Source organism: Hevea brasiliensis, chromosome 13, assembly GCF_030052815.1.
Source record: "Hevea brasiliensis isolate MT/VB/25A 57/8 chromosome 13, ASM3005281v1, whole genome shotgun sequence".
Classification (NCBI taxonomy): Eukaryota; Viridiplantae; Streptophyta; class Magnoliopsida; order Malpighiales; family Euphorbiaceae; genus Hevea; species Hevea brasiliensis.
This window is the reverse complement of record NC_079505.1, coordinates 13,351,847-13,496,025: the sequence shown is the minus strand read 5'-3', so window position 1 is coordinate 13,496,025 and position 144,179 is coordinate 13,351,847. Positions and strand designations below refer to the sequence as shown.

The 144,179-nt window shown below is 32.9% G+C and overlaps 7 protein-coding genes, 2 non-coding genes and 1 pseudogene across 23 annotated transcripts; 7 read left to right on the top strand and 3 right to left on the bottom strand.

The window, feature by feature from the left end:
• Positions 1-32,700: 32,700 nt before the first annotated feature.
• LOC131172408 (small nucleolar RNA R71) lies at positions 32,701-32,807 on the bottom strand. The gene has a single exon (XR_009142886.1). It is a non-coding gene; the product is annotated as a small nucleolar RNA R71 (small nucleolar RNA).
• Positions 32,808-33,672: 865 nt separating this feature from the next.
• LOC110642161 (uncharacterized) lies at positions 33,673-34,851 on the top strand. The gene has a single exon (XM_021794111.2). The coding sequence runs from the start codon at positions 33,673-33,675 to the stop codon at positions 34,849-34,851; it is 1,179 nt and encodes a 392-aa protein (XP_021649803.2).
• A 9,989-nt stretch (positions 34,852-44,840) lies between these two features.
• LOC110648754 (alkane hydroxylase MAH1-like) lies at positions 44,841-46,615 on the top strand. The gene has a single exon (XM_021803092.2). It carries the CDS (start codon positions 44,986-44,988, stop codon positions 46,540-46,542), a length of 1,557 nt encoding a protein of 518 aa, XP_021658784.2. The 5' UTR covers positions 44,841-44,985; the 3' UTR covers positions 46,543-46,615.
• A 1,851-nt stretch (positions 46,616-48,466) lies between these two features.
• LOC110648753 (outer envelope protein 64, chloroplastic) lies at positions 48,467-70,376 on the bottom strand. Of its 3 annotated transcripts, XM_021803091.2 has the most exons (14): positions 70,275-70,376; positions 69,957-70,203; positions 65,160-65,312; positions 64,776-64,900; positions 64,128-64,253; positions 62,892-63,074; positions 62,629-62,773; positions 55,443-55,611; positions 54,820-54,954; positions 54,461-54,661; positions 53,756-53,883; positions 53,619-53,670; positions 51,913-51,982; positions 48,467-48,929 (listed from the first exon to the last, which is right to left on the bottom strand). In XM_021803091.2, exons 2-14 carry the CDS (start codon positions 70,157-70,159, stop codon positions 48,847-48,849), a joined length of 1,773 nt encoding a protein of 590 aa, XP_021658783.2. In that variant the 5' UTR covers positions 70,160-70,203; positions 70,275-70,376; the 3' UTR covers positions 48,467-48,846. The 3 variants fall into 3 exon arrangements, with proteins under 3 accessions (XP_021658783.2, XP_021658782.2, XP_057987850.1); XM_021803090.2 differs by having other exon boundaries at positions 69,957-70,367; XM_058131867.1 differs by lacking the exons at positions 48,467-48,929; positions 51,913-51,982 and adding an exon at positions 52,066-52,422 and having other exon boundaries at positions 69,957-70,367.
• Positions 70,377-71,636: 1,260 nt separating this feature from the next.
• Positions 71,637-84,247, top strand: LOC110648751 (zinc finger protein VAR3, chloroplastic). The gene is made up of 7 exons (XM_021803088.2): positions 71,637-72,095; positions 72,198-72,315; positions 74,039-74,421; positions 82,775-82,891; positions 83,090-83,206; positions 83,728-83,826; positions 83,921-84,247. The coding sequence occupies exons 1-7, from the start codon at positions 71,764-71,766 to the stop codon at positions 84,030-84,032; spliced, it is 1,278 nt and encodes a 425-aa protein (XP_021658780.2). The 5' UTR covers positions 71,637-71,763; the 3' UTR covers positions 84,033-84,247.
• A 2,135-nt stretch (positions 84,248-86,382) lies between these two features.
• On the top strand, positions 86,383-94,064 carry LOC110648750 (protection of telomeres protein 1a). 2 transcript variants are annotated; one of them, XM_021803086.2, is made up of 10 exons: positions 86,383-86,600; positions 86,842-86,978; positions 87,320-87,509; positions 89,986-90,050; positions 90,217-90,305; positions 91,243-91,524; positions 91,686-91,762; positions 91,895-91,953; positions 93,179-93,331; positions 93,696-94,064. In XM_021803086.2, exons 1-10 carry the CDS (start codon positions 86,477-86,479, stop codon positions 93,909-93,911), a joined length of 1,392 nt encoding a protein of 463 aa, XP_021658778.2. In that variant the 5' UTR covers positions 86,383-86,476; the 3' UTR covers positions 93,912-94,064. The 2 variants fall into 2 exon arrangements, with proteins under 2 accessions (XP_021658778.2, XP_021658779.2); XM_021803087.2 differs by lacking the exon at positions 86,842-86,978 and having other exon boundaries at positions 86,452-86,600.
• On the top strand, positions 86,669-86,781 carry LOC131172426 (small nucleolar RNA snoR113). Its single transcript, XR_009142903.1, has one exon. It is a non-coding gene; the product is annotated as a small nucleolar RNA snoR113 (small nucleolar RNA).
• A 996-nt stretch (positions 94,065-95,060) lies between the features above and the next one.
• On the bottom strand, positions 95,061-101,746 carry LOC110648748 (ERAD-associated E3 ubiquitin-protein ligase component HRD3A). The gene is made up of 6 exons (XM_021803085.2): positions 101,130-101,746; positions 100,389-100,880; positions 99,591-99,806; positions 98,568-98,891; positions 98,200-98,442; positions 95,061-95,583 (listed from the first exon to the last, which is right to left on the bottom strand). Exons 1-6 carry the CDS (start codon positions 101,679-101,681, stop codon positions 95,353-95,355), a joined length of 2,058 nt encoding a protein of 685 aa, XP_021658777.2. The 5' UTR covers positions 101,682-101,746; the 3' UTR covers positions 95,061-95,352.
• Positions 101,747-127,942: 26,196 nt separating this feature from the next.
• LOC110651565 (putative pentatricopeptide repeat-containing protein At1g12700, mitochondrial) lies at positions 127,943-132,198 on the top strand. 12 transcript variants are annotated; one of them, XM_058131859.1, is made up of 4 exons: positions 127,964-129,949; positions 130,244-130,370; positions 130,499-130,565; positions 130,720-132,198. In XM_058131859.1, the coding sequence occupies exon 1, from the start codon at positions 128,032-128,034 to the stop codon at positions 129,865-129,867; it is 1,836 nt and encodes a 611-aa protein (XP_057987842.1). In that variant the 5' UTR covers positions 127,964-128,031; the 3' UTR covers positions 129,868-129,949; positions 130,244-130,370; positions 130,499-130,565; positions 130,720-132,198. The 12 variants fall into 12 exon arrangements, 11 of the variants coding, with proteins under 11 accessions (XP_057987842.1, XP_021662627.1, XP_021662626.1 ...); XM_058131864.1 differs by having other exon boundaries at positions 127,988-129,949; positions 130,449-130,565; positions 130,696-132,198; XR_009142481.1 differs by having other exon boundaries at positions 127,943-128,104; positions 130,244-130,565; positions 130,696-132,198.
• Positions 132,199-139,295: 7,097 nt separating this feature from the next.
• LOC110651564 (putative pentatricopeptide repeat-containing protein At1g12700, mitochondrial) lies at positions 139,296-141,332 on the top strand (annotated as a pseudogene).
• Positions 141,333-144,179: the final 2,847 nt, after the last annotated feature.

Genomic DNA, 144,179 nt, shown 5'->3' with positions numbered 1-144,179 from the left:
CGTGTTTTGCCGATGTGGAATTTACCTAGGGTGTTACACCGGGTCTCCACAGAAATAAGATAAAAAAAAAAAAATCTACACATAAATTACCTGATTTAAATGACATTAAAATTTACAATAGACATAACAAGACAAGATAGGGTGCTCCGGCACCGATGGGGCACTTCTTGCTCGGCTATACGATAGACGACTAAGGGGCGTCACAAGGACCCAAGAGTTGTATGGGCAAGGACTTAAGCGTTCTACAAATGAAAACGGTTGCTGCTTCTGTTATTTGGAATTATTCTCTTCAAGTGGTTGAAAACCACCCTGTTAGTCCAAGTGTTTCTGTAATACTTTATATGAAAAAGGGTTTGACGGTTAGGGTTTTAAAAAGATTTGCTACTTGAAGAGGTTAATCCACCTCATGGAAAACCACTTATGTGTAATTAGTTTATAAGTTGGTCATTAAGCAGATCTAGAGTCTTTAATTGTATTTTCCTAGTAATTGGAATAAAAGTTGCATTCTATTTTGTGGGGCAGCATTTTCATTTGTAATATATTTTGAATGGATCAGTATGGAGCTTGAAGGTTTATCTTGAATTATCAGTCAGCCAATCAAATTAATTATAATTTAATATTTAAATTGGTAAAAGAGTAAGGAGAGAAATGGAGGGGCCTTTTGCTTGGATTGGGTGTTTGTAATTATCTAAATAAATTAGACAAAACATTCTTTGAGTTATTAAATAACTTTATCGTTAGACTTACAATTGAATTAGTTAAATCAATTTTTTATTATTTATGAGCTTTAATTTAACAATATTAGACTCTTTTTAAAAGCGATAAATTCTCGAATAGTTAAATATATAAGTTCACCTCTAAATTTTATTAAAAAATACATGTGGCACTCTAAATTTTTAAAATGTTTCATGACTTACCTTAACTCTTGTAAAGTTCTCGACACACCTCAACTCCTCAGAACGTCTATAAAAATAGAATTAAGACTAAATAATAACTCAAGTATCTTAATTTCACTTTTACAGGAATTGAAGTATGTCATAAAACATTTTAAAAATTTAGAATTCTACGAGAATTTTTTTAATAAAATTTAAAGATGAAATTATGTATTTAACCTTCTCGAATTTGAGTCTCAATTAAAACCAACTATAAAAATAAGAAAAATAAAAAAGAGCCGGCATATAATGGAAACTTGCCTTGTCCAAAAATTAAAGAAAAATTGTTAAAGAGATTTGTGCATATCCATAAATTACAAAATTCTATTAAAGGCAAAACCCGTCAAAAGAAAATTGTTGTTGAGGAGCATGAGCCACAATTATTCATAAGCATTTTTTATTTTTTTTTGTTGAAGAACAATTAATGGACACAAAAAAAACTTCAAGAAATTATTGAGCAAATCTTGGAATGCTCTCAAGAAGTAGTTTTTTATGTGTATTTGAAAAAAAAAGGTCTTTTTGCACATAAAACTAAATAACAGATTCAAAATTCTATGACTAACTCTTTCGAGTCTAAAAATATAAACACCAACTCATTAAAACTACCTTACAATAAAGATGAGATTATAATTTACGCTAAATTAAACTCAACAATCAAATTGGAATACTTGGGAGGCAATCTGTGGAGAAATTAATAACTTCTCCTATCTTAAGGCCAAAAACACTAATTATTTAGCCAAATTATTTAAATTCTAGATGTTCATTTGCCTCTTAGCAAAAGACTTATAACACTACGTAATCTATTAATTATGTAATCTAAAATCTTAACATTAATTATTGATTGACAGAATGTAATGTTACAATCGAGTGCAACGATGGAGAGGTCGAACTCATATACAAATGAGTTTAACAACCATTAGATCAAATTTGTATTTAGATTCAAATTTTCATTTAAATTCGTGAATTCATTATATATTTTTTCATTAATTTTATACAAATCTTGATATAAATATTTAATCTAATGATTGTTAAGTCTATTCTTGTTATTGCAGGCACACAAATCTAAAATATACATAATTGCAAAATCACATAGGATAGAAAAGAGAAAAAAAATAACACATAATTTATGTGGTTGAACTATAAGATCTACGTCCATAGGCAAAACAAAAGAAAAGTTTCACTATGATAAAAAAGAGTAAGATACAATAACTCAGAACTCACAAACACTAACCCAGTGTATTTCTTAAATATCTCATATATCTATCACAAAAGACAGAATATTATAATATTTATATTAGTCTATATTATGGGGTCATTGTCCCCTTGCAATCCCCAATGAGAATAGTGGTGGCCTATGGGTTCAGGCCTATCAGAGCGTACAATTTATAAAATAAATTATTAATTTCTTTTATAAAATATATAATTCTTAAATTTTAAAATATATGATTAAAATTAATTAAAATATTTATATTAAATAAATTCCTTTCAATTGATGTTACATTTCAAATTTAAATAATTATATATTTTAAAATGAAATTATTAAGTAAACATTATCTAGTACAAATAATAAAATATATAATAAAATATGTTTTTATAAAATATAATTTTTTTTTCATTTTATATCTTTTGTGTTAGTTTTAAATTTATATAGATGCTTTCACTTTGTCAAATGAATATAATTAATAAGTTATTAGTGACCAATTGTATCAAGCTTTCTTTTTCATAGACTTGTCAAATAACATATACATTTTTTTAATTGCAAAATATAGATAAAAGAAGACAATGGTCTAGATTTAATCAAGCTTATTAAGCTATTTTCTTAAAAGTTTGTAATTATTTTCTACGTATATTTGCATCCTATTTTTAATTTAGTGACTTCATATAATTTAGATGATGCATAGTTTATTTAGCTGCTCATAATTTAATTTCAATTTTCTATTTTTTCATGCTCTCATAATATGATGAATTCTAATATCATATTATTTCAGTTGAGTATGCATTAAAATTGTGCTTCCACAATGATCAATGGCATGTATATGATTATGGGATGATCCTCAGCATGTTCTCCCATGTTTTGCATGAAATATGTTGCTTTATATTTTTGTTTATGTGCTATATCAATTTTGGGAAGATAGTTACCCCATTTTATTGTATGGATTATATCATGTGCTATGTATTATTATATGTTTATAAAATTAAAACCATTATTATATAAATGTAATATTTGAATTACTTAATGTGCAATAATTAAAGTATTTAAGCAGATAAAACATTGGCCACAATGTCTTACAATTTGCAAAGAATTGCAATTTCTCCACTAATTTCAAACATTTTAGTGGAGAAATTTTTTCCCACTAAAGAGGAGATCAATTTGTGAGGGATTGCCATTTCTCCAGTAATTTCAAATATTTTACTCGGGAAATTTTTTTCTACTAAAGAAAAGATCAATTTGTAGTGGATTGCCCATTTCCCAACTAATTTCAAATATTTTAGAGGTAAAATTTTGTCCCCCTAAAGATGATACCAATTTGTGGGGAAAGTAAATTTCCCTGCTAACGAGGAGACCATTTAGTGGGGAAGGTGATTTCTCCACTAATATTCATCTTTAGTGGTGAAATTTAATTTCCTCACTGATATTAATCTTTATTGGTGAAATTTAGTTTCCCTACTAATTGATTTAATGACACATTTTTTGTGAGAATTAGTAGGGAAATTAAAAAACAAAAACAAATTCTTGTATATTATCTATCCTATTCTTTTTAGTTTTATTAACCGATAATAGCCGTAACATTTATATCCAATTTGATTAGTAGAAATACATGTAATTATAATAATATTAATCTTTTCTAATATTTAGTGTTTTTACAAAGAAAAACTTTAGAAAAATAGTATTTATTATTAGCAGTATTGAAAAATAATAGAAATCATTTTTTTATTTATTATGCTAGCTTTGTAGATTTATAAATATGTTTCAATTCTAACCTATTAAATAGGATAAAATTGTTATCCATCTAATAGTTTAAGCTAAATTTTATAAATTTAAAAAAATTTGTAAAATTTAATATTCTTTATAATTATTCTATATCTATAACATATATAAATGTGTGACGGAGAGAGAACATTGAGTTTGACAAAAATATCCATATTAATTTATTATAATACAATAAAGGACTATTATACTTTCTTAAAAAAATATTGTATTAATTTTTTTATTTTTCAGATAATGTCATGTAATATTAAATTTGTAAAGTCTTATATGAATCCAATTCTTGAATCCCAATTTTATTTGAACTCTAAATCTTATGTTAGAAAATTTTAAACCATGGTAGGCATAATAATTTTCAACTGTAACAAAGCTAATAAATCAATATTTATATTAATATTCCACTTGCAAAGTCCTATATGTAGGAAAATGCTTTAATTTATCAAGTTTAGTGATTCGACCCTTTTTTCAAGGAAGTTTTGTGATTTACTTGGCTATTTTAAATATTATAATATTAATTTTTATTTATTGTGATTCTTTAACTTGAAAATATTGCTAATTCATGATGATTCTTTAATTTGTAATATTGAAATTGAATGCTTTAACCTAATGATTATTTGAATATGCAAAAGATTTTATAATTATGCAGCTCCAAACTTGCAGATCGATGATAATAGAAGAACAATTATATGTAGTGATAATGCCCATGGAGTACTTTTTCACAGGTTATTGGTGTCTTATATCTCATCAAAGCTTCTATCTCCTGAAAGTACGGATTTAAAGCTAAAGCCATTAAAAAAATTTGTTTCTCTTTTAAGTAAAAAAATATAGAATCTTATTATTATCACTTAAGCAATTTAAAATTACTTAATTTTTTGATTCTTTTATTTATTTATTTAAAAGAGTAAGTTGTGTTAGAGGAGTTAAAAATAAGAGAATAAGTGTAACTAATGTAGGCAGATAACTTGCATTCATTATTTTGTAGTAAGAAATTTGTATCTTCTAAAGAAGACTGAAATTTATTTATGATGACAATTAACTAATAATAGAGATGAAATCTCCTAAATTATACTATATGCTTTCATATTTTATTTTTTATGTGTTTATATTATTCTTGACACAATTCAATTAACAGAATATTATAGGATGTCAAAAAAAGCAACCTTAATATCTTAAAGCCTCTGCATATCTGGACTCAAGCATTAGCAAGCCAATTATTTGGATCCAATTTCATCTTTTGAAATCTAATTCTAATGAATCTATCGTTTGGGCCCATAGTACATCAATTAACAACAGGAAGACAATAAAGGAATCAAAGTCAACACCAATGATTTGAAGTTGGTTTTTATTTTCTTCACCTATAATTGTCAGTCACTTCAAAATTTAATTATTTGTTTTAATTACATGTTAATTTGAATTTAATTAATGTGTCTAAAAGTTACATACTATTATTTTTTAAATATTATCCTCAAATAATCATAACATAAAAATAAAATTTATTATTAACAATATACTTTGTAAGGTATAATTTTAAATTCTAAATTTTAACTATTTCTATAATTATTATTTTTTGATTGTTATATTATAATTATCATATTTTTAACTATTTTTTCTTATTAGTTTTACTATCATTATATTTTAATTATTATAATATGTAATACTCTCACATTAGATAGTTTCAGATATTCTCTTGCTCGATGATTAATGTTTGTTCTGATTTAGAATATCCGGAACCACAATTAAATCACAGAGAGAAACCATAAATTAAATTAATAAAAATTAAATAAGGTTCAAGGAAAATAAAAAAATGGAGTATAAATCGATTAAATGAGCTTAAGTTCCGACGATGGGTGACTTATCAGAAGCGATCGTGAGTTGATTGTCACTCTAAATTCATGTGAAACTATACACTCCTTAATTAAGGATTAATTAAGAAATTTTGGGAATTAATAAATCAAATAAATGAAAAGGAAATAAGCACAAATAAGTAAATCAAAACCTAAGGTGAAAAAACAAATGCTAAGGACTTATCAGGTATTATATGAAGGATGAATAAAAACTCGCTAGGAGTAAAATTTTGTCAATTAATTTTAAGAGTCCAAAATTGACCAAAAGTGAGACAAATTAAATTAATGAAAATTAGATTTGTATAACTAATTGTGATTATAAAAATTAAACATAATTATCCGAAGTCAAATTCTAATGATTATGGAAGACTACTTATTTACAACTTTGCCACCCACATAATTACCAAAATGCCATTAATGAATTAAATAGGTTAAATATTAAGAAAATAAAATTCATTCATCTTCATCCCTTTGTTGTCGTCCTCCTCCTCTTTCTCTACCTCCAGTGTTGATCAAATCAAACTCCAAAATCTTTGATTTCATCCATGATTCCCATAGCAAATCAAATTAAAACCTTGAATTAGCCCTAGATTAAAAGAAATGAAGCAAGGAACTCAAGAAATTTGGGTGATTTGTGAAGATAGAAATTGGGCCAAGTGAGGTAAGTTAAGATTCAAGTTTAATTATTTGTTAATTCATTGAATTTGAGTTGATTATGTAGAAATTGTTGTGGAAATTGCTTGAAATCATGCAAGATGTGAAGAAGTGAAATTAGGTCTAAGGTTATGGAGTTAGGGTTTTGATGGTATGAAACCTAATTGATGCTATTAGTTGTGCATTATGACCATTTAAAGTGTATTTGTTAAGAAATAACTTTGGTTTGGTCAAGAAATTAATGAAATTAAAGTTGTGCTTGAGGTGTCATAAATGCTGAATCTGGATAGCTTAAGTCCAGTGGGGTTATTAGCTCATAACTTAAGCTACGTAACTCCAAATGAGGTAAAACCAATGGGAAATGAAACCTAAAGTGCCAAAACTTTCATGTAGGACACTTGACTAGAAAATGGCCGGAAGGTACCTTAATAAGGGCTAGAATCCGACAATAAAAACCCTAAATATGGAAAACTAATCAAATAAATAGTACTTACTTATTTAAGCATAACTCACTCTATAAAACTCCAAATTTAGTGAATCTTGAACCTTTGTAATCCTAAGACATAGGTGAACAATTCATATGAAGACCTATTGCCAAATTATGGTGGTAACCCACCCAAATTAGCTAAACAAAGTAGGACTAGAAACTTGACTGGATTCTGAAACTAACCTGGAAACTTGAGAAATTGCCACCTAAATAGTTTTGGCAAAATGGCCATAACTGAAGCTATATAGATGCAAATTCGGTGATTCTAAAGCCAAAATAACCATAAGACATAGAACTACAACTTTCATGTTTTGACCTAGATCCAGATATAAGGGGAAAGTGGTTGAAATGTTAAAGTAAGTTAGAACTTGAAAACTAAAATTTCCTGCAACTTAGCAATTTTGCCCTGTGACCTCCGTATGGTTAACAAAGCATAACTTCTTTTGTACATCTCTAATTGAGGTGCTACAAAATGATTTAGAAACTTAAGATAAAGGCCTAAAACTTTGTTTCAGAGACCTGGTATAAATTCTAGGAGTAAAGTACCTAAATAGTGACTGCAAATTCTGGTGAAAATCTTGAAAATCTATGAATCGCAGGGTAACACACCCAGGAGCAATACCTAGTATTTTGACTATAACAGATGATTTAGACCTCCAAATTGAGTGATTCAAAATGATAATTAAATCTAAGACATAGAGGAACAATTTTTATGAAGATTACTTTCAAAAATATGATTGGAACTACATTAAAATTGGGTTCAAAGGTCATGTTCTAATGCTGCCCTGCAGTTGGGTATGGTCAGAATGTGTAGCAATCTTAGGAATTTAATTGATTAGATATGAGTGGAAGTTAGAATGAGTATTAAAACTTTGAAATTGTGTATTTTCAGTGGAGAATTGAACTTTGGAACAAAGGGAGAATTAAGCCCAAGAAAGAAGTCTAAGTTAAGGTTTGTGCACAATTTGATTTCCTTGTATTTTAAATTTCAAATGAAATGAATGAACTTTCTATAAATCAAAATTGAGTTTCCTTTGTAATTGTGAAATGTTTCTATTGTTTTGGGAATTTTTGAATGTTAAAATGAGTTTATTATTGTGTTGAAAAGGTGAATGTTGGCCATTGATGTTATTGTAGCAAGGGGGTGGCCGGAATGAATGTATTTTAGAAGTGTTTGAGAAATTGTTGTATTGCCAACCCTATGTGTTGAATTATGATGATTTGAAATGCTTGGGTATTTGAATAAAAATTATTTAAATTGTTTTGAAACTACAGTTGGCATGACAAATTTGTTTACTTCTCTTATTAGTAATGGTTAGTGAGGTTGAGATTGTTTATATTACCTCCCTCTCTAACTTGCCAGTTAAGGTTGATATCGGACGAGTACTCATATTTACTAGCTAGCCTTCTCTCATTAATAATGGTTAGTGAAATTGAGATAGCTTTGTCATAGTGTACAACCAAATTGAGATAGCTTTGTCATAGTGTACAACTCGACATTAATCGTAAAATTTTATGTCATGGCTTAAACTGTGTGATTGTTGGCAACACTAATTGTTTTTAAATGTTATTTGTGACATTGACTATTTCTACATGATTTGAGAAATGTGTTATTGAAGATTTTGATATTATTTTTGTGTTTCATGGAATTGTGAATAAGGAAATATTTTGTTGTGAAATGATTTCATGTGTTATGATGATTTTATAAATTATTAAGTTGTGCACCATTGAGTGAAATACTCAGCGATAACTATTTTTATGCTGTTGCAGGTAAAGGAAAGGAAAAGACTGTAGAGTGAGAGCGATTGAAGTCAGATTATTTTGGCACTCGGGTATATCTTAGTTATACCCTTTTTGAAGTTTGTTTTTTATGTAATGATAACTATATGTATGTAAGAATCATTTGAGAAGTTGTATAAAAGTGTTGTAACATTATTTTTTTTTGTAACCTTGAATGATTGTAAATTTGTAAAGAAATATTTATTTGGGTTGTAAATGGAAAAGTTTTATTCTTTTAGTATTAAATGAAGAAAAGCCCTTACTTGAATGTTGATTTGAGAAATTATTGATTTGATGAGTGATTGTGAATTATATATGTTGTACAGATTTTTGACAGGTTTCAAATTTTTGGTTAATCATGTTTTTAGCCGTCACCACGCCTGTTTTCTACAAAATTTTTCTTTAAGTTTAAAATCTTTATTTTATTTCTTAATCGTGTTTACAATAATTCTGTTAACCTTTCATCAATAAGTTTATTTGAAAATGAATTTGAATCATTTAAAATCCCTTACAGTATGTTTAATGAATTATCGGTTAACAGAGTGCAGTAATTCATTAGGCATATTACGGAATCATGTCATATCTTATGGAAGGATAAGGTGTGACATAATATATCTATATCTATATAACTATGTAAAAGCAAAGAACAAGGGTACTTTTCTCTTTTCTACTTGGCAATTTCTACATGTTTTAAATATATTTTTCAATTTTCACAAAAAAATAAAAGAATAAGGCAATTTTATCACTCCTATTTGACAAATTTTAATTAAGAGAAATAAGTGATTTTTTAATTTAAATTGATTTATTTAGTATTTGACAACTCCTATTTCTTAATTCATTTTTTTATTTGAAATTTACACTACTTTTTTTTCTTCAAATTATGTTTATGGAATTTTTTTTCATTGTTAGATTTTTTTTCTCTAAATTATATCATAAAATACTTTACATATAATGTGAATCATTAGAGAAAAAATATATTGTAAAAATTAGAAGTAATACATAATAGAAAATATGTATATGATACATTGAAAAGATAGGTAAGTAAGTAACAATAATAGTTGAATTTTATATTAAATAGGAAACAACATTTTATTAACCGAATTAATCTCAATTTCCTTTTCTTCTTATATCTTACATCTTTTTCGTTTTTTTGTTTTTGAGTTTTTTTTATATGTTTTGATTGAATCAATCAATATATTTTTTTCTAAATTTAAAAATTAATAATAATATTTATTTATAACTAATTATTATATTAATTATATCACTAAACATTAAAAATTCATTGTATATTACTAACATTTTCTTTTGTGATTTTAATATTTAAATAGAAAAATATTTTATTAGATTTTATTACATTGTCTTCTTTCGGTTCTTCGAAGAGGTGAAAACCACAATAGGGAATTGGCATTACCATTTTGGGTTCTTTCATAAGATGCTAAGGTGTATGCTACTTTATTTGTATATACGGTAATTGGGCTGCCAAAAAAGTCTTATTCTTGATGAGAAATGATATAATTTCAATAGGCTTAAAAAAACTATGAATCCTGCATTTAAATGGGAGAAACCGGAGAGTCTTTGGATGATTATCTTTATATGAACCTGCTCTAGATGGTTGCTAGCAGATTACTAAGCAACTCTCCTGCCATCAAGTATGTCAACTATTATTTGAATTTCTGCATTATGACATCTCACTTTCTTTTTTTCCATACCTTTCCTAATACTATTTGTAATATCTTGGGAAAAATGTGATTCTAAATATGAAATTGGTATTTGACCAATAATCCTAGACTCTTAGAATCCCAATTTATGAAATTAAAGTCTAAAATGGCTGTAGTCTAAGCAATGGATATTTTAAACGAAAGCAAAATTAAATTTGTCTAATTATCTTTTTGTGAATAAAAGTTTATAACTTAGGATTTTGCTTAATAAATTACAGCACAAAATTTTTCAATATTCCTAATGGAAGACGAGAAGTTTAATTTTGAAGTGCATAATTCACCACTATTTTTATATATTTAAAATCATTTAAACATATTAATGGCAAAAAAATTGTTATAACAACTTTTGGTTATTAAAATTGTGGTGAACAATATTGTATTATCATTGATGTAAAGAATTTTTATATTGTTTATTACTTCCATTATCATGAATTATAAATTTTAAACCTATTTTTCTTTTTTTAAGGATTTTTTAGATTTTGTTTTATTTTTCTATGTTTTGATGAGATCAATTAATATATTTCTTTTAAATTTAAAAAATTAATATCTATTTATAATTAATTATGACTTTGAAAGTCCAATCACATTAATTATATTATTAAATATTAAAAATTCATTACATATTGCTAATTTTCGATTTGTGATGTTTAATATTTAAAATTAAAAATATAGAAAATATACTCAACAACTATATACTTAAACTAATTTTATTTTCACAATATTTAAAATTTTTATGATCAAAATAATATTTAAAGTAAATAAAAATATCTTTACCAATATAATTATCTTTGTATATAAAAAATTAATTTAAATTAATTTAAATTATCAATAATATAAACCCGTGCAATGCATAGGCATACTACTAGTTAATTATATTATAAGGCAATTGTTCCATGCATATAAATTTTCTTAAAATACCACATGATAAGTTTTTAGAAGAGTTTAGCTTGCTTTATATGTATAGATAAATTTTAGAACAATAGATTTAAAACAAGTAGAAATTTTTAGAACAATATATTTTAGAACAATATATTTAAAACATGTAGAAATTTTTAGAACAAATGAATGACATCAACCCATAAATATGTTATTGAAATTTTTTATTTATATCAAGATGTGTATACACATAATCAATAAAAAAAAATCAACATATTATAAATATTATATTTATAACTAAGTCTTATTATATTTTTAAATATTAAAATTCATCATAATTTTAGATGATATATCAATTTTAAATTGAATGTGTATACCACAAATATAAATAAAAATAATTCATGTTTTACGTTCGTATTTCATATATAATAATTACTCCACAACAAAAAAAAATTCAAAGAAAATAGGTTATTTCACGTCATATATTAATTTAAAGGAGATTAAATGATCCATAATATAAAGAAAAAAAAAAGGAATTATCTCTATAAAAATCTTCATAGAGAAGATAGCTAAGTAAGATGAATTGATATCTTAATCTGAGAAATAAAGACACGTTTAATAGGGCGTAATCATAGTTATAATGTAATCCTGATTATATTGTATATTTGATTACATTATTTAGTAACACAAAAAAATTAATGTAAGAATAATAATTACGCAACTTAATTAATTATATTTAAAGTAACATAATAGTCATTTACATATAAAAATTAATATAATCATAATTACTTATTTTATTTTTATTATTTATTATCAATATTATTACTACAATCACTATTTGATTATCACTGCTATTACCACTACTATTCCTATTCTGTCATTACCACCACAACTATTCTCATTCTGTTACCACCACTGCCACGACCACCGCGATAACCACCACCACCACCATTCTATTATCACTTTCGCTATCACCATCACTTGATAATCGTTATCACCACTTAGTTATCGTCACTTTATCGCCATCACTATTTTGTCTTGCCGCCACTACTATCTAATTACCGTTATCACTACAACCACTATTACCATCACTTAGTCATCATTACCATTTGACTATCAATCACTGTAATCATTATTACTTATTATTAACATTATAAATAAATTAAATATTAAAATAAAAATTATCATTACATTACACTACTTATATTTTTATTTTACAATTAAACAAAGAAATATAATGATAATTACATTACATTCTAATTTTAATTGCATTATACAATTAATTATATTATATTATATTATACTCTACTAAATATAACATAAAGGTATAATATCTCATTACAATTATTTTTAATATTTAATAAATAGATAAAATACCAAATGTATTACATTCGGCCACGTAATATCTAAATATTTTTGTTCGATAAGAGCCATACAATAAGACATTTGACTGTCACGTTAAAAGTACAATAATTTGTGTCTCAAAAATTTTCAACACTAGTCATTTATTTATGTTAAAACATCATCATTTAGTTTCTAGTGTTTAGTGGATCATCCTATTATTAATAAAATTTATTTAGTAAATATAAAAATATAAATAGAGAAATTTCTAAATTAATTAAATTATTTTATATTTTTTTAATTTATAATAAATAATAATTAATAATTTTGTTATAAATTCTATTTTAAAAAATACTTATAGACATGTAATTTAAAGACTTAGCATTAGATTTTATTTTATTTTTTATAATTTTTTCTTGATTTTAAAAGTTTTTTTTTTAAAATAGTCAAAATTGATTTAAATAAGCTAACATTAAATTAAAAATTGACTATAAAGAATTGACTAAACTTTCACAAAATTAAATAATTGATTATAATAGTAAAAAGTTAAAAAAATAAATTATTATTTGGACTAATTTAAATTGTTTAAAAAATTATAAATAATAATAAAATTTGAGAGTGGAAAATAGTATATATACCTAATAAGACAGATTTTTGAATCTTATTTAGGTAAAACAAAAGATATTATTAATAAATAAAAATACATCTTTTTAACTTAAATACATATAAGTAGAATATAATGAAAGTGTGTTTTTAGATATTTGTCTAATTTTAATTTAAATCCTTACTTTAGTTTTCTTAATTTTAAGGTTTATTAATTAATTAGTATGAAAATTTGTCTAAAATTGTATATCAAAAAAATTAATTCACGAGTAATTATATAACAAGTATAAACAATGTGCAATGCACATTCAAAAATACTAGTTATAATAATAGTGGACTATATATAATTTAATATTATCTTTCATTATTCTATATTTTCTTAATAATTTTATTTATAAATATATTAAATCACCTTTTAATTCTTAATTATAAGTGTATAAAAATATGTTAATCATTAATTACATATATATCTTATAGTTAAAAGATCATATAATTAAGAAATAGCTAAAAAGTATATATACCAAGTATTAACAACCAATTTTAATTTATATTTTTGTCAAACTTAATTTACAAGAATGTCAACGATTTGATTTAGTATGATTTAAAAATAATTTCTTAATAAAATTGAAATTTTTGGTTTAATATTTTTTAGAAAAAACAAGCATGATGATCTATCAATCCCTTAAAATTTTAATCTTTAATTAAGAGTAAATAGAGAGTTGAGATCAATAATTTTATTTATTTATATATATATATATAAAATAATTAATTTTTAAATTTTAATAGAATAAAGAAAGCGAAATGAGAGAAACAGAGAGCAAAAGCAAAAATAGAAAATTTATTTTGTGACTAAAAATGATTCAAATTGTCCGAGTGATTTCATTCAAGGAAGATAGATCCACTTCGGATAATATCATCATTATTAGCCGATAGATAAGTTTTATTAATCATTTTAATATTTTTTAATATATTTTGACCTTTATTTTAAAATTTTAAAATTTAAATTTCTACTATTAAATTTGGTTATACTTGGTGGAATACTATTTATTTATAATTTGAAATAATAAATTGAAATAATTATGTTTTCTATATTATTATTATTATTATTTAAGAATATTGAATTTTAAATTAAAAAAAGATATTTTTGGGTTTAATGTTAATTTATTAATGATGTAATAAAGATTATATAATTAAAAATTATTAATAAAATAATAAATCTAAAAAGAATTGATGGAACCCATGGGTCTATATACGGCATTGCATTTATTATTGGTCCCTATATTGCTGCAATTGTCATTGAGCATGAATATCGTGCTATCTTTGCCTCATAATTAATTAGTACGAGATATCTAATTTTTGGTAGCTTCCCAACTAATACAATTAATTGATCAAAGAGGAAACAATATTTTTAGACATTCATCTTCATGGAAGACTGTTCACAGTATAAATCTTTGATTAAAAGGGTTCAAATTGTCTAATAAAAATTTAAAGTCTTTAATTTTTATCAATATATATATATATATATATATTAAATAATTTTATTTTTATAGTTATAGAATGATTCTATAAAAAAAAAATTAACAATTGCAAAATTATCATTATCACTCAATTAACTTTTTCAATCAGTATCTAAATAAATGATCATTCAATAATTTAAGGTTGATATATAAAATCTTTCTTTTAATTCAATACTGTAATTTAGCATAACATGCTATCCACCTAATATGAAAGGAAACTGTTCATTTTTATTTTATAATTAAAATTTTATTAATAAATTAAAAAAAGGATATAAGAGTTATTTAGAATTTTAAAGTTATACTAAATAATTATATAAGTTTTTAACGTATTTTAGGGTCTAATAAAATTCTTTAATATTTAAAAAGATTAAATAAGTCCTTTAAAATTTAAAAAATAGATTAAATAAGTTTTTTTACTATTTTATGAATAAATAAGCTTTATTATTATTTGGTGGAAATCTACTATATTATGGAGCAAATTGATAAGTTACTATTTACAAAATAGTTTTAAAAACTTATTTAAAAAAGTTTCTTGAACTTATAAAGAAATTTCTTTAATTATTTGATAAAAAATAACTTATTAATCTATTTTAGGATGTAGTAAATAATGATTAAGATATTAAAAATTAAATATACAAAAATATTAATGAGAACCTATAGTTAGAAGATTTTCATGAATATCCTTAATTGAATTTATATTAAACGTAAATTTTTAAAAAATTTATTTAATTTTTTTTTTAATTTAAAAGATTTATTTAAACTTTATAACATTTTAAAAGTTTACATAACTATTACCGTATTCTTTACGAATTAAAATAGACTTTTTACGTAAAAAAATATATACAATATGTGTTTTTCTTTTAATTAATTTGCTTTTTAATCTAAATTTTCAGATTTCAATTCTCATAATTTTAATTTTGATTTATAAATTGAGATTAAATTTTGGCCTCCTTTTATATTTAATCCTGCGTCCATTCTGACGTCAACCTAACAAAAAATTATCCTAAACTTTCTGTAAGTAAGCGACAAAAGCCTTAAAGATTAGTAGTGTTCAATTATAAAAATTCTAAATCACCGTATAAATCTCTCCTGGTTGCATGGTTGACCTTCAAAATAAAAAAAAAAATTGTATAAATTAAATATAAAATTATGAAAATGAAACAATTAACTAAAATAAAGATTAAAATTATGTAAAATACTAAATAAAATGGGACAAACTAAAATATCATGATTTAGAAATATTGTTTGAATTTAATTTTTATTTTAAAGAAACTAAAAATTAATATCACTACATGATAATGTAATAATTATTATTGAAATTATTAAGACTTTAGCATATAAAAAATATATATTTACACTTTATTAAATGTTATTTAATTATCAAATATAATCAAATAATATCTTATTTGAATAAAAACTATATAAATAAATAAATAATAATTAAGAGGAATATAATTATCAAAATAAGACACAAGTCGTTATAACTTAATAAAAATTTTCACCAAATTTTGCTTCGATCTATACTAAATATCAAAGTTAATAAAAAGCCTATAAATAAAATTATAAAAGGAATAAAAAATATAAAACAGTACTGTGACGCCCCTTACTCATCTATTGTATAGCCGAGCAAGAAGTGCCACATTCGGCGCCGGAGCACCCTATCTTGTCTTGTCATGTCTATTGTAAATTTTAATGTCATTTAAATCAGGTAATTTATGTGTAGAATTTTTTTTTTATATCTTATTTCTGTGGAGACCCGGACAGATCTTCCTCTATTTTATTAGCATCTGGCGGGTTCCACTATCACCTGTTAACATATTCATAGTCATCTCACATATTTTCATATCATATTCTCTTTAATCATATCATTCACAACTATTTATGAGATCTCAAAATGAAGTGTCATCTATTGCATTCATATGGAAATTCATAGATAATAAATTATAAGTTTTCATTTCAAGTCCAAAATGAAATACATCATAAACTAGTAATTACATCATGACTAAACATAATGAACCAAAATACTAGTCTATACATGGGCCCTACCAAAATACAAAAGACCGGTGAGGTGACTCTGGACAATGGCGGATCCGATCGAGTTACGCTGCACCATCAGTGCCGGCCGCGTTGTCGCTACCGATCTCCGCACTCACGCGATGGAAAATCAACGCGCTAAGCATAACGCTTAGTGGTGCATAATTTATAATAACAATAATTTAACATTTGAAATAATATCTGCAATTCATAATTTCTGGGTCTTTTATATTTTTGTTACTCTTTGAAAATAATTAACATTATCGAGATCTTTTATGATTACTTATTGTATTTTAAGTCTTAATTAATTTTTTATCAGTGCCCAAGAAACCTATAACAAATTATAAAAGCTAGATGCATGGGTGTATACTGGTTAGACAGCCATATGTCTATCCAGTATACGTCTGTCAGGCACGAGGCCAGCTGTCGGGCACGAGACCCGCTGTCAGGCTTGTAAAGCCAGAAATAAAGTAGGCACAATGGCTATTAAGTAGGAATATAGCCTGTAGAACAATCATACCAGACATATATTGTTAGTTCATGATTTTCTCGATAGGCAGTACTGCTATCTGTAGTCCCTAATTGGCATACTAATTTATCCTAACTAAATAAATAAGTCTAGGTATACTATGGGCAATTAAACATTTTTAATTAATTTAGCACTATTCACTATTACTATTTTCTAGTACTGTTATTGGTACTATTAATTTCATAGTAATAGGACATTAGTCCTAATTTACATATTCATATCATTTTTAATATTTAATTTTCCTTATGAGTATTTTAATTATCCTATATAGCATTTTTTTTCCCATGAACCTTTCTCTAGGTTCATGTTGATGTGTTATTTTTATCTAGGAATTTGACTAAGTTAGGATGTCAATTTAGTCACACTTCCTTCATAACAATTGCTCCTCTATGTTTAAACTTGAATTTCAGTTTTTGAATCACTGAATTTGGGGTTATGGAACTCAAGTTATGGTCAAAATACCAAAGGAATAGTATTTTGGGACAATTTTCTAGGTTGGCAGTTTTAGTGACTAAACTTGTGCTAACAATTTGATTTGGTTAAAGGCAAAACTGGGTCAAGTGGTCTTCATGAAAAGTGTAGCCCTATGTCTAAGCTTTCCATTGATGAAATTTTAGGTCATTTGGACCAGTATAGAGAGAGTTATGACCAAATGAACACGTACTGTTCATTTTGGTTAAAGGCAAAACTGGGTCAAGTGCTCTTTATGAAAAGTGTAGCCCTATATCTAAGCTTTCCATTGATGAAATTTTAGGTCATTTGGACCAGTATAGAGAGAGTTATGACCAAATGAACACGTACTATTCATTTGGTCATTTTCTGGGTTGGCAGTTTTAGTGACCCAACTTGTGCTAACAAGTTGAATTGGTTAAAGGAAAAAATGGGTCAAGTGGTCTTCATGAAAAGTGTAGCCCTATGTATAAGCTTTCCATTGATGAAATTTTAGGTCATTTGGACCAGTATAGAGAGAGTTATATGACCAAATGAACAGGTCATTTGGTCATTTTCTGGGTTGGCAGTTTTAGTGACCCAAATTGTGCTAACAAGTTGAATTGGTTAAAGGAAAAACTGGGTTAAGTGGTCTTCATGAAAAGTGTAGCCCTATGTCTAAACTTTCTATTGATGAAATTTTAGGTTATTTGGACTAGTATAGAGAGAGTTATGACCAAATGAACACGTGCTGTTCATTTGGTCATTTTCTGGGTTGGCAGTTTTAGTGACTAAACTTGTGCTAACAATTTAAATTGGTTAAAAGTAAAACTGGGTTAAGTGGTCGTCATGAAAAGTGTAGCCCTATGTCTAAAATTTCCATTGATGAAATTTTAGGTCATTTGGACCAGTATAGAGAGAGTTATGACCAAATGAACACGTACTGTTCATTTGGTCATTTTCTGGGTTGGCAGTTTTAGTGGCTAAACTTGTGCTAACAATTTAAATTGGTTAAAGGCAAAACTGGGTTAAGTGGTCTTCATGAAAAGTGTATCCCTATGTCTAAACTTTCCATTGATGAAATTTTAGGTCATTTGGACCAGTATGGAGGGAGTTATGACCAAATGAACACGTACTGTGTACTTGGTCATTTTCTGGGTTGGCAGTGTTTGGTCATCCAGGTTTGGGCAGAGAATTGGTCATGATTTTGATAGAATTTGGGCAGGGTTTCTTCTTGAAAAATGAAGGTTTGGATGTCCCAAAACACCTCCAATTGCCCTCATACCAATTGGAGTCACACATTGTCAGTTAGGGTTCAACAAACACACTGGACTCATTGAGTCCCAACCTGCAGAAATTTGACACTCCCAAAATTTAATTTCCACCTTCTCCAAACTCCAAATAAACATACATGTCACTTCTATTATCATCAATCTCAACAAAATTAGGTAAAATTCAAAAATACCACAAAATCCTCAATTTCAAGTGCACAACCCTAATTTCAAACATCAAATGCATATATATAACCATGAAATCAATTCCCACATATCATACCTTGGTAATTAACTTCCCTAACTAAACTAAAACTAACAAAATCCATCATTTTCATGGTTCCTCTAGGGCTGCCAAATTCAAGGATTTCTTTCCCAAAATTTTCTTTTTAATTTCATATAAATCTTCACTTAGTTTAGCATGATTTTCATGCTTAAAAAAGAGATTAAGAGTTTTGACCACTAACCTTTTTTTGTAACTTGTTAAACTTCACTTTCCTTGCTTCTTTTTGGTATCTATAGCTTCCTTAGGGTGTGGGGAGTATTTTTAATGAAGAGTGTTATGGGTTTTGGTGAGTGAAAGCTTGGGAAATCAAGCTTGGAGCTTGAATATCAATGGAGGACTTGAGGGGCAAGGTGGGCGGCACAAGGGAGAGGGAGAGCGTGAAGAAGTGGAGGAAGAAGAGGAAGGTGGTTGGGGTTTGTCTTATGTGGCTTATATATTTATATTTTTTTATTGTACTTAATTTTGTTTTAAATTTTCATAAGCTTATTTTTCTTTTCTTTAAATGCCATAAGTCTTTTTATTTTCCTTTCTTTTCTTTTCTTTCCTTTTCTTTTCTTTCTCTTCCCATTTTCCAAATTCAAATTCATAAAATTAATTTATGTTAATTATTCTATTTCTAAATTTTAATTTGACATTTAAGCGAAAATTCACCTCTAGGGGTAAAATGACCAAAATGCCTTTCATGGTGCTCATCGGGTTATTTTTATTATTTTATACCAATTTATAAATTCTCTAAACTTTAATTTATTTTTCTCTAAATTTTTCCTATATTTTCTTAATATTTATTTCTTCAATTTATGCCTCCTCACTATAGTTTAGGTGTAGTTCCAGACATTTTGACTGTCCGAACAGACATTAGTCGTCAGAACAGTAAAATGTACGGACTACCTACGGCGAGGGCGTTACAATTCTTCCCCTCTAATAATAATTTTGTCCTCAAAATTTACCTAATGTGAAGAGCTGAGGGAACTGCTGCCTCATTGTCTCCTCGCTCTCCCATGTCGCCTCTTTTGTGTTGTGGTGTCTCCACAAGACTTTCACTAGTAGGATCCTCTTGTTTCTGAGTTCTTTCACTTCCCGTGCTAAGATTCTGACGGGTTCTTCTTTATATGTCAAATCAGGTTGCACAATTATCTCCTCTGCTGAAATGACATGTGAAGGATCTGATCTGTATCTCCTGAGCATCGACACATGGAATACACTGTGGATCTTATCCAACTCAGGTGGTAAAGCTAGCCTGTAGGCTTCTGGACCCACACGCTCAATAACATCGTATGGACCAATAAACCTAGGGCTCAACTTACCCTTCTTACCAAATCTTAGCACTTTCTTCCAAGGTGATACCTTAAGAAACACCTTATCGCCAACCTCATACTCTATATCCTTTCTCCTCAGGTCGGCATATGACTTCTGTCTGTCCGAGGAGACTTTCAAATTCTCTCTGATGAGTTTTACTTTTTCCTCTGTCTATCTCACTAAATCTGGGCCCACTATTTTCTCCTCACCCATTTCTGTCCAGCATAAGGGAGTTCTACATCTCCTCCCATACAACGCTTCATATGGAGCCATTTTTATACTGGCTTGGTAGCTGTTGTTGTAAGCAAACTCTACCAAAGGAAGATATTTCTCCCAACTTCCTTCAAAATCAATGATGCAGCTTCTCAACATATCCTCCAATACCTGAATCACCCGTTCTGACTGTCCATCCATCTGTGGATGAAAAGCCGTACTGAAGTGTAGTCGAGTGCCTAAAGACTCCTGTAGCCTCTTCCAAAACCTTGAAGTAAATCTCGGGTCTCGGTCAAATATGATCTAATGAGTAGTTGGTTCTAACTAGTAGGAAATGAGCTGACTTGGTCAATCTATCCACAATCACCCATATAGTATCATGCTTCCTCTGTGTCAATGGTAGCCCAGTCACAAAATCCATGGTAACGCGGTCCCATTTCCATTCTGGTATGGATATAGGTTGCAGCAACCCTGATGGGACTTGATGCTCAGCCTTAACCTGCTGGCATGTCAAACATCTAGTCACAAAATCACCAATCTCTTTCTTCATTCCAGGCCACCAATAATGTGTTTTCAGGTCTTGGTACATCTTGGTACTTCCTGGGTGCATAGCATGGAAGCTACTGTACGCCTCTTTCAAGATATTCTTCTTCAGTTCCTCATCTCTTGGTACACATATTCTGCCTTTATAGTACAGGCACCCATCTCCTTTCAACTCATAATCAGTTTCCTTCTCCTCTTAAGTTCTGCCTATAACAGTTAGCAACTTTTTATCACTTAACTGTTCTTCTTGTATTTGCTGTAACAAACTTGGCTTTACACACAACTCAGCCAAAAGTACCCCATCCTGTGCTAAAGACAACCGAGCATTCAATGCTCTCAAAGCCATCATGGACTTCCTGCTTAGGGCATCAGCCACTATATTTGCTTTCCCAGGATGGTAGTCGATCACACAGTCATAGTCTTTAAGGAATTCAATCCATCTCCTCTGTCTCAGATTGAGTTTCTTCTGAGTTGGCAAGTACTTTAGACTCTTGTGATCAGTGCAGATGTAACACTTCTCACCATATAGGTAATGCCTGCATATATTCAATGCAAATATTATTGCTGCCAATTCCAGATCATGAGTTGGGTAGTTCTTTTCATGTGGCCTTAGCTATCTAGAAGCATAGGCAACTACTTTCCCTTCCTGCATCAGAACACACCCAAGCCCATTGTGAGAGGCATCACTATAGATCACATAGTCTTTCTCTGACTCTAGCTGTGTCAACACTGGAGCTTCTGTAAGCATAGCCTTCAGCTTCTCAAAGATGGTTTGACATTTATCATTCCAGTCAAACTTTGCATTCTTATGCAGTAACTTAGTCAGTGGGGCTGCTATAAGGGAAAATCCCTTCACAATTCTCCTGTAGTATCCAGCTAACCCCAAAAAGCTTCTGACTTCTGTTACATTTCTGGGAGGCTTCCATTCAACTATTGCTTCAATCTTCCTTGAATCTATCCTAATTCCATCTGCTGACACAATGTGTCCAAGAAAGAATATCTCATCCAACCAGAAGTCACACTTGGATAACTTGGCATACAACTGTTTTTCTCGCAGTGTCTGTAGTACTACTCTCAAGTGTTCATCATGCTCCTCTCGGTTCTTAGAATACACCAATATATCATCTATAAAGACCACAACAAATCGATCCAAGTAGGGATGAAAGATGCAGTTCATTAGATCCATAAAAGCTGCTGGTGCATTTGTTAGCCCAAATGGCATCACTAGGAACTCATAGTGTCCATATCGGGTCCTGAAAGCAGTTTTAGGAACATTTGTCTCCTTCACTCTCAACTGGTGATAGCCTGATCTGAGATCTATCTTGGAGAATACTCCAACTCCCCTCAACTGATCAAACAGGTCATCTACCCTAAGTAAAGGGTATTTGTTTTTCACAGTCACCTTATTCAGCTGCTGGTAGTCTATACATAGCCGAAAGGTACCGTCCTTCTTCTTCAAAAATAGCACTGGTGCTCCCCAGGGTGACATACTAGGGCGTATGAAGCCCTTGTCTAGTAGCTCCTGTAACTGAACTTTCAACTCTCTCAGTTCAGTAGGTGCCATCCTATATGAAGCAATGGACATTGGCGCAGTACCCGGCATAACCTCTATAGCAAACTCCACCTCTCTATTGGGTGGCAACCCCAGCAACTCTTCCGAAAACACATCCGAAAAATCACATACAGTGGGGATCTCCTGCATGCTTGGGCTAGTCTTCCTGGTATCAACCACATGTGCTAAGAAAGCCTCACAGCCCTTTCTTATCAATCTCCTGGCTGTTGTGGCTGATATGATGGTGGAAAGATAACCCGTTCCTTCACCCACAATTGTAACCTCATCCCCATCTACTGTCTGTAGTGACATCCTCTTTAGCCGATAATCTACCATCGCCTGATGACGTGATAACCAGTCCATACCCAATATCACATCGAACTCATGGAATGGTAGCTCAATCAAGTCAGCTAAAAACTTATACCCTTATATCTTCAGAGGACAACCCTTATAGACCCTTTTCACCATGACACTATGGCCTAAAGGGTTTGTGACTTATATGTCCTCCTCTAGCTCCTCTGCATGTACCCCTCTATCAACTGGTGGTGTGATACACACATATGAATGTGTGGAAACCGGATCAATCAATGCACATACTAGTAAGTCATAAAAAGAAAATGTACCTCTAATGAAATCAGCTGGTTTTGGCTCATCTTGATCTCTCATAGCATAAGCACGTGGTGCTACCCTAGTCTCTTGCCTCTGCACTGTCTCTGCAGTAGGCCTCTGTGATGTACCAGTTGTATCAGGCCTCACAGGTCTTCTACCCCTATGTGCTACTGGGGCAGACCTCTCCATCTGAGGTGGAGCAATGGGAGCACTAGTGTTCCTCTATGGACAATCCTTCAGGAAGTGATCCGTGGACCCACATCTGAAACATCCACCTGTTAACAATCTGCACTCTCCTCTGTGGGGTCTACCATAATGTACACAAGTAGGTGGTAGGGCTGATCCCCGTGTAGCTGCACCTGGTGAACTACCCACTGATGCACCAGAATGTCCTCCTCCTCTTCTTGGAGCAAAACGAGACTTCTGTTTTTTGCCCCGACCCTGAGTCTGACCCTGAGACTCCTTGGGTCTCTTACTACTCGTGTCTGCTGAACCGGACTCACCAGACCCAGAACCCCTCTTGCGTTGCCTATCCTTTCTGCACTGCTCTTTGTTTCTGACCCTCTCCACATCAAGGGCTGATGCTATCAACAGAGAGAAATTTATGAAGTAGTGAGATGTCACTATCAACCTGATGTTGTCATTCAGTCTGTCCTCAAATCTTCTACATTTATCAACCTCTGTTGGCATCAACTCCAATGCATATTCACTAAGTCTCATGAATTCTTGCTCATATTTGGAGACTGTCAGCTGCCTCTGTCTCAGTGCCAGGAATTCTCTCCTTTTGGCCTCTAAGTACACATGACTGATGTATTTCTTTCTGAATTCAGCCAGAACGACATCCTAAGTGATCTATGCAGGCTGTACCACTCTAGATACTATCACCCACCATCTATATGCATCCTCCTGTAGCAGTGACAGAGCACACTCCAACTGCTGCTCTGGGGTGCAGTGCAACTGCTGCAATACCCTCTCTGTCCTCTCCAGCCAATATTCTGCTGCGGCTGGATCATCATCCCTCTTGCCTCTGAAGTCAACTGCTCCATACTTTCGCAGTCTCTCTAGTGGAGATCTGTATACAAGTTGCGGCTGTAGGGGTGGAGGTAGCTGTACAGGTGGTGGTGGTGGTGGTGGCTGTGGCTGTGGCTGTGGAGGTGGAGGTGGCTGTGGTTGGGGAATGGCTCCAGTGATCTGACGGAACAGTTGTGTCATCTGTTCATAAAAGGCCTGCTGTGCTCTACTCACAGTACCTCGAGATGACTCTGCTCTACTACCACTTCTCCCCCGACTAGGAGCAGGTGCGTGACTCTCTACTTCCTCCTCTATCGGTTCTGGAGGTCCGTGCTCTGAAGGATCAGATGCCATCGATCCTAAAAAAAAACAGACAAAGAAACAGATCTGCATTAGTGCCACCTAGACTCTATTTAAAGGCCCATGCATGTGATGCACTCTATCTATTTCTAACTATTTAGGTCTAGGACCGCCTAAACCTCTGCTCTGATACCACTAAATGTGACGCCCCTTACCCGTCTATTGTATAGCCGAGCAAGAAGTGCCACATTCGACGCTGGAGCACCCTATCTTGTCTTGTCATGTCTATTGTAAATTTTAATGTCATTTAAATCAGGTAATTTATGTGTAGAATATTTTTTTTTTTATATCTTATTTCTGTGGAGACCCGGACAGATCTTCCTCTATTTTATTAGCATCTGGCGGGTTCCACTATCACCTGTTAACATATTCATAGTCATCTCACATATTTCCATATCATATTCTCTTTAATCATATCATTCACAACTATTTATGAGATCTCAAAATGAAGTGTCATCTATTGCATTGATATGGAAATTCATAGATAATAAATTATAAGTTTTCATTTCAAGTCCAAAATGAAATACATCATAAACTAGTAATTACATCATGACTAAACATAATGAACCAAAATACTAGTCTATACATGGGCCCTACCAAAATACAAAAGACCGGTGAGGTGACTTTGAACAATGGCAGATCTGATCAGAGCTCACAGACCATCACTGCTTCATCGCGGTGATCTCCAGTACCTACGCGATGGAAAACCAACGCGCTAAGCATAATGCTTAGTGGTGCATAATTTATAATAACAATAATTTAACATTTGAAATAATATCTGCAACTCATAATTTCTGGGTCTTTTATATTTTTGTTACTCTTTGGAAATAATTAACATTATCGGGATCTTTTATGATTACTTATTGTGTTTTAAGTCTTAATTAATTTTTTATCAGTGCCCAAGAAACCTATAACAAATTATAAAACTGGATGCACGGGTGTATACTGGTTAGACAACCATATGTCTATCCAGTATACGTCCATTAGGCACGAGGCCAGCTGTCGGGCATGAGACCAGCTGGCAGGCTTGTAAAGCCATAAATAAAGTAGGCACAATGGCCAGTAAGTAGGCATATAGCCTGTAGAATAATCATACCAGACATATATTGTCAGTTCATGATTTTCTCGGTAGGCAATACTGCTATCTGTAGTCCCTAATTGGTATACCAATTTATCCAAACTAAATAAATAAGTCTAGGTATACTATGGGCAATTAAACATTTTTAATTAATTTAACACTATTCACTATTACTAATTTCTAGTACTGTTTATTGGTACTATTAATTTCATATTAATAGGACATTAGTCCTAATTTACATATTCATATCATTTTTAATATTTAATTTTCCTTATGAGTATTTTAATTATCCTATATAGTATTTTTTTCCCATGAACCTTTCTTTAGGTTCATATTGATGTGTTATTTTTATCTAGGAATTTGACTAAGTTAGGATATCTATTTAGTCATACTTCCTTCATAACAATTGCTCCTCTATGTTTAAACTTGAATTTCAGTTTTTGAATCACTGAATTTGGGGTTATGGAACTCAAGTTATGATCAAAATACCAAAGGAATAGTATTTTGGGACAATTTTCTAGGTTGGCAGTTTTAGTGACTAAACTTGTGCTAACAATTTGATTTGGTTAAAGGCAAAACTGGGTCAAGTGGTCTTCATGAAAAGTGTATCCCTATGTCTAAGCGTTCCATTGATGAAATTTTAGGTCATTTGGACTAGTATAGAGAGAGTTATGACCAAATGAACATGTACTATTCATTTGGTCATTTTCTGGTTTGGCAGTTTTAGTGACCCAAATTGTGCTAACAAGTTGAATTGGTTAAAGGCAAAACTGGGTTAAGTGGTCTTCATGAAAAGTGTATCCCTATGTCTAAACTTTTTATTGATGAAATTTTAGGTCATTTGGATCAGTATAGAGAGAGTTATGACCAAATGAACATGTACTGTTCATTTGCCAATTTTCTGGGTTGGCAGTTTTAGTGACTAAAATTGTGCTAACAATTTAAATTGGTTAAAGGCAAAACTGGGTTAAGTGGTCTTCATGAAAAGTGTATCCCTATGTCTAAAATTTCCATTGATGAAATTTTAGGTCATTTGGACCAGTATAGAGAGAGTTATGACTCATTTGGTCATTTTCTGGGTTGGCAGTTTTAGTTACTAAACTTGTGCTAACAATTTAAATTGGTTAAAGGCAAAACTGGGTTAAGTGGTCTTCAGGAAAAGTGTAGCCCTATGTCTAAACTTTCCTTTGATGAAATTTTAGGTCATTTGGACAAGTATAGAGAGAGTTATGACCAAATGAACACGTACTGTTTACTTGGTCATTTTCTAGGTTGGCAGTGTTTGGTCATCCAGGTTTGGGCAGAGAATTGGTCATGATTTTGATAGAATTTGGGCAGGGTTTCTTCTTGAAAAATGAAGGTTTGGATGTCCCAAAACACCTCCAATTGCCCTCATACCAATTGGAGTCACACATTGTCAGTTAGGGTTCAACAAACACACTGGACTCATTGAGTCCCAACCTGCAGAAATTTGACACTCCCAAAATTTAATCTCCACCTTCTCCAAACTCCAAATAAACATACATGTCACTTCTATTATCATCAATCTCAACACAATTAGGTCAAATTCAAAAATATCACAAAATCCTCAATTTTAAGTGCACAACCCTAATTTCAAACATCGAATGCATATATATAACCATAAAATCAATTCCCACATATCATACCTTGTTAATTAACTTCCCTAACTAAACTAAAACCAACAAAATCCATCATTTTCATGGTTCCTCTAGGGCTTCCAAATTCAAGAATTTCTTTCCCAAATTTTTCTTTTTAATTTCATGTAAATCTTCACTTAGTTTAGCATGATTTTCATGCTTAAAGAAGAGATTAAGAGTTTTGAGCACTAACCTTTTTTTGTAACTTGTTAAACTTCACTTTTCTTGCTTCTTTTTGGTATCTATAGCTTCCTTAGGGTGTGGGGAGTATTTTTAATGAAGAGTGTTATGGGTTTTGGTGAGTGAAAGCTTGGGAAATCAAGCTTGGAGCTTGAATATCAATGGAGGACTTGAGGGGCAAGGTGGGCAGCACAAGGGAGAGGGAGAGATAGAAGAAGTGGAGGAAGAAGAGGAAGGTGGTTGGGGTTTGTCTTATGTGGCTTATATATTTATATTTTTTTATTGTACTTAATTTTGTTTTAAATTTTCATAAGCTTATTTTTTTTTCTTTAAATGCCATAAGTCTTTTTATTTTCCTTTCTTTTCTTTTCTTTCCTTTTCTTTTCTTTCTCTTCCCATTTTCCAAATTCAAATTCATAAAATTAATTTATGTTAATTATTCTATTTCCAAATTTTAATTTGACATTTAAGTCAAAATTCACCTCTAGAGGTAAAATGACCAAAATGCCTTTCATGGTGCTCATTGGGTTATTTTTATTATTTTATACCAATTTATAAATTCTCTAAACTTTAATTTATTTTTCTCTAAATTTTTCCTATATTTTATTAATATTTATTTCTTCAATTTATGCCTCCTCACTATAGTTTACGTGTAGTTCCAGACATTTTGACTGTCCGAACAGACATTAGTCGTCAGAACAGTAAAATGTACGGACTACCTACAGCGAGGACATTACAATTCTTCCCCTCTAATAATAATTTCGTCCTCGAAATTTACCTAATGTGAAGAGCTGAGGGAACTGCTGCCTCATCGTCTCCTCGCTCTCCCACGTCGCTTCTTCTATGTTGTGGTGTCTCCATAAGACTTTCACTAGTGGGATCCTCTTGTGTCTTCTCGCTCTCCCACGTCGCTTCTTCTATGTTGTGGTGTCTCCATAAGACTTTCACTAGTGGGATCCTCTTGTGTCTGAGTTCTTTCACTTCCCGTGCCAAGATTCTGACGGGTTCTTCTTCATATGTCAAATCAGGTTGCACAATTATCTCCTCTGCTGAAATGACATGTGAAGGATCTGATCTGTATCTCCTGAGCATCGACACATGGAATACACTGTGGATCTTATCCAACTCAGGTGGTCAAACTAGCCTGTAGGCTGCTGGACCCACACGCTCAATAACATCGTATGGACCAATAAACCTAGGGCTCAACTTACCCTTCTTACCAAATCTTAGCACTTTCTTCCAAGGTGATACCTTAAGAAACACCTTATCGCCAACCTCATACTCTATATCCTTTCTGCTCAGGTCGGCATATGACTTCTGTCTGTTCGAGGCGACTTCGGATAATATCATCATTATTAACCGATAGATAAGTTTTAGCCTATATTAAGTAGGGGTTATTATTACTCAAACTCACTAATTTTGTAAATTATTTCAATGAATTCAGCTAATTTTATTTTTTTTAATTTAATTTTAATTTAAATATCAATAAAGTCAGATATTATAAGTTTTTAATTTAACTTGAGTTAATTTTCACTCACAATCACTTAAATTTAGGTATTTTTTAAAGTAGTCACTCAACTTTCAATTACTTTCTTAAAACTCAAAATTTTCGTAATTTTGTTAATCATTTTAATATTTTTTAATATATTTTGAACTTTATTTTAAAATTTTAAAATTTAAATTTCTACTATTAAATTTGGGTATACTTGGTGGAATACTATTTATTTATAATTTGAAATAATAAATTGAAATAATTATGTTTTCTATATTATTATTATTATTATTATTATTTAAGAATATTGAATTTTAAATTAATAAAAGATATTTTTGGGTTTAATGTTAATTTATTAATGATATAATAAAGATTATATAATTAAAAATTATTAATAAAATAATAAATCTAAAAAGAATCGATGGAACCCATGGGTCTATATACGGCATTGCATTTATTATTGGTCCCTATATTGCTGCAATTGTCATTGAGCATGAATATCGTGCTATCTTTGCCTCGTAATTAATTAGTACGAGATATCTAATTTTAGGTAGCTTCCCAACTAATACAATTAATTGATCAAAGAGGAAACAATATTTTTAGACATTCATCTTCATGGAAGACTGTTCACAGTATAAATCTTTGATTAAAAGGGTTCAAATTGTCTAATAAAAATTTAAAGTCTTTAATTTTTATCAATATATATATATTAAATAATTTTATTTTTATAGTTATAGAACGATTCTATAAAAAAAAAAATTAACAATTGCAAAATTACCATTATCACTCAATTAATTTTTTTAATTAGTATCTAAATAAATGATCATTCAATAACTTAAGGTTGATATATAAAATCTTCCTTTTAATTCAATACTGTAATTTAACATAACGTGTTATCCACCTAATATGAAAGGGAACTGCTCATTTTTATTCTATAATTAAAATTTTATTAATAAATTAAAAAAAGGATAGAAGAGTTATTTAGAATTTTAAAGTTATACTAAATAATTATAAAAGTTCTTGTTACACTCATTTCATATAGGTATTTTAGGGTAGTTTTGCATTCATTTTGCCCTTATATTTTAGTATATTTCATGTTTTTAGCTTTATTTTAGCTTATTTGTTAAATTTAAATACTTTATATTTGATTTTTGTAATTTTGTTGTTTTTGATAGGATTTTGTGGCAAATCGAAGATCAATGAGTGCATTAGGAAGTGATTTGAAGAAATTTGGAATTCTTTAAGCATGGAGGAAAGTTGAAGAAATCAAGTTTTGAAAGAGCAAGTTAGCCGAAATTTGCTTAAGACTTTGCTTATGATGTTGCTTAGGGTATGTCATATAAGCTTAACCTTAAGCCTGTTCAAGCTGAAAGTCAAGCACGGCTCAAATCCTACATATTCAAGCTTTTACTCCACAACCTGCCGAGAATTGCTTAAGATCCTGCTTTGGGTAAAGCGGCAGTGCTTAAGGTGCAGCACAGGTCAAGCTGGAAGTCATGCATGAGCAGAAAAACCCATTTTATTCAAGTCTGCTGAGATTTGCTGAGGGTCTATTTAACCTTAAGCAGACAGTGTGACCAGAGGTTGAAATTTGCTAAGAAGCTGCTTAGGGTTAAGCTGTACCCTAAGCAGATTGCCCAGAACGTGAATAATGCTGCTGACTTGGATAATTTTACACCTCATTTCCTATCCACTCTTTGGCTCTTATTTACTTTTAGGGTAACTTTTTGGGACCATATAAATTCATCATTTCCTAGTTTTTGCCAAAAAAAGAGGAAAAGGAAGAAAGAAACAAAAAGGAAAGAAAATATAATAGAGAGAGGAAGAGACGCCACTTTCTGGGGAGGAGCTTCTGCAACCATTTTTGGAGCTCCAGAAACCAGAGTTTTGGGTTCTTCTAACTGGGTTTTTCTATTTTAATCCTCTTATCATGTTTTTCTTTACTTTTCCATCAATCTTTCTTGTAAATACCATCATGAGTGAGTAAACTCTTTAGATTTCAGAGTTGGGAAATATGTTTTAGATTAATTTGTGTATTTGGACTGGGTATTTCCTTATTTTATATAAATATGAGTTTTGATTCCTTCCTTATGTGCTTGATTTACTTGCCTAATGTTGGTACCCATTGGGTATTGTGTTGATCTTTGATTGAAAGACTGAAAGGTGAAAGTCATTGATAGATAATCAAGGACTAGAACTTAAAATCACCTAGATTTAGAAATAAACTAGGATTTTAAGAGGAATTAATAATCGGTTACAAAACTTAATGGATTTTAGAGTAATCAAATAACATACGAAAGTAGGTTTGGTTATTTTAGAATACACTTTGGTTTGCTTGAAAAAGAAATCAAAGGAATTTGGAATTAATCACCTTTAAACTCTATTTTTCCCTAAAAATTGGAATGTCCAAGACAAGTCCCAATTAATTTATGCATAAACCCCCAACTCTGGAATCACTTTTAACATAATTAGATTTTCATTTAAATTACCCATTATTAATTTAGTTTAATTGCAAACTAGATTTAGAATTTATTTGCTTGCTCTTCACATATTCTAATTAGATTAATCAATTTACTTCGCTCATTTACATTTACCATTCATTCATTAATCATTAGCCCAAATAATTGCTTCATTCATAGTTTGGTACTCAAACGGCAAATCCTCGTGGGAACGATACTTCATTCATCACTTTATTACTTGAGACGACCCGTATACTTGCGGATTCGCCCCATCAAGTTTTTGGCGCCGTTGCTGGAGATTTGATTTTTGTTTGATATTGAACAATTGTTTGTTTGGTTAATTTGGGCATTTTATTTTATTTTCTTTTTACCATTTTACTCTGAGAATTTGTTTATTTTGTTTTTCAGGTACTTTATTTTATGAGAAGAACAAAAAGTGAAGAAATCAATTTATTCTTTGATTCAAAAATAGAAAAGACAGCAAAAGCTTTAAGAGCAAAATCTAAAAGGAGAAAAGCTGAAACTAAAGCTCAACAACAACAAGAATGAGCACAAGAGCAAGAGCAATTATAAGAAGAAATGCCCAACAACAATAACAACCGCTCTGTAAAGGATCATGCCTATCCTAACATTGGGGATTTCATGCCAAGTATCATAAGACCAAGAGTAGAAGCTAATAATTTTGAACTGAAGCCTGCACTCTGTTAGATGGTACAACAATCACAATTTGGAGGAAATCCAAGTGAAAGTCCACATATGCATCTAGCACACTTTCTTGAGATCAGTGATATATTGAAGATAAATAGAGTTTCTGATGATGTAATTCGACTCAGATTATTTCTTTTTTCTTTGAAGGACCGAGCTAGAGAGTGGTTACATTCTTTGCCACCGGGTTCTATCACAACATGGGATGAACTTTCTTAAGCATTTTTAGCTCAATATTTTCCACTAAGCAAGACAGCTAAGCTAAGAAATGAGCTGACTTCTTTCAAACCTAGAGATGATGAGAGCTTGTATGAAGCATGGGAAAGGTACAAGGATTTGCAAAGGAGATGTCCACATCATGGGATTCCTAAGTAGATGCTTGTTCAACACTTTTACAATGGAGTTTCACCAGCTATTAGAAGTACAATTGATGCATCTTCTGGAGGTGATCTTATGGAGAAATTTGAAGATGAAGCTTTTTCTGCTCCTGATAAAATTGCTTATAACAACTACCAATGGAGTTGTGAGAGGAATGAGATCAATAAACCAGCTGGTATGTTTGAGCTTGATGCCATGAATATGATTAATGCTAAGTTTGATGCTTTGACAAGGAAAATGGACAAGCTAAGCATGAAAGTAGAATCTTCAGCTGGAGGTTCTAGTAATTCAGCAGAAGTTGGAGCTGCAAATGTTAATTGTGCAGCTGATTTTTCTACACTTAATCAAGATTTTTCATGTGAGCAAGTGGATTATGTGGGGAACTACAATCAAAGACCAGGTGGTAACCCATTTTCTACAACTTATGATATAGCATGGAGAAACCACCCCAATTTCTCTTAGGGAGGTAGACAAGGACAACATCAAAATTTTCAGCAACCTTCTGGGTATCAACAACATCAGAATTTTCAGCAGAATAGAGGTCCTCCTCCTGGAATTCCTAAACCTCAAAATGCACCTGCTCCACCTCTACCACAACAAGCACAACCAGACAAGACAGCTAGATTAGAAGCTATGATTGAGACTCTACTTGTGAGCCATCAAAGTCAACAAGATATGATTTCTCAATTAGCATCTAAAGTAGATCAAATGGCAACACACAACAAGATGTTAGGGAATCAAATAGCTCAACAGGCTAGCTCTTCAAATAGTAAAGCTTTTGGGAAGCTTCCTAGCCAACCTGAGAATCCAAGGGAGCAGTGCAATGCTGTTACTTTAAGAAGTGGAAAGGTAATGGGGGAAGAACACGAAATTGAAGTAAAGTTGAAAGAAAAGAAAAATGAGTGTGAGAGTGAATCCACTTCAACTAAAGCTAAAGCTAGTAAGGAAGCAAATGAAGAGAAAGAAGATAAAAAGAAAATAAAAGAGAAATATGTGCCTCCTGCACCGTACAAGCCACCATTGCCCTTTCCTCAGAAGTTTCAGAAAGCACAATTAGATAAGCAGTTTGGGAAATTCCTTGAAGTTTTAAAGAAGTTGTATGTCAACATTCCATTCACCGATGTCATTTCTCAAATGCCTTCTTATGCTAAGTTTTTGAGGGAGATTTTATCAAACAAAAGAAGGTTGGAAGATTATGAAACTGTTGCACTTACTGAGGAGTGCAGTGCTATATTGCAGAACAAGCTCCCACCTAAGCTGAAAGATCCTAGAAGTTTTTCCATACCATGTCACATTGGAGAAACAAGTATTGAGAGAGCATTATGTGACTTGGGGGCTAGTGTTAGCTTGATGCCACTTTCCATATGTGAGAAGTTAAAGGTTGGAGATCTAAAGCCCACAACTATTTCTTTGCAGTTAGCTGACAGATCTATAAAGTATCCAGTTGGGATTTTAGAGAATGTACCATTAAAAGTTGGGAAGTTTTTCATTCCAGTGGATTTTATTGTACTAGAGATGGAGGAGGATGTAAGAACGCCCATCATACTTGGAAGGCCATTTTTAGCCACTGCAGGAGCTAATATAGATGTAAAGAATGGGAAATTGAAGTTAACAGTGGGGGAGGAGGAAATAGAGTTTAATTTATTCCAACATTCCAAGGAACCAGCTGTGATGAATTCTTGTTATAGGGTAGATGTTATAGAGCATGATGCTGAAACTGAAGTTACTAAACTAGAGGAAAATCAAGCTATTCCAATGCAATGCAATCAGCATAAAGTGCGAAAGAAAAAGTCAGCTTCACCATCTCATTTGATTAACAATGAAGCTTCAAAAGTTAAGCTCAAGCCTCCATCAAAATCACTCAAAAGAGGAGATTCATCTAAAATTTGTAAGAATAATCTTCAAGATATAGTTGGGATTCTGAACAAAGCAACAGGTATTTTCACATATAATGGGAAAAAGTTGAAGTATAAATTCATTTCAGCACCTGTTGTGAAGGGAGGTAATATTTTCCAATTCCAACCACCATGAGCTTTAAAAAGAAGGTCAAGCTTAAGACCTTAAACAAGCGCTCCTTGGGAGGCAACCCAAGCGTATCCTTTTATAGTTTATTAATCTTCTATTTCAGTTCATTTTCAGCTTTTACCCTCATTAAACTCAAAAGTGACATTTGTTTATCTTTTGTAGGTCATTCATGAAGATTGGGCAAATTAACACATGTAGCAAAAAGAAAGAATTAAAAGGAAGCAAGTATAAAGCAAAATTCTGCACTTTATCCAGTCCAGTGAACAGTAACACCTTTAAACTTGTGCTAAATTGCTAATATTGCAATCTACTTGATAGCACATGTTTAATTTTATGTCTTATGTAAATTTTGTGAAATGTAACTTAAATGAGGATCAATTTTGATATTTAGGACTGATGTTAGCTTTATTAAAGTGCAAAAATAGTGTTTGTTAATTTTTACCTTTTAGTGTATATATAGTTTTTGTAGTCTGTTAAAATTTGTATGTTTTTGTTTGAATTGTTGCTAGTTTTTGTAGTCTGCTAATTTTTGTTACTGTTTATGCTACTGTTCATACTGCTTAAAAAGTCAATTTCTATGTCTTTTCTGCAATTTTTGAATATCTGAAACTTGTCTCAAATGCTGCTGAAAATGTGCTTTGGGTATAAGATTGGAAATCAAACCATTTCGTTGGGTTTGCAGAAAGGTAATTACAATCCATGCTTAATTTAAGTTGTTTACCTTTCAAATCCCTTCATGGTTATGTTATATTTGATGAGTTCTAAGAGATAATGAGCTTAAATTCCTCAATTTTATGGTGTTTGTGTGTATTTGGTATTTGCTGAGGGTCATGATAGCATTCTATATCATTTGGACTGTTTTTGGTAAGTAAAACCACAAATTTTTTCAAAATATGCCAAAACTTGCTGATGATGTTGCCTACTAAGCTGTACCCAATGCAAATTCTGCTGAACCCTATGCAAATTCTGCTTAACCCCAAGCATAACCCAAATTACCAGATGTCTGCCCTACATTTTAAAAAGCCCAAAATTTCTGCCATTTTTTTTTTATATGAAGCCCTCACCCAAACTCCCGATAAACCAAAGCTTCATTCTGTCGACCCCCTCCCTCCACCATTTTTTCTGGCATTTCTAGAGAAGCTGAAGAGTTTATTTCTTTTCATTAAATGGTGAGAACCAAGATGTGGTCCACCCACAAACCCAAACCTAGAAAATCTAAATGCTCTGTCAAATTGAAAATGGCTACTCCATCTTCTTTTTTCTGCGAACCCTAACCCCAGTCCCAGTCCACCACTACCTCAATTGCCACCACCGCAAACACCACGACTACCCCAAAACCAAACACCAACCCTCATTCCGCCGACCCCCCTCTCGCTACAAAATGAGCCACAAAATGAAACACCCATTTTTGAAACTCAGTTCCAAGAACCAATGTCTGAACCTGCGCCAACTCAAACCAAATCTAAATGTAAAACTAAAATGGCTGCGGGTAGACCCAAGAAAGCCACTGTCGGAAAAAGAAAAAGAACCCCCTCTGTTCCTTTGGACTTAAACTCTCTACTTCAACTTCCCTCTGAGCCAGTCAGCAAAAGAACTAGGTCCTCATCTCAAATTTCATCACTAGCAGTTCAAACCCCTGTACCACAGTCACCCTTAAACTCTCTCTAGCCTGCCACTGCTCCAGTAGCACCTGTGTCATCTGCCAATGATATAGAGGAGGTACTTTCTCCATTACCTTGGGCTTTTAAAGACATGGATATGAAAAATGCTTATGAGAGTTTAGCTTCTAAGCCTATTTTGGCAAACAAATATATGGATGAGCAGATTTTAAAAGAGTTAGGCATTTATGACTCTGTATTTGCCTACTTAGATGCTGTCAACTGGACTAAGTTTGCTAGGATTAGGGAACCAGTGTACAAGGATTTGACCTTGGAATTTTTGAGTTCCTTAAGGCTGAATTTCAAACCAACAGTACCTGAGCATAAGGATGTGATCTATTTTCGATGTGTTGGCATTGATAGGGAGTTAGACATGGATTCTATGAATGAAATTTTTGGTTTTCAGGGTTCGGGCTAAAAAAGTATTGAGTGGCAACAAACCATTTATGACCCTGTACAGTTCTGGAAAGAAATTGCACCTTATGGGGGTTATTACAGACAGAGGACAGCAAAAGCCTCTAGGATAGTCGATCATGTGTTGAAATACCTCCATAGATTTATCTCTTACACTGTTTTAGGAAGGGAACACAGTAACAGCATTGTGGGTGCTGGAGATTTATTTTTCTTGTGGTGCATGAAGGAGAGAAAACAAGTTAGCACAGCCCATTTCCTAGCTACTCATTGGCACCAAACTATCACACAGCATACCAAAGGTAGCATAGTCTTTGGAGGGTATATAACTACCATAGCCAATTCATTTAGCTTTGATGCTAGTCTATATAAGCTACTGCCAATGTCTGGTGAATCATATATAGACAGCACAATGTTGCTACATATGGATCTTTGTGAGAAAGTAGGACATACCTATGCTTTGTTACAGCAGCATCTGAAGCCAGTGGTACTGCAAAACCAACTACCTTTGCACCAGCAGAACCCCAAACAACCAATGCCCCGCAGTTTTCAGCAGATATTTTGTCCCTCTTAAGATCCTTGGAATCCAAAGTAGCCAGCTTCACTGTCCAACCATCCGTTCCCTCACCTGACACCATAGATATCCTTGCAACCTTGAAGAGCTTAGAAGTTAAAATTGATACCTTGGGTCAGCAGCAGGTCAACCAAAAGAAGAAGCTAGAAAAGAAACTTAAAAAGAGATTTTCATCTCTTAAAAAGAAGCAGAAGCAGCAACAACTTCAAATGTTGGAGCTCTACAACAAATTGGCCCAATCTTATAACAATTTATATCATTGGGGCCAATACATGCTCCAGGAAATGAAAGAACTCATAGAAAATTTGGAAATCGTCAAGCTTTGATTACAATGAACCCACCTGCAAACTGAGTGCACCCTAATGCAGCAACAAAGCCTTGACAGCAGAGCTTGAACAGTAGCAGTAGTTTAGTACTAGTTTTAGTTCTTCAATTCAGTTTTAGTTTCTGTTTTAGGTTTATTTTGTAATCTGTTTATTTTAATCTTCAAACTTTAGTAATAGTTGTAATACTTTGGTAATTAGTTTTTATGATTATATTTGCATTCATTTCCTTTAGTTTAGTTTATTTTATTTTATCTTCTAATATGGATATAGTTATTCTATGAATGCTCTTTGGTTTAATTCTTGATTTAACTGTTAGATTTTATTTCATTACACTTTTTCATCTTCTTGCACATTATTTTTGTACTTTATCTTTTATTCAGTCCTAATTTTGTTGATATTGATGAGTTGCACAATTTCCTTTGAGCTGCATATGTTTAACATCATTTTGAGGTAACAGCTTACCCTTTTACTATTTATGCTTATGGTATTTTGCCAATGCTTATGCCAATGCTTATGCTTTTGCTTACCCTACGCAACAGGTTAAGCAATATCTTAAGCAGTGTAAATTCATACATTTGGGATACTTTTTCACCTTTTTCTCTCTAAAGTTTCATTGTTAATATCATTTTGAGCCAATTTTGGAATTCTTGAGCTTATATTGATTTAATCCCCAATTGTATATATTTCATTAATTGATTAGTTCACACAATTTTGCTCATCTTTGCATTCATTTTAGACATTGAGGACAATGTTTCATTTGAGTTTGGGGGTGAGGGCAAAATTTTTAAAATTTTCTTTAAAATTTTCATTTATTAAAATTTTCATTCATTCATTTATTGCATTTCATTCATCCATATATAGATAATCTATACACTTATATATATATCACACACATGTCTATACTCATACACATACATTTGCATATAGTTTTCATATAGATAACACTTAATTTTAATTTGATTTATGCATTCATTTTAGTATCATGCATATCATAAAAATAAATTTTTACCTTGTCCTTATAGGATTGAGAATTACTTTGAAGAGCAATTAAGCTTACTTTTAGAAGGGTTTGATGGATTGAAAGTTCTGGATAGATGCAAAGTTATTAGATTCTTGCTGTAGTTTATATCTTCTTAGCCAAGGGCCACCCAATCAATTACATTGACTTTGAGTGCTTAGAGAAAACTCTAGGGTGAGAAGTAGCTAATTGATGTCTCACAAATCCTAGAACAATCTTTCTAAACCTTTCAAGGCGAAATCATAGCATGCACTTGAAAAAGAAATGATCTAGGCATTCTTTGAATTTTAAACCATTATTTTAGCCTTAGCCAACCATACTTAAAAATTTCCCTTTGGAATCAATTTGAGCCTATATTTATCCCTCCTATTTCTTTGGAACCCACATTAATGCCTAGCCATAAACCCAAACACTTACCTACCTTCCATGAGAATAGTTCTTTGAGTGATAGATACACTAAAATAATAATAATAATAATAATAATAATAATAATAATAATAATAATAATAATAATAATAATAATAATAATAATAATAATTAGTTGGGAGAAGTGACTAGCAAATTTAATTATGATATGTAAAGTAATTCACCACCCAAGTACACAAAGAAATGAGTTTGGGGGTGAATTGAAAGGGACAATTATAATTCAAAGTCAATGTTATTTATGTAGTCCCTCTAAAAGCTTCAAAATTATATGCTAGCTATAATGGCCCGGCCCACTAGTGATATTGTCCGCTCTGGGCCGAAGCCCTCACGGTTTTAAAACGCGTCACTAGGAGTTACGAACCATCAACTTATAAACCCAGCATCTCTCCCGTGTTTTGTTGATGTGGGATTTGCCTAGGGTGTTACAATGTGTTTTGTCGATGTGGGATTTGCCTAGGGTGTTATAATCCACCCCCCTTATGGGACTCAGCGTCCTCGCTGAGGTTTACCCCACCATCGCTCAAGGTTGCACGCGGAGCGGCTCTGATATCACAAATGTAATGGAGTGATATTGTCCTGCTGTCAAGCCTCCGCTTTTAAAAAACGGTCAATAGGGGGTAGAAACTGTCAACTTATAAACCCCCATCATCTCTCCGTGTTTGTCGATGTGGGATTTGCCTAGGGTGTTACAATCCACCCCCCTTATGGGACTCAGCGTCCTCGCTGAGGTTTGCCCCACCATCGCTCAAGGTTGCACGCGGAGCGGCTCTGATACCACAAATGTAATGGCCTGGCCCACTAGTGATATTGTCCGCTCTGGGCTGAAGCCCTCACGGTTTTAAAACCTGTCAATGGGGGTTACGAATTGTCAACTTATGAACCCAGCATCTCACCCGTGTTTTGTCGATGTGGGATTTGCCTAGGGTGTTACACTAGCATTGGTGAATAGTTGTAAAGATCCTTCCCCCATTTGATTCAAAAAAGAAAATTGTGTCTTGATATTTTAACAATTTGATTATTCTCATATTTTGTTACCTTTATCCTTTCCTTGTTAGCCACATTATCACCCCCTTGGCCCCATTACAACCCTTGAAAGTTTTTTTGATCTTTTGATGGTGTTTTGCTACATTAGTGGAGATTGGAATAGGAGAATTGCCTATGGGATTGGGATATCATTAATCCATTCATTTACTTCCATCATTATTTGAGACACTTTAGTTTATGGATTACCCTATAGTCTATTTAGGCATGATTATTCTTTGTGATTAATTGGTTTGGGTTTGATGATATGGATAATTGACCCAAAGGCTAAGCGGTGATAACTTTAGTGAGGATTAAACTCTTTGTATCTTGAAAGTGGGTATATGGTTTGTTGGTGGCTAAAGGTAAACTTGAGAGTTTGGATAAGTAATTTTCATAAATTTAAGGTAAGGTACCCCAAATTGCGTTAATTGTTTTTAATTTGCTTGAGGACAAGCAAAGGTTTGAGTTTGGGGGAATTTGTTACACTCATTTCATATAGGCATTTTAGGGTAGTTTTGCATCCATTTTGCCCTTATATTTTATTATATTTTATGTTTTTAGCTTTATTTTAGCTTATTTGTTAAATTTAAATACTTTATATTTGATTTTTGTAATTTTGTTGTTTTTGATAGGATTTTGTGGCAAATCGAAGATCAATGAGTGCATTAGGAAGTGATTTGAAGAAATTTGGAATTCTTTAAGCATGAAGGAAAGTTGAAGAAATCAAGTTTTGAAAGAACAAGTTAGCCGAAATTTACTTAAGACTTTGCTTATGATGTTGCTTAGGGTATGTCATATAAGCTTAACCTTAAGCCTGTTCAAGCTGAAAGTCAAGTACGGCTTAAATCCTACATATTCAAGCTTTTACTCCACAACCTGCCAAGAATTGCTTAAGATCCTGCTTAGGGTAAAGCGGCAGTGCTTAAGGTGCAGCACAGGTCAAGCTGGAAGTCATGCATGAGCAGAAAAACTCATTTTATTCGATCACGAGATTTCGAGGGTCCGCTTAACCTTAAGCGCATGCGACTGAGGCTGAAATTTGCTAAGAAGCTGCTTAGGGTTAAGCCGTACCCTAAGCAGACTGCCCAGAACGTGAATAATGCTGCTGACTTGGATAATTTTACACCTCATTTCCTATCCACTCTTTGGCTCTTATTTACTTTTAGGGTAACTTTTTGGGACCATATAAATTCATCATTTCCTAGTTTTTGCCAAAAAAAGAGGAAAAGGAAGGGAGAAACAAAAAGGAAAGAAAATATAATAGAGAGAGGAGGAGACGCCACTTTCTGGGGAGGAGCTTCTGCAACCATTTTTGGAGCTCCAGAAACCAGAGTTTTGGGTTCTTCTACCTGGGTTTTTCTATTTTAATCCTCTTATCATGTTTTTCTTTACTTTTCCATCAATCTTTCTTGTAAATACCATCATGAGTGAGTAAACTCTTTAGATTTCAGAGTTGGGAAATATGTTTTAGATTAATTTGTGTATTTGGACTGGGTATTTCCTTATTTTGCATAAATATGAGTTTTGATTCCTTCCTTGTGTACTTGATTTACTTGCCTAATGTTGGTACCCATTGGGTGTTGTGTTAATCTTTGATTGAAAGACCGAAAGGTGAAAGTCATTGATAGATAATCAAGAATTGGAACTTAAAATCACCTCGATTTAGAAATAAACTAGGATTTTAAGAGGAATTAATGATTGGTTACAAAACTTAATGGGTTTTAGAGTAATCAAATAACATACGAAAGTAGGTTTGGTTATTTTAGAATACACTTTGGTTTGCTTGAAAAAGAAATCAAAGGAATTTAGAATTAATCACCTTCAAACTCTATTTTTCCCTAAAAATTGGAATGCCCAAGACAAGTCCCAATTAATTTATGCATAAACCCCCAACTCTGGAATCACTTTTAACATAATTAAATTTTCATTTAAATTACCCATTATTAATTTAGTTTAATTGCAAACTACATTTAGAATTTATTTGCTTGCTCTTCACATATTCTAATTAGATTAATCAATTTACTTCGCTCATTTACATTTACCATTCATTCATTAATCATTAGCCCAAATAATTGCTTCATTCATAGTTTGGTACTCAAACGGCAAATCCTCGTGGGAACGATACTTGATTCATCAGTTCTTAAAGTATTTTAGGGTCTAATAAAATTCTTTAATATTTAAAAAGATTAATAAGTCCTTTAAAATTTAAAAATTAGATTAAATAAGTTCTTTTACTATTTTATGAATAAATAAGCTTTATTATTATTTGGTGGAAATCTGCTATATTATGGAGCAAATTGATAAGTTACTATTTACAAAATAGTTTTAAAAACTTATTTAAAAAAGTTTCTTGAACTTATAAAGAAATTTCTTTAATTATTTGATAAAAAATAACTTATTAATCTATTTTAGGATGTAGTAAATAATTATTAAGATATTAAAAATTAAATATACAAAAATATTGATGAGAACCTATAGTTAGAAGATTTTCATGAATATCCTTAATTGAATTTGTATTAAAGGTAAATTTTTAAAAAATTTATTTAATTTTTTTTTTAAATTTAAAAGACTTATTTAAACTTTATAACATTTTAAAAGTTTACATAACTATTACCGTATTCTTTACGAATTAAAATAGACTTTTTACGTAAAAAAATATATACAATATGTGTTTTTCTTTTAATTAATTTGCTTTTTAATCTAAATTTTCAGATTTCAATTCTCATTATTTTAATTTTGATTTATAAATTGAGATTAAATTTTGGCCTCCTTTTATATTTAATCCTGCGTCCACTCTGATGTCAACCTAACAAAAAATTATCCTAAACTTTCTGTAAGTAAGCGACAAAAGCCTTAAAGATTAGTAGTGCTCAATATTAAAAATTCCAAATCACCATATAAATCTCTCCTGGTTGCATGGTTGACCTTCAAAATAAATAAATAAAAAATTCTATAAATTAAATATAAAATTATGAAAATGAAACAATTAACTAAAATAAAGATTAAAATTATGTAAAATACTAAATAAAATGGGATAAACTAAAATATCATGATTTAGAAATATTGTTTGAATTTAATTTTTATTTTAAAGAAACTAAAAATTAATATCACTACATCATAATGTAATAATTATTATTGAAATTATTAAGACTTTAGCATATAAAAAATATATATTTACACTTTATTAAATGTTATTTAATTATCAAATATAATCAAATAATATCTTATTTCAATAAAAACTATATAAATAAATAAATAATAATTAAGACGAATATAATTATCAAAATAAGACACAAGTCGTTATAACTTAATAAAAATTTTCACCAAATTTTGCTTCGATCTATACTAAATATCAAAGTTAATAAAAAGCCTATAAATAAAATTATCAATTTTAATTATGGAATAGAATGAAAAGGAATAAAAAATATAAAATAGTATTAAATAATGGATAAAAAAGAAAATTGAGCCTTGGATTTTCAATCTTGATATCTTAAGCTTTTATATATATATATATATATATATATATATATATATATATATATATATATATATATATATATATATATAAAGTAATTATGATTTGTTATTTTGATGAATTAAAATATTTATTTAATAAGAGTTTGAATTATGAAACGTGCTAAGTTAAAATTATAAAAAAAAAATTAAATTAAACATCATAAAAAAAATTAGATTAAACTAAGAGTATAGCACTAATTATTATTTCTATTGTTAAATTTTTAATAGCAATAATAATTATTATTAATTCTTTTAATAATAGTAATAATAATAAATAATTATTTATTAACAATTATTTATGTTGCTATTGAATATTAACTTTATAGTAATAAAATTAATATCATTACAAAATTTTTTGTTAGTAATTCTAACATCTCATGTAGTGAGATCTTGATTTAGAGGGCAAGGAGAAATTCTCTATGATTTTATGGGATTTATTGAATAAAAGAAAAGAGAAATTTTTTGAAAAGGAAAAGATCGATAATAATTTTAAATAAATGTTTAAAATTTTTTAGAGAAATATTTAATAGATATGTGTTTTTAATCTTTTACACTCAGATAAAAAAATAATATTAAAATTATTGACGTGACATTGATATCAGTGCAATGTCAGCCACCTCAGTAACATGTCAGCAAATAAAAAATATATTAAATAATAATAAAGAAAACAAACAGTTATTCACTCTCATAAGTTGGAGAAATTAACAGAGGGGACATGAAAAAAAGGTTTGCAGGGAATGCAGATATTTCTCTTCTATTTTTTCACAATTTTATTAATTATAAAAAAATTCTATTATCATATATTAATGTCAAATATATACATGAATATTAAATTTTAGACATTCAAAAATAATAACACTCATGGTATTCTTAGTTTACGTTAATTGAGATTTTTTTATTGTCATTTCTATATTAATTTAGTGTATTTAAAATTATTATTTAAAAATATTTTTTAATAAAATTAAATTTTACTTTATATATATATACACACACAGAGCAATAATTCATTGTGATTGATATATATTATTGACAGGACACAATTTTTTTTTATTAAAATGCAAACTTAAATCCCAAAATAGTCATCACTTGATCTATAAATATCTATAGCTTGGCTTAGGCTATTTCAAAGCGAAGCAACATAGCAGAGTTGCTTATCCAAAAACAAAAAAGATACTCAACATAGCTTGAATGAACATGTTCGGGTCTACACTGATAATAGCAGCATTTCTCTCCATTGTTTTTATTCTTCTTCTTCTTCTATGGCTTTCGAGGTGGAATAGAAGAAGTAGCTATGTAATCATCGATTGGCCTGTTTTCGGGATGATTCCTGCTCTTCTTTGGAACTTGTCTCATATCCATGATTTTTTCACTTTTATTCTTCAACAAAATAAAGGCACTTTTTTGCTCAAAGGACCTTGGTTCTTTGGCACGGATTTTTTGTTGATTAGCGATCCCATGAACGTCCATTATGTTCTGAGCAAGAACTTCCCCAACTATCCCAAGGGCCCTGAGTTCAGACAGATTTTTGAACCTCTGGGAGATGGAATTTTCAATTCTGATTCTGATAGCTGGAGTATTCAGAGGAGAATATTTCACTCTTTATTAGTCAAGAACAAGAGGTTCGATTTGGCTGTAGAGATCACTTTGAGGCAAAAGATCTTAAATGGCTTATTTCCACTTCTGGAAAATGTTTCACAAGTAGACATGCAAGATGTGTTTCAGCGATTCACGTTTGATAATATCTGCCGGTTGGTTTTAGGCTTTGACCCAAATTCCCTTTCTATTGAATTCCCTGAAATTGCTTATCAGAAAGCTTTTGATGATATAGAGGAGATCATCATTTACCGGCATGCATTGCCTGCAAGCATTTGGAAGTTGCAAAGATGGCTTCAGATTGGGAATGAGAAGAAGTTCAAGAAATCTTGGAAGATTTTTGATGATTTTTTGGAGCAATGTATTATAAGAAAGCGAGAGCAAGTAGGCCAAAGCTGCAAAGATCAAATGGAAGGAGAGGGTTTCGACTTGTTAACATACTTTCTGGCAGAAGATAATGATTTTGCAAAAGTAGCAGCAGAAAGTGGCATTCTGATTAAATCAAACAAGTTTCTAAGAGACATGGCATTTAATCTCTTGACAGCTGGGAGAGACACCATAGGTGCTGGTCTTGTCTGGCTCTTCTGGCTTGTCGGAACTCACCCATTTGTAGAGCAAAAGATTTTGGAAGAGATCAAAGCAAATTTAGGTGCAAAAACAAGTGAAAAATGGAGGGTTTTCAGTATTCAAGAGGGAAGGAAACTAGTTTATCTCCATGCAGTTATATGTGAAGTTTTGAGGCTGTATCCACCAATACCTTTCAACCACAAAGTGTCAATTGAAGAAGACATTTTTCCAAGCGGGCATAATGTGCCTAGAAATATGAGGATTCTATTATCCTTCTACTCAATGGGCAGGATGGAAGAAATATGGGGTAAAGATTGCTTGGAATTCAAACCAGAGAGGTGGATTTCAGAGGGAGGAAGAATCAAACATGTGCCCTCTTACAAGTTCGTAGCATTCAATGCAGGACCCAGGAGTTGCATAGGTAAGGAGTTGGCATTCCTACAAATGAAAGCGATTGCTGCTTCTGTTATATGGAATTATTCTCTTCAAGTGGTTGAAAACCATCCTGTCAGTCCAAGTGTTTCTATATTACTTTATATGAAAAAGGGTTTGAAGGTTAGGGTTTTCAAAAGATTTGCTCCTTGAAGAGGTTAATCTACCTCATGGAAACCACTTATGTAATCTATATATCTTATCTCTAAAATAAGTTCATCTAAATTAAGTATTCTATTAGATATTTTTTTATTTGTCTATTTTACCCTTATCTTATTATTACTATTATTTTATATTTAATTTTTTAGTTTATCAATACTTAATATAAAATGTTAAATAAAATTAATATATATCTGTTTTTGTGAATTGTAATTGCAAAAAAATCTTAAATTAGAATTAATAAGTACAAATTATTAAAAATGCAATCATACAACTAAGTGATTATCCATAATTTTAATTCATCTTATTTCTATATATATATATATATATATATATATATATATATATATATATATATATATATATATATATATAATTGAATTATGGTATAAAATCATAACGTCAAACTGAGTTATGATAAGGAATTAAATAGTACTAATAAAAAAATAAAATAAAAAATAATTAATTAACATAATAATAACATGTAAAAAGCCACAACCACAAATATATAATCGTGAATGAATACCAAGTAGAATTACTATTGAAAAAATAATTTTATGAAATTTTAATAAAAAATATAAATTTAAAAACATTATAAACTATAATCATCATATCTTGAAAATTATAATAAAAAAGTAAGTGGAAATAGTGAACAAGAGCTTTTACAAATATTTATATTCTTAAAATTTAAGATTTTTTTTATATATTTTTAATATTTTTCCTAAATTTAGATGCTATATTTTTATTATTTATTTTATTAATAATTTTAAAAATTAAAAATATCCATACAATGCACAGGTAAGTATCTAATTGGAATAAAAGTTGCATTTTGTAGGTTATCATTTATTAATTGTTTTTTTTTCTTTTTTCTTTTTTACAAATTCATCCAGCATTGAGCTTCAATGTTTATATTGAATGATCAATTAGTCAACGAGATTAGTTATGATTTATATTTAAAATTGGTCTAATAAAAGAGTGAGGAGGGGAGAAATGGAGGGTAAGTCCCTATCTTTTTTATTGGATTGGGTGTGTGTGTAATTAGCCAAGTTATTACTGAAATAATTTATATTCTATGAGTTATTTATGTTAAACAACTTAATTGTTGGGAGTGTAAGCATCAAAACTGGATTAGCTAAAGCAATTCTCTTAAAATAATGAAATATTGCCTGCCTTAAAATAATGTATAAAGAATGATTCTCCATGTATTTTGCAAGAATTATAGAGAATTTGTCTTGTATTAGCAGGTGAGATTTCATAATTTTAAAAATTATTTTTGAATACCACTAAATTAAAGTTAATTGATAAAAATTCTTTTTATTAATTCATTTGACATCTTTGCTTTTTTATCTATCTCTTCATTTTTAATAAATTTAAATTATTTGACTCGCCTAGCATAATCTAGCGATTGAAAGCATATTATTCACTTGATACAAGTCTTCACTCTCTCAATTAGACTAGCCAGTTTTTAAATTGAAAATGGATCAGTAAGTCCTGGAATTTTACCATATCCATAATCGAGAATTTATTGGTCGAAGAAATCAAACCTAGTCCAAGAATTGAAGAAAATTTGTTAAAAGGGATTTGCTTGTACGTCCATAAACTACAGAAATCTGCTAAAAGGATCAAAACTTATCAAAAATCTGTCAAAAGATAATTGTTGTTGAGGACCTTGAATTCAATCACACAAAGAACATGAAGAACTTTATTGAACAAATCTTGAAATACTGACCAGAGAAAAGTCGATCACAACATATGGCTAACAGCACAAGAGAAGAGGAAAGAAATGTTTCAATTCAATCCGACTTGATCTCATTTTAATCAAATTTGATGGTTGATTTTTCTTATTTTTTTCTTTTCTAACCCGAAACCAAACCAATCGGTTTTGATCCTGTTCCGATACAGCTTCAATTAATCAAAATTTTGATCAATTCTAGGTCAAATATATATTAAACCACCTCAAAACTAAAATTACAACCCTTTCATAAAATATTAAAATGAACAAAATTGCAACATAATTACCAATGCTGACAACAGTGATAATTACCCACTTATGCTAAACTGATTGCCACAAAAAAAAAACCCTCACTCTTCAGAGCTTCCATGAAGAAGGATTACCATCCCTTCTCTACTTGCAAAGCATTCTTCAAGCCATTTTTTGTGTGTAAGATAACTGAGAAGCAACACTCATCAAACTGTTTAACTGTGTCATCTGCTGCAGAGAAGTTAATGAGGCTTTTATGAAAAAATGATAAATTGGATACTTTGTCATTCCTCGACAGATGCATTCACTTTGATCTCCTATTGAAACACCTTCCGTAATCTTTCAGCAGAAACGGCTGCTCTTTTATTAGTTGGCTCAAGCACCAGAGCATATTTAAAATCTGCAGGCAAACAAGTGTCAATGAGATAAGCTACGTTTAAATGCAAGGAGAGAATGGAGAATGCAAGAACAGAGAGAAAGAGGAAAGATTTCAAGTCTATCTTTTTGCTTGAATTGGTTGAAAATGGAAGGAGAGAAAATGAGGAGAAAGGGATTTTCTTTTGTTTGGCAACCAAGAGTTTTGAGGGAAAAAATTAGTTCTTGAAAGTTACAAATACTATTATGTCCTTCATTCATTTAGAAGCTATAACACATTTTTGTTGCATTTAGAAGCTATATCACATTTTTGTTGATAAAAATAGAATAACATTTGTATCATATTAATGACAAGTGTTAACAATGGCAAATACCCAAAAGAACAACAAAGAAGAGATTCATTCCAAATATAGCCACTCTATCAATTTTCATGGTGATTTTGAAGATACCTTGCAGCAGATCCTTGTGGCTCTACACTTTAGTCCTTGACTTAAAATAATTATAAAATTTTGGGATAATTACACAAATGTACCATGTGTTTTAGAACTATATCACTTCAGGGACAACTTTAATTTTTATCAAAACAGTACCCTGTGTTATTCTCTTTTACATTGTCCCTTGAAGATGTTAACGACTTGCTAATGTGGCAGACTTAATTTACTACCACATAATTTCAAAAATATCGCCACATCAACATTTTATTAACAGTTTAAAGGACAGTGTAGCAGCATAAAAGCTCAGCCATTTTGATGAAAATGAAAGTATGGTTCCTTGATTGTTAAACCACATGATACATTTGGGAAAATATCCCTCAAATTTTATTACTCAAACCCAAAAAGGTTGTCACCTTTCATCTTTTACAGAGTTTCAGAAAACATAATTAACAGTTTGCCAACCCATATTTTTCATTCCATTTTTCCTTTTATGCCCCTCATTATTTTCTTAAAAAAAAGAAAGGCATCTTTCTCTTTATCAAGTGATGCGGGGCATTTTTATGGGGAAGAAGCAAGTCAAGCAACAATGGAAGCATGCTAGCATAAAAAAGGGAAAAATAGCAATTTCTAGTAGGTTTGGGCAAAGATGATTCTTGGGGGCAGCATATCCCACACCCAGGTGTGAGATTCCCTGGACAGCAAGGCAGCAATGTGTTTTTAATTAATTTTCATCTCCAGCAGTCCTAAATTCCTAATTCACCTCATCTTGTGAAGACTTCTAGCAGCAATAGAAATAGTTCAGAGTTAATTTAGGAAGCTTTCCAACTCTATTTAGGATTTATTTGTTTTCCTACTTTATCGAGGATTTAGATTTCTTCCTATTTTATTTATGATTTCCTATTATATTTTAGTTTATCTAAACTTCCTAAAAAGTAGATTTATTTTTCCTATTAGGTTTAGGAGATTATAACTCTATAAATAGCTCATATATCCTATGTATTTTCAGTTTTCGAGTTTTAATTAATAAAATTCTGTTGCGAATTTCTTTCAAATACTTTGAGTATTGTGAGTGTGTGTTTTCTTTGAGCTTCACGCTGCATCATCTAGCATTGTTTGCCTTGAAAATATAGAAAAATTACAATTAATATCAGATTTCACTATGGAGTTAATAGGAAAACCACTTGTGAAAGTGGGAATATATTTTCTCATATCCTAAAAAGGAATAGTGGTCAACCTTTATGGGATGGGTGGAGTATATTTCAAATTAGATCTAATTTAGTGCCTAAAATTTTAATGTTACTTTACTCCCTGAACAACATTTCCTGAATTCAAGGAGTACATTTTAGTCTCTTACATTTAAAATTGGGTTTAATTTAGTGCCTAAAATTTTAATTTTACTTTCCTCCCTCAACAATAACAGCTATATTATAAAATAAATCCACAAAATATTTTTTTCTCAGTTATTGTAGTATGAGGACCAAAATTGCTGATTTTGAAATAATAGAAACTACAGTGCATTTTGGAGCAAGCCTTAAGAGGGTCTTTTTTTAATTAACCCTAATCAATAACAAACCATTACTCAACATAAAATAAAGAATTAATTATTAAAATAAAAAATAATTGTTAAAAATAAGGCTAACTTAGTGTAGTCGATAATTATAAATTCGTCGATGCAAGTGACCCAAATTTCCATTGCATATTTTGCATTGCTTTTGCCATTGCTCTTTGCAATTAATATATACAAATTGCTTATCACCAATGCTACCTAGAATAAGGTGCAAGTATCCAACACCAGTACATGTCCCTAGTGAAAATACCTACATTCCAAAATTTTATTGATTTCACTGTAATTTGAAGGGTTAAGGTATTGTATTCCTCTCCAAGTATCCTTATCTAACATGACTACTTTAGGGTAAACAGTAAACTGAAAAAGTGACATAATAATTATAATAAAAATAAATTATTATTATTATTATTATTATTATCCTCTTTGTGTTCTATAAATAAAATTATAGAATGCAGAAAATTTCTTTTTATTTTTTAAAAAAGAAAAAAATAGTGTTAAAAAAGAATACTTGAGCAAGTGTTTGATCCACTTTTAGAAATACTAATATAAACAGCATTCAATGAAGCTGGCACAAATATATACGCTGATAGCTTAGAAAGAGTTCAATTACTAAGATAACGCAAAAAAGAAAAACATTTTGTGCATATCAGTTTAGGGACAAAGAACAAGTTCAAACAATTTGAACTCATCTTTAATATCATGTTCCCTCCAAGATGAATAATGATTATACAACTTAAACTCCAAGATCCATTTCACACTGGAAAATTCTCTCTCAAATAGGATACTCCAATAGTCCAATTCAAGAGAGAATATGTTCCAGTGTGAAATGGATCAGCATTTTCCATTAGAAGCATTCAATTTTCAAGTTAACTTGAAATTACTTGCTGCAAAGCATTTTCCCTATTCCATTTTGCAAGATCCAAAACAGCCAACATAGATAACAAGAATATAAATAAAAATCTATTTAACAGGCAGAAGATGCATATAAAATATGATGTTATCCTCACCTTCAATTGCCTCCTTATAATAACCAAGCATCTCTCTTGCTGTGCCTCTGCGTAAATAGGCCTTCACATTCTGGAACAAAATGAAGATCAGGAAATGATTTTACAGGATTCAATAATGGCCTTTAGACATTCTATGAGAAAGAACAGAAGAAATAAAAAGAGACTTTCATTGAAACATTCAAAATTAAACCATAGCCCATAGGTCACAAGATATAATTCATATATCAGAACCTAGGAGGAGGGTAGGTGGGTTCTCAAAGCCTTAATTTCATCAAAACACGTATGTGGTTACAACAAGGAGTTCTAGTTTTATCAAAACTGTAATATAAACATGGAAAACCACTTGATCCTCATGAACGATGACCCCTTGCCGGCTATTATCACATGGAGCTTCAGCCTTCAAGAAAGCAAACGAAGCCCAATTGACCAAAGCATTCAGGAACAAATTCCAAGTTCAAAGATCTAACACTGTCAATCACCAAAGAAATGGTATGGTGATGAAATGTTGCCCTGTACGTGAGATACATAAAAAAGACTAATTGGTACAAATGTATTTGGTCTTGGATCCCCTAAGGTGCAAAGAGGAGTTCAATCAGTTGATTATCATATTAATGACAAGCAAGCACTTGCATATCACAGCAGCAGCTGCAATTATGGTCACTGTCGCATGTCATGGAAACAAGGCCATTCCAAAGATTATGCTATACTCATGGCTATCAATGCGCCACTTCTTTTTCAAAGACAAGCAAATTGCATCAAATGCATGGATTTGAAAGAATCTGAACAAAATTTAATAAATGCAACAAATACGCGTGCATAACATCCATAAATAAATATGCTACTGAATTTATATTCATTATGCATTAATCAAATTCAAAAGGTAGGCGGTAGTGCAAAGGTAAAATAGTATACATTACAAGAGTAGAGGAGAAGGAAGAGAGAGAAAGGGGTGACCCACAGGCTAAGGCCTGCAGCAGTAACATTTCTTTTTCACTTTGTAATTTTCTTTTCCTCTCCATTTAAGATGCTAACTCCTCCTTGGACCTCCTTTAAAACCAACTAGTGGGACTTCTTTAGAAGGCCTATTTTAATTTATTATCCCATTTATATAGTCACCCTTTCTTTTCTTTTTCTTTTTTTAACTAAAAAAGCCCTTTTATAATTTACAAAATATTTTTTTAATTAAATTTTATACTTGAGATTAATGTCAGCTTAAAGGCCAATTTTAACCATTATTACTACTACCGTGTCAATCATGACAAAAAAAATAATTCAATACTGGTATTTTAAGTGTTGGGAGTATTCATATTAATTACAAAATACCACAACAATACCATTACCATACAACACACAAGGATACCATCATCTATTAATCTACTCAGAGCAAGTGAACCTTAAGTGTAGTATTTTAAGCTAGTCTTTAGCCTTTATCAAGATTAAATGAATAATCAAGTTGGATCTTTAAAGTTATAAGAGAATGAATTTTTTTTAACATAGAATATAGAAAGGTAATATAAGTTATGAGTGAACAACTGTACTTTTTTTTTCCCTTAAGGAGGCAGAAGGCCATTGCATAACAACCTAAGTGGTCAATAATGGCTTTCATGTCAAGGGCTCTAACAGTTATTACATATGTATTACAATGATCAAATCGTTAGCATTAAGCAATTGAATAACCAAATAGATTTTGTCCAGTATGAAATCACCTTCTTATCAAGGTTGATAGCTTCGGTACAATCAGCCTCAGCTTGAAGGAAACTGGAAGTACAAAAAGCAATAAGTCAGTCATTTTTAAGTACACATTCATTAACCGATGAAATAACATTGAAGAATACGAAAATACCTCCCAAGTTCAAGATATGCTGCAGCTCTGTTACTATAATATGTTGCATTCTTGCTATTGAGTCTGATAGCTTCAGTATAATAGCTGATAGCCTTCTGCCACTGCTTATCTTTGAAAGCTTGGTTGCCCTAAACCATAGAATCAAAAACAAAGAAGGTTATTGAGCAACAGAACTGTTCTGGCTCGGGCCAAATATATTAGCTGGCAGCACAAGACATTGTCAATGCGTAGTATTTTTTTTTTTTTTTTTAACTTGCCTCCCTTCAAACTAGTTCTTCAACGTAAATTGTAAATGACTAGCAGAGGGCTTGCCACAAATAGGCCAGGGAATTCAAAAAGAAAATGTAAATGTTTGAATAATTTTATCACAGTCATAATGAACTTTAGCATATGTAAGCTTCCAGCTAAAACTTAACTAGGTTTGCACCCAGTGGAAACATAAACTCAATGGTGAAGCTCCAGCAAAACCCACTTGAGTAAAAATAGCATATCTACCTAATAAAATAGCTTAGCATCTCTGGTAACACACCGTTAATAATACAAGTGATGCGAATTAGAACTACCTAAAAACATTTCAAGGATATAATTGATTTGCCAAATAAAATGAAAATGGGCAGCCAAATAAAACCAATCCTCATCCAAATCAGTTCATGATGTTAGAAGTGTTGGCAGATTTTACAAGTACAATATAAATGGATAGTTTACCTTTTCTTTAGCCATGTCAGCAGTTCTTTCCTTACTGTCCACATTAGGAGATAATTTGGACTTGGCAAGCATACCAACCTGCTCTTGCAGAGATGCATACATGTTATGTACAGTATCCAGCAAAAAGCGATCACCCCCATGCCTGGCTATAAAGGATACTGAAACAGGTCGCTTCTCATAATGTCCAAGCGGAATAGTCACCTGAAGCATCAAGAAAACAAAAATATATGAGACATAATTCTATCACTATGAGAAGAACTTAAACCGGTGGTTCGTTTGAAAATCAAATATCCAAGATATAGGAAAATAGAATTCTTTTGTGTGTGCATGTCAGGTCAGAGCATGAGAGAGCACTTCACCTGACAGCAACCTGATAGGCTTGCGATACTCAACAGACTAAATGAACGAATCTGGTAGTCCTCTGAAAACATCTCTTTTGCACCGAGTTTTGGGGGAAGATAAGCAGTTGTAGGGATAGCCAGAATTCCATCATCCTGAACCCAAAAAGTAATTAAAATAAATCCTATTGAGAAGAATAATCAAAATGTCAGTAAAATATAACCAATCAAAATGACTAGAGTAGGATATGCTAGGAAATATAGGGAGTGCCTCAACACTTCCCACGTTGCAGGCTCTAAGACCGTTATACATAGTGATCCCTTCCGGTCACACTGAAGGGAAAAGTCCCCTTGGTTAGACCCATGACCTCCAAGCCCCCATGATGAAACCTCACTGTTGCACAATGCTCACCTTCATGCACTACAAAATATGAACTATGGTATCTTCTACAATGTTTTAGATTTCAAAGTACTTCTAATTTTGATGTTTTCTTTATATAAGATGAAAAGGACGATGTTTCCCCAAGTAAAATGCAATATCTGTTGCAAAATGCAAATATTTTTTTTTTCATGCGCATGTTCTTTAAATCCTTCTCATCTATCCTGTCATAATGACAATTTCTGCAACTAACGACAAACATTACCTTCAGAAGTGAGTCAATGGCTGCACGCATTTCATTTCTGATGGATTTACAAATTTCAATATCCTTATCTGTTATCTCTAGGACTTCATTTATCTGTGCAGAGTTATGATGATCAAGATTAGGCTTCTCCACATTAATCCATTCCTCATGATTACATCTGAATTCATATCTGTCAAAAGATTAAGACAACAAACACATTACCCAAAAATAGCATCAAGCTAAAATTATAACAAAATCAAGAGTCAAACCTTTTTGTATTATGCACATAAAAATTCTACATCATGAAAGTGAACATGACAAACAAAGCCATTATCTTGAAATTAAATTCCATGACTACGTCATGACACTTCTATCTTTCCCAATCAATTTGGCTTCATGCCTGGTCGTTCAACTATGGAAACAATTTTTCTCATTAGAAGCTTGATGGAGAAATATAGAGATGTGAAAAAAGATCTACACATGGTTTTTATCGATTTGGAGAAGGCTTATGATAGTGTTCCAAGAGATGTCTTATGGAGAGTGTTAGAACAAAAGAGAGTATCTATTAGGTACATACAAGTGTTGAAAGATATGTATGAAGGAGCAACTACTAGTATGCGCACAGTGGGAGGGAACAAGAGATTTTCCTATCTCAGTTGAATTACACCAAGGTTCAGCTGTAAGCCCTTACCTTTTTACATTAGTTCTAGATGAATTGACGAAACATATACAAGAGAGTATCCCTTGGTGCATGATGTTTGCGAATGATATAGTTCTGATAGATGAGACGCGAGAAGGAGTCAATAGAAAGCTAGAGCTTTGGATAAGTACTCTAGAGTCAAAGGGCTTTAAGTTAAGTAAAACGAAGACAGAATACATGCATTGCAAGTTCAGTGAAGGTCAAACTGGTGATAGGGAAGGAGTTAGTTTGGATGGAGTGGTATTGCCCCAAAGTAATCACTTTAAATATCTCGGCTCAATCCTTCAAGTAGATGGGGATGTGAGGAGGATGTTAGTCATAGGATTAAAGCCAGATGGTTGAAGTGGAGACGTGCCACGGGAGTTTTATGTGATCGCAAGATTCCCAATAAGTTGAAAGGAAAATTTTACCGTACAGCCATATGACCGGCCATGTTATATGGTAGTGAGTGTTGGGCAATGAAGGAGTCGTATGTGTCTAAGATAAGAGTTGCGGAGATGAGAATGTTAAGGTGGATGAGTGGCCATACTAGACTAGATAAAGTCCGTAATGAGAGTATTAAAGAAAAGGCAGGAGTGGTGCCAATTGAGAATAAGTTGAGAGAAGAGAGATTAAAGTGATTTAGTCATGTGAAGCGTAGACATACGGAGGCTCCAGTTAGACAAGTAGAGCACATTGGGTTAGAGGATAGAAAGAAAAGAAGGGGTTGACCTAAACTGACTTGAAGGAGAGTAGTACAACATGACCTAGAAGCATTACACATTTCTGAGAATTTAACCCAAAATTGTTTAGAGTGAAGAAAGATAATCCATATAGCCGACCCCAATAAATTTTTGGGATAAAGGCTTAGTTGAGTTGAGTTGAGTTGAGTTGACTATACTTTACCTTGACATTAATCCTTATTGTGGTGGAAGAGCAATAGCCCTTTTAGGTTTCTTTAGAGTCCAAATCTTTCAAGATTAAGACTAATTATGGAAGTCCAAATCCTGCAACTGTTGCTCTTGGATTGTGTGATGCAATTCAATCCAAGTTGTGATGCCTCTGAAACCTTTGAGATGTGATGCCTATGGAACCTTATGTGTGAAACATACACCTTAATTTTCCAATCCACAGATTCCATTCACAGTGCCTTAACCATACTGCAATCAGCTCCCATAAATTATTTTAATGCCTAGCTACTCTAGGTTACAAACTCAGGTTTTTTACCTAACTGGTTTTTTATTCATTCTAGCTTTCTAATAAACCCAAAATATACCATCGATGACCAGCCTTGCAAGCTGTCCTACACATTCTCACACTCATGATTGTCTCTTCTGCATGGAACTTCTCCAACAACACTAAAACTTTTCTCAAGGCATATGCTTTGTTTAGATAAATGAGGACCACAACATTGGAAAAGTGGGTGCACTTACATCCAGAAAATTTTCAGGAAAATATTAGAAAATGTATTTACCGGTTGAGAAATGAAAACTATCTTCCAAGAAAACTTGTTTCTTATCATTTCAATTTTGCAGACTTCGGAAAGCTGCTTTTAATAGCTTTCCAGTTTTCTATTTAATTTTTGAAAACTGAAAAAACATTTTCCAAATTTCAATGGAAATCCACATAAGTGTTTACTTCCTCCAGTGTTTTTACTTAGAGAAAATATCATCTATCTTCCATAAATAAACACTTCTTTTGCAATTTCCATAAAAACTGAATTGGTAAGTAGAGATAAAACTAAGAAGAAAATTTATTTTCTACAAGCAAACAAGTAATTGAGGACTTCAAAGTACAGAATTATGGTCTAGACTTCATATAGGGCCTATTTGCAACACTATTTAGCAATTCTTTCTATTTAATTTTGATTCGACCAAATTAAATGCTGCTCTAGGGTTTTTATAGTTTTAGATCAGAAATCGAGAGTGTTTATGTAATTTCAGAGTTTATAAAAATAAAATAAAATAAAATAAACTCTACCCAAGTAGTTTGTGCTTAGCAGGTCCCAAGCTCGGATAAAGGAGGAGGGCTGCGATAGGTGACAACCATAAAAAATTCGTCACACTTCATAATATGGATTCCTACGATATAAACGTTGGGGCGTTCTCTACTCACAACACGCTACATCGGAGCCCAGGTGTAGTGAGAAATATGCAAGGGTGTAGGGCATTCACCGAAAGCGACACGCCATACCGGCATCCGAGTGTGGTGTTAAATGAGCAAGGGTTCCCACATCATGGACGAGTGTGGGTAAAGAAGTTAGTTCATAGAACAGATAGTGGAACAGAACACAAGATAGGCATAGAGAACAATAGAATATATCATAGAAAGATAGGCATAGAGAACAATAGAAGATATCACAGAAAGATATCAATTAGAAAGGAACAGGATAGGAGGAGAATCAGGGTTAGTACTTGGAATGATGGATCACTTACAGAAAAATTAATGGATCTTGTGGATATCTTGGAAAGGAGAAGAGTGAATATTGCTTGTATTCAGGAGACTAAATGGGTAGGGGAGAAAAGTAAGGAAATGGATAATTCTAGATACAAACTGTAGTTTACCAGAAAGGAGAGGAACAAAAATGGAGTAGGCATAATCATAGACAGGACATTGAAAGATGCCGTAATAGCTGTGAAAAGAGTAGGAGATAGAATTATACTAATAAAGCTAGTACTAGAAGGAGAAACAATAAATGTACTTAGTACTTATGTCCCACAAATAGGACTAGATAGTGAGAGTAAATAAAGATTTTGAAAGATATGGATGATCTAATGCAAAGCATACCAAATGAAGAGAATGCTCTCATCGGTAGAGATTTGAATGGACATGTAGGAAGTGATAGTCAAGGTTATGAGAATGTTCATGGAAGTTTTAGTTTTGATAGCCTAAATGAGAAGAGGAAAAGCATCCTGAATTTTGCCATGGCGTACGACCTAATACTAGCAAATACCTACTTTATAAAAAGAGAGTCGCATTTAGTGACTTTCAAAAGTGGACAACATAGAAGTCAATTTGACTTCCTCTTAACCAGAAAGACAAATAGAGCTCTATGCAAGGATTGCAAGGTTATTCTGAGAGAGGCTTTAACAAGTTAACATCGGTTAATGGTCTTGGATATCAAGTTTAAAAACAAATCAAGTAAGGCTAGAATAAATATTGTAACTCAAACAAAGTGACGGGAGTTCAAAGGAGTAAAGCAAGTAAAGTTAAAAAATGAGCTTCTCAAGTCGAAGCATGGAAGCTGAATGTGGAGGTCAATGATATGTAGATACAGATGGCATCAAATATTAAAGAAGTAGCTAGAAAAGCACTTTGAGAGTCTAGAAAACATGGACCACCCTCAAAAGAGATGGTGGTGGAATGAGGAAGTACAAAAGGCAGTGAAGATAGAGAGGGAATGGTATAAAAAATTACCTAAGTGTAATAATAATGAGGCTTATAAACAGTACAAAATAACAAAGAAAGAAGTGAAAAAGCCGGTTAGTCAAGCAAGAGCGCAGGCCTTTGAAAAATTATATGAGAAACTTAGAAATAAAAAAGTGGAGAAAGATATTTATAGATTAGCAAGGAAGAGAAAAAAGAAATGTCAAGATCTCAATCAAGTTGGGTGCATTAAGGATAAAGAAGAAAAAGTGTTGATGAAAGATGAGGACGTTAAAGAAAGATGGAGAAATTATTTTGATGATCTCTTTAATAATAGTCAAAGTGGTAATAGCGTGAATATAGACTACAGAGCAATAGAAAAGAATGCGAATTATACTAGAAGGATTAGATCTTCAGAAGTAAAAGAAGTATTTAAGAGAAGGAAAGTGGGTAAAGTCTGTGGACCCAATGAAATACCAATTGAATTGTGAAAGTGTTTGGGAGATGTGAGAGTGGCATGACTAACTAAATTGTTTAATAAGATTCTAAACTCAAAAAAAAATGCCTGATGAATGGAGAATGAGTATTTTAGTATCTATTTTTAAAACTAAGAGAGACATACAGAGTTGCTCAAACTATAGGGGAATTAAACTCATGAGCCATACTATGAAGTTGTGGGAGAGAGTTGTGGAACATCGACTACATCATGACACTTCTATCTCTCCCAATCAATTTGGCTTTATGCCCAGTCGTTCAATTATGGAAGCGATCTTCCTCATTAGATGCTTGATGGAGAAATATAGAGATGTGAAGAAAAATCTACATATGATTTTTATCGATTTGCAGAAAGCTTATAATAGTGTTCCAAGAGATATCTTATGAAGAGTGTTATAACAAAAGAGGGTATCTATTAGGTACATAGAAGTGTTGAAAGATATGTATGAAAGAGCAACTACTATTGTGCGCACAATAAGAGGGGACACAAGAGATTTTCCTATCTCAGTTGGATTACACCAAGGTTCAGCTGTGAGCCCTTACCTTTTTACATTAGTTCTAGATGAATTGACGAAACACATACAAGAGAGTATCCCTTAGCGCATGATATTTGCTGATGATATAGTTATGATAGATGAGACGCGAGAATGAGTCAATAGAAAGCTAGAGCGAAGGAGTCAATAGAAAGCTAGAGCTTTGAAGAAGTAGTCTAGAGTCAAAAGGCTTTAAGTTAAGTAAAACGAAGACAGAATACATGTATTGCAAGTTCAGTGAAGGCCGAACTGGTGATAGGAAAGGAATTAGTTTGGATTGAGTGGTATTGCCCCAAAGTAATCACTTTAAATATCTCAGCTCAATCCTTAAAGTAGATGGGGGATGTGAGGAGGATGTTAGTCATAGGATTAAAACTGGACGGTTGAAGTGAAGACGTGCCACGGGAGTTTTATGTGATCGCAAGATTCCCAATAAGTTAAAAGGAAAATTTTACCGTACAGCCATACAACCGGCCATATTATATAGCAGTGAGTGTTGGGAAATGAAGGAGCCACATGTGTCTAAGATGAGAATTGCAAAGATGAGAATGTTAAGGTGGATGAGTGGCCATACTAGACTAAATAAAGTCCATAATGAGAGTATTAGAGAAAAGGTAGGAGTGGTGCCAATTGAGGATAAGTTGAGAGAAGGGAGATTGAGGTGGTTTGGTCATGTGAAGCGTAGACATACGGAGACTCCAGTTAGACAAGTAGAGCACATTGGGTTAAAGGATAGAAAGAAAAGAAGGGGTAGACCTAAACTGACTTGGAAGAGAGTAGTACAACATGACCTAGAAGCATTACACATTTCTGAGGATTTAACCCAAAATCGTTTAGAGTGGAGAAAGAGAATCCATATAGCCAACCCCAATAAATTTTTGGGATAAAAGCTTAGTTGAGTCGAGAGTTTATAAAAATAAGTGTCCTAATTTAGAGATTGCAAGTTTTCCTAACCCCTTGAATACCCCTACCTCCAATAAGGTGAATAAAACCCATCTTGTAGAGAAGCAGGTTTATGGGCAATTGCAGATCTGGTCATCTGTGACTGTAATTATGTTTCATATTTTCACTTAATCAAATTATTATCATCATCATCATCATCCTAAGTGCATTACCATACACAAATGATACTTAACAATATTCTTATCTTTTTTATTCCCATAAACCTATGTTAATATTCCAATGAACCATCCTCATTTTAACAGCTTTTATTTTCTATAGTCAATAATATGAAGTTTACAGTTGTATTAGTTTTAAATCTTAAAAAAAAAAAAAAATTAGTAATCTATTGCGTCTTTTACAAGAATTTCTTTGGATTATATTAATATGAATGTGTATATATTTTTGCTTTATCTTAAATGTTAGCAAGCAATACCCACTCTGGCCTCTCAGCCCCAAATTTGGTCCCAAAGCAACTTCATACCTAACGCGGGGCAAGCAAGGACATGGCAAAGCCAGCCCATACTTGACCTAGTGCCATCCATAACAAATTTCCTAGTTTAGGTTAAGTTTTTTTATTAGTCTTTAATAGGTGGATGTTTCATGTTTTCCAAGTCAAAATAGCAAACTCAATGACTTTTCTTTTGGGAGCAAATTCTTCCATGCTTAGGATAACTCCAAGTCCATCATACATTATAGATATGCATAGATGCGTTGGCATTGTTTGTAATACGTTAAAGCTTAAATTTCACGAAAGAAATGAATATCAATTTTAAAAAAATTAGAAGGTTTCTGGCCTTCTTTGAGATCATTTGAAATGGATTTTTGTATGCCTAGAAATTCTATTTGTGAAGCTTAACTTTTTTTTAATTAATTAGGGCAACAATTTTCTATATCCAAATCAAAAGTTTATGTTCCTTAAAAGACTGTAAGCAAATGTTACTAGTCACAGAAGAGTTTGTTGCATTTTTCCTTATCTCAGAGGAAACAGCCTCTCTGCAAAACAGGGGTAAGCCTGCATATATCAACCCTCCCGAAGCATACAAGTGTGGATGCTTCATGCAGTAAATGGAAGTATGGAACATCCGTACCACCAAAGCAAAAAAATATAACTCAAAAGTTGTCTCATCTCAGCTTTTGCAAAGCATAATTTCTAATAGCATACAGAATTCAGTCATGAAATAAGAAAGCTCACCTATGTAAAAGCTGCAAAATATTTGCAAGCAATTTTATTGAAGAATTTCTGAGTTCACCATTTGTTTTTTTGTCATGGAACTGTTTTAAGCTTGGAACTTTAGAAAAGAGAATATCATCAAGATTTTCATGCCTCAATACTTGTCCTGAAAAATTTTCACAGTTGGGCAAATTCCATATCTGAACATTAAAAGGTCATATATAGTGACAACAACAATAAAACAATGATTTAAACAAAAACTCATGGCCAGAAGCAGGACATACTTCCAAAAAGCTTCTCGGTGGATTTAATCACCGCCTGCACAACCCTGTCAATGGGAATCTTTAATAGTTGAAAACAATCATCAGATATTATAATTTGCCTTGGATTTCGTTGAATTCCAAAAGGCAGCTGCAAGAGCAAATGTCCAACACGACGCATAACATTTGGATCCTTAGCAAACCATCCTGCAACAATTATTCCAGACGGCCATCACCATAAACTATTGACAAGGGCAACCGTGTAGCATAGTGCAGCATTCTCAACTATCCAAGTCAATAAATAGACAAAGGACAAAATACAAATAGAAATGACACCATCTATTTGTAAATAATTAGCCTTACACCAAATCATGGTGACAATCCACTGAGTTGAACTATATTATAAACTACAAATGTTCCTATTCCAACCCCTGTATTGAACTCAGATTTCATAACTTAAATATTCTGCAAATTTAGGGAAGATATTACACATGAATGCATAAAATTAGTTTCTATCAATAGATTGTATAAATATACACAAGTGTTTCAACGTCAAACTTAGATTCAACTTTGATCACTATTATATACAAGAAGTTCATGGATATCTATAAACTAGAGGAACTTTCAAACTGAGACTTGCAAGGTCCCAAACAGACTGGTTGAAAATAGTTCATTTGCCTAAATATGTGAGAGCATTTTATGTCTCAGCCACAGCCAATTCTATTTGAGGTCACTGTTATTCACATCCACTATAGGTGCAATTCAGCTCATACTAAAAAATAAAAAATGGTGGTCATGGAAGCAAGAGCAGAATAGATAAAATTTAATCTAAAGATATGTTTGGATGGGTGAAGTGTTTGGATGGGTGAAGGTGCACAATGAAAATAACTTTTATTTATGTTACTCTTGTTCCTCATTGTGTATAGACCTTGTTTGTTTCATCAGAAGTATGCTTGGGAAGTCAAACGTCTGCTGATGTAGGCCAAACTATTTTCTTTGGCTCACCAAAAGGGACAAATTATTGCCTTCAGATTTCTTCCTCAAAAGGACAAAGTTAAGAATTTTCAATCAACAATCCAATCGGCTTAATATTAGATCTTATCATAAGAAAACACAGCATAGGACAGTGAATATGGTTATCTATCCCTTAACCTCAACCAAAACACAGAACAAGAACCAAGAAACATGATTCTTAACTTTCATTTGCACAGTTACATGGTAGCACATCAGGATATGTTACAAATTACCACCCACACATACCAACAGTGTCCAGACTTGCTGAAACAGGTAAAACCCCAAAGAGAGGGATGGTGCCATATGAGGGTCGGAATCCTATAATGCCACAAAAGCCAGCAGGTACTCTAACACCACCAACAGAATCAGCACCTGCCATAAAATATTTGCATGAATGCATTATTGAAGATAACAACAGAAAGCTTAAAAAAGTATAATCGATCATTAGCATTAATAATAAAACCATAAAGCAACCACCAGTATCTCATAAATATCAATGTTATCAAACTTAGGTCTCTTTATCTTTATGTTTTAATCCATAAAGAGACATTACAAAAGCATTAAAATGGCCCAAGGAACTGCCAACTCTTAAACAAATGACGCTTTACAAGACATCTCGAATCTATGGCACCTATTATTCCCTGCACATCCAAATAACCATGTCCACTCAGATGACTATGTGGCAAGTGAAATGCAGAAACCCAAGTTGAGGATAAAGTTTTCTTAACAGCAATTAGAAATAGCAGCCACTGAAAGATAGAAAATGATGGTTAGTTTTATGGTGCATAGAGCCACTTGAACCCAAGAAAGGATATGGATAACCAGGATTAACAAAGATTTGGAATATGTTATAAGACATATTTTTACCATCCAGAAAGCAAAAGAGAAGCTTACCTAAAGAGAAGTCAACAAGATTAGCAGCTACAGCAACAGCAGCTCCACTCGAGGATCCACCAGGTACACATGCACTTGCTGCAGGATTGTTTGGTGTACCATAATGCTTATTTTCTCCATTGATACTGAAAAATAAAGTGTTCCCAGAACAATAGACACCCAGTAAATAAAAGAAAACGCAGAAAATGAACTCATATTTGTTTTTACTAAAGCTATTATCACACCAAAGTTGTTATATATGAACACCCAAATTACCTCATAAAAAAAATTCTCAAAGGAACTAAAAACTAATTAAATCCCTTGGTGAAAACTTTTATCTCAGTCAATTACTGAGAGTATATACACAATTTACAACCATAAAAAGAAACAGAAATAACCACATACCTATAAGCCAGTTCATCCACAACTGTTTTCCCAATGCAAGTGGCACCACCTTCAACAAGAACTGAAACTACAGGAGATGTCCGAGAAGCTGCCTCATGTGTCCTCACCCAATCTGGATGACCAAATCCAGTCACATATCCTTCAATGTCAAATCTGATAATTGTAATGCCATTTTAGAGGCTATATAAAAAGAATTTTAGAAAACTACAAAATTTGATGGAACAAGGATGATCATAAAGACAACAGCATGTTACACAGAACCTTGTACATGTTACACTGATTTAAACAATTCAAAAAGTTCCCTTTTAGCCCAGACTCCAGCAACATGCTTGCAAAAAATGTAGCATAAAGGTTTTCAATTTTATATAACTCCAGTAGAAGGCCACTTGACTCAATATTTAAACACAGAAGTCTAATTTCCAAAATTGCACTCAATCCAAAATAAATAAGTTGAAATATTTCGAGTGTTTATATCATTTGAATCCATATCATGAGGTGTGACGAAATTTTTACGCTGGTTGTCACCTACCACAACCCTCCTCCTTTATCCGGGCTTGGGACCGGCTAAGCACAAACTACTTAGGCGGAGTTTTAGAAAGATATGGATGATCTAATACAAAGCATGCCGAATGAAGAGAATGCTTTCATCGGTGGAGATTTAAATGGACATGTAGAAAGTGATAGACAAGATTATGAGAATGTCCATGGAAATTTTGGTTTTGGCAGCCAATATGAGGAGGGAAAAAGTATCATGAATTTTGCTATGGCATACGACCTAATACTAGTAAATACCTACTTTATAAAAAGAGAGTCACATTTAGTGACTTTTAAAAGTGAGCAACATAGAAGCCAAATTGACTTCCTCTAAACCAGGAAGACAAATAGAGCTCTATGCAAGGATTGCAAAGTCATTCCAAGAGAGTTTTTAACAAGTCAACATCGGTTAGTGGTCTTAGATGTCAAGTTTAGGAACAATTCAAGTAAAGTTAGAAGAAATAATGTAGCTCGAACAAAGTGATGAGAGTTCAAAGGAGTAAAGCAAGTGAAGTTCAAAAATGAGCTTCTCGAGTCCAAAGTGTGGAAACTGGATGTAGAGGCCAATGATATGTGAACACAAATGGCATCAAAGGTTAGAGAAGTAGCTAGAAAAGTACTTGGAGAGTCTAGAGGACATGGACCACCCTCAAAAGAGATACGGTGGTGGAATGAGGAAGTACAAAAGGTAGTGAAGAGAAAGAGAGAATGGTATAAGAAATTACCTGAGTGTGATAATAATGAGGCATATGAACAGTACAAGATAGCAAAGAAAGAGGCAAAAAAGGCAGTTAGTCAAGCAAGAGCGCAGGCCTTTGAAAAGTTATATGAGAAACTTGAAACTAAAGAAGGGGAGAAAGATATTTATAGATTAGCAAGGAGAAGAGAAAAGAAATGTCAAGATCTCAATCAAATTAGGTGCATTAAGGATAAAGAAGGAAAGTGTTGATGAAAGATGAGGACATTAAAGAAAGATGGAGAAATTATTTTGATGATCTCTTTAACAATAGTCAAAGTGGTAATAGCGTGAATATAGACTACAGAGCAGTAGAAAAGAATGTGAATTATACTAGAAGGATTAGATCTTTAGAAGTAAAGAAAACACTTAAAAGAATGAAAGTGGGTAAAGTCTGTGGACCCGATGGGATACCAATTAAAGTGTGGAAGTGTTTGGGAGATATGGGAGTGGCATGGTTAACTAAATTGTTTAATAAGATTCTAAACTCAAAGAAAATGCTTGATGAGCGGAGGAGGAATATTTTAGTACCTATTTTTAAAAATAAGGGAGACATACAGACAGTGTTATTAAGGTGAAAGGCGACACTAAGGCAATAGGCTAGGCGAGAGGCGAGGCGAGGGCCTTTTTGAAGCGAGGCGCTACAACCTAAATTGCCTAAATTATATATATATATATATATATATATATATATATATATATATATATATATACTTTTAATATAAAAATTCATACCTTTTAACTAGTTGAAGAAGTAAAAAAGTATATCACACCTCCAATTAATAGAACATTAACCATTTAAAAATAAGTAACCATTTGCAAATACATAACACACCTCAATCTAACATATTACAATACCCATTTAATAAAAAACATATCACAATTGACAATTACTCATGCTCCAAGTCTCCAATTAATAGGACCTAATTTCAAAATTAAATAATCATTTGCAAATACACACCTCAATCTAACATATCACAATACTCATTTAATAAAAAGCATATCAAAATTGACAATATCCATCTAAAAAATACATATCACAATGCCCATATAATAAACAATGAAACAATAAATTAAAAAAGAAAAAAAATGCTGCTGCTGGGTAATTAAAAATGGCGTGACTGTGAGAGAAGAAAGCATAGAAGAAGAGAGGAGGAGAGAAGAGAAGGAAAAAAAAAGTAAAAAGGCAAAAAGAACGCAGGAAAATAAGTGTTGCAGATGGATTAAAAATGGCATGACTATGAGAGAAGAAAGCATAGAAGAAGAGAGGAGGAGAGAAGAGAAGAAAAAAAAAGTAAAAAGGGAGAAAGAACGCAGGAAAATAAGTGCTGCAGATGGATTAAAAACGGCGTGACTATGAGAGAAGAAAGAATAGAAGAAGAGAAAAGGAGGAGAGGAGAGAGAGGAAGGAAGAAGTAGAGGAGAGAAAGAGAGGAAGGATGAGAGAGAGACATACCTTACTCCTTGGGTTGTTCTTCTTTCCCTTTTCAAGCAGCTGTGGAGTCATGGGGTGAAATGAGGGTCTCCTCTTTAGGGTTTTTAACTCTTACAGTTTAAAGAATGAATAAAAAATAAAAAAATAAACATTATGTAATAGAGGCATCGCCTCCCTCGCCTCACGCCTTGTGCCTCTCTCTCCCAAGCAATCGCCTCATGCAACCCAGGGCAGGCGGAGCCAGGTGAGGCGCTAGAGGGTTGCCTCGCCTCGCCTCGCCCAGCGCCTCGAAGCGCCTTTAATAACATTGCATACAGAGTTTCTCAAACTATAGGGGAATTAAACTCATGAGTCATACCATGAAGTTGTGGGAGAGAGTTGTGGGAGAGAGTTGTGGAACATCGACTACGTCATGACACTTCTATCTCTCCCAATCAATTTGGCTTCATGTCCGGTCGTTCAACTATGGAAACAATCTTTCTCATTAAAAGCTTGACGGAGAAATATAGAGATGTGAAAAAATATCTACACATGGTTTTTATCAATTTGGATAAGGCATATGATAGTGTTCCAAGAGATGTCTTATGGAGAGTGTTAGAACAAAAGAGAGTATCTATTAGGTACATACAAGTGTTGAAAGATATGTATGAAGGAGCAACTACTAGTATGCACACAGTGGGAGAGAACAAGAGATTTTCTTATCTCAGTTGAATTACACCAAGGTTCAACTGTAAGCCCTTACAATTTTACATTAGTTCTAGATGAATTGACGAAACATATACAAGAGAGTATCCCTTGGTGCATGATGTTTGCGAATGATATAATTCCGATAGATGAGAGGCCATAAGGAGTCAATAGAAAGCTAGAGCTTTGAATAAGTACTATAGAGTCAAAGGACTTTAAGTTAAATAGAACAAAGACAAAATACATGCATTGCAAGTTCAGTGAAGGCCAAACTGGTGATAGGGAAGGAGTTAGTTTGGATGGAGTGGTACTGTCCCAAAGTAATTACTTTGAATATCTCGGCTCAATCTTTCAAGTAGATAGGGGATGTGAGGAGGATGTTAGTCATAGGATTAAAGCTGGATGGTTGAAGTAGAGAAGTGTCACGGGAGTTTTATGTGATCGCAAGATTCCCAATAAGTTGAAAGGAAAATTTTAACGCATAGCCATACGACCGGCCATGTTATATGGTAGCGAATGTTGAACAATGAAGGAGTCATATGTGTATAAAATAAGAGTTACAGAGATGAGAATATTAAGGTGGATGAGTAGCCATACTAGACTAGATAAAGTACATGATGAAAGTATTAGAGAAAAGGCAGGAATGGTGCCAATTGAGGATAAGTTGAAAGAAAGAAGATTGAGATTGTTTAGTCATGTGAAACGTAGACATACGGAGGCTCCAGTTAGACAAGTAGAGCACATTGGGTAGAAGATAGAAAGAAAAGAATGGGTTTACCTAAACTGACTTGAAGGAGTAGAGTAGTATAACATGACCTAAAAGCATTATATATGTTGGATGATTTAACCCAAATTAAAGTGCCAAATTAAAGTAAAGAAAGAGAATCTATATAGCTGACCATAATAAATTTTTGAATAAATACTTAGTTAAGTTGAGTTAAAATATTTCGAGCATGCATGATCAATTTTCTCAAGAAGATGGTGCAAACACAAGAAATTTAAAGATAAATCCTTCAGCCTTTCCTATTCTTTCATAATTCTTATACTAAAAGAAGGAACTGAATTTAGTAATACTTTCTGTCAATAAGTTCACGATCCTCATAGTAGTAAAAAAAAAAGCTAAGCAATTCTTATAAAACTTAGCCCAATTCAGCAAACTGATGCTTCTAAGCATTCCATAGGCGTAATTTCTATTTTCTTCAACTTCCTCGATCACCAAATCCAGTGGCAATCAAGGCACACTCAAAGAAAACCAATTCAATTTTTTTTTTTTTCAATTACACATTTCCCCAACTTTTCTTCCCAAACAGCATTATCACAGTCAAATGATTCCTCCAACTCAAAATTAAAACCTCAACCCCACCAAGTAGCTGTATGTGCATATATAATTAACCAAACAGCAACTTACATATCAGAGACGGCGAAGGTGAGGCCAGTGAGGAGATGAGGAGCTTTTGGAGGAGCAGGCTGCGGCGGAGGAAGGAGCAGAAGCTTCTCGACAAAGGCGCCAAAATTTTCCCTCGTCGCTTTCTTCATTTTCCTCGTCATTAAGAGAATCCCGGCGAGACCCAGCCCCAGTAGCACCCACAGATTAGCGGGATTGGAGGCCATGTTTCCCAATTCCCTCACCGCTGGAGAATTCCTCTTTTTTTCCTCTGGAAAAAACCCTAGAATCTATGTTCTAGATAGATAGATAGAGAGAGAGGAAGAGGGAGAGAAGGCGTACTCAGATAACGCAGACAGCAGAGTGAAGTTGGCGGATTTCAAGAATGACTGAAACTCCGATTTTTCATTTTCCAGTGTGGGCGGACACGGTCCGGGCTGGCCCCAAGCTTAATTTATCCGATTTTTATTTTAATTCAATTTAATTATTGAAATTTAAAACAAAAAATAATATCGGTTTGAAGCCAGTTTAGTTTGATTTCAGTCCAATTTCAATTTGAATCCGTAAAATATTGGTCTGATTCCAATCTGAGTTAGGCCAATCTAATTACAGTTTAAAAATTTATTTGATATTATTATTAAAATTATTATTTAAAAAATTATTTTTTTAAATATATTAAGTAGATAATATTAAAAGATAATTTAAAATTAAATTTGATAAATTTTAATTATAAAAATAATAAAATAATTTTTTTAAATTATTTTTTTATTATTATTTAAAATAATATTTTTATTTAAAAAAATAATTTAGACTCTATAAACATAATGTCAAATATACACTAAATCAAATCATGGTCCAAACTACTTGTAGCCCTGAGGAAAATAAAGTTACTCATTCTATGTGCTTTATGTTCTTGGTAGAGGGTTAAAAAGTTGAAGGTTAACTTCATTTATATATTTAACCCTTAAATTACGTTAAAAGTTAGCTTAAAGATATAAGTTAAAAAAAATTATGATACATCTAATATAAATTTGAATTTATTTAATAAATATGAATATATTTATATTAATATATATATATATAATTAATTAAAGTATATATATATGATATATGAATCTAAACGTAAAAAATTTAATATAATAATGAATAAATTTACCATCGTATGAACTTTATTTTTTTATGGGCATACCTAAAAAATTAAAATTTAAATATTAACTTTAAAATTAAATTAATAATTAGAGAGTAACTATAAACAACTTGAGCTCATATGAAGTTAAGCTTATCAATTATTAGATTAAATTTTTATATCAAATTTTATATATTTTACATGTACACTTTAATTAATTTTATATATATATATAATTGCTAGACTTATTCTCATCTTAACTCCAATTCGAGTTTATATTAAATATATTTTAATAATTATATTTTTTTATATATATTAAAATTTATAATATTAATATTTAATCCTTAAATTTTTATCTTTTTGCTTAAAAACATTCAATATTATCATTTAACGTTTTGAGAAGTACAAACATTAAGTGAGTTATTAAAAAATTATTAATTAATAAAAAAATAAATTAATTATAAAATTAAAAATTTTATGAAAAATGTATTATTTATGTATTATATAATTTTTTTAAACATAGTAGCTTATTTAATTTTAAAATCTATATATATTCCTTGAAAAAGAAAAAAAGAGCTTTCTTGCTTGGCTTATCCCTATAAAGCTAAAACCCTGCAAAAATCCTTTTGCCGCATTTCAGCTCTGCAGCAGACCCTTCTCTCGTCCATGCCCAGCCTCACCATTTCCTCATCCTAAAGAATCAAAATGTCAGCTTCCAAATTCTTATTTTCTCGCAGTTTACTCTACTGTTCTAACGCCCACACAGTTCTCTTTCCAATCCCTTCATTTCTTCCCTCCAAACCCCTCCGATTCCATCGATTCTGTTCCTCCGCTGCTCTCCACTCTGGTACCACAGAAACCCTTCAACAACTCCACCCCTGGCCTGAGTGGGTCTCCTTCGTCGACCGTTTGAAGTCCAAGGGTTACTTCACCACTAATGTCACAAATGATGATGCTACTGAGAGTATTTACAGTGACATGAATCAATTGAAAGACCCTTGTCTTAGCTTTGCCCGTGATAGATATGATCTATTAAAGTATGCCAAATTCCATTTCTGGTCTTTTTGTTATTTTTGTTGTTGCTACTTTGATTTTATTGGGTTTTCAATGTGGTATTAAGTAAATTATCTTCAATTCAGGTCATTGTCTGTGGATGATATTCAAAAGGTCGTGGAGAGTGGATGCCCCAATCTTTTTCGAAAAGCAGTGAATTCTGCGAAAAGGTTGAGGGCCTACTTGAGAATGGATGAAGGAGAGGTTCGTTCATTTTCCCTTTTTTTTTTGGTGGTGGGTGGGAGGGTGGGGGAGGGAGGGGGGGGGGGTGTGGGTTTGGTAGATGGAGGGGAAAGTGAGGAACTGTAGTCTGAATCTAACTGTCTCTACTATGAGGTTAACTTCACTCCTGCGTTTGGGGAGGAGAGGGTTTAGGCACCATTGGACCAATAATGCTAATTACATTTAGTTCTTGAGGTTTACCTATAATTATAACTCATAACATCTGTATTTATGATTGATCTTAACTATTAGCTAGCAACTAACAGAGATAAGGACAATGTTCCCTGTTAATTATGTAATATACTATCAAAATGCTTGGACAACTGTAAATATGTTTAAGTTGTTTGATCATTGGATAAATTATTATTTAGTTCATGCAGTTTAACAAAATTAATGATAGTTCCTGTATTTTTAAGATCTTATTAATTGTTGCCTAACATTTGACTCTGTTAACACTTAACAGTCTAGTCCCTTTCTGTTTACTTTCTATACATTTTTTTTTCCATTAGTTAAAGTAGTCAAAGATCTAAAAATTTTGAAGTTTCAGAATGCTCTTCACTAACAAAACATTTTTTTTTCCTATGGAAAAAGTTTTTTTACAAGATATTTTCTTTAAATTATAAATATTTTAACCATCTTTCAAGTATGTGTGCTCAATGATGAAATTTTTAAAATAATAAAAGAAATCCTTTTAGAAACTTCTTAGAAAATTTTTATTCTTCAAAATAAATTTTTTGGAAAAAAACCTTCTTGGAAAAAAAAATTTTTTTTTTCTGAAAGTATTTTTTATTTGAAAATTTATTTTTCTTGATAAGACATTTTTTCTTGGAAATAAATAAATATGGGAAAAGAAATTTCTTTAAAAAAATGTTTTTTAATAAAAAAAAGAAGAAATATTGGAAATGAATTTTTGTTAATTGAGGGTATTTCTAGAATTTCATATGTTTATGGACCTTTACTTGCTTTTTTTAGTCATTGACTAATGGAAAAGTGAATAGAAAGACTAAAGTGTTAATGAAATCAAATATTAAGGACTAATTAATTCTGTTTTAAAAATAAAAGTAATGACTCATTAATTTTGTTAAACTTCAAGGACTAAATAATAATTTAGTGATAATCATTTTGTTGGAATTGATGAGATTTTTCCTTATTTCATAGGATATATGATTTATGAGAAAATCATGTGATTGATTAATCAGTGACTTGATTAACGTTTCTATTAAGGAGTGATTTATGGGATGCCATATATATCTTGTATCTTCCATTATAAATATGGTAAATATCAAATTCTATGTATTATGTAAACCACACAGCAAAAGTGAATAAAATATATCCCCTTGAGGATTTGTGTCCATGGATGTAGGCTCTCAGTAGCCGAATCTCTTAAATCTTTCTCTTGTTATTTTTTCCTATCTTTTTTATCATTCTAAATTTCAACACATTTGAACCTCCAAAATGTTTGAGGGCAATTTGGTTAATTAAGTAATTTTTCTATAAATTTTGGATTGAGAATATTGTCTTTGCTTGTGATTATAGGTAAATCCTGAAGTCTAGTGTGTAATTTACCCTTTACTTTAACCAAGGAGGGTGCATTTTTCTTTTTCGGTTGGTTCTCTTTTGAGTTTGACAAATGAATTTTGTTCCTCAAGGACCTCAACTGTTAAGAATTGTGAGTTGTGGTTTGACTAAACACTGGTGTGTTCAGGTTTGTGGTGCCTGCAATCTGCGTGGATCTTGTGACAGAGCTTATGTGATACTGAAGGATAATGAAGCAAATGCTCGTACTGTGGATATAGTGCGAATTCTATTGTCCTATGCACTAGATCCGCTTGTTATTTCTGGAGAGGAAAAGCCTCCTGGTAGAGAAGTTGTTGAAGCAGCTGTAAGAAAGCTGCTTTCTGAGTTGATTGAATTAAGTCAGAAAACCCCTGATCCACCAGTGCTAAAGCCTGCTACTGAAGCTGTCCATCAGAAGAAACGAGAGAGGATATTTAATGATGACAAGAAGCCTCCTTTATCTGATTCATTCTCTGATGAAAAACTGTCTCAGGATGTTGAAATGAAGAGAGGCGATTGGATTTGTCCCAAGTAAGTATTATTGGAAGACAATGGAATGTACTCTGTAAGTTTTGCTTGTTCATGTTTTATCTCTGGCTTGCTTTGGATGAATAAGTATCTTCCTTTGCATACAAAGGGGTCATATTGGGAATGTCCTCTGGAGAAACAGAAAAGTGCTCAAGTTTCAAGCAGATAAGAGTAATGCCAATAAAATAAACCAAATTAAGATATGTTCATTTGAGAGCTTTTGAGAGAGGGTGAGCTTTGGTGCAATCTTGAGAATGCTCCTTAACCAGACTGTCACTTATTTGAGTTGCAGAAACAGCCTCCTTGCAAAGAAAGCAGGGGAAGTCTGCATATGGTAGATGACTCTCCCTTGATCCTCACAAATCTGGGCACCTCATGCACTGAGGACATCCTTTGAGAGCTTTGTTAAAGGGAAACCATTGAGAAATTAAAGTACTTTAAACTCCTTATGTGTCCACAGTCCACAGTCACAGTTTTCTACTGACCTTACCTATGATTGACCGTACTTTCACGTTCTCTCATACTCTACTCATGCACCTTTGTTAGGAAATTTTTTGTTATTAGTTTTTAGCACATGAGCTCATCCTATGATTGTGATATATTTTCCCTTAGCACAAAAGTTGTACCATCTCTCTAGCTACCTAGTTTAAGGTAGTCATATCCACATGCATGTATGAAATCGTGATGGGTGCATTAGATTTTGTTTCTTCTAATCTCATTTTAAGTTTGATGGAATTCTCATCATCACTGTTAGTACATCTATGAAGCATTGTGCATTTTGAAACTTAGAGAACTTCTTAATTTGAAACAGACATCTTTATTTCCAGTTCCATCTAAGCCCTAAAAAGAAGAATTGCATTCGAACTGCATTTTTTTTTTTTTTTATAATTCTGGATTACCCATTCATTCTGCTTCTATAGCTGATAGCAAAGCATTGCATTCATTACTTACAATTTCTAGTACATTGGGCTCATGTAATTTGTTACAAGTTTATCATAAGTGGATTCCTCCATGATGAATGGTTGATAAAAAATTTCCAATCTCTGAAGAATGAAGACATTGCTTGGACTTGATACTTTAATTGTTGAGAAAAAACAAAGGCTGTAGTTTTGGATTGCCAATAAGGCAAAAGATTCAGGTCTTTATTTTTCTTGATCTACGATTACTTGTTAGTCTTTTTGAGCACCTTGGCAAGCTAGTTTAGTTCTTTTTGAGATTTTACACTAATTGCCTTAAACTACTTAATTTAAATGTTTGTGGTGATGAATCGATGATATACAGATTAGTAGTTAACCATTCAAACTACCTGTTGTGGTTGAGCCTCAGTTTGAAATAGAAGGTCAATTGTCTATAGGGTAAGGGTGACCACTAGGTCGGTTCTGATTCAAGGTTCGGAGAACCGGAACCAGATCCGAACCTCAAAAGTTCCCCTTTTCTAGTTTTGATCAAATTCAATGATTGCAATTTGTTCAATTTTTTTAAAGAGAAAAAAAATCTGCTTTGGCCCGAAGTTGGACCAAACTGAACCTGCTGGTTTTTGTCAGTTCAAGGTCAATTTTGGTCAATCTGGTTCTGGGTTGGAACCAGACTGTGGCTGGGTCTACCGTAGGCCATGGAGTCAATTAGACACTAAGTGTAGAACATGGCAAAGTCATAGATTAAGGAACTAAACGATGAAATTAACCTGGATATAAAAGTGGAATTAAGTTCTCTATTAATATTCAGAAGAACAATACAACAATCTCCTCTCACTATTTCAATTACAATTCCACAAGATAACAGTAAAAGATTTTAAAAAAAAAAATGGCTAACGCAGCCCCCAGGGAAGGATTCCCCAAACAGAGATCCTTTTTCACAAAGAAGATACTTAACAGAATTCTCCATACATGCCAAACCTGCTCCCACACCCCTTTATTTATACTATCTCTCTTTCCTACTCATCTAGTTGTTGGCACCCCTTCACGTGCTACTGACATCACTAGCAACCTCCATTCTGTTATTGCCTTTATTTGCTCTTCTAGATTATACTTGAAAGGTCCTTTGGTTTGAATCAACTACTGCATCCCTATCATTGCCAACCCCAACAGAACTAGCCTTGTCCCTAAGGGTAAAATGTGGAAATTGACCCTCAAAGTCCGGCTCATCAATCCAAGTGGCATCATAGTTATCAAAGGCTCAAGGCACACCAAGGCGCCAAGGGGACTTGGAGCTAGGAGCAAGGCGCAGGCGCGCCCCTAAGCGAGGTGAGGCACAAAATTAAAAAAAAAAAATCATAAAAATAAATTATATTATAAGTACCACAAATCTAATTAAGATAATATTAATTACATATAAAGTATATGTAATATATCATTTATTTCATTACTTATTTTTATTTTATTGGACCATTATTATTATCAATTAAATTACATACATGAGTAAAAATTATTATTAAAATGCATAATATGAATTTATTTTTAATCAAATATAATATTAAAATGATAATTTTAATTTTTTACTATATGTATAATTTAATAATACCTTACTAAACATGACTTAAAATAATTTAAATTAAATTTTATAAATTCATTAAGAATACATATGTATTTATTGTAATTTAATTAATAAAGATATGAATAATCCATCAAAATTCTAATGTAAATACACAACAGTTCCTATTAATAAAGATTGCTTTGGCCCATTAGATTAGAATCAGAAAAGGGTACTTTCTGAACACAGCAGCCAGGGAAAAAAAATGGCAAGCATAAAGCCATGAAAACTTGTAGATATGAGACTCTGAAAGGGAAAGAAGGAGGAAAAGAAAGCATAGAAGAGAAAGCGAAATGAAAACCTAAATGGTTCGGGTGGAAATGGGTCTGGTGGAGAGAGGGAGAGAGGAGCAGGAAGAAAAAAAAAAAAAAAGCATACCTGGAGAAAAAGAAAAAAAAAAAAAGCATACCTAGAGTTCAAATCATAAATTAGATAAGCCCGAGCCTAGGAGAGGATACAATCAAGTAAGATTTTTTAGATATTCTTATTCTTCTTTTTCTTCTTTTCCTTCTTCTTTTTTCAGTTTGCTTTCTGTGATTGCATGGGTGTGGATGGCCTTCGTGAGGCATGCCTAGCGCCTAGGTGCGCCTCCTGGAGGTCATGCGCCTTTGGGCTCCTCAGGCGCTATGGGCTGCGCCTGGTGCGCCTTGCACCTCCGGCACGCCTCAGGTGCGCCTTTGATAACAATGGGTAGCATCATCTGTAAAATGATCCTTCCATTAGACCAGGAATTGCTACACAATTGCACCATTTTTCTAGACAGTCTTGGTTTGACAAATAGCTGCAGGCTCAATGAGAGGAGTGTCACTGGTTACCAAATCTGTAGGAAGAGTGGTCACCACTACATGATTGCCAATTGCTCTCTTCAGCTGAGAAACATGAAAAAAAGAAGTTGTATCTTAGAGGCTAATGACAGTTGTAGTTTGTAAGTGACAACACGTATTTTTCCCACAATCTCAAAAGGACCAAAATATTTTGCTGTCAATTTTTTATTTACTCGTCGCACCATGGATTATTGAGGGTGAGGCTAAAGTTTGGGAAACACCTTGTCACCAATATCAAATTGGACATCCCTTCAGTGCTTATCAACAAATTTTTTCATCTATTGTTATGCTCGTGTGAAGTTATGTTGCAGCTAGTGGAGAATTTCATCATGGTGAACCAAATTTTAGGCCACAAATTCAATATATGTCTCCAAGCAGGAAACAATTGAGTGAGAGGTGGTCGACTATAAACTACCTCAAATGGTGTTTGCCGAGCTGCACCTTGAAAGGAGGTGTTGTACCAATACTCAGCCTAGCTCAACCACTTCTTAGATTACTCTGAGGAAAAACAACAGAGATAGGATTCAATAATACGATCGTTTGCCCGTTCATTTGCGAATGATAGGCTGAACTAAATTTCAACTATATGCCCTGGAGGCGAAATACTTCTGTCCAAAAACTGCTCAAAAAGAGATAGATCACCAATCATGATTTTGGGAATACCATGGAGGCGGACAATCTTCCAAATAAATAATTTAGCTACTGTTTTAGCGATAAATGAATGGCATAATGAAATGGCCATATTTTGAAAAGTGATCAACAATAACTAAAATACATTTAACCCCATTAGAACGAGGCATGCTAATGATAAAGTTGAACGCAATATCTTCCCTATCACCTTCGTAATCGGTAGAGGTTGTAATAGGCCGACTAGGGATTGGGTCTCGTATTTATGTGTCTGACAAATGAGACAAGCAGCTATGAATTTTAAGTATCATCCGCATCATACCCTTTCAGTAGAAATTTGTCGACAACCTATTATACATTCTATAGGCATTGGAATGACCCCCTATGGGAGTCCTATGGAATTCCAGAATCAATTTTGATACCACGACAAAGAACAAGGAAGCACCAAGTGGCCTTTGTAGAGGCGGCCCTGAATAATAAAGTAGTGGGGATGAGATTATTGCTGTAATTATAAATTAGAAATAATAAATTGGATTGAAGCATTCTATTGTATCTCGACTTCTAATTGATCCCAATCTAGCCAAGTAGGAATAGAAATAGAAGTGATAGTTAATTCCTCATCTCTACGAGAAAGAGCGTCGGCTACTTTGTTGGTGATACCTAGCTTATATTCAATTGAAAAGCGGTAGCCCATTAATTTTGATATCCAAAACTGTTGAGTTGGTGTGGTAATATTTTGTTCCAATAAATGGAGCAAGCTGCGCTGGTCCGTGCGAACCACAAATCGTTGGCTTAGAAGATATAGCCGCTAGTGATCTACAACAAGAACTAAGGCCATAAAGTTTTCAGTCATAAGCTGAATGGCTGAGAGTGGTGGATGAAAGGCGTTTACTCAAGTAAGCTATGAGATGAACATCTGGCATCAAAACAGCCCAAGGTTTGACCTATAAGCATCACACTCAACCACAAAACACTTGGTGAAATTCGGTATGGCAAGCAGTGGAGAAGTAGTAATTGTTGTTTTGATCGCCTTAAAGGTCTGTTGTACCTAAATAGTCTAGCAAAAGGACTATTGTACCTGAACATTTCAGCAAAAGGAAGATTGTACTTCTTTCTTTGAGAGGGCAGTGAGTGGCTTGGGGAGCTAGTCATAATGGCGTATGAATTGCCAATAGTACCCAATAAGCCTAGGAATCCTCGCACAACAGTAACAGATTTTGGAGGCAGCCAACAAATAACACTGGAAACCTTGGAAAGGTCCATTGCCACAACCTTTGCGGAAAAGATACGGTCGAGATATTCCACCTAAAGCCTATCCAAGGAGCATTACTTGTAATTGGCATAAAATTAATTATCCCATAAGAGCTGCAATAACATTTGCAAGTGTGCCAAATGAGAATCCCAGTCTAGATTGTATATCAAGATATCATTGAAGAATACAAGCAACAATTTGCAGAGATATGGCCTGAAAATGTTGTTCATAGCTGCTTGGAAAGTTGCCAGAGCATTAAATGGCATAACAACAAACTCATAATGGCTGTAATGTGTGCGGAATGTTGTCTTATGCACATCGGAAGGGATCACCCATATTTAATGGTAGCCGAACTTGAGATTCAATTTGGTAAATTAGCAAGAACCATGCAATTCATCTAGTATTTCTTGGATCACTAGAATAGAGTATTTGTCCGGAATAGTTACCTTGTTCAATTGCCGGTAATCCACACAAAATCGTTAGCTCCCATCCTTCTTTCGAACTAATAAAACAAGACTAGAAAATGGGGTGCAACTTGGTCAAATAATCCTAGCAGTGAGCATTTATGAAGCAAGGTGCTCAATTTCATCTTTTTGTAGGTGACCATAGCAATAAGGTTTGACACTTACAGGACCAACCCCTTCTTATAGTGGAATGCTGTGATCAACTAGCCAATGAGGGGCAATGTGTTTGGTTCACAAAGGACTTGCTAAAATTTCAATTGAAGTTGCTGTAGCTAAACAAACTGTTGGGGGGTTAAGGATTCCTCAATAACATAGTGGTGATTCTTGTCCAACTCCCATAAAACCACAGCGAAGACAACATCAATAATTTTACAGATAGCATCAATAGACATAGGTGTACGGCATAAAGATAACTCACCACGCAAATGAGTGGGTTGAGCATCAAGAGTGAAAGCCATTGACATTGTCCCCCACTTAACTAGGACATCACCTTGGGTCTCCAACGAAGCAACCCCTAAGATCATATCCACACCCCCAAGTGGAAAAACATAACAATCCGCTGCTAAGTGAAAGCCCTTGACTCAAAAGGAAGTTTGAGACAGACCCCACAAGAAGAAATTTGTTGGCCATCACCTAACTGAACACGAAATGGAGATGTTGGTTGAGGAATGAGATGTAGTTGCTAAATTAGATTTTGAGACACAAAATTATGGCTAGCACCACTATCAATTCAAATCTTCATAGTCTTTGGTTGAAAGATACCACCTGCCAAAAATACAGATAATTCCAAATTGGAGAAATGGGCTTCTTCCAACTGGAGAGGAAGTGGTGAGTCGGTGGAGATGTGTAAGGCATTCAGGTCCCAAGCACCATAGAATCCTCATCTTCCCCTACAATTAAAGCCCGAAGAGACTTATTAGGGCATTCATGAAGTGGGGAATAAGGTTGTTTATAATGAAAACACAAGGCCTTAGCTTAGAGTTCATGATTTTCATTGTGAGAATAATGGCAAAATCCCCTTTTGCCTAACCACTGCAGTAGGCTGCTTATTGACCGGCAAAATGGATTGTAGAGGACGAGGATATGGTATCTAAGCCTTGTCGAAAGGTTTGGAAGAATTGGAGTCAGGCTTTTGTTGAGAATAAGTGCCCCGTCCTGTACATGGGCCACTTGCATTAAGATCTTGAGCCCATGAAGCTAGCTTTAGGACCTAGCCCAAATCCATAAGAAGACTTTCCTGTTGGTTCTATTGGTGGAAATCGACTAGAGGATTGAGAATGTTTAGTAAACTGAAACTCACGTTCGATCTCCCAAGCAAGCTTCATTGTATGATACAGATCTATTGTTTCATGAGAGTGCAGTCGCCCTCTAATGTCTGCCCATAACCCATTGAGGAAATTACCCAAGTAATGGGAATTAGAGAGGCCAGGGACTTGAGTAGCGTGAGCAATAAGTTAATCAATATACTTGGCAATGGAAGCCGTTTGCTAAAGAGCAGCGAAGTGCTTATAAGGATTATCGGAAATGTCTCTACCATAGCGTTGTAATAGCTCGATAGTTAACTGGTCCCATGTAAGTCGAGGATTGCGCTGATGTAGCCAGCAGAGCTTGTGAAGTGGAGGACCCTCCATACTAACCAAGGCAAAGGAAACCTTAAGATTTGGACGGGTTGCATGGATTTCAAAATATTGTTTGGCTCTAGCAATCCAACCAATTGGGTCAATACCATCGAAGGATGGCATTTCAACTTTCTTAGCAGTAAGAGTGTAGTCTTCTAGAAGAAGAGTCCAAGCATTAGGGGGAGCCGGAGACACATTACCCATTGGTGGTTGTGATAGAGTGGGAGTGGAAGTTTCACCTTCTAGAGGTACTGGCTTATTGCGCATGAGAGACATAATGAGATTTTCTAACTAAGTGAAGCATTGGTCTTGGTCAACGTGCAGGGTGACTATGACCTCTTCCACTGCGGTTTAAGTTCCTTTCTACTTGATCAATGCAAGAATCCATTTGTGTTTTGTTCATGTGATACAACGGCAAGTCGGACCAATTTTGTAGATTAAGGAACTAAACAATAAAATCAATCTGGATGTAAAAATGGAATTGAGTTTTCTATTAATATTCAGATGAACAATGCAACAATCTCCTCTCACTGTCTCAATTACAATTCCACAAGATAACAGTAAAAGAACAAAAGAAGGAAAGAAATGGCTAACTCAGCCCCCAGGGAAGGATTCCCCGAACAAAGAAAACAACCCCTGCCCCTTCACAAAGAAGATACTTAACAGAACTCTCCAGACATGCCAAACTGCTCCCACACCCCTTTATTTATACTATTTCTCGCTCTCCTACTCATCCAGCTGTTGGCACCCCTTCACATGCTATTGACATCACTAACAACCTCCATTTTGTTATTGCCTTTATTTGCTCTTCTAGAATATACTTGAAAGGTCCTTCGGTTTGAATTTGCCACTAGGAGGATTTTTTTTTTTTTTCTTAAGCCAAGTTGTGGACTTTTCTAACTGATGTGGGATTTGGCTTTATCACATCCCATGTTTGCAATTGAAAACAATGATCTTTCTAGCCACTTTCTCCAATATTTACATGTATATGTTTATGTGTTTATGTGTTTATGATTGACATCCTTAGAACTTTTTCTGCAGATGCAACTTTATGAACTTCTCTAAGAATATACGATGCCTAAAATGTAGTGAAGAAGGTCCGAAAAAAGTTGGTGCTTTTGATACTGAAATGAAGAAAGGAGATTGGATATGTCCCAAGTAAGTTCCTATTGTTCTTGTATGGCTACCCTACTTCAATTCTTTTGCTTTCTGTTGTAGAATAATGCATACTGTTATGATATGGTCCATAGATATGATGGTAATGATTGTTGTGAGATGACGAACTAGCATCTCCTGCCTATAGCTTTGTGCTTTTTTCTCATAATCTACTAACTGGAGCCTGTGATTTGCATGCAGATGTGATTTCATGAATTTCTCTAGAAATATAAGATGCCTAAAGTGCAAAACAGAGGGACCAAAGGTGGTTGGTGTAAATGAAGTACAAATGAAGCCAGGAGATTGGAATTGCCCAGAGTAAGTTGCCTATTGTTTTTATCTTGCCAAGCAGAGCACCGGACACTGTAATCCAAAATTGCATTGTGATTAGCAAAGAAAAAGTTTGGCTTATTTTGTCCCCACAACCAGTCTTTTAGGCAATGAATTTTCAAATGATCACAGCCTGGTACTTATGATGTTGGGCTTCATGTGTGTTTTGGCAAGCCTGATTGTGAGGCTTCTTTAAATTGGTAGTAGAGATATGGCAGATTCCAAATTTCCAATACATTCATCATTTGTTATTCTCATTAACAATTTGTAGGAAATTTATTTTGCTGATTGGCTTGGAAATTTGTTCTGAGAATGACATGTTTGAAAATAAGCAGCATAACAGGCGGCATCTTTCTTCCTATGCGTGGTTTAGAGTAACAGCTAGTTTAACCAAAGATATTTCTCTTGCTATTTAAAAAAGCATAGCTTAGGGGCTGCTAATATGACATGAATATTTTTCTCATTTTGTTGGTAATTAGTGAAATTATCTCCTTGACTTTCATGTGCAGATGCGGATTTATGAATTTTGCAAACAATAAGCTGTGCCTGCGCTGTCGAGAACAACGTCCCAAGAGACAGCTGATTCCTGGAGATTGGGAATGCCCATCGTAAGTCTCTTTCTATCCATTTCTCTGTTGATGTTAACTCCTAAGGTACAGTGAAAAGATCTATAACAAACGGTTTCTGTTTCTGTTCCTGTAGGTGTGATTTCTTGAATTACAGTAGGAACACCTCCTGCCGAAAGTGCAATCATGAACGTCCAGAAAGAGCAACAACAGAGTATGAAGAACAGAGGTGGAGGAGCCCATACTAGTTTGGAAGCTGGGCAGTATTTTGTCACTCTTGGAGATGATCAAGGATGTTACAATATGATGTATAGCCCGTTTGGAATTGTAGTTTAAACATGCTTTCAGGGAAAATATAATTATAGATGTTGGAAAAAAAATATTTAGTTTGAAAAAGTTGTTAAAGCTATTTTTGAGCTCTTATTATTGGAACATGTCAATTTTAAATTAAAATAATTTTTAATAGCCTTTAACTAACATAATTTAGGAGTATTTTCTTATTGTAATTACGATTTGTTTTCTATAAAGAAAAAAGATTTGGCTAAAGTTATATTGTAAATTGCATTCGAAAATTTATTATTGTAAATTAAAGAATATTTTTAAAATAAATTATAATCTATAAATATTTTAATAATAGAAAAACAAAGTTCTAAGATAGCCTATAAAAATTAACTGTCCTCAAACCTTTCGCCTTGAAAGCATGAAGAAGTAGGGGTGTGTAAACGGTCGGTTTGGTTTCGAATCAAATTGAATCGATAAAATCAAAAATTAAAAATTGAAAATTTTAAAAATTGAATCGAATCAATTGATAAGAGAAAATCGAACCGAATCGAATTGATAAATTTCGGTTCGGTTCGATTTTAAACCGATCAAACCGAAATTTATAAAATTTCATATTTTTAACATTAAATCTAAATAATAAAAACATAAAAACAAAAAAAATTAGGAATCAAAACTCAAAAATCTTTAGGTTCGGTTCGGTTTTCTTTGATTTCGGTTCGATTCAATTTGATTCGATTTTTTTTATTTCCTATATATATTAATAATTTCGGTTCGGTTCGGTTTTTTTTATTTTTTTATAAAAATAATCGAACCGAATCAATTAATCGAAATTATCAAAATTATAAATCGAACCGAACCGATTAAATTTTAAAACCGAACCGATTGAACCGAATTAATCGATTCGATTCGATTTTTCGATTTAAACCGAAAACTGCACACCCCTACGAAGAAGCAATGTTTGAAAATTTGTAAAAAATTATTTTATTATTTTAATATTATTAAGATAAAATGTATTAATTAAAATTTTATTTTTAATTAATATACTTATAAAAAAATATATTTTTTTAATGCCAACTTTAATAATAATGACAAAACACTCGACGTACAGTCTGCGTGAATTAGATTACAACATGTAGAGGGTTTAAGAAAAGCTGTATCCTCATCTTTGAAGATCATTTCAAACGGGATCATGTTCTTCAATACGAGATAATATCATATTTGATATTTTATAAATCATTGTAATTGCAACTGTTAATGTTTCGAATCCTTATTCATTTTTACTATGAATTTGGAGCAACGTCAAAAAACGTATTTTTTAAAAAAATATTATTTTAAATTTTACAAAAATAATTTAAAATAATTAGTTAATTATTTTAAATTTTTTACAATTAAATATATAAAAAATATTTTTAAAATAATAATTTCAAATATATCTATATATAAAGTATGCTAAACTTTTTGAGAGTTTACTATGCAACACTTTAAGAAAAGAGCTTTTCATGATATTAAAAGCAGCAATTTATATATAATTAAACCCTTTTAAGAGATTGTCATATCGCAATTTTAGAAAAGAATTTGCCATGTGATGTCACAAGTAATAATTTTTTTATAAAATATAATTAATTAACATATTTTGTTATTACTTAATTTAAAATAAAGTAAAATTATTATATTATAAAAAATAAAGAAATTTAACAAAATTTTATAATTTATTTCATTAAAATTTTATAAAATGATTTTTTTTTTGTAAAATAGTTAATTATAAAAAATTTATTAACTTAAAAAAAATAAAATTTTTTTAATGTTTTAGACTCTGTTTATTTCATGAAAAATATTTATATATAGAAAATATTTTTAATAAAAATATATTTTATTATTTAATTATAATATTAAATTAATAATATTTATTTATTTCATATATGTAAGTGTATTCTTATTTTAATAAGATTTTTAAAGTTTAGAAAATAAAAAATAATTTTTTTTTTTAAAAAATAAAAGTAATTTTTCTTAAAAATGACTTAATTTTTTTTTATCAAGAAAATATTTTTTATTAATTAATTTTTTTAAGTACTTTTAAATATAAAAAATATAAAAATATAATTTTTAAAAAAAATATTTTTTATAAAATAAATAAAACTTTAAATTATTATATTTTCACAATATTTAAATTTTAATTAAAATAATAATTATATAAATTTTAATAAAAATATTTAATATTTTAATATAATGTTAGAATTTGTAATAATAATAATATTATTATTATGATGTTTTGTCAAAAAAAAAATTTTCCTTTAATTAACGTTTATTTCAAAGAGGAGAGAGAAACTTTGCATCCCGGTTTAATAATAACGGAACAATTGGGATTTCAGTGAAACCCTAGCTGAGGGTTTAGGCGCGCACACAGAGAGAGATGGCAGAGAGGGACGATTACAAGTTTCTTCAAATAAAAGACGCAATCGCTTCCATCAACCAGAAAGTTAATCTCATCGGAGCAATTCTCGAGTACGGTTTACCCAAGAAAACCAGAGGCACTGGTACTATTATTTTCATTCCTCCTTATAACCTATATAAGCTAAACTACTAAAGAAATCGTTATTTTGGTCGGCGATGATGACAAAAGAAGGCCGGACTTACGGCTGCTACCGTTATTAATTTCTTTGGGTTTTGGTAGTAGATTGATGAATCCTCTGGGTAAAGGTGTAATGTCTGAGCCGGCTTTCTTTTTTCTAATTTTTAAAATTTTTTGTTCAATCAAATTTTCTTTTAATTTTTCAGATTGGTTGTGTACGCTGAAAATAATCGATGAATCATATCCCAAACCTGGGATATCAGTTAATATTTTCGCCTCAAGTATGGAAAATCTTCCTCGTATTTCTTCACTTGGAGATATAATTCAGCTCACTCGTGTCGTGGTATAAGCTTATTGTGTTCATTTCCTTGGAAATATTATCTCATATGTGCTTGTTTGTTCAGTTTTTTTTTTAATTGGAATTATAGGATCTTGCTTTACATTTAAACTAAAAAGAAGAAAATAAAAAAAAGGAACTTCAATCTGTTGCAGAAGTTGGGTTGAAAGGAATTGAGTAATAGAAATAGTTGAGAGTTTTCTGTGTATGGCATTTACTTTCGTTTTCAGTTTTTTTAATTGCATTTTGGGCACAAAGCTGTCGTCTGTGCTTATTGCATCTTATAATTTTCTTATAATGAATTTTAAGGTGTTTCAAAAACTGGGGAATATATGGTTTTTGTGCAGATGAAGACTCATCATGGGGAAGTAAATGCTGTTTTCAACAAAGCATTCTCTTCTTTTGCTTTATATGAAGGGAAAAATGGTGAAGGCTTTGTTCCTTATCAATGTTCTTCAAGATATCACCCTAGAGACCGGGACTCAAAGTTTGTATTAGGCTTGAGAAAATGGTTAGCTGACTTTCACCTTGATGAAGGTAAAATATCGATGAAGGCTGAATGTTGATTTGGGTCTTATCCATATTTTGTAATTTGTAGCCTTGTAGGTTAATATCTTTTGGCTATTATCTTATTGTTTGTCAAGAACAACAGGTAAACATTTCTATTTCAATTGATATTATTCTCTTCATATAACTTGGATAAATGATGTTCTAAGGAAAAAGGAATTCAAAAGTAGTCTGCATTTATTTTATAGAAAAGATTTTTCCAAATTTTCGCATGTTCTATTTTCTGAGGCATATAGAAAGCTATAGAAAATTGGTTAATGAAAAATGTTTTCTTAGTTATTGGGAGGCTAAGGGCAAATTTCTTTTGAGAAAATAAATTCCACCTTTCTTTGCTAATTTTCATCTAGATTTTATAATGTATTCTTCAATAAAATATGCAAAAGATCTCTTTACCTGTTAGAAAAAGAGAACTTCTTGTGAAGTTGAAAAAGTGTGACCTTTAAACATGTTTTCCAGTTTTCTATTCGAATTTGGAAAACCATCTTTCCTAATAATTGAAAAGAAAGCTTGGAGAACTAGTAAAAGTGGCATTTCCTTTTAAATTGCAAAAACTGGAAATATTGTTTTCTAACAAACAACTTTCATTTTAGGAATTCCTTTTTTAGTATTTTAGAAACTTGAAAAAAGGAGGAACCACAAGATATTTGCATAGCTTACATTTTACTAGTTTGTGAATAGTTCAATTGCTGTTGGTCGATCTTTGCTGACCGTTTTTGGGTTGTTAGCATTAATGTACCCTTTTTGTGTAATTTCTCTTTTATTCAAGTAAATTAAAATCAATTAAAAAAAATGGAGTTCTCATAAAACTAAATGTTTTCATGGTCGTCTTCATTGAAATGAAATTAGCCTTCACAAGTGCACTCTAAATGTCAGGAAATATGTGTGCGTTATTATTCCTTCCTTCCACTTGATTGAGAACTTCTCTTTTCTCTTCTCTCTCTCCTCTCTCTCTATAAATATCTTTTCTTCTTTTTTCTTTTCCTTCTATACTTTTTCATTTTTCATTCTTGCTTGCTTGACTACTTTTTTTTTTTTTTTTTTTTTTTTTTATCTTATTGCACATTATATATTATTATTTATCACATTTTTTTTAATTCTTTTCTCATTCCCTTTTTTTTTTCTTCTTTTTTTTGTATTTCTCCATTCACCACCCATCTCTTTTGAGTGGTCCATGTGTCCTTAGACTCTCAAGTACTTTTCTAGCTACTTCTCTAATCTTTGAATCTTCTCATTTTTTTTTTTTTTGAACTTTTTACTTACTCCTCCTCCTTCCACTCACCACACTTTGCACCACTTATTTCTTCTAACCTTACTACTTGATTGTTCCTAAAACTTATCCAAGACCACCACCCCCGATGTTGACTTGTTAAAGCCTCTCGAATGATGACCTTGCATGCCTGCAGAGCTAGCTTGTTGTCTCTCCTAGTTAGGAAGTCGATTTGGCTTTCTATGTTGCCACTTTTGATGTGATTTTTTTTAAAGTAGGTGTATGCTAGTATAGTATTATCGTATGCCAAAAAAAAATCAGATTTTTTTTTCCTCCTCATTTCATGCCAAAACTAAAACCTCAATGAAAATATTATTATTACCATAAAATGGAAATTGATTCACTTTCTTAGTGCAATGTAAGTGGAGCTATGGTCTAGAATGCCTTTCATACATGTAAAAGGCACATATGTTCTCGCATACTATTTTTTTGTCATGTATTTTACACGATTCATAATGATGTTCTTAAAATGTGAACATTTATTTCAATAAGTTAAATGAATCCCCCCACACCCATGCACACACACACACACAATATATATATATATATATATATATATATATATATATATATATAGTTAACTAATGATAAATAAATAAATAAATAAAGTAAAACTGCTCACTGATAAGAATTAGTGATTATGCTAAAAATCTACATTCATGAGGATTAAGCATCAAAATGTTAACATTTTTATATTATAAAAATAAATTATTTTTTGTGCTAGACTGCCTTGGTAAAGAAGAAATATCAGTAAGCTGCTCTTTTATGATGACAAACTTGAGCTGCATTTCTCCTTACAGCACTAAATTTTTTGATAAGGTGATGCTGCAGTTCAGTTTGCTTGATTTGAAATGAACATGAATTTGTCATTGCAATAGCAGATACATTGTTGCAATAAATAATTGAAAAAGAATATTTTTCTTTGGTTGTAACTCTGAAATGATTCTTCTTCAGATACTGCATCTATCTGCTGCTTTAGCTGATAACAGTTCTCTGATTTTTGGTTCTTTTAGTGCCATGTAATTATATTCAAATCCATGCAGAATACATAACTTGATGTGCTTTTGTTATCAATATTAGACCCATCCCAATCACAGTATTGCTAGCCTTCTAATGCTTGCTATATTTGATATTGTTCCTTCATCCTGTTAGAAAGCTGATTTTACGTGTATTTGGTAGGTCCAAATAGCTTCTCGTTCCTGAGAGAGATGAAGGAAGGGGAACAAGCTAATTTGCTTTGTGAGGTGAGTCAACCTCAACCATATTATCATATCCTTAACCCTGTTGCCATCAGAGTTTGAACTAATGCCATCTTCTTTGAAGATGTTCACAGCAAAATGGTACTGCTACTATCTTGCTACCCCTAAAGTACTGATAAGTCTTCATCTCTAAATGTTTCACCATGTTAAGGTGCTTCATGTATGTGAGGTTTCTGAGCATGAGTGGATGGCCTTTGTTTGGGATGGAACTGATTCTCCACCACTCAACATTGGGACAAGGTAAGTTGCCATATATGAACATTAGACTATTGGTTAATGGTTATATTCAACATTGACACAAGAAGTGTGGCAATCGTCTTTCTTTGACAGTGACATATTTTTGTGGTTCTGTAGTTGCATGTTAGATAAGGGCCAAATAACAATACAATTCAGTAATTTAAGGTGTTCATTGATATGTTAGGTGGTTAGAAGGCTGAAGATTTTCAAGCATTTATTTAATTATCATTAACTGCTTTAGAGGTTGTTGAAGTATTTGTCTCCCATTTTAATCACACTTTTGATTTGGGATATCGTGTTTGATTCCATTCTATTAATTGAATTGCATGATATATTGGTCTGTTTCAAGAAATAGATAAATTTATTGGTTTAGTGCTTTCTGGTTTTAACAGATGATATTTATCATGGTAATCATGAGAAACTAAACCAAATGGTCGGTGGCTCATGCACAGCCCGAGTTCTGTGAATATGCTATCAAAATCGTTGTCTCGAAGAATATCAGGGCTTAATGATTGATTTTCTTTGGCAAAGCAAAAGGGGAAAGAAAAGGACTTTTATTTTGTACCTTTGACTAGAAGTCTTTTCTCAATTGATTAGTTCATTATTTTCTACTCATGAAACATAGACGAATCTTCTGGTTGTGTGTTGCAGCAAGTGCCATATACTCTTGTTTTGAAAAGTACACTTTGACCGTGTAGTTTGACACTACAACACTGTGACAGTGACTGTTTAAAAACTTTGGTGTGGCTTGTAAAAAGTTGCTTCTATTGATAAAGTCTCTGTACACACACATATATGTTATTTGCACAACTATATACAAATAGTTTTGCAAAATATATTGATATAACATCTGCTTTTTATTTTTTCCTTTTGATATTTTTGAACTAATTATTAATATTCTCATTCCAAATCTATTAATATTTTCTGCTTTGAATCACAGGCTAGAAAATGAAATGGATAGTCCGCTTCCCTTACAATTGGAACCCATACCTTTGCCAAGAGATTTGTTATGTACGTTTCCAACTGCTGGAACAATATTAAGGGTAATCATTGCCAAAGGCAACGAGAAGCATATTCTCCACTTATTGAGTGCCGGTAAATGGGTGAGATTTCTCAACATTCTTTGTGAAGTGCATGAAGGATTATGGCGTGGTGTGTTGACGCCCTTCACAAAGATTTGTTACGTGTCAAATGACAACCATCTCATTTTAGGGTGCCAGAGGTGACTACATATCTTTATGCAAGCTTGCATTTGTGTATTAGTGTAACTCACACACACACATATATGTTCCCATTAAAAAAAGATCTGCTCAAGCTAAATATTTGCAATTGAAGTTTGGCGTGCTTATCTATTAAGACTGTAATGATATTTTTGTAAGCCAGGTCTTACAATGAGCGCTTGTCATTGGAATTGGGGCGCATTCCATACTGGTGCTTTCCTTGGTGTTCACAGCTTACAGGTTTCACATCGTTGACTTGTTGACGATGACTGTATTCATTCTTTGTTTGGTTGTCTTATTTTTAGTTGTGATTCACTCTTCTGGAAATTATCATCTCTGTGGTGATGACTTGTTCATGATTTCCTCTCTCAGAGGTTGATTATGACCATGTGCCTTTTGTTACATTAATGGATGTTCTCACCTGTTCACAGGTATTATAATTGTTTGCTTCACAACTTCTTGTTTTTCTTGCATGGAGATATTATTTCTTTCAAATTTCATGCAGAAATGAATGAGACTTCTAAGAATAGAAAATTGATTGAGGGTTTCAATTATAATGGTGTATAAAGTTCATTCTGAGCCTTGTAATGTCTTGAATTATGGGACTAAGTTTTTATTGAACCCTAAAGTACAGGCCAGGGTATGGAATTTAGCTATTCATATATGTTTTTCCTTTTTAATGATCCTCAATTTGACCTTGGTTTTATAATAATGATTGAAATGCTAACCTTTCCCCCCTTGCTTTATTCAATTTGATGGGTGCACATTTCTGAAAGAATTGGTAAATTACAAACTACCACTAGTTATAGCAGTAATTTCAAATTGGATTTTGGACCTATTTTGAATTTACTAACTATTACAACTGAGGGTGTCCTTGAAAAATTTTTCTCTTCACATTTTCTATCATATCCTTCATGAAATCTTACAATAGGGTACTTTAAGAAAATCTCTAATGAGGGGAACTATGGGGTCAATTTTTACAAACAAAATAAATGTTGTGTATCATAAGATAAAAAGATTTTTCTTTAGAACTAAAACTTCCCCAAAGATATTTCATATAATAGTTTATATTTTCATGAGTTTTAGCTTTTGGGTCAAATTAAAGTTTATTGTGCAAATAATTAAGATGTCAAGTTTATGTTGTTTAATGACAGATTTAGGATTTTTTGTTTCCTTAAAAATAATGGTCAATGAGGTTTTCAGTTGTAATTGTTAGTGAAATTAAAGATACATATTGCAATGATTTAAAGTTAAGATTCCAACATGATCACAACTAAAAATCAGGAGACATGATGTAATTTATCCATCCTAGAATTTTGGGGAAAGGTGTTTAGAAGAATTGTTTTGGAGATGCTCCTTGTTAGTTTCTTGGGAGTTTTTAAGCAGTGGTAACAGTCTTCATACTTGTTTATTCTCAGGTTGTTTGGTTGTCATTGTTGAAGAGGCTCTTTATGTATGCTAAGTGTTTTGGTCCATTGCATTGGGTTGACAAATATGCTCTTCTGATCATAAAATGATATTTGAATAATGTAAAACTGACACAGAACACATACACACCCGCATGCATTCAGAAAAGGCACATGATGACATTATGTAGTAGCTGCATAGCATGCAGCTTCATATCACTTCTTGTTCATCAACTTTCAAACCATGCAGGTGACAGCTAAATTCAAGTGTATAGTTCGGGTAGTGGCTGCATTACCATGGCGTGTTGAGGATTTCTGCTCTCATAGTGGAACCTACAGGATTAGACTGACCATGGAGGATCCAACTGCTAGAATCCATGCCTTTCTGTTTGATGAAGATGGGGTGAGAGCATGTTTTTACTAAAATTTTATATACTAAGAATTAAATATGGACGTGTGTCTGTTTACTCATTGCTAGCTAATTCTTGTGTTGGATTGGGTGAAGCTGGGGCCATTCTTCTGTTCTTGCTGAAGCAAAATTATAACATAAGCAATGCAAGTAGAATTTGAAATGTTTCCAAGAAAACTTCCATATTTAGGATTGCACTTCAAGGCTTGGTCAGATCCTGATTAAAGTCAGCGTAGGATAATCTCTAACAAATTAATGTGAAAGGCATCTCTTGCTCTCTGTCGGCGAACTTTATATATATATATATATATATTCACAGTTGACTTGTTTCTGATTCTGTGATCTTCGTTCATGATAGGAGAAGTTTTTTGATGGGTATCCCTCCATTGATGTATTAACAAGGAAGCGAAACAAATTGCTTGGTGTGCCCGTAAATGATGATGGCAAAGAAATTGAGGATGCTGCAAGAAAACCACCTTGGGTGCAGTGTTGCATAAAATCCTATTACCTTGACAGAAATAACACTTGGGGAAGTAGGAATTACAGAATTTTTGGCACCAAGCTTGTAGATTAATGAGTTGGATGACCTCTGTTAGATATGCTGTAATAATCTAACGCAGTCCTTGTATATTTTATTTTGAGTCTTTCAGTTAAGGGCGAGAGAGAGTAAATAACTAGAGAACCAACATGAACCCATCTTATAAGATAATTAATGATTTTCTAGTTATGTCCTTTTTTACCTTCAGTAAAATGTAAGTAGAGAATACAAGGTTAAGAGGTTCCATGATTCGAAATCAAACCAAAATTATCAAAATTGAAATGATTAGAATTAGATTTGAACAGGATTAAGACCAAGCGTAATCTACAATCAAATTTCTAAAATATAGTAAAATTCATAAAGTCGCTGATTTAATTTTTAGTAATAATTTAATATTTAAACTAAAATTTCATTAATAAATTAATCTCTAATGTAAACTTATTTTTAATTTGAAATAATTTAATCTCCAAATATAAAATTAAAATATAAAAATTAAAATAAAATTTAAATGATTATATAAAAAAACCAAGTTTTTTAAAATAATAAAAAAATATTAACTACTAGATTTGATCAAAATTAAAATCAAAACCAGTGATTTCGACTCAAAACCAGCCACTGGCCTACCCTATCATGGAAGTTATGTAGGTTCCATTACTGAATTTCCTGGTCTGAACGCCCTGGCCAGCGGCCACAGATCGGTCTTATCATTAGTGAAGAAAAAGGCATATATACATCATGGAAAAGTTTATCCATGCATAAACATCAATTGCTCAACGTGAAAATCAAAGACATAGGAACCCTAAAACTCGAGAACCTTTCGGTACTCTCTCGAAAAACAAAAATAAAAGGCCATAATAATGTGAAAGATGCAGAAAAAAAAAATTAGGAGTGAGGCTGGCAGCAGCAAAGAAAGCCTCAGAAAACAGATCCTCTAGTCCACTAGGTAACCAATGGAAAAATATTCAAGGTGACAGATTAAGAACATAAAGCCATAAGCATCACATGAATGAGACTGCATCAATAATGAGCATAATATTTGGTGTCCGCAAACTGTGGACAAGTAATTGGTCAAAAGTACATTTTCTACGAGAGAGAGAGAGAGAGAGAGAGAGAGAGAGAGAGGTGCTGTGATCAAATCTTTGCCCTAAATAGTTCTGCAAAGTAATTATCAGCAGAGCAATTCAGTTCTTGCCTCAAATCATGTGTCCTCAATAAATTAATGGTTAAATTAGTACAACAAAAAGACATTCCACAGATCTACTTTTTAAGTACATTTTTCTGGCATGCAAAGTTAAAAAAATGCTTCTTATTTCTGCTCACTTCAGTAGTTCTATGGTGAGATGTACCTGAAAATAAAGCAGCTATCTCCCTTGGATTCAGAAGGCTATACATTATATTGCAGTTATAAATTTTACCTTTTCACAAATATAGAACGGGAAAAAATCTAGCTGTTTCTGCAGACCATCACTACCACCAATTAACGGGGTACAGCAACAGGAGCACCATGTTCAAATGGCTGGTTTGGTGGTACACCAACCTCACCACCAACACCAGCAACATGCCGGCGCTGTCTCTCACGAAGATAAAGGACTGTAAGGAGACAGACAAAAAGGGTCAGTATTGTCGCATTTCCTTCCTCCATGATTACATTCTCCACCCATGCTTCAATTTTTGGATAGACTCCAGGCAATGAATCAATCAAGTTGACCTAAAGATAAAACACAACCATCCCTGGATCAGTTGAGAATAGAGCATAATATTTACAAGACAATGCAAATAAGTCTTGAACCAATTTAGCTAGACTAGAGTCAGCCATATAAATCTTTTTGCTCCAATTTCTCCTATTAGGGCACTCCCTTCATGATTCATGTTCCCTGGATGAGATTGTATTATTTTAATCATGCCATAAACCTACCACAAGCCTCCTTGAAGCATTTAAGCACGGCACAGAATGAGACAACAACATGATTACATGCACGTGTTAAGGTGGATGAGTGGCCATACTAGATTAGATAAAATCCGTAATGAGAGTATTAGAGAAAAGGTAAGAATGGTGCCAATTGAAGATAAGTTGAGAGAAGGGAGATTGAGGTGGTTTGGTCATGTGAAACGTAGACATACAGAGGCTCCAGTTAGACAAGTAGAGCACATTAAGTTAGATGATAGAAAGAAAAAAAGAGATAGACCTAAATTGACTTGGAGGTGAGTAGTACAACATGACCTAAAAGCATTACACATTTCTGAGGATTTAAACCAAAATCACTTAGAGTAGAGAAAGCAAATCCATATAGCTGACCCCAAATTTTTGGGATAAAGGCTTAGTTGAGTTGGATTGAGTATTCATTCAAATTAAACTGAACCGCAGAAAGGACAGCACAAAAAAAAAAAACCTCGCTAAAATATCAAAAATTTCCAGCTCATAAATAATTTTAATGTTGGTAATTTCTGCAGGACTAGGAGGGGAAAAAAAGACCATGAATTAACTGTAGTGTCCTGCTACTATTTTGCACACATAGAACCAGAATGAATGGATGAGCCAATCTGAGATCGGTACAGTAAACAAAGTGGAGTTTTAAGTTTTTACTATATTAAATTGACAGCACTAATCCTTAAACCGAACTTGATATAGATTTTTTTACAGGAAAATAGGTCAATGATTGAAACTTAAAATTCCAACTTACAGGTTTCAGGTTTGATAATTGGAATGGATGGACATTTATGGAATTGGGAAACTTTTTAATTTGAAAATGAAGAAAATGAATTTATCTGGGTTTGTCCCCATACATTAGGCCTTGTCTCGATTCTGTGATTACACATGCAATAGCATCAATCTTCATCCCCAAACTTTTCATAAATCTTTAACTGATCCTTCCAGTTACAATTTACCATAATGAGAACAAAATTCAAGAAAAAAAGAAAAAATAAATAAAACATTTAATTGCCAGAAGTATTGCTCTACAAGTATGTTGCACTATCATTAAGATACATAAATTGGCAGGTTCTATATCCATCAGGTGTGCCTCAATACATCAATCTTCATCCCTAAACTTTTCATAGATCTTTAACTGATCCTTCCACTTATAATTTACCATAATGAGAACAAAATTCAAGAAGAAAAGTGTTAGGTAGTAGCCCTAACAGTAGATATTCCAGAGAAGAAAATAGAAGAAATAATAGAATAGAAGAGAGAGAGAGAGAGAGAGAGAGAGACAGAAAGAAGAGAATTTTAGAGAGAAGATAGAGAATATTATTGATCAGAATTCAGAATGCCTAATACAGGTCTTTCAACTCCCTTTTATAATAGATTAACCTCCAATTCCCTAATAACTGCTCTTAACAACCAACAGCTCTCACTACTCATAATTTCCCTCCAAAACAATTAATAACTACTCAACAGACCTAACAAACTTTCCTTCTACAATTCTAATATGCTCTACTAGCCCAATTACATATTCTTTTCCTTATTTCTATATTTTCTCCTTCTCTATGTAACAAAAAGGAAAGAAAAATAAAACATTTAATTGCCGGAAGTATTGCTCTACAAGTATGTTTCTCTGTCATTAAGATACATAAATTGGCAGGTTTGGCAGGTTCTCTATCCATCAGGTGTACCTCAATACACAAATCATGATATGACAAGAAAAAATGTAAAAACAATGCAATGTATGGAGGACAGATAGAAGCTACTTGAATAGTTTTTAGTCAATTTGAATCCAATGCAAATAAGGAAGAAATAATAATCCATTGGAGATGTACGCTAAGTGCAAGAACAATATGAAGCAAGTACAAAATATGCGGACCAAGTGAGGTGGAGGTTTAAATGCATGAACCCAATGAACTAAAAAAAAAAAAAACCCGAAGTTATTTAATGCAAATTAATTATCTGAAAGGCATTTTCTCCGATTATGTAGTTCTAATTTTATTGCTATTAATTTTCTGCAATGAGAAATCCCATAGGGAAATAACAACCCAAAATTTCTTACAATTTTCCACAAAAGGCACTAATTCAATCAGTTATCACGGAACTTTAACTCATCAAGCTAAAGATCAGCATAATACCCATTCTTAATTTCTGTCAGGCTGAATATTCACAATAAGATTTTGGGAAGCTCGGATTATTAACATGTTCCACAGTTTTACAACAATTTAAACATCTAAGGAGGAAAGTAAGAAATTAATAGGGGAATGGTGGAAGAAGAAAAAAAAAAGGTGTTGAACTGACATGCATTTGCAGGCATTTTGATGCATTTAATAGAAGTCCACCGCCTAATTTTCATACTGACACTTAAAATGACAAGGGTGTAAAATAGTGAAAGAAACTCACCAGGAAACTGTCTGCATAGTTCCTTCGTATCCACAAGCTTGTGAGGGCCAGTGTAACAGGCAACTTTGCTGCAGGATCGATCTCTTGGGCTTGATCATAGTAACGCTTAGCGAGATGGAGATCAAATGGAAGTCCTTGACCATGCTCATGCATGTATCCAAGGTTGAACATAGCTTGTGCATTTGATTGAGATTTGGCATGCATGTAAGCCTCTGCAGCTCGTTCATAGTCCCTCTCTGTACCCTGAGAGGAAGAAGAAAAAGAAAAAAGAAAAGAACCTAAAAATTAAAATAGAATGGATGACTCAAACTTTATAGATCCTAAAATAGCGATTGAAGGATTTTTAAAGTCAGACTAGAGAAACATACCCGACCATAATAATATGCATCACCAATCAGCAAAGCAGCATGTTCATTACCCTGCTCAGAAGCTTGCCACCAAAAAGAATGTGCCCGCTGATGCCTTTCTGCATCTGTACAAAATCCAGATTCTCCCATGCACATGCTACGCTCCCCATATTTGTCAAGAATCCATGCAGCATTACTCTGGGCAATCTCATAGCCCAGTTCAGCCATCCTTGAATACAGTAGGAATGCCTTGCCTACATCACCTTTTAGGTAAGATTCCAGTGCCCATCTAGATAAGGTACTCCAAGGACCCCGTTCTGCAACCAGTTTATATAATGCAGAAGCCTGGAATGAAGAAAAGATCAGCCGTAAATGGATCTCATACATAATAATACCGCCTGCAGCATTTGCTGGAAGATGCATCCTTAAAACATAAACATAATTAATTTAGCAATTCCCATTTTTTTTACTTCAGGTCAACTCAGAATGGGCACACATGGATTTTTTTTTTTTTTTTACCATTATTAGGTTCCAAAATGAATGCTTAGACATTCCAAAGAGCTTAAGAAATAGAAAATCAATGGCATACTCATATTGGCAGAGATATCAAGGTCAAACTAATCTCATCCTATGTTGAGGAGAGGATTAGTTTTGAGAATAGTTACAAGTATCTCCATATTACCAGGCGCCTGAAAGTCCTAAACAGCTACTTACCTAGACTATACAACTAAGATGTATGATGCAGAACTGCCAGACATTTAGGATCTAATTAGCATTAGTCAAATTCAAACAGATCCGAAAACTGACCAGAAAACTACATACAATTTTCTCCTCTCTCTCCCCTACTTCTTTCCCTCTACTGCTACTCACTTTTCCTCTGCAGCTCAGTACCTTTCACAAATGCAACAATCTCCTACCAGTTTAATGAGGTCAAGCTTTCATTTGGTATATTCATTGGTCACAAGAATATAAGTTGAATAAATATTACACAAGCATATAAATTATAACAGGAAGCAAAAGTGAAAGATAAACAACTGGATTTACCATAATGAGATCCTTCTTGAGTCCCACACCCGTATGGAACATCTTTGCTAGCTGGTAAAATGCCTTTGGTTGACCTGCATTAGCAGCCACTATAAAATATTTGCAAGCCAGCTTCACATCTCTCTTTACCCCAATCCCTTTAAGATACATTACTCCGAGATTGTAGTGCCCGCCAGCCTCTTCATTGTCAGCAGCTTTCTCAAAGTATTCTTTTGCCTGCAATAGAACGAATTGATTTGTGACAAGTTATCAGAAATTAGCCATTAAAAAAAAAGGCCAACATGAAACAGTATATATTGGAAACAACCAAAAAATATCCACAACATGCACCTAGCCTTAACAAGCTCACAATGAGATAATATAATGGCAACAATAAAATGGTTTAGACAACTCACCCAGGCCTTTGTACCGATTGTATAAGAATGCAAGTATACAATGTGCTAAAAGTTCTCATAAATTAATAGATCATGCTTCAAGCCAAAAGTTTTTTTCAAGCATCCTAGTGGAATGATATAATTGCACCGTAATCAGCTGAAACTTTACAGACAGGAGAGACAAATGATAAAATTTGACAGGGACCCCCAAAGAGAGTTGATGAATTTCATTCCTTCCTTGCAAAATTTATCTAAGGGGATCCTCCAATTTCTCCACTATCAATATGATTAAAAATAAGAAACAAATTTCTAGAAGGTCACTTATTCATCACTTAACTGCTTAGAGTGCCATTGTGTTAGATCCAACCAACAATAACATGTAAAGCTCGATTCATGTATGTGCTCAAAATAAAAATGAGCTTACTTTGGTGTAGTTCTTCTTTTCCACTCCATAACCTTTCACATACAAATACCCCATGCCATTATAAGCTGAGTACAGTTGCTGCTTTGATGCAAGTGTCAGCCATTCAAGTGCTTTAGTATAATTCCTTTCAACTCCAGCTCCTCTTGCATATATCTCACCAAGGAGTTCCATTGACCTGGGCTCTCCCTTCTTTACTGCCTTTAAGAACCATGCCAATGCCTTTGCATGATCACGCCTCATCCCTCTCAATCCAAAGTAGTAAAAGAGCCCAATTTTGTACATGGCTGCAGCATTACCCTTTTGGGCCTGATATTCCAAAATCTGGAAGTCTTCATCCTCCTCCCCTCGCGACTTCCTCAGAGCCTCCTTGTTCTCCTCAGCTCCATTGTGGATTCTAACCGGTTCAATCACAGGTGAATCCTTTGAGATCAAAAAACTATTCACAGCTACTTCAGCTAACTCAGCATACAATTTAACTGCTTTATCATACATCTGAAACAAAACAATAACATAAACCAATCATCAAACTATAGGGGGAGTAAAAAAAAAGGAATAACAGCATGAATAACCACAATATCCCATGAAGAACTAAAATTGATTAAGCAAGTTTCAGCACTATCAAACCTAATTGAATCGCTCACTCTGTTACTGAAGGGACTTATCAAAATTATAATATAATTGTCCAAGAAATTCACAGTTCACCATTAAAATATTCTAAAAATTAAAGCTGAAATCACTCACATCTTGGCGCGAGTACGTATATGCCAGAGCCATCTTGGATTGCATATTACCTCCTTCAGCCGCAAAATGATGATATAGAAACGCCTTCGCCTTATTCCGCTCCCTCATCTGCCCTAGCCCGTACAGAAATCCCAAAACTGACTGAGCGTGTGGATTCCCAGCCACAGCTGCCGCCTCTATCTCCGCTGAAGCCTCCTCCATCATCCTCACCTCCCCGCCGCTCACTGCTCCCAGCATCTTCTGAACAGTGGAGTAATACTCCGCCATCACCGGGTCCTCCGTGTTATCAGGAGTAGAGGAATCAGGCTCAAAAATTGGGCGCCAGGAGCCAGGGTCGAGCTCGTGCTCGGGCTTGGAATCGGAGTCTCCGAACTCGTCCCACTCTGGTGGAGAGTCGGGGGAGGAATCCCCATCGGATTCACCGGAGGTGGGAGCATCTTTGAGATCATCTTGCGAGAGAACGAGAACGAAAGGGCGAGCGAGGAGAGAGAGAGGGAGGAGAGAGAAAATGAGGAGGGAGAGAGTGAGTCTGCAACTCGTCAAACGACGCATATTCCTGCCGTTGTTGAAGGAGAAAGATCGGTTCCTGACCTGTTTGGGTGTGTGTGCTTTTGATGTTTGTTCGAAGAAGGGGTAATTATGGGATTTTATATTTAATTTTTCAATTTTTGCTTTGCCACGTCAATTTGTGTCATTGGGCCAATGATTTCTTGCCACGCTAGAGTTTGTGTTGCAATACAAACTATGTAACATTTTTATAGGAATTGGCCATGCTAAAGGTTAATAAAAATTTTAATATGTAAATATTTTTAATTTATGTATTTTTTTAAGTTTAGTGTACGAAAATAAAATAATATTTTAAATTTATTATTAATTATTTCATATTTATTACTTTCATGATAACTAAATTTTTAATTTCTTAAATTTTTTAATAAAATATAAAAAATATTTATTAATTAAAAATATAAAATAATTTAAAATTAATCAAATTACACGATAATTTTCATCACTTTATATTTTTTAATATATTAAAGGAATATAATATATTTAAATATTATATTTATTTAGTAATATTAGTATTATTTAAAAAAATAATATTAATAATAAAAGCAGTCAAAAAAATTATATATATATATATATATGAAATAAATATATTTAAATATTGTAACTTATCCGACTACTTATTGTGACATTAAAAGAATAATCATTCAATATAACTAGAAAATTAATATCTTATACATAGTTTAAAGTAATTAAATAACTAATTAATAAAAAAATAAAATTTAATGAAATTAATTAAATTGTATTTTATAAACAAATTGCCTTATGGCATATATATTTAAAGATGCATAAATTTTTCTAAACATTAATAAGAACAACATAACATGATTAATTTTTACCAATGTAATAATATTAATTATTTATTAATTGTATTATAACAAATATTAGAAAATAATGCAAATTAAATATTGATATGAATTTTTAGCTTAACATAAATATGAAATGAAATATTAAAAAAAATTTAAGAATATTAAATGAGAAATTTATAAAAATATAATAATTAGATAAATATTAATGAAATATATATATATAATATAATATTTTCAATTACTTAATCATAAAAATTGAGATAATAATAATAATAATAAAGATAATTAAAAGAAAAATAATAAGAAAATTAAATAAAAAATAATAATAATCGGCAAGTGAAAGGGGTAGCAAAGTGTGAAGAAAGAAAGGATGAGTGACCAGAACTTTGAATGACCATTCCCGGCGATTCCGGCATCGGAATGATGCGTTTTCAGTGGCGTTAGACTCCTGGCATTGGAGGCTTCAATTTGAGACCAACCATGCTTGTTTTGGTGGCTAGAGGAGAGAGAACGGAGGAGAGAGAAAGTGGGTCTCTCTAAGTCTTTCCTATCAAATGTTGGACGATTCGAGACGGCCAATGAAGTCAGCGCATTGATCGAAATGGGACTAACCTTGTTCTGATCAAACACCGTTTGGAAAAAGCAATAATCGGACGGTCTAGATCGCTTGCTAAATTTTTAAATTTTTTTTATTATTATAAATTTAAAATAATTATATGATAATTATTAATAATTTGTGGACATTGTTCAAATGCGATTGGATCGACGATAACTCACAAGCATTCGAGAACGAGTTTTTTGGCCCATCTGAGCGTTTGATGGGCTGTTCCGAAAGGTGGTTGTGTTTACAATGGTTTTTAATATTTTCAAACATTCTGAACGCTTTTCAGATAAAAGAATTTGCAAAGGTAGTCCCTAACTCAAGTTATATAATCTTTGTCTTGATTAAGCTATCTAGTTAAATCTGTAAAATATTTTTGGTTGAGTAAAATTAAGTAAACTGAATTTGATTAATACAAGGATGAGGTAGAGGACCTCAAAGAATATTTTTATAATTTTTTAAAGGCTGAAAATAATTATTTAGACATAGAGGAGTTAAAGATCCGAGCTAGAGTTTTAATAATTTAGACTTAGATTAGGTTCTTTAGGCCCCGAATGGGCATGTTATGTTGTTGTTGTGGGCCTCAGGCCCTGTATGTAACTTTTTGTCGAGTTTTTTCACATGTGGTCAGGTCCTGTTATAAGGAAGATTTTACTAAAATTTCGGCAAGACCTTAGGATATATTCTTGCTTCTGTAAATTAAATTCATTGGTTAATTATGTTAGTATTTTGATAGAGATTAATGTAACTGTATAGGTGATCAGGCCGACCATCTTCTCCCTTTAGCCATACCAGCTGCAGTCTAGTCAACCAATCTATGAGTTAGATATTAATTATTTTTATAATTTTAATATAATTTATAGTTTTAGCATGCTTATGCATTTTATAAATATAATTACATATTTAGTTAAATAAATTAGAAGTATTTTATTGTTGCGTATTTATTGGGTAAATTTAAATAACTTTCCCTGAACTTATATGGTTGTAACACTACAGTCCTTAAACTTTAAAACGTAACATAAAACCCCCTAAACTTTCAAATTTTGCACAGCAAAATCTCTATAACTTTCAATTACTGATTTTTCAGTTAAAAACTGATGTGAACAGCTCCCGCATGACTTTTAGTCAACATTTTTCTCTCCTCTCTTATTTAAATTGTAAAATTATTCTCTCTGCATCTAAAAAATTATTCTGTTTACAGTGAGAAAAATGATTCAATTTACACATAACTTGAGAGAGAAAAAATAAATATTGACTAAACTCTGCACTATAACTGTTCAGGTCAGTGTCTAACTAAAAAACCGACAATTATATGTTAGAGAGATTTTACTGTACAAAATTTGAAAGTTGAAGGGGTTTTATGTCACATTTTTAAGTTGAGGGACTATAATGCTATACTAGATAAGTTCAAAGACGATTGTCAAAATTTATCTCATATTTATTTGTTGATAATGATTTGCGTTTACCGCCTTAAGAATAATTTAGAGCTTTATGTGTGTTACGTATGGTATATGATGGATATGGATTGGACGAGTAGCCACGGCTTGAGCTAGTCTCACTGGAACCTTGTCTTTATGAATATGGAAAGTCAGGGTAAGGTATAGCTTTGAGTTGATCTCGCTGGCTCCCATATTGGATTTAAGTAAAAGTCCAACTTAAGTTGAGCTCGCTAATGGAATTTGGATTGAGAGAGCTGTATAGAAGATCGACTCTCATATTTATAGGTTGATGTGATACATTGGACGTGTGAGTAATTCTAAATTATTTTCTAGTGCGAATATTGGATTATATGTGATAGATGTACATTTCATGATAGGTTTGCACTAGTTTTACGTAGTTATAGAAATTGCATCTACAATCAATATATAAACTTTTTAAGTCTAATACTCATTTCTGTTCAAATATTTTTCTCAGATAGCAGAACAAGCAAGTTTATTTTCAGTTATAACCTATATTTTTTTTTTCTCCACAGGTTGTAGTGTTTCTTAGTTAGTAGTTTCATAGTTTTTATTTATTAATCTATTTATTTATTTGTTTAATTATAGAACTCTGTTTGTGACATTAGTGTACATGTATTGTATCTGTTAATGAAAATTAAATGGTTTATTCGGGTTAATTTGAGCTCCCATTGTTACAGATTTTTAATAATTATGGGTTTGAGTTAGTCCAAATAAATTATAATATTTTATTTTATTTTATTTTGTTGCATATTCAGCCTTAAATATGGTGTGATCATAGGTTTGAGAACAATAAAACTTACTAAGAGTTTCAAGAGTTTTATGCTGACCTAAATCTTAATGCCTGTTCGATCTATAGAGTTGGGTCATAACATTTTAACATTATTAAAAATATTAAATATGTTATTTTACGTGAAAATTTTTATTTTTTTAGTTAAATTAATAAAGTTTTCACAATTAATTATTAAAAAAATCATTTTATAAAAATTTAATAAATTAAATTATAAAATTTCATTAAATTATTTTATTTTTTGTAATAAAATAATTTCACTTTATTTTAAACCTAATTCGGCTACCAGAGCAGTGGCCACTGCTGGCCTCCTAATTTCGCCATTGGTTTAGAGGATTCCATAATGAACTGAGCCAAGCACTAACTGTTGATTTCATTAAGATAAAATCTAATGGTTATTAGAAAATGTCAGGGATACCGTTTTGTAGTCGCAATTGTGAGAGATATATATTTTAAAATTATATATAAATATACATAATAAATAAATAAATATTTTATGATAAACATATGTGAAATTATAAATTATTTTTACAAACGAAATTTACAAATATAGTGAAAAAAAAACTATAAGTTAAATAAATTGGATCAATTTTAATTCGATATTCTTTTTGATCAATTTGATAGTAAATAAAATAATTTTATTATAAATATATTTTTAATGATAAATAATTAATTTATTTAATATTATTATTAAAATTATTGTTGAGAAAAATATTTTATTAAATGTATTAATTAAAAATATTAAAAATTAATTAAAAATTAATCAATGAGTCTTATGTATAATCTTCATATATGTAAATTTCAAGTTTGGATCACCTTATAGTTGATTATATTTAAAAATTAATAAATTTTTATTTGTTTTGCTTAAAATAATTTGTATATCGAAAATATTTTTTATAAAAAAACTTTTTAAAAAAATATTTTTTATGAAAATATTTTTTATTATTTGATTGTAATATTAAATAAATAATATGTATATTTCAATAAAATTATCAAAATTTGAAAAATAAAAAATAACTTTATTTTTTTAAATGACTTAGTTTTCATTTTGTAGTTTTCGTTTTGATTATAAAAATATTTTTCATTAACTTATTTTTCTAAATATTCTAAACACTAAAATGATAATAGATATAGGAGAATGAAGTTTAATTTAATTTCTAAATTTGATAATTACAGATAATTAAATTCGAAATCATAAAATTAAGTAATTTATTTCATGAATTTAATAAAATTGGTAAATATAACTCAAATTATACCACATGTGTCAAAAGCAAGCTTGAAAATAAACTATTAATAATGAATTATATTATTACTCTTATATTAATTAATTTTTAGTCTTTATAAATTTTCTAAAAGTAATAAATATCTATATATTTTTAATAATTTAAAAAGTTTACTCAAATATTTTTTTTTTAAAATATACTGTTGTTTGAATTATTAAATATTTGCTAAGATTAATTTAAATTTTGAGATGAGAATAACAGTGAATTAATGGTAAATTTTATTTTATTTTTTAATTAAATTTTATTTTTTATCATTTAAAAAAAAAAGAAATGTGACACTTATCATAGAAATTGTAATGCTTTAGTAGTTATCTTTTATATTAAGTATTTAATTTTTGTTTATTTTCTTTTCAATTTTTTTTTATTATTACTACCTCAATTTTCATAATTAAATATTTATTTTATGTAATAATTGTTTGTAAATCTAAAGGCATCCATAATTAAATTTTTTATTTAAGATTTATTTTTTGAAAAATAACAACAATATTACTAATTAAGTAATTAATTAGTCTAGTATTAAAAATATAAAGCAGTTAGTAATACATTTAAATGTTATTTTATTTTTATATATTAAAATTTAAAAATATAAATTAAAATTATTTATATATTAAAATTATTATTAATCACATACAAAAACACTCTAGTTAGTTACTTTCCTATGCATTGAATTGTTATTGGTTCTTCAATATTTTTCGAACGAGTACAATTACAATCACTCTAGTTAGTTACTTTCCCTTTTTATAAGAAACTGTATTTTAGTTCTAGCATTATGTTTTCATGTTGTATATGCACATTGACGTTAATGAATCTGTTTTATTGCTACATCGTTATGAAGGAGTAAAGTAACTCCTATGCATTGAGTATAACAAACAGAATGGCTAAGAAATTACCCTCATTAGAGGGTCAGCAATTCGTTAGCATGAAGAATTAGCTGCTTTCTTTGTAGATAATTTCAGGTGAAGTTGTTTGATAGCTATCTTCCATTTGGTCTCAATATTTAACATCTTTGAAGTGTTTCTACAAGCTCAAACACAATGCTGAACCCTTCATTAGTGTATTTCCTATTTCAAAATCATGAAAATCTGATGTCATTAGAGGAACCACCTATAAAGCCACCTAGTATGCATTTCATATATATTGTTGGCCCTATATTTTGAAAAACATATTAGTTAGTATATATAATTTGATTCTGTTAACTCTTTAGTTTCTCCTATTATCTTTTTAATAGCTAAACTACTCTGACTCTCTCTCATTTATTTGTCTCTTCACATATTTCTTTCACTTTGCATCCACATCTTTTTTCCCCTCATTCTCTCTCTATTTTTCATTTTTTGATATAAATTGATACAATTGTATGTGTAAAAAGGTTAGTTAATTACCCTAAATCTCTAAGTAATCAAGGTAATAATCTAGGAAACTTATTTTTCAATAGAAAAAAAATACAAAAATGATGTCCAGAAAATTAAATAAATATGTTTGAATAATTTAAAAATGTAAATCTGTATTTAGTTTCTATACAACAAAATTTTCATTTTCATTTAGGAATATTTTTTCAAAATATTGTATTTGCAAAATATAAGAACTAACTAATTAGTTTCACTGAAATAGAGAGACTAAGTAGTAGTATTATTTTTAAAATACAAGAACTAATTAGTTAATTTTACTAAAATAGAAGGGAAAATTGTAAAAAAAAAAACCCAACCTTTGCCCATTTTTGCAATTTTACCACATCATTTTTTTCTACAATTTCACCCCAACCTTTGGCACCCGATTTAGTTCTACCTTAATGTCAAAATTAGTGGTTAAACTTAACATCAACGCCATGTCATCATGTTTAATAAGCATTATAATATCTAATGAGCCACTAAATCTGTCTCTAAGTTATCCTAATATTCCTTAAATTGAAAAAAAAAATGTAGGATCCTTAACTTAAAATCAATTTTGCCCTTTGGCTCATTCTTCTTCTGCTTGTTCTTGCTCATCATGCATACCCATTCAAGCTCAAGCTCAGGGAAGCATCTCTCAACCAAAGCCTGATCCGCCAACCAATGAGATTCAGGAAAAAAAAAAAAAAAAAACCCATATGCTCTCAATATTATAAAATACATCATTGTTAATTAATATTCACAAAAATTTGACCAGATGGTGAGCGCTGCATCTGTGCTGCACCAAGATTGTCCTTTCATTCTTCATTGTTTGAGATGGCTATGCATCATGACTAAAAACTTAAGGATTATTAAGTTAACTTAGGGTTAGTGGTTAATTAGGACTAATTAGATATTATAGTACTAATTAGGCATGATGTTGTGGCATTACTATAACAATTGATTTTAGCAGTAGGGTAGAATTAAATCGAGTTTAAAGGTTGTGGTGAAATTATTAAAAAAAGGGAAAAATTACTATTTAATTCCTATATTTTAAAGAAACTAATTATTTGGTCCTTGTATTTTAAAAAATTTACTATTTAGTTCTTATAAAAATTTTTATTAAATTATTTAGTCATTCTATCAAATTTTTCATTGCCCATACTATTCACACTACTATTTAATCAGTCTGTTTTAAAGAAACTAATTAGTTAATCCTATATTTTGAAAAACACTATTATTTAGTCCTTCTATTTTAGTGAAACTAATTAATTGGTTTATGTATTTTGAAAAATATATTCTTAGATAAAAATAGAAATTTTACTATGTGAAAACTAAATCTTAATTTATATATTTTTTTAATTTTCAATTCTTTGGACATTATTTTTATGTGTTCTCTTTACTTAGAAATATTTTTCCTTAATTATTTAGAAATTTAAAGAAATTGACTAACTTTTTCGTGTAGATAACTTACACAATTTTTATTAATAGATAAAAATAATGAGAGAATAAGAAGGAGAAAGGTGTGGGTATAGAGAAAAAAAAAATTGAGAGAGAAATAAGAAAGCATAAGAAAGAAATAAGGATGAGAGAATTTGGATAGTTTATGTATAAAAATTAATTATGAAACTAAATAGTTAGCAGAGTCAAATTACATAGATTAACTAATTTATTTTTCTAAAATATAGGGATTAACTAATTAGTTTTACTAAAATAGAGGAATTAAATAGTAGGTTGACCAATATTGATTAACGAAAAATTTGATGGAGAGACTAAATATGTCACGACCCAACCTATGGGCCGGACCGGCACTAGGACCTGGGCCAGCCTAAAGCCCCCGAGGCCCGTAGTAAGCCTAACTGTTCCTTTACCCAACTCTAAGGCCCATTTGGGCCCAATTTCAAGAAAACAAACGGACAGAGTCCGGCCATAAAATGGACTTTCCAACGGGGAGTTTTTGACTCACCCGACCTGTAAACACAATAATACTCAATTGGGGAGTTCAGCTCACCCTCCACATACTCATAGCATCATAAAAGAAATGGGAGCTCAGCTCCCTCATCCAATCCATCAAACAGACATAGAATATTAAGTTTACAGGTCCAACATGATAATAATATTACAGACCAAATTCAAATAAATACTGCTAACACATGCGGAAATTCTAGGAGTAAATAAAATTACACAAATATTGATAAACAACCTGCGAAGTAGAAAAGCAGGTTAACCCAGAATAAAATATCATCCTGTGGCCTGTAAAAATTTTTGAACAGGAGTGAGCGTTCGACTCAGAGAGTAAAATATCAATTTTAACCATAATCTCTATAACTATCTAAAACTAATGCACCCTGTAGAGTGAAATGCAACATCAACAACATTTTCACATCATAACATCAAAAAGGTAATTTGGAGCACTCACGCACCCTGTAACATCAATCATAATATATGGGAGCTGATCCCCTATACAGCTCTCTTAAATCCAACCTGGTGCCAGCGAAGAACTCAGCTCGGACTTCCACTTAATAACCAAATCGAGGGTCCCAGCGAAGAACTCAAGCCGTGACTACCCCTCGAAGGATCGGGTCCCAGCGAAGAACTCAAGCCGTGACTACCCGTCCTATCCATAGTCCACACCACATCACACGCACGCCAACGCACGCACACTGCTCCAAATTACCGCAACAACATTCATGGCACTTTAACAGTTATCAATGCAACATAAATCGTGCCTAGAGTTTAACTACATAAATATATGCATATAAGTGATGCATGGGCATGCTTGAACATATAATAATAGTGAAATTACAATTAAAATTAATATTTTACTCACAGACTTAACAATGGTCATTGTGGCGACTGGGCGGAGGAAGAAGGCTGTCCCGGCTCACCTGACAATTACAGTACAATCATTTAAGCACTAGAAAATTACGAAAAAGCAAGGTTTGGGTTTACCTTTGCCGATTCTGACTTGAGGCAGCGCTCGGGGCGTCGACAATAGGGGGTAGCCAAAACCTCGGTCCAATTCGAGACTTTTCCGTGCAGTGCATTCGCCGGAAATTCATAGACCTGGTCAACTGTCGAATTTCCGCGAATTGAGGATACCTACACGAAGCCCATAACACGGGGGTTAGTACATAAATTTTTCAGAATTTTCTAAGCTTATTTAATGCTCGAAAAAACACTGCGAAGTTCCGTGGGACCCACCGAAAAACGTTGTCGAAAAAATTCGAAATTTATGTCGCCGCGAAGCTCTCGACGAGTGGAGCTTGCTGGTAGCCTCGGTTTTCTCGTGGGATTCACGATTTTCGAGAAATCTAGCCCAAAAGTCGAAATGGGCTAAAAACTTCCCGAACAAAAATTGGACAAACCGCTCGATGGATTTCGGCGTTCTTGGTGGCTCTCGTCGAGTAGATGATTTTAGATACAAGACCCAGTCCAATTGGTGGCCGGATCGGCCGGATTTTGGCCGGAGAAGCCGAAACGCCTTGCGAGGAGGATTCGCGCGGTTCCGGCCGTTTGGGAGAGGCCAGGGTGGGGAGGCTGGGTGGCGGTCTTACTGGGGTGGCGGGGAGGTGGTGGCCGTGGCGGGGAGGAGGAGAGAGAAAAGGAAGAGGGAACGACGCGCGCGGGGAAGAAAAAGGGAAGGGAGCTGGTCCGATTCGACCGGTCCGATCCGGTCAGGTTGATTCGGCCGGTTCGATTCGAAATACAAAATTTTGAATTTTTACTCTGCCTCGGGACAGAAAACGAGGTCCAAAAATTTCAAAAAAATTCCAGAAAACTCAGAAAAATACGTAGACTCCAAATATATTTTTAGTTTTGCCACGTGGTCTTTAAATTAATTTTTAAAATTCATCAAAGTTTATATTTTCGGAAAATCGAAGCCGATTTTTAAAATCCGAAAAATCTCAAAAAAATTCCAAAAATTTAAATAAAATTAAAATACAAAAAATGCTCATAAAATTTAAAATTTTGGGGTGTTACATTCTTCCCCCCTTACAGAAAATTCGTTCTCGAATTTTACATAAGGCAGAATAAAGCACATGATTATACATTGAACAGATAAGGGTACTTGCTACGCATGTCCCGTTCTGACTCCCAGGTGCACTCTTCCACTGACTAACTCCTCCACAAAACCTTAACTATAGGGATCTGTTTTGATCTCAGCTGTCTCACTTGGTAGTCCACTATGGCTACAGGCTGCTCCTCAAATGTCAAGTTCTCCGTTAGCTCTATCACATCCGGTTGCAGTACATGAAAAGGATTGGGAATGTATTTCCTGAGCATGGAGATGTGAAACATGGGATGAACGTGAGAAAGATTGGGTGGTAGCTCCAACCGGTAGGCAACTGCTCCAACTCTATCCGTAACCTCAAAAGGTCCAATATACCGAGGTGCCAACTTGCCCTTCTTTCCAAATCTCATGACTCCCTTCATTGGAGAAACCTTCAGAAATACATAGTCGCCCACTGCAAACTCCACATCCCTTCGTCTGGGGTCTGCATAACTCTTCTGCCTACTGAAAGCTGTTTTCAGTCGTTCCCTGATTAAAGGAACTACCTCTGAAGTGTACTGCACTAGGTCTACATCATGCACCTTCGCTTCCCCCATTTCTGTCCAACACAGAGGAGACCTACACTTTCTTCCATATAATGCCTCATAGGGTGCCATCCCTATGCTGGAGTGATAACTGTTGTTGTAGGCAAACTCCACCAAAGCTAGCTGCTCATCCCATTGACCTCCAAAATCCAAGACACTCATGCGAAGCATGTCTTCCAGTGTTTGGATTGTCCTTTCGGACTGTCCGTCTGTCTGAGGGTGGAAAGCCGTACTGAAGTTCAACTGTGTGCCAAGTGCCTCCTGCAACTTTCTCCAAAACCGAGAAGTGAACTGGGGCCCTCTGTCAGATATTATGGAAGCCGAAACTCCATGCAATCTGACTATTTCTCGAATGTAGAGCCGGGCATACTGTGCCACAGAGTATGTAGTCTTTACAGGTAAGAAGTGAGCTGATTTGGTCAAGCGGTCTACAATTACCCATATCGAATCATATCCTCGCGTGGTACGAGGCAACCCAGTCACAAAATCCATAGTGATCATTTCCCACTTCCATTCTGGGATAGGGAGCTCTTGCAGCTTCCCTGACGGTCTCTGGTGTTCAAACTTCACCTTCTGACAAGTCAAGCACTTGGACACAAAGTCTGCTATGTCTCTCTTCATGCCATTCCACCAATAGCTATCTTTCACATCATGGTACATCTTGGTGGAACCTGGGTGGACACTGTACAGTGTGTAGTGTGCCTCTCGCATGATTTCATTCCTGAGGTTGTCTACATCGGGCACACATATCCTAGAACCTTGCACTAGGGCACCATCATTGGCAAATCCAAACTCACCACCTTCACCTTGCTGTACTCTTTCTATAATCTTCATCAATTGTTGGTCTCGTGGCCGGGAAACTCTAACTCTATCCTCAAGTCCGGCCTCACCGAAAAGTGAGCCAACAATACCCCTCATCCGAAAGATCTAGGATTAAACCTTGATCCATCAACTCATGTACCTCTGAATCAATGGTCTCTTCTCTCTTGAAATGTGCGCCAAACCGCTGTAAGATTTTCTCGCTCAAGGCATCCGCCACAACATTGGCCTTTCCAGTGGTGGTACCGATGGTGCAATCATAGTCTTTCGTAAGCTCCATCCATCTCCTCTGTCTCAAGTTTAAATCCCTCTGTTGGAAGATGTACTTCAAGCTCTTGTGGTCGGTGTATATCTCGCACACTTCACCATACAGCAGTGTCTCCGGATCTTTAGTGCAAAGATTATCGCGCCATTTCCAAATCATGGGTGGGGTAGTTACGCTCATGCCTCTTCAGTGCCTTGAAGCATAAGCCACTACCTTTCCATTCTCGCATCAAAACACACCCTAGGCCAACTCGAGGCGTCACAATACACGGTGTATCCTTCACCACTCACAGTGTAGTGTCAACACAGGCGGTGGTTAGACACTCCTTAAGCTTCGAAAACTCACCTCACAAATCATCTGTCCAAATGAATGGAACATTCTTCCCGGTCAACTTAGTTAGGGAGCCGCTATCCCGAGAAATCTTGTACAAAACGCCTATAGTAGCCAGCTAAACCTAAAACTCGCACCTCAAGAATCATTGTAGGCCTAAGCCAATCAGTTACAGCTTTAATTTTCTTGGGATCCACTTGAATGCCGTCACTAGAAACCACGTGTCCCAAGAATGAGATGCTTTCTAGCCAAAATTCACATTTTGAAAATTTGGCATATAGCTGGTGCTCCCTCAACGTCTACAACACCATCCTCAAGTGCCACACGTGTTCTTCCTCGGTCCGAGAGTATACCAGAATGTCATCTATGAATACGATGACAAAACGGTCCAAAAATAGCTTGAACACCCTGTTCATCAAGTCCATGAAGGCTGCTGGTGCATTAGTGAGTCCAAAAGACATCACCAAGAACTCATAATGACCATATCTTGTCCTGAAAGCCGTTTTGGACACGTCCTCATTCCTGATTCTCAACTGATGGTAGCCTGATCGCAGGTCTATCTTGGAAAAGAATCTAGCTCCTTGGAGCTGATCAAACAGATCGTCGATCCGAGGAAGTGGATATTTGTTCTTCACAGTCACCTTGTTCAACTGTTTGTAGTCAATACACAACCTCAATGATCCATCTTTCTTTCTTACAAATAGAACAGGAGCACCCCAGGGTGAAGTGCTCGGACGTATGAAACCCTTGTCCAAAAGCTCCTATAGTTGCTCCTTTAACTCTTTCAATTCTGCTGGTGCCATCCTGTAAGGTGGCATTGAAATGGGGTTCGTACCCGGCACAACATCAATGCAAAACTCTATTTCCCTTCCTGGTGGCAACCCTGGAAGCTCCTCTGGGAAGACATCCATAAATTCTCTGACAACAGGAACATTTTCCATGCTGACACCTTCTACAGATGTATCTCTCACCAATGCCAAATACCCTTGGCATCCACGCCTCAACATTTTTCTGGCACTAATTGCTGACACCAAATTATATGGAGCCACGCTCCTGTCACCATCAAAGCTAAACTCTTCCACACCAGGTATGTGGAAATACACCTTTTTGTTCCTGCAGTCTAAGGTGGCATAATGAGTTGCCAATCAATCCATCCCTAAAATTACATCAAAGTCCATTACTGGTAGAAGAACCAAGTCTGTTGGGAGGATCTTTCTATCCACTACTACTGGGCTACCCGGAAAAACCATATCTACATTTATGTTGTCACTAAGTGGGGTAGCTACCGACAAAGGGCATTCTAAAGTTGTAGGGTTTCTACCCAACCTCATGGCAAACACAGGGGAGACAAATGAGTGCGTAGCACCCGGATCTATCAAAACACGAGCCTCATAGGAACAGACCAGAAGAATACCTGCCACAACTGCATTTGAAGCTTGAGCATCCTAGTGGGTCAGGGTGAAAACCCGAGCTTGACCCCTACCCTGAGTGGCGTAACTCGACATCGACTTCTACCTCTCGACCGCCTCCAAATCCACGCCCCTTGTCCTCGGCCTGTTGGCATCGAATCGATCGCCGCCATGTTGGAAGCACCAGATAACATTCGCAATGTAACCTTGTGACCCCATCCGTGGCTCATTGGCCAACACGGGCATTCTCAGCAAAGTGACACAGTTGGCCACACCAAGCATACTCGATCCCATCAAACAAGGTCTGAATGTCCTCTTCCACCTGTGCACAAGGTGCCAAGGAGGATCTGAACTGCAGGTAACCGCAGACTCGAATCGTGACCACCGCTTGGATCCGCACTGGTGCAATCCTCGTGGTTTGTGTCTAAAACCACTTCTCTTGCTCCTGCTTCTTCCTCTGTAATTACCCTGGCCACCACTATCCGGAGTACCCATTTGGGGAACACCTGAAGAACCCTCTGCTCTGTTTTTCTTTGCTCTTCCGCTATCATCCACAGCATAGCTAATCTCAATCTGTCTGGCTCGATCGACCACCACATCAAAAGATCGACTGGACATCATGGCTGTTTGCATACCTCCTGTCAAGCCCCTTTAGGAACCTCTTCACCTTCATAGTTTCTGTAGCTACTGCTGTAGGGGCATATCTACTCAATTCCAGAAATTCTGTAGCATATTCATTTACAGACCTGCCATTCTGTCTTAAGGCCTCAAAGGCCCACTGTTTCTGGTCTCTGAAGCTTTCTGGCACAAACCGATTGATGAACGGTTCCACAAACTGAGTCCATGACAAACCCTCCATCCGAGGTAACACGTAGTCATTCATCTATTGTCTAGGCATAGGCCCCATGACATGCTGCATATACTCTATTAGTCTTCTATCACCAATCGCACTGTTCTCGCTCGTAGGAATCCAAAAACCGATATGCATCGTCTGACACATCATAAGTACCAGGCACCAACTTCTTGAAATTGATGATCTGTTTGTAAGGTTCCCCTCTTGGTGCGGTGGACTGCTGCTGCTGTGGAGGGTGGACCATATACTGCGCCATCATATCGATGGTTCTCTGCAGACCAGCTAGAGTAGCTGCCATGGGGTCCATGGGACCCTGTGCCATAAAGGATCGATCTCAGATTGGCGGTGCTCTTCTACTTGAGCACTCTAGGCCTCTACCCCGCCTCCTGGCAGCGCTATCTCTGGCCGACACCTCGTCAGCACATCCGTTCTGGTGCAGTGGCAGCTCTCCTGCTTCTACGCATTTTCCTGAAATTCAGCAGCATTAGCCCACAAAATTCAAAACTGCACATTATACAGCTCTATAGACTCATATTTATACATAATATATGGAGCAGAAACTAGAAGCAAAGATGACAATGCAAGACGAATGTGGACCCTATTTTTCCGCATGTGACTCCTATTAGACTCTTCCCAACACTTTAGACAATTGTTCCCTATGAATCTGGAGCCTAAGCTCTGATACCACATCTGTCACGACCCAACCTATGGGCCGGACCGGCACTAGGACCTGGGCCAGCCTAAAGCCCCCGAGGCCCGTAGTAAGCCTAACTGTTCCTTTACCCAACTCTAAGGCCCATTTGGGCCCAATTTCAAGAAAACAAACGGACAGAGTCCGGCCATAAAATGGACTTTCCAACGGGGAGTTTTTGACTCACCCGACCTGTAAACACAATAATACTCAATTGGGGAGCTCAGCTCACCCTCCACATACTCATAGCATCATAAAAGAAATGGGAGCTCAGCTCCCTCATCCAATCCATCAAACAGACATAGAATATTAAGTTTACAGGTCCAACATGATAATAATATTACAGACCAAATTCAAATAAATACTGCTAACACATGCGGAAATTCTAGGAGTAAATAAAATTACACAAATATTGATAAACAACCTGCGAAGTAGAAAAGCAGGTTAACCCAGAATAAAATATCATCCTGTGGCCTGTAAAAATTTTTGAACAGGAGTGAGCGTTCGACTCAGAGAGTAAAATATCAATTTTAACCATAATCTCTATAACTATCTAAAACTAATGCACCCTGTAGAGTGAAATGCAACATCAACAACATTTTCACATCATAACATCAAAAAGGTAATTTGGAGCACTCACGCACCCTGTAACATCAATCATAATATATGGGAGCTGATCCCCTATACAGCTCTCTTAAATCCAACCTGGTGCCAGCGAAAAACTCAGCTCGGACTTCCACTTAATAACCAAATCGAGGGTCCCAGCGAAGAACTCAAGCCGTGACTACCCATCCTATCCATAGTCCACACCACATCACACGCACGCCAACGCACGCACACTGCTCCAAATTACCGCAACAACATTCATGGCACTTTAACAGTTATCAATGCAACATAAATCGTGCCTAGAGTTTAACTACATAAATATATGCATATAAGTGATGCATGGGCATGCTTGAACATATAATAATAGTGAAATTACAATTAAAATTAATATTTTACTCACAGACTTAACAATGGTCACTGTGGCGGCTGGGCGGAGGAAGAAGGCTGTCCCGGCTCACCTGACAATTACAGTACAATCATTTAAGCACTAGAAAATTACGAAAAAGCAAGGTTCGGGTTTACCTTTGCCGATTCCGACTTCGGGAACGCGCTCGGGACGTCTGACAATAGGGGGGTAGCCAAAACCTCGGTCCAATTCGGAGACTTTTCCGGTAACGGGTCTGTCTGGCCAGAAATTCATAGACCCGGTCAACTGTCGAATTTCCGCGAATTGAGGATACCTACACGAAGCCCATAACACGGGGGTTAGTACATAAATTTTTCAGAATTTTCTAAGCTCATTTAATGCTCGGAAAAACACTGCGAAGTTCCGTGGGACCCACCGAAAAACGGTGTCGGAAAAATTCGAAATTTATGTCGCCGCGAAGCTCTCGACGAGTGGAGCGTGCTGGTAGCCTCGGTTTTCTCGTGGGATTCACGATTTTCGAGAAATCTAGCCCAAAAGTCGAAATGGGCTAAAAACTTCCCGAGCAAAAATTGGACAAACCGCTCGATGGATTTCGGCGTTCTTGGTGTCTATGGAAAGCTCTCGCCGAGTAGATGATTTTAGACACAAGACCCGGTCCAATTGGTGGCCGGATCGGCCGGATTTTGGCCGGAGAAGCCGAAACGCCGCGCGCGCGAGGGAGGGAATTCGCGCGCGGTTTCCGGCCGTTTGGGGCGGCGGCCGGCTGGCTGGGGAGGCTGGGGTGGCAGGGGGAGGTGGCTGGCCGGCGGCAGGGGAGGGAGGAGAGAGAAAAGAGAGAGAAAAGGAAGAGGGAACGACGCGCGCGGGGAAGAAAAAGGGAAGGGAGCCGGTCCGATTCGACCGGTCCGATCCGGTCCGGTTCGATTCGGCCGGTTCGATTCGAAATACAAAATTTTGAATTTTTACTCTGCCTCGGGACCGAAAACGAGGTCCAAAAATTTCGAAAAAATTTCAGAAAACTCAGAAAAATACGTAGACTCCAAATATATTTTTAGTTTTGCCACGTGGTCTTTAAATTAATTTTTAAAATTCATCAAAGTTTATATTTTCGGAAAATCGAACCCGATTTTTAAAATCTCAAAAAAATTCCAAAAATTTAAATAAAATTAAAATACAAAAAATGCTCATAAAATTTAAAATTTTGGGGTGTTACAAAATAGTTTAACGGAAGTTTTTACAGAGACTAAATAATGTATTTTTTAAAGTACATGGTTCAAGTAGTTAGTTATATTAAAATACATGGATTAAATAGTAATTTTCCCATAAGAAGATGGGATAGAAATGTAAAAATGGACAAAAGATGGGATTTTTTTAGTGATTTACTCAAAATAAAAACTAAATAGTAGTTTAATAGGTATTGACTAACAGAAAAATAGAGGGACTAAATACTTTAACGAAAGCAAAATATAGGGGCTAAATAGTGTATTTTTCAAAATATAAGGACTAAATAGTTAGTTTTGTTAAAATGTAATAACTAAATAGTAATTTTTCCTATTGTTGTTTAGGTGAATTACGGTAAGGTCCTTGAATTTTGCTAAAATTTATTAGTTGGTCCCTAAAATTCTTAGCGCCAATTAAAATGTCCCTTGTTAATTCATAACAGGACTACTTTGTCCTTCTGTTAGTTTTGCCGTAAAAAATGCTATTAAGTAGATAGAAAATGTCCTAAATGTCCTTGTGTGCTTCCTATCTCTTAATTAAAATACCCAAATCACTCTTAAATTTCTAACCTTAACCACTATAATCTCTGAATTCTGTCTCAAAGTCGCTCTTATTTTTTTACTGAAACTGTCAAAAACTTTTCTAAAATCATTCAAAATATTCACTATATGAAGTCCCTCACATTTAAAAAAAAATCACTACTTAATCCCTAACATTTTACAAAATATACATTATCAGTCAACCCAAAAACGGAGCATGTATTCTCAACTTTAACAAGCCTACAAAAGTAGACCATCCAAATACGTTATCACTCAAAAGCATTTCTCACTTTTCACTATTCAAAAAATTTCTGAGTCATTCAAACAATCTAATATTAATACAATCTATATTTTGGTAAACTTAATTAATTGGCCCTATGTTTTGAAAAACATATTAGTTAGTACCTATAATTTGGTTTTGTTGATTGTTTAGTCCCTCCCATTATTTTTTTTATACCTAAACTAATATGACTCTCTCTCCTTTATTTGTCTCTCCACATATTTCTTCCCCCCTGCACCCACATCCTTCTTCCTATCATTCTCTCTCTATTTTTCATCTTTTGATATAAATTGGTACAATTGTATCTGTTAAAAGTTAGTTAATTGCCTCAAATCTCTAAGCAATCAAGGTTATAATATAGGAAACTTGTTTTCCAATAGCAAAAAAATACAAAAATGATGTACAGAAAATTAAATGAAAATAATTTAAAAAAATACAAAAATGATGTACAGAAAATTAAATGAAAATACTTTAACAATTTAAAAATGTAAATTTGTATTTAGTTTCTACACAATAAAATTTTTATTTTCACCTAGGAATATTTTTTCAAAATATTGTGTTTTCAAAATATGAGAACTAACTAATTTGTTTTATTAAAATAAAAAGACTAAGTAGTAGTATTTTTAAAATACAAGAACCAATTTGTCAGTTTCATTAAAATAGAAGAGAATCACCAAAAAAAACCCCAACCTTTACCCATTTTTACAAATCTACCGCATCTTTTTTTTTTTTTAACAATTTCAACCCAACCTTTGGCAACCAATTTAATTCTATCCTAATGTCAAAATTCATTTGTTAAACTTAGCATAAACTCCACATCATCATGTCTAATAAGCATTATAATATATAATTAGCCACTAAACCAATCCCTAAGTTACCTTGATAATCCCTAAATTGAAAAGAAAACTTATGATCTCTAACCTAAAATCGATTTTGCTCCTTTGGCTCATTCTTCTTCTACTTGTTCTTGCTCGTGATGCATACTCATTTCAAGCTCAAGCTCAAGGAAGCATCTCTAAACTAAAGCCTGATTCTGCCAACTAATGAGATTTAGAAAAAAAAAAAAAATCCATATGCTCTCAATATGATAAAATACAACATTATAAATTAATATTCACAAAAATTTAACCAGTGATGCATACTCATTTCAAGCTCAAGCTCAGAGAAGCATCTCTGAGCTAAAGCCTGATTCTGCCAACTAATGAGATTCAGAAAAAAAAAAAATCCATATGCTCTCAATATAATAAAATACAGCATTATAAATTAATATTCACAAAAATTTAACCAGATGGTGTGCGCTGCATCTATGCTGCACCAGGATTGTCCTTTCATTCTTCATTGTTTGAGATGGGTATGCATCATGAGTAAGAACTTAAGGATTATTAAGTTAACTTGGGGTTAGTGGTTAATTAGTACTTATTAGATATTATAATACTAATAGGTATGATGATGTGGCATTACTGTAACAGTTGATTTTAAAATTTTTGTTAAACTGTTTAGTTCTTTCGTCAAATTTTTTGTTATTTATATTATTTACACTGCTTTTTAGTCCATCTATTTTAAAGAAACTAATTAGTTGATCCTTGTATTTTGAAAAACACTACTATTTAGTCATTCTATTTTAATGAAACTAATTAATAGTTCATATAATTTGAAAAATATATTCTTAGATAAAAATAGAAATTTTGCTATGTGGAGACTAAATCTTAAGTTACATCTTTTTTTTTATATATATATATATTTTCAATTCTTTGGACATCATTTTTATGTTTTTTCTACATAGAAATAATTTTTTTTAATTATTTAGAAATTTAATGAAATTGATTAACTTTTGTGTGCATACTGCTTACACCATTTATATTGATCAATGACAACAAGGAAAGAATAAGGGGGAGAGGGGTGTGGGTGTAGAGAAAAAGAAATATGGAGAGAAAAATAAAAAAGGACAATAAAGAAATAAGGGAGAGAGAATTGGGGGTAGTTTAGGTATAAAAAATAATTATGAAACTAAATAGTTAACAGAGTCAAATTATAGGTACTAACTAATTTGTTTTTCCAAAATATAGGGACTAACTAATTAGTTTCACTAAAATAAAGAGATTAAATAGTGCGTTGACCAATATTGACTAACAAAATATTTAATGGATAGACTAAATAGTTTAACAAAAGTTTTTACAAGACTAAATAGTATATTTTTTAAAATACATGGGCCAAATAATTAATTTTGTTAAAATACATGGACAACATAGTAATTTTTTCAAAAAAAATGAGTAGCATTGTAAAAATGGACAAAGGTTGGGATTTTTTTAGTGATTTACCCAAAATATGAACTAAATAATAGTTTGATAGACATTGACTAACAGAAAAATAAAGGGAGTGACTAAATAATTTAACAGAAGCAAAATATATGAGCTAAATAGTATATTTTTTAAAATACAATGACTAAATAATTAGTTTTGTTAAAATGTAAGAATTAAACAATAATTTTTTCTATTATTTTATAGGTGAATTACTATAAGGTCCCTGAATTTTGTTAAAACTTATTAATTGGTCCCTAAACTTCTTAGGGCCAATTAAAATGTCCCCTGTTAATTCATAATAGGACTACTTAGTCCTTCTATTAGTTTTGCTGTTGAGATGCTATTAAGCAAATAAGAAATGCCCTAAAGACCCTTATGTGCTTCCTATCTCTTAATTAAAATACCCAAATCACTCTTAATTTCTTAACCTTAACCATTATAATCTTTGAATTCTCTCTCAAAGTCACTCTTATTTTTTACTAAAATCATCAAAACTTTTCCAGAATCATTCAAAATATTCACTATATGAAATCCCTCACATTTTAAAAAACATTACTATTTAATCCCTAACATTTTTCAAAATATGCACTATTTTGTCCTTTACCTTTATCAGTCAACCCATAAACAGAGCATGCATTCTCAACTTTAACAAGCTTACAAAAATAGCTCATCCAAATACTTATCACTCGAAGGCATTTCTCACTTTTCCTCATTAAAAAAACTTCTAAGTTATTCAAACTATCTAATACTAATAACAATCGCAAAATAATAACATAAATAAATAAGTACAAAACAACACTACAAAAATTCAAGGAATAGGAGCCACAAGCCAAAGATATGCATGCTCGTCAATGTCGGCATGCCCCTTGATAATTTGCAAGCTTGTTGATGGTCATAGCATAGGAGTAGTAGCAATATCTAGAGGTGACATCGTGAATGGCAAGATCTAGAAGTGAATAGCTCCACCTCTTTCTGGGCTTTTAGCCTTCCACTTCTAACACATGACTGGCGCCAAATCTAGAGGTGAACAACATCAATGAGAAACCTAATAGATATTAATATTAGTCGGTCGTATGGATGCATGAAACTCCTCTACATCCTCTCTTGAGAAACTCAGTAAAAGAAATGAAAAAGATGATGAAGAAAAAAGAAAAATAAGGAATAGCAAGGAAGACCTAAGGCTATAGGTAACTGAGAGAGGTGAGACTATGGGCTTGGGATAAAAAGAAATGAGGAAGTCAAGTGAGGTGGGTATAACCTTGTTTGAGGTGGTGAGAATCAAGAAATTGAAATTAAACCATTGGTCTCTTTGCGGATTTTAAGGGAAAATATAAATATTTTTAACATTTTACAATATTGTCTCTTTTTTAACTAAGTTTTAAGCCTTTGACTAATGATCTCTGTCAAAGAATACTAACACAAGGATTAAGTAGTCTTGTTTTGAATTAATAATAGATATTTTAATTGGCCTTAAGAATTTTATGGACCAACTAATAAATTTTAACATAATTCAAGGACCTCATAATAATTTACCCTATTTTATAACTATAAAAAAATACTTTAACCAGTATAGTGCTAATATGGTATAATTTTTGTGATTTTATTTGAAAAGGAACAAACAAATTCATTACTATTACTTTTATTATTAAAAGAAAATATTAATTTGTGAAAAAGATGACTATAATTACTATTTTATATGAATGAAAGCATATTGTATATTTTAGGATGTTTGATTAAATCGAATCATATAAAGATAAAGTTTTTGTTTTAAAGGATAAAGAAAATTTTATTAAATTATATATATCTATATATAATTATTTTTATTAATTTAAATTTTTTTGTATTAAGACAAGTAACTAATAATTATTGCAAAGAAATTTAAAATTTTCTCTATTTTGTCAACTTTTGACTTAGGACTTGAATAATAATAGTGTCAACAATTTATTTTATTAATATGTTAATTTTAGTTATTAAATTTTTTATTTTATTATTTTATATAGCAAAAAGTACATAAATTTTTTATTTATTCTATATAAATTTTAATATAGTAATTGTCACGACCCAATCTATGGGCCGGACCGGCACTAGGACCTGGGCCAGCCTAAAGCCCCCGAGGCCCGTAGTAAGCCTAACTATTCCTTAACCCAACTCTAAGGCCCATTTGGGCCCAAATTCAAGAAACCAACCGGACAGAATCCGGCCATAAAGTGGACCTTTCAACGGGGAGTTTTTGACTCACCCGACCTGTAAACAAAATATATCATCAATTGGGGAGCTCAGCTCACCCTCCACATACTCATATCAGCATCAAAAAATAAATGGGAGCTCAGCTCCCTCATCCAATCCATCAAACATACATATAATAATCTTACAGGTCTACATGACAATTTATATTACAGACCCGAATCATTTAAATATCTCTAACACATGCGGAAATTTTAGGAGTAAATAAAATTACACAAATAATGATAAAACAACCTGCGAAGGAGAAAAGCAGGTTAACCACAATAAAATCCTCCTGTAGCCTGAAAAATATTGAACAGGAGTGAGCGTTCGACTCAGAGAGTAAAATATCAATTTTAACCATAATCTCTATAACTATCTAGAACTAATGCAACCTGTGGAGTGAAATGCAACAGCAACAATATTCTCACATCATAACAGCAAAAAGGTAATTTGGAGCACTCACACACCCTGTAATATCAATCATAATATATGGGAGCTGATCTCCTATACAGCTCTCTTAAATCCAACCTGGTGCCAGCGAAGAACTCAGCTCGGACTTCCACTTAATAACCAAATCGGGGTTCCAGCGAAGAACTCAAGCCGTGTCTACCCCGAAGGACCGGGTCCCACCGAAGATCTCAAGCCGTGTCTACCCGTCCTATCCATAGTCCATACCACATCACACGCACGCCAACGCACGCACACTGCTCCAAATTACCACAACAACATCCATGGCACTTTCACAGTTATGAATGCAACATAAATCGTGCCTAGAGTTTATCTACATAGATATATGCATATAAGTAATGCATGGGCATGCTTGAACATATAATAATATCAAAATTACAATTAAAATTAATATTTTACTCACAGACTAGACAACGGTCACTGTGGCGGCTGGGCGGAGGAAGAAGGCTGTCTCGGCTCACCTGACAATTACATTATAATTATTTAACACAATTGACTCAATACAGATCATGAAAGACCAAATACGTCCTAAGTCGTGCCAAAAATCCGGCAGAGTCTCCCATATACCTAGGACCTACCCAACCTGCAAAATGGCTCAAAACACACTTCTATATTCACAATCTATATATCCACAACTCAATCACATCACACAGCCCCTCCTGGGCCCATCAAATCAATCATCCATCACAATATGTAAAATTTCAATTTAGTCCTTATAATTGATCATTTTTGCAAAAACTGCCCAAATAAGCTCTAAAAATTCTAAAACTTTGCCCCGTGGTCCTTAGCAATATTAATAGGCTATTGCAAAAAGAATCATAATTTTCTAAGCTACCACGAATATTTTATGGATTTTTAATCCTATTTAAGCGCTAGAAAATTACGAAAAAGTAAGGTTCGGGTTTACCTTTGCCGATTCCGACTTCGGGAACGCGCTCGGGATGTCTGACGATGGGGGGGTAGCCAAAATCTCGATCCAATTCGGAGACTTTTCAGGTAATGGGTCTGTCTGACCGAAAATTCACAGACCCGGACAACTGTCGAATTTTCGTGAATTGAGGATACCTACACGAAGCCAATAACACGGGGGTTAGTACATAAATTTTTCAAAATTTTCTAAGCTCATTAAATGCTCGGAAAAACATTGCGAAGTTTCGTGGGACCCACCGGAAAACGGTGTCAGAAAAATTTGAAATTTATGTCGCCGCGAAGCTCTCGATGAGTGGAGCTCTCTGATACTCTCGGTTTTCTCGTGGGGTTTACGGTTTGTGAGAAATCTAGCCCAAAAATCAAAATGGGCTAAAACTTTCCGGGCAAAAATTGGACAAACCGCTTAATGGATTTCGGTGTTCTTAGTGTCTATGGAAAGCTCTCGTTGAGTAGATGAGTTTAGACACAAGACCCGATCCAATTGGTAGCTGGATAGGCCGAATTTTGGCGGGGAAGTCGAAGAGTGGCGCGCGCGCTCGAGCCGCTTTCCGCGTTCCAGCGCGGCTATGGGGAGGGGTGAGGCGAGCTGGGGTGGCAGGGGAGGTGGCGGCGCGGCAAGGGGAGGAGGGAGGAGAGAGAAAAAGAGAGAAGAAGGGAGAGGGGTCGGACGCGCACGGGGAGGAGGAAGAAAAAGAAGAAAATCGGTCCGATTCGACCGGTCCGATCCGGTCCGGTTCGATTCAGAATACAAAATTTTGAATTTTTACTCGCCGGACCAAAACGAGGTCCAAAATTTGAAAAAATTCGGAAAACTTCGAAAAATTCGTAGATTCCAAATATATTTTTAGTTTTGTCACGTGGTCTTTAAATTAATTTTTAAAAATCATCAAAGTTTATATTTTCGGAAAATCGAACCCAATTTTTAAAATCCGAAAAATCTCAAAAAAATTTTCTAAAATTTAAATAAAATTAAAATACCAGTAATGCTCATAAAATAATAAAATTTAAAATTTTGGGGTGTTACAGTAAATTTTATTTTCATTAACATAAATAAATTTATTGATATGAAAATTTTATGTTAAATATTTATTTTATTATAAAATAATATTTTAAAATTAAAAATTAAAAATATTTTTAATTGTTGGTTTGATACCCATAATTTCCTCTCCAATGTAATTTAGTTAATTAAGTTCAAAAATTTCTATAATACAAAAAAGTAAATCAAATAGAACTTAAAATATGATATATATTAAAATATGATATATATCTTAGATAAGTAATAAAAAAACAACATTTGTACTAATTAGTTTTAGACTGTGTTCAATTTTATAGACAATTGATAGTAATTTATTTGATAAAATATGATAGCTACATTTTATATCAGTTCTATAAATATAAATATAGTTGCTCATGAATAACTATATTTTTTTAAACAAAAATAACCTTATCCTATTTTAAAAAAGCAATTTTAGCTTGATTAGCTCAAAAATAATATTATTAACATTGTTCTTCATTTCATTTGCATTTTTCAATACAATCAAGTTACCACATGTAAATTGTAATATTATTAAAACATTTTATTTTATTTTATTAATGACATAAAATTAAATGTACAAATTTAAAATTATAAATTTTTCTTTGTTGATAATAATTAATGAATTATTTATAATTACATTTTTAGATTATTTAATTATAGTTTATTTATTTCTATAATAAATAAATAATATAACATATTAAATCAATAATTATATATTAATTTTTTTAATAATAAATAATAATATCATATAATAAATTAATAATTATATATTTATTAAAATAAAATAAATGAAATAATATAATAAATTAATTATTATATATTTATTTCAAAAATAAAATAAATTATATGGTGCATTTAATATTAACGGTAGAAATTAAATATATTTTTTTAAATACATTTGTTAATTTGAATTATTATTTAACTAAATAATAAATATTTCTAAAAAAACCTAAATTATAGATAAATAACTGTTTTTATTGATAAAAAAATTTACAAAAAACTGATTTACTGATTTTATAGATAAATTATAGATGATGGATGGATAGTTGCTGTACAGTCTCTCTTTCGCCCTGAACACACAAAGCCCTCTCTCTCAAGATGATAATGGCGGCGCGGAGGATTTTCACAAGTAATGGGAGATTCTACCACTTTCAACTGCAAACGGAAATGGGTATCATTCAATCTCCATCATTGTTATTTACCAATTACTTCCATTTTTCCACTTCTACTTCCACTCATAAACCTAAAGATGCAAAATCTCAACGTTTCTTGAGATCTAAGTTCAATTCTTCTTCTTTTAGGGACGTTGATGATGCCGTAGCTTCCTTTAATCTTATCATTCTTATGCGTCCTCTGCCTTCAATTGTTCAATTTTGTCGATTTTTATCTGCTCTTGTGGGAATGAAACAATATCACATGGTTATTTCTTTGTCCAGAACAATTGAGTCTCTAGGAATCTCACACAATGTTTATTCTCTTTCTATATTGATTAACTGTTTCTGCCGCTTACACCTTGTGAATTTTGGCTTCTCAATTTTGGGGAAATTTATCAAATTTGGATTGGAGCCCAATACTGTGACATTTACTACCTTAATCAATGGGCTCTGTATAGATGGTAAAATCAATGGAGCTGTAGAATTTTTCAATGATATGGTTACTGGAGGATATCAACCTAATGTTCGTACCTACAATGTGATAGTAAATGCTCTATGTAAATGTGGGAAAACAAATGTGGCTATTGAGTTGCTAAAGGGAATGGGTGAGAGAGGTTGTGAGCCAAATGTTGTGACATATAATGCAATTATTGATGCTTTTTGCAAGGATAAGCTAGTTATTGAGGCTTTAGACCTCTTCTCTCGGATGAGGAATAAAGGTATTTCACCTGATGCTGTCACTTACACCTGCTTAATTCAAGGTCTTTGCAATATTGGCAAATGGAATCAAGCGTCAGCCTTGTTGAAAGAATTGGTGGGGCAAAACATATCACCAGACATTCTTCTCTTCAATATATTGATTGACACTCTTTGTAAGGAAGGACTGGTGTCAAAAGCTCAAGAAATAATGAAAATAATGATCCAAAAGCGCGTGAAGCCTAATTTTGTCACTTACAATTCATTGATGGCTGGATTTTGTATGTGTAGCCAAATAGATGAAGCTAGAAAACTGTTTAATCAGATGTTAAGCAGTGGCATAGCTGATGTAATTAGCTTCAACATCTTGATTAATGGATACTGCAAGAGCAAAAGGATAGATGAAGCAGTAAAACTTTTTGATGAAATGCGTAAAACTACTTTAATTCCCAACACTATTACTTATAATACTCTTATAAAGGGTTTGTGGGAGGCTGGGCAATCTGGAACTGCACTAGAGGTTTTCAAGAACATGTGTTCTTATGGTCAGCAGCCAAATAGAATTACTTATTCAATCATTCTTGATGGCTTGTGCAAACAAGGGTATCTTGATGAGGCGCTTACACTATTTAAAGCGATGGAAAAGAGTCGGTTGAAGCCTAATTGTGTGAGCTATAACATTTTGATCGGTGGTATGTGCAGAGCTGGGAGGCTTAATGATGCCAAGGAACTATTTTCTAGGCTTTTTGAAAAAGGTTTACAGCCTAATGTTTATACATATAGTATAATAATAAACGGCCTTTGTAAAGAAGGATTACTAGATGAGGCATACAAAGTTTTTAGAGGAATGGAAGAGAGAGGATGTTTACCGGATAATTGTTGTTATAATCTGATTATTCAAGGGTTTCTCAGGCATAAGGATGTACCAAGGGCAACACAGCTTATTGATGAAATGGTTGATAAAGGATTCTCTGCAGATGCCACCACCTTCGAATTGGTAATACATTTATCGTGCAATGATGATCTCATTCTGAGAAAATTACGAAATCGTTCCGAAGGTTCTAAAGGTGTAAATTTGAAGTGATAACAATCAAGACATAGTCAACGGATGAATGAGGTCTTTATTATGTTGTGAATTATTGGTACTTCATTTCAATCTATTTCATGTGAGTACAATTACAATTCTCTAGTTAGTTACTTTCCCTTTTTACAAGAAATTGTATATTAGCACTAGCATTATGTTTTTAGGTTGTATATGCACATTAATATTAATGAATATGTTTTATTGTTAAATCGTTACGAAAGAGTAAAGTAACACGAATACGTTGAGTATAGTAAACAGAATGACTAAGAAATTACCCTTATTAGAGGTTCAGCAATTCATTAGCACGAAGGTTTTTTGCTAGCTTTGTGGAAAATTTCAGTTGAATTTGTGATGGCTGTCTTCAATTTGGTCTCAGGATTTAACATCTTTGAAATGTTTCTACAAGCTCAAGCAGGATGTTGAGGCCTTCAGAAGTGTTCTTCCTATTAAAAAATCATGAAATTTTTTTTTTTTTTCAGTGGAACCACTTCTAAAGCCACCTCGTAAGCATTTCATGTACATTTTGGACAATTTATTGATATTTGCATCACTGTTCAAATCTACTAGCCTTTTTTCTGCAGTTCACAAACATTGAGTTCTTCAATGGGTGTTCTCTGTTTCTTTTTAACAGAAGGATCCTTGTTTTCTTTCATAAAGATGGCAACAGTTATCAGAGGAACCACCTCTAAAGTCACCTAGTAAGCATTTCGTGTATATTTTGGACAATTTATTGATATTTTGCATCACTGTTCAAGTCCACTGGCCTTTTTACTGCAGTTCACTAACACTGAGTTCTTCAACTGGTTGTTCTCTGTTTCTTTCTAACAGAAGGATCCTTCTGTTCTTTCATAGGGACGGCCATAGTTGGCATAAGAAAAAGGACTGAAGAACTATTGGTTAGTCATGGGAATGAGTTAAGATTTGTTATTGTGCCTATGCAGATACCTTTTCCTTTCCCTTGCGAGAACCTGCTTCGTATTATATTATATGGCACTTTCCTTATCAGTGTATTTTGTAAATAGTGTCAATGTTGGCAATTCATTTATCAACCCACTATGATTTTCTAATTTTTGTTATATTCCTAAAAGCAAAATACTGGCACACTCACTAGATAAATCCTAAAATATAATTATATTTGGAATCCCAAGCAAGTTGTTCTTTGCTTAATTCTTTGTGCATTTGCAGATTTCTCACCCTTCTTCTATACAGGAAATCAGTGCATGTGGTGGTTTTTTTCTTGCAAGCATTTTATGATTCCATAATCGCAATTTATAATGTGCCTATTCCCTAATTGCAACTTTCTGCATTATTTTCAGCTTGATGATGCAACTGCAAAAGGTAGAAAGTAGTTTGACAGAAAAAAAGAAAGAAAACTAAAACTTCAAAAGAATTTTATGTGTCAATGGTTAGATTTAAACTATACTGTGCAATCTCTTGAATATTCAATCTAATTCTATTCATAAAAAATATATTTCAGTTTATTTTCTTATCCCATGCAAATTTTCTAATTTCTATCTATTGCCTCATTGAAACTCATATGTTTCACCATTTTCAGTTGTGGCTAGTGTTGTGTTGTTTGAATTTGAAATTAATTTCAATAGCCACATTTATCTGGCCGGTTATCACCTGTGTCCTATTCTGTTCTGTGGCCTCCTAGCACTTGTGCAGGATCTAGCTGTTCTGCTCCAGGTACAAGTCCTTGTTCTACCATTCAAGATCAAGGAACTGTCTTTGATTTTATATCTGATGATGATATAAATTTTTGAAAAGTCTGGGCCAATCGGGGTGGAAGAGGGCTTAAGGGGCTATGGTCAGCAAGAGAAGCGTAGTTTTCTTGGCCTCTGAGTTTGAGAGCTGAATATCTTCTGGCATCCAGAAATAGGAAGCGCTGATGAAAAAGCCGAAAGTTGTTAATGATGATGGCTTTCTGTTCCTGGCATGGAGGTTATGGAAAGCGTGAAATGACCTGATAACATCATCGGTGAAGTAATCCATCAAAAGTATGAATTAATTAGTACTCTGTAGCAGAGAATTACTTCACCAATCCAGAATTAATTCAGCAATCTCCAGTGTTAAGAGAATTCTAGTGTGGGTTTCATTAGAATAAACTTTGAATTTCGCACTGTTAATATGCTTGTGAGTCTTTCATCAAATATCTCCTCGTATTTCAAAATTTATATTTTTGTAACTTATTTTAAAATTTTCTCATATTGTGATCAATATTCTGGAGTTGATGTATAGTATTGATAGCATATGAAAATTACACTTTTTTTGTAAAACTCTTAAGATATATGCAGCTTCTGTATCTACACATCAAGTCACTTTTTGACCTCTATTCTTATTCACAGTATGCAGATGGGTAAGTTCACAGTTTTCAATGAATCGCAAAATAATCCCTGTAATTTCATTGAATTATAAAATAATTTTATTTATCTAACTTACGTAAGTCATTAAATTTTTTTACCTGCTCACCCTTTCCGTCCCAATAATCTTCCCTAAGGCGACGCAGCGCCCGATGACCTTAAAACACAGTTAGACCCTTATACCTACTCTCATCTGTTTTGGCATCGCTTCTGCATACATCCAAACTAAAGCTACTCCTGCCTGTCAAAGCCTACCATACACAGTAGAGCCTCACCCTTTGGACTCTCTACCCGACCCTTCTAAACTCCACTTCCCCACCATCGATGCCCCACAAAGTTTGACATTGACTCATAGATGCCACTGAGTTGCCAAACGCAACTCATCTTCACGACTAGCAGAACCACACGGGCACGGACAAAGTCCCGACTTACACCGTGAACCAGCGGAAATAGAGGTTGTGTCATTTGCAGAGAGAAAATTGGAGATTGAGAAGCGAGTGGAAGTTGATCTCAACAGCACCAATAGATTTGGGAAGAAAACGGTGATATGAATTTAGGAGAACCACACCAAAAGCTAGCTATTGAGATTGGAGAGTCTAAGTTCAAATATATCTTACATTGAAATCCTACATGGGACGCAAGGTTCTAACCCCGAGCAAACACTGCTATTTCAACGTTATCAAGCGCCGCACAATTGTAATTGGGAATCATAGTCAACGACTTTGATACCATTGATACGAATCTGTGAGAACCACACCCCAAAAAGCTAGCTATTGAAGTTAGAGAGGCTTCCCATATTTTCAATGTGGGACACAAGGTTTCTTACAATGGGATCGTAATATTGTTCATAACGATCCATTGCACTTATTTTAGTCCCAACAAAAGAATCTAAAACATTAGTACCATCAACTGCACAAACTTGAAATAAGAAAATGTTGCCCAACTCATTCTCTCTCTATTATTCATCTTTTGATATAAATTAGTATAATTGTATGTGTAAAAAGGTTAACTCCTAAGTAGTTTGCGCTTAGCCAGTCCCAAACCCGGATAAAGGAGGAGGGTTGTGGTAGGTGACAACCAGCGTAAAAATTTCGTCACACTTTATGATATGGACTCAAATGATATAAACGTTGGGGCGTCCTCTACTTACGATGCGCTACATCAGAGCCCGGGTGTTGTGAGAAATATGTAAGGGTGTAGGGCGTTCATAGAAAGCGACGCGCCATACTGGCCCCCGGGTGTGGTGTTAAGTGAGCAAGGGTTCCCACATCATGGACGGGTGTGGGTAAAGAAGTTAGTCCATAAGACAGATAGTAGAACAGATAGTGGAACAGAATACAAGATAGACATAGAAAACAATAGAAGATATCATAGAAGGAGACAATTAGGAAGGACCAGGATAGGAGGAGGATCATGGTTGGTACTTGGAATGTTGGATCACTTACAGGAAAATTAATGGAGCTTGCGGATACCTTGAAAAAGAGAATGGTGAATATTGCTTGCATTCAGGAGACTAAATGAGTAGGAGAAAAAAGTAAGGAAGTGGGTAATTCAGGGTACAAATTATGGTTTATCGGAAAGGAGAGAAACAAGAACGGAGTGGGCATAATCATAGACAAGACATTGAAAGACGCTGTAATAGCTATGAAAAGAGTAGGAGATAGAATTATACTAGTAAAGTTAGTACTAGAAGGAGAAATAATACATGTAGTTAGTGCTTATGCTCCACAAATAAGACTAGATAGTGAGAGTAAACAAATGTTTTGGGAAGATATGGATGATTTAATGCAAAGCATACCAAATGAAGAGAAGGTTTTCATTGGTGGAGATTTGAATGGACATGTAGGAAGTGAAAAGCAAGGTTATGAGAATGTTCATGGAGGTTTTGGTTTTGGCAATCGAAATGAGAAGGGAAAAAACATCCTGAATTTTGCTATGGCATACGACCTAATACTAGCAAATACTTACTTTATAAAAAGAGAGTCACATTTAGTGACTTTCAAAAGTGGGCAACATAGAAGCCAAATCGACTTCCTCTTAACCAGGAAGACAAATAGAGCTCTATGCAAGGATTGCAAGGTCATTCTAGGAGAGGCTTTAACAAGTGAACTTCGGTTAGTGGTCTTGGATGTCAAGTTTATGAATAATTCAAGTAAGGTCAGAAGAAATAGTGTAGCTCGAACAAAGTGGTGGGAGTTCAAACGAGTAAAGCAAGTGAAGTTCAAAAATGAGCTTCTCGAGTCCGAAGCATGGAAGCTGGATATGGCGACCAATGATATGCGGATACAGATGGCATCAAAGATTAGAGAAATAGCTAGAAAAGTACTTGAAGAGTCTAAAGGACATGGACCACCCTCAAAAGAGAGATGGTGGTGGAATGAGGAAGTACAAAAGGCAGTGAAGAGAAAAAGAGAATGGTATAAGAAATTATCTAAATGTGATAATAATAAGGCATATGAACGGTACAAAATAGCAAAGAAAGAGGCAAAAAAGATAGTTAGTCAAGCAAGAGCACAGGCCTTTGAAAAGTTATATGAGAAACTTGGAACTAAAGAAGGGGAGAAAGATATTTATAGATTAGCAAGGAGGAGAGAAAGGAAATGTCAAGATTTCAATCAAGTTAGGTGCATTAAGAATAAAGAAGAAAAAGTATTGGTGAAATATGAGGACATTAAAGAAAGATGAAGAAATTATTTTAATGATCTCTTTAATAATAGTCAAAATAGTAATAGCGTGAATATAGAGTATAGAATAATAGAAAAGAATGTGAATTGTATTAGAAGGATTAGATCTTTAGAAGTAAAGGAAGCACTTAAGAGAATGAAAGTGGGTAAAGCCTGTGGACCCGAAGGAATACCAATTGAAGTGTGGAAGTGTTTAGGAGATATGGGAGTGGCATGGTTAACTAAATTATTTAATAAGATTCTAAACTCAAAGAAAATGCCTGATGAATGGAGGATGAATATTTTAGTACCTATTTTTAAAAACAAAGGAGACACACATAGTTGTTCAAACTATAGGGGAATTAAACTCATGAGCCATACTATGAAGTTATGGGAGAGAGTTATGGAGCATCGACTACGTTATGATACTTTTATCTCTCTCAATCAATTTAGCTTCATGCCCGGTCGTTCAACTATGGAAGCAATCTTTCTCGTTAGAAGCTTGATGGAGAAATATAGAGATGTGAAGAAAGATATACACATGGTTTTTATTGATTTGGAGAAGGCTTATGATAGTATTCCAAGAGATGTCTTATGGAGTGTGTTAGAACAAAAGAGGGTATCTATTCGGTACATACAAGTGTTGAAAGATATGTATGAAGAAACAACTACTATTGTGAGCACAGTGGGAGGGGACACAAGAGATTTTCCGATCTCAGTTGGATTACACCAAGGATCAGCTATAAGCCCTTACCTTTTTACATTAGTTTTAGATGAATTGACGAAACATATACAAGAGAGTATTTCTTGGTACATTATGTTTGCGGATGATATTGTTCTAATAGATGAGACGCAAGAAGGAGTCAATAAAAAGCTAGAGCTTTGGAAAAGTACTCTAGAGTTAAAGGGCTTTAAGTTAAGTAGAACGAAGACAGAATATATGCATTGCAAGTTCAGTGAAGAGCTTTGGAGAAGTACTCTAGAGTTAAAGGGCTTTAAGTTAAGTAGAACGAAGACAGAATATATGCATTGCAAGTTCAGTGAAGGCCAAACTAGTAATAGAGAAGGAGTTAGTTTGGATGGAGTGCTACTATTCCAAAGTAATCACTTTAAATATCTCGGCTCAGTCCTTCAAGTAGATGGGGGATGTGAGGAGGATGTTAGTCATAAGATTAAAGCCGGATGGTTGAAGTGGAGACGTGCCACGAGAGTTTTATGTGATCGCAAGATTCCCAATAAGTTGAAAGGAAAATTTTACAGTACAGCCATACGACCGGCTATGTTATATGGTAGTGAGTGTTGGGCACTGAAGGAGTCGTATGCGTCTAAGATAAGAGTTGCAGAGATGAGAATGTTAAGGTGGATGAGTGGCCATACTAGACTAGATAAAGTCCATAATGAGAGTATTAGAGAAAAGGTAGGAGTGGGGCCAATTGAGGATAAGTTGAGAGAAGGGAGATTGAGGTAGTTTGGTCATGTGAAGCGTAGACATACGGAGGCTCCAGTTAGACAAGTAGAGTACATTAGGTTAGAGGATAGAAAGAAAAAAAGGGGTAGACCTAAATTGACTTGGAGGAGAGTAGTACAACATGATCTAAAAGCATTACACATTTCTGAGGATTTAACCCAAAATCGTTTAGAGTGGAGAAAGCGAATCCATAGAACTGACCCCAAATTTTTGGGATAAAGACTTAGTTGAGTTGAGTATGTGTAAAAAGGTCAGTTAATTGCCCTAGATCTCTAAGTAATCAAGGTAATAATCTAGAAAATTTGTTTTCTAATAAAAAGAATACAAAAATAATGTCCAAGAAATTAAATGAAAATGCTTGAATAATTTAAAAATATAAATTTGTATTTAGTTTCTACACAACAAAATTTTGATTTTTATCCAGGAATAATTTTTGAGATATTGTATTTTCAAAATATAAGAATTAACTAATTAGTTTCACTGAAATAGAGGGACTAAGTATCAATATTTTTTAAAATACAAGAACCAATTAGTCAATTTCACTAAAATAGAAACTAAATAGTAGTTTGATAAGTATTGACAAACAGAAAAATGAAGTGACTAAATAATTTAACAGAATCAAAATATTGGGCCTAAATAGTGTATTCTTCAAAATACAATGACCAAATAATTAGTTTTCTTAAAATGCAAGAACTATATAGTAATTTTCCCTATTATTTTACATGTGGATTGCTATACAGTCTCTGAATTTTGCTAAAATTTATTAGTTGGTCCCTAAAATTCTTAGAGCCAATTAAAATGTCTCTTGTTAGTTCATAATAGGACTGCTTAGTCCTTCTGTTGGCTTTGCCGTGAGAGATGTTGTTAAGCAGATAGGAAATATCCTAAATGCCATTTTGTGCTTCCTATCTCTTAATTAAAATGCCCAAATCACTCTTAAATCCCTAACCTTAACCACTATAATCTCTGAATTCTCTCTCAAAGATCTTTGAATTCTCTCTCATAGTTGCTCTTATTTTTTACTGAAACCATCAAAACTTTTCCAGAATCATTCAAAATATTCACTATGTGAAGTCCCTCACATTTTAAAAAAGCATCACTATTTAATCCCTAACATTTTTCAAATTATACACTATTTTGTCTTTACCATTATCAGTCAACTCAGAAACAGAGCATGCATTCTCAACTTTAACAAGCTTACAAAAATAGACCATCCAAATACATTGTCACTCAAAGGCATTTTTCACTTTTCATTATTCAAAAAACTTCTGAGTTATTCGAACAATCTAATACTAATAACAATCGCAAAATAATAACAAAAATAAATAAGTACAAAACAACACCACAAATATTCAATGAATAGGAGCCACAAGCCAAAACTATGCGTGCCCATCAATGTCTGCATGCCCCTTGATAATTTGCAAGCTTGTCGATGGTCATAGCATAGGAGCAGTTGCAATATCTGGAGGTAACATCGTGAATGGCAAGATCTGGAGGTGAACAGCTCCACCTTCTTTTGGGCTTTTCGCCTTCATCTTCCCACACGTGATCGGCGCAAAATCCAAAGGAGAACAACGTCAATGAAAACTCAATAGACATTAATGCCAGTCAGTTGTCTGGATGCATGAATTCCTTTGATTCTCTTTCGAGAAGCTCAGTAAAAGAAATGAAGAAGACAAAGAAGAAGAAGAAGAAGGAGAAGAAGGAAGAGGAGGAGGAAAGATAAGGAAGACCTAAGGCTATAGGTTACTGAGAGGGAAGAGAATATGGGACTAGGATAAGAAGAAACAAGGAAGGCAGGTGAGGTGGGTATAAGATTGTTTGAGGGGGTAAGAACCCAGAAAGTTGGTCTCTTTATGGATTTTAAGGGAAAATATGAATATTTTTAGTATTTTACAATATTCTCTCTTTTCTGACTAAGTCTTAAACCTTTGACTAACAATTTCTATTAAAAAATATTAACAGAAGGATTAAATAGTCTTATTTTGAATTAACAATGGACATTTTAATTGGCCTTAAGAGTTTTATGGACAAACTAATAAATTTAGCAAAATTCAAGGACTTCATAATAATTTATCCTATTTTATGACTATAAAAAATACTTTAACCAATATAGTGCTAATATGGTATAATTTTTATGATTTTATTTGGAAAGGAAGAAACAAATTCGTTATTAATACTTTTATTATTAAAAGAAAATATTAACTTATGAAAAAAATGACTATAATTGCTATTTTGTGTGGATGAAAGCACATCGTATGTTTAAGGATGTTTGATTTGATCGAATCATATTAGGATAAAAAGAATAAAATAAATTTTTATTAAATTATATATATATATATATATAATTTAAAATTTTTATATTAATATAAATAATTAATAATTATTGCAAAGAAATTTAAAATTTTCTCTATTTTGTCAACCTTTGAGTTCAAAAATAATAGTGTCAATAATTTATTCTATTAATATGTTATTTTGAGTTATTAAATTTTTTATTTTATTATTTTATACAGCAAAAAGTACATAATTTTTTTATTTATTCTATATAAATTTTAATATAGTAAAATTTATTGTTCATTAATATAAATAAATTTATTAATATGAAAATTTTATGTTAAATATTTATTTTATTATAAAATAATATTCTAAAATTAAAAATTTAAAATATTTTTAATTGTTAGTTTGATACCATACTTTTCTCTTCAATGTAATTTAGTTAATTAAGTTCAAAATATACTATATAGCTTAGACAAGTAATAACAAAATAACATTTGTACTAATTTGTTTTAGTGGTAATGAGGTTTTTTTAGAATTATAAATCTTGAGCTTAAGTTTAATTTGGGGTTGATTATATAAAAAAATAAAATAATATTTGTTAATTTGAATTATTATTTAACTAAATAACAAAGCTTTCTAAAAAAACTAAATAATAAATGGAATATAAAGTTACTGTTTTTATAGATAAATAGATAATTGCTAGACACTCTCTTTCGCCCCAAGACACGCGGAGCCTCTCTCTCTCTCAAGATGATGATGGCGGCACAGAGGATTTTCATGAGAACTGGGAGGTCTTCTACTTTCAACTGCAAACTGAAATGGGTATCATTCAATCTCCATCCTTATTATTTACCAATTACTTCCATTCTTCTACTTCCACGCATAATCCTAAAGATGCAAAATCTCGACGTTTTTTGAGATCTAACTTTAATTCTTCTTCTTTTAGAGACGTTGATGATGTCTTAGCTTCCTTTAATCATATCATTCTTATGCGTCCTCTGCCTTCTATTGTTCAATTTTGTCGAATTTTATCTGCGCTTGTGGGAATGAAACAATATCAAAAGGTCATTTCTTTGTCCAGAACAACTGAGTCTCTAGGAATCTCACACAATGTTTATTCTCTCTTTATCCTGATTAATTGCTTCTGCCGCTTACAACTTGTGGATTTTGGCTTCTCAGTTCTGGGGAAAATCATCAAATTTGGATTGGAGCCCAATACTGTGACATTTAGTACCTTAATTAATGGGCTCTGTATAGATGGTAAAACTAATGGAGCTGTAGACTTTTTCAATGATATGGTTGCCGGAGGTTATCAATCTAATGTTTATACCTACACTGTAATAGTAAATGCTCTGTGTAAATGTGGGAAGACAGATGTGGTTGTTGGGCTGCTAAAGGAAATGGTTGAGAGAGGTTGTGAGCCCGATGTTGTGACATACAGTGCAATTATAGATGCTCTTTGCAAGGATAAGCTAGTTATTGAGGCTTTAGACCTCTTCTCTCGAATGAGGAATAAAGGTATTTCACCTAATGTTGTCACTTACACCTGCTTAATTCAAGGTCTTTGCAATTTAGGCAAATGGAATCAAGCTTTGGCCTTGTTGAAAGAAATGGTAGGGCAAAACGTATCGCCAGGCATTTTTACCTTCAATTTATTGATCGACACTCTTTGTAAGGAATAATGAAAATAATGATGCAAAAAGGTGTGAAGCCTGATGTTGTCACTTACAGTTCTTTGATGGATGGATGTTGTATGTGTAGCCAAATAGACGAAGCTAGAAAACTGTTTAATCAGATGTTAAGCAGTGGCATAGCTGATGTATTTAGCTTCAACATCTTAATTAATGGATATTGCAAGAGCAGAAGGATAGATGAAGCAATAAACTTTTTGATGAAATTCCTAAAAATGGTTTAATTCCCAACTGTGTTACTTATACTACTCTTATAAAGGTATTATGGAAAGCTGGGCGATCCCGAACTGCACTGGAGGTTTTCAAGAACATGTGTTCTCATGGTCAGCAGCCAAATATAATAACTTTCTCAATTATGCTCGATGGTTTGTGCAGACAGGGGGATGTTGATGAGGCACTCACACTATTTAAAGTGATGGAAAAGAGTCAGTTGAAGCCTAATTGTGTGTGCTATACCATTTTGATTGATGTTATGTGCAGAGCTGGGAGGCTTAATGATGCCGAGGAACTATTTTCTAGGCTTTTTGAAAAAGGTTTACAGCCTGATGTTTATACATATAGTACAATAATAAAAGCACTTTGCAATGAAGTTTTACTAGATGAAGCATATGAAGTCTTTAGAGGAATGAGGATGTACCAAAGGCAACACGGTTTATTGATGACATGGTTGATAAAGGATTCTCTGCAGATGCCACCACCTTCGAATTGATAATACATTTATCGCGCAATGACGATCTCATTCTAAGAAAACTACGATATCGTTCTGAAGGTTCTAAAGGTGTAAATTTGAAGTGAGATTTTAAGAATAAAAACCTAATCAACAAATGGAGGTGGTCTTTGCTTTGTTGTGAATTATTGGTTCTTCAATCTTTTTCGAACGAGTACAATTACAATCACTCTGGTTAGTTACTTTCCCTTTTTATAAGAAACTGTATTTTAGTTCTAGCATTATGTTTTTATGTTGCATATGCACATTGACGTTAATGAATATGTTTTATTGCCACATCGTTATGAAAGAGTAAAGTGACTCCTATGCATTGAGTATAGCAAACAGAATGGCTAAGAAATTACCCTCATTAGAGGGTCAGCAATGCGTTAGTATGAAGGTTTTTCTGCTCTCTTTGTAGATAATTTCAGGTGAAGTTGTTTGATAGCTATCTTCCATTTGGTCTCAGTATTTAACATCTTTGAAGTGTTTCTACAAGCTCAAACACAATGCTGAACCCTTCATTAGCGTACTTCCTATTTGAAAATCATGAAAATCTGATGTTATCAGAGGAACCACCTCTAAAGCCACCTAGTACGCATTTCATATATATTTGGACAATTTATTGATATTTTTCATCACTGATCAAGTCTACTGGCCTGTTTCTGTTGTTCACCAACAATGAGTACTTCAACAGGTTGTGTTCTCTGTTTGTTTTTAACAGAAGGATCCTTCTGTTATTTCATAAACATTGCCATAGTTGGCATAGGAAAAAGGACTTATTATTGTGTCTATGTTGATGCCTTTCCCTTTTTCTTGTGAGAACCTTCTCCTATTATATTATATGCTACTTCCCTTGTCAGTGCATTTTGTGAATTAGGCCTGACTACTTGCTATCATTTTTAGTTCCTTTTTTTCAGTATTCAATAAATTTCAGCTAAATATTGCTTACTGCTTAGACTGTGATAATGAGTTTTTGGATATGAAAATTTTTATCATCTATGGGATCAATTCACCGACAAAGTTGTTCAGTTTTGACTATAATATACTGTACAATGTCTTGAATATTCAATCTAATTGTATTCAATTTAATTTGCCTGTGTCATGTAGCACTTGATGGGTGAGGGCTTTGTTTTCGGCTAGTGTTAAGGGGGAGGGAAATGGGTCAATGCTAATGGTCTAGTGTAGAGATGGAAGGGCTGTGTGTGCAAGTGAGAGGGATGGAGCTGGCTGTGTGGAGTAGGTGAATCAGTACTGGTGTGGGTAGATGTTCAGGGAGATGAGGTGGAGGTCAGTTTTACGTGTGAGGAAGAGAGGTGATGAAGGATGGAGATCCTTCTATCATGGTGAGGGGGTGAGGGAGTTTAATATGGCAAGTCTGTTAAATTTAACAAATGCGGCAGGGTGTAGTTAAATTTTATGTTAATAACTAAGGGTATAATTATTAAAAAAAAAATTATGATACAATTATAAAAATTGAGACTTATTGGCCATTCCTTAATAATTATTTACATATTTTATAAACAAATTGGCAATGTATATTTAATTATTTTTTGAAAACTTTTTTGGAGGGAGGATCCATTCTAAAGTTGAGCCTATGCCTATGAAACTATATCAAAAACCCAATTATTATGATCAAAGTAATGTGTTTAACTTTGTATATTTTAATTAATAATTTATCATGATGTTTGTGGGATTGCCTATTTCCTTTGAGCTTTTGCTTTTATTTTGAAAAAAAAAAACTATTTTTTATATATTATAAAAATATATATTTTTATATCTAATTAATTATTTAATAAATATTTAATATGTAAAACTCAAAAGATAATGGTATTTTTTTCCTAAGCTCAAACTCAACCCAAGTTCAATTATATATATATATTAATCAAACCAATTCGAGTTTCGTCGGGTTTAGTATCCCAAAATACTTCAACCTTTATCATAAAAAAAAAAAAGACCCGAGTCAAAATATTAATAACAAATTCTATTATTGCTTTTACGTTAATTACCTTTTAGTTCTTAAAAATTTTATGAAACTAATAAATACTTATATTTTTTATAACTTAAAAATGTTTTTGAAATATTTTTTTAAAAAAATATTTTGTTGTTTGAATAATTAAATATCTGTTGATTTTGATTTTAAATTTTGAGATGAGATTAAGAGTAAAATTAATTACAATTTTTATTTTATATTTTAATTAATTTTATTTTATCATTTTTTTGAAGGAAAAATAGAAAGAAAGGAGCAAGAAAGAGTTATGAACAACAGAAAGAACCAGAAAGAGTCTCTATTATTAATGTGTTCTTTTATTGATTTCTAATATATTCTTTTATAAGTAATTTATTAAATTTATTAGAAATAAAAAAAAATTTAACGTTTATAATTAATTTATTGTTAATTATATTTTTAAGTGATGCAAATATTAAATATTTTTGCTATTTATTAGACTCGTATTAGAATTTAAACATGGACAATAACTATCCTAACAATTATTGGATTTTAAACTTAAATTAATATTTTGGAATATTTAGTCCTCATATTTTAATAAAACTAATTATTTAGCTTTTATATTTTGAAAAATATACTATTTAATTCTTGTATTTTACTTCTATTAAACTATTTAATTCTTTCATCAAATTTTCTGTTAGTCAAGGAATCTAGTCAAACTATTATTTAGTTCCTTTATTTTGATAATTCTAATTAGTTAGCCCTATATTTTGAAAAATAAATTACTTAGTGTATATAATTTGGTTTTGTTAACTCTTTAGTTCCTCCCATTATCTTTTTTATAGCTAAACTACTCTGATTCTACCTCATTTATTTGTCTTTTCACATATTTCTTCCACTTTGCACCCATATCTTTCTTCTCCTCATTCTTTCTCTATTTTTCATCTTTTGATATAAATTAATACAATTGTATGTGTAAAAAGGTTAGTTAATTGCCCTAAATCTGTAAGTAATCAAGGTTATAATCTAGGAAACTTATTTTCCACTAGAAAAAAAATATAAAAATGATGTTCAAAAAATTAAATGAAAATACTTGAACAATTTAAAAATATAAATTTGTATTTAGTTTCTATACAACAAAATTTTTATTTTCATTTAGGAATATTTTTTTAAAATATTGTGTTTTCAATATATAA

Bases quoted from the DNA above. Each gene is read 5' to 3' on its own strand.
- LOC110642161 (XM_021794111.2), top strand. From the start codon at position 33,673: ATGGGGGAAGAACACGAAATTGAAGTAAAGTTGAAAGAAAAGAAAAAT.
- LOC110648754 (XM_021803092.2), top strand. From the start codon at position 44,986: ATGAACATGTTCGGGTCTACACTGATAATAGCAGCATTTCTCTCCATT.
- LOC110648753 (XM_021803091.2), bottom strand. From the start codon at position 70,159: ATGGCCTCCAATCCCGCTAATCTGTGGGTGCTACTGGGGCTGGGTCTC. The intron at 64,254-64,775 runs GTAAGCTTCTCT...ATTTTATGGCAG, and splicing joins TCTTGTTGACTTCTCTTTAG to GTGCTGATTCTGTTGGTGGT. The intron at 54,662-54,819 runs GTGAAGTGCTCT...TTGATGCTTCAG, and splicing joins GCCTATCAGGTTGCTGTCAG to GTGACTATTCCGCTTGGACA.
- LOC110648751 (XM_021803088.2), top strand. From the start codon at position 71,764: ATGTCAGCTTCCAAATTCTTATTTTCTCGCAGTTTACTCTACTGTTCT. The intron at 82,892-83,089 runs GTAAGTTCCTAT...ATTTGCATGCAG, and splicing joins GGAGATTGGATATGTCCCAA to ATGTGATTTCATGAATTTCT. The intron at 83,827-83,920 runs GTAAGTCTCTTT...CTGTTCCTGTAG, and splicing joins GGAGATTGGGAATGCCCATC to GTGTGATTTCTTGAATTACA.
- LOC110648750 (XM_021803086.2), top strand. From the start codon at position 86,477: ATGGCAGAGAGGGACGATTACAAGTTTCTTCAAATAAAAGACGCAATC. The intron at 90,051-90,216 runs GTGAGTCAACCT...CACCATGTTAAG, and splicing joins AAGCTAATTTGCTTTGTGAG to GTGCTTCATGTATGTGAGGT. The intron at 91,763-91,894 runs GTTTCACATCGT...TTCCTCTCTCAG, and splicing joins TTGGTGTTCACAGCTTACAG to AGGTTGATTATGACCATGTG.
- LOC110648748 (XM_021803085.2), bottom strand. From the start codon at position 101,681: ATGCGTCGTTTGACGAGTTGCAGACTCACTCTCTCCCTCCTCATTTTC. The intron at 98,892-99,590 runs GTAAATCCAGTT...TCTTCATTCCAG, and splicing joins TCAAGAAGGATCTCATTATG to GCTTCTGCATTATATAAACT. The intron at 98,443-98,567 runs GTATGTTTCTCT...TCTTCCTCTCAG, and splicing joins ATGCATATTATTATGGTCGG to GGTACAGAGAGGGACTATGA.
- LOC110651565 (XM_021806935.2), top strand. From the start codon at position 128,032: ATGATAATGGCGGCGCGGAGGATTTTCACAAGTAATGGGAGATTCTAC.